This window comes from Ursus maritimus, unplaced genomic scaffold (assembly GCF_017311325.1).
Source record: "Ursus maritimus isolate PB19 unplaced genomic scaffold, ASM1731132v1 scaffold_31, whole genome shotgun sequence".
Taxonomy (NCBI): Eukaryota; Metazoa; Chordata; class Mammalia; order Carnivora; family Ursidae; genus Ursus; species Ursus maritimus.
The window spans coordinates 11,948,549-12,061,945 of NW_024425675.1; the positions used below are offsets into that span (position 1 = coordinate 11,948,549).

The 113,397-nt window shown below is 40.6% G+C and overlaps 1 pseudogene; it reads right to left on the reverse strand.

Moving 5' to 3' along the window:
• Window positions 1-42,787: 42,787 nt before the first annotated feature.
• Window positions 42,788-94,102, reverse strand: LOC103672641 (annotated as a pseudogene).
• Between the last annotated feature and the right edge of the window lie 19,295 nt (window positions 94,103-113,397).

Sequence of the window (113,397 nt, forward strand, 5' to 3'; positions counted from 1 at the left end):
AAAGGATAGAACCTCTTTCGGGAGTCCGGTTAGAGATGAGAGAGCCAGAAAGAGCTGAACGTGCCCAGAGAACGAGCGCGCAAAGCTAGGGTCTCGGGCAAGCCCGGTGGCGCCCGGCCCTTGCTGCGGCGCGGAAGAGCCCGCAGACCCGGGGGGACAGGCGGAGGCGGAGCGGGGAGCAGCCCGAGGCCCGCTGCCGCCGGTCGGCCTCTCCGAGCGCGCTCGCCCTCGGAGAAGCCGCGCAATGACGAACACTCGCCACCGAGGCTCCAGAGACGCCCAACAGCAACTGCAACGACCTGAAGCTTCACACCCGACTCCTCCCTCGACCGGGGTCTCCCCCGTCGTGGCTGGAGTGTCTCAGAGGACCCCAAACCTCGAGCTCCGAGCGCCGCGTCGGGACTCGCCGGCGTCCCCACCCTCCAGCGTCGCCGCCTCGCGCCGGCTCCTCGCTCCTCTTGCCCCCGTCGTCCAGCGTCCGGAAGCGCGGTGGCCTCACCGCAGCCCCGGGTGAGAAGCCACGCAACATCCTAGTCGCACTGTTTGCAGCCTCTGACAAGCCCCCGTCTCGCCACTCCAGGGGGGCACGCCAAGGTCACCAGAATAGGTGTGACTACCTCCACCTTCACCGCCCCCCAGATCCCTTCCTTTCTGAGGTCTCAGGGTCGGGTTCCTTTCGCGTCCCTCACCCCAGCTGGGGGTCTCCTCCTCTGGCACCCCCTCACCCCGTCGAGATCCCTCCCTGCCTTTGCCCTCCCGGGGTCTCCTCGCCCCTCTGGTAGCGCTCACTTTCTCTCCAGGGCGAGACTGCCCCGTAAGTCTGCCCTCCGTATCCTCAGAGAACAAGGGAAGAAGATGTGCCTCCCACTCGCTCAAGGGGAGCGGCGGGGAAACCGACGCAAACTTCTGCTGCACTTACTTCGGGCCGAGGCTGCCGCCCCCTCGCCTCGCCGCTCTCTCCCACAGGCAGCTGCTCGGCGGCGACCTGGAGCCACCACGCTCGCATTCCCCACACCCGCGCAGCTGCGAAATGCGCAGGACTGGGGGTCTCTCCCGGGCGAGCGCGCCCAGGACCGGAGTTCCGCGGCCGACGTTCGGCCGCTGCGCTCAGCTGCGTGCTGGGCAGCGGCCGCCTCCAGCAGCCCGGGGAGGCTGCGCACGGCGCCGCGCGCCCGCTCCTCCGCCGGGTCGTTTCTGTCCGAGTTGCAGTTTCAGGGCATGCCAGGACTGCAGCACCCTCTCCGTCCTCCCCCGGAAACGACTTTCAATTCACCTGGAGGCTCGCGACGCTCCCCCGCTGGCGGGCAGCGTGACAGCGGGTGCAGAGGAGAGGGAGGAGCGCGGGAGCGGCGCCTGCCCGAGTGCGCCTCCAGCTTCCTAGGCGAGGAGCGCGCAACCCTCTCCAGCCGCTCTCCTCGGGACTGCAGTCCTGACGTCACCCCACCCCCCCCCAACCCCGCGGAGGAGCGGCTTTGGAGGGTGGGGTGCCGGGAACGAGGACGCGGGAGTGTGAGCGGGAGTGTGAGCGCGTGTGTGTGCACGCGCGCGTGTGCCTCGCGAGGCTGGGGACTGGTCGGAACCGCAGCTGGATCTGCGACGAGCCAGAAACCGAGCTCCCGGCAAACAGGCGCCGAGGGGCTGCTGCGAACAACCGGGGGCGCTCGCTTCCAGGTTGGGGCGAGGATACTACCCGCGGCGAGTTTGAAGGCGACCAAAGGAAAGGGATTAATGCGATAGGGGCGGTGGGAGAGCGGGAGTTGGGCACTCTCTTCCCCGAAGTTGCAGGATGCTCTGGACGCCTTTAAAAATCTGCGCTGGAGGTTTAGGAGAAAGACAGGAGTAAACCGTGCGGGAGGGTTGATTTTCACCTCCTATAGGAAGGAGGCGGGGAAGTGTCCTCTCAGGGTCCTCCGCTCCCGCCCAGAGATCCTAGGAAGGAGCCCGCTTTGGTCCGCCAAGGGTGCGTGTCTCCTGCTCTGAGCAGACAGCCAGCCCGCTGCCGCTGTGTAACTGAGAAGTTGCTGCAAAGGGATCAAGGGGACGGGGCCTTAACCCACCCAATTCCCCGCCCTGCGTGAACCTGGGGGAGTTTCCGCCACCGCTGGACGAAGGCACTCGGAACCGGAGAAAGGGGTCAAGTCCCAGACTGGGCGCTAGATGCGCGATACCCTGCCCTTGGGTTCTGGGTCTGAGGCTGCGATGGTCAGAACTCTGCGCAGAGTCCCTAGAGATCATCAAGGTTAGGCCACAGTTTGAGCCTTTGCCACACCAAATCCTTAAATCTTGAAAGAGACTTAGGTAGCCACCCAACTTTCCTCATTCTCTGAAGTTCACCTGGGGACCAAACATAGAAGACAATTTCTGCGAAAGAACCAAATGAGGGATCTTCAAGAGGTTCTGGGATGGCTCAAGTTGTCCCTGGAGGAATTGTCCCTTAGCAGCGACCCAGCCATCTTTGGGGCAGATGCCTGGCTCCGTGCGCCTGCAGCGCTCTGCACCGCTCTTCACCGCGAGGTTGTGCCCCGCTGGGAGTGCCCGCCGCCCGCCGCCTCCCGGCTGGAGCAAAATGTACAATGCGCTCCCTCCGAGGCCGGATCCGCTGTCAGCAGCGAGACTTCAGGTGCGCACTGCAGTGACCGCAGGAGCAGCGAGCGATTTTACCCTAGTTGAGTGGCAGTGATTTTTAACGCCAGCGTCTTCCTTCCTGAACACTCATTTCTGAGATGCCTCGTATTCATTAAAATACTTGTTTAAAATGGAAAGGGTGAAGGGTGGGAAGCGGGAAGTAAACAGAATGGGAGAAAAAGATCCCCTGTCCACAAGCTTTTCAAGTTACTAAAAGTAGGCTCAGTCCTACTTAAAGCAGCAGAAACTTTCATTGCATTCTTGAATCTTGACAGAATAGAAGAAAGTTTGGGATCTTGGTCTACTGCCTCAGATTGAAAAGTCTCGGGAATTCCCACATTTGAAAATTAGAATTCTAGCTAATCAGACAATATATGGATAATCTTAACTATGAGTCGGATTTAACAAATAGCATCATCAAATAACTGAAGATGCGGCATGTTCCTAATTAAAAGAACAGGAAGTTTTCAGAGAAGGACGTCGAGTATCAGCTCCCAGGTCCTCTTGAAAAAATGGTCCTTTTTTTAAATATATAAGTTGGAAAACACCCTGTCATCACAAAGCAATTACATAACTAGATCCTAATTATGCATGTTTCAGAAACAGTGATTCTTCAGTAGGAATGACTGTTCCTGAAAATGTTAATTCAGATTAACCGTGGGAATAAGCAAGTCATTGAAAAAGGAATGGTTTGAAAACAAGTTTGTGAAGTGGCAGCTAAACTGGTATGTATGAACCTTCTAAATTGGGGCACAATTTTGCTTCCTAGTGGTCTATGTCAACAGCTGATTAGTAATGCTATCTTAGCAGGTAGGACAGCTGGCTGACATAGCCAAGGTAAGTAATGGCTATTTAATGTGGCAGGCCTAAGTACTCCTTCCTTGATTTCTTTCCTATTATATTCTGTTCACAGCTCCAGGATAACTTTTTTTTTTTCACATTCTAATGTGATCGGTTGTTTGCAGGTCTGTCTCCCTTCTAGATTTAAAATCTCCTTCAGAGCAGGAATTTGGTCTTTCTTTCCATAGCACCCAGCACAGTGCCTGGTAAATGATAGGCACTTAATAAATACACGTTGACCGAATTAACTGCTTTTTAAAGAGTATAAAATAACTACATGTTAAAATTTATGTGTTCCAAACTGTCTCATGCCAGGTATGCGAAACTATATATATACTTATATATGAAATGAAAAAGAGAGGAAAAACTCATTTCTCAAAAGGATAACTGTCAATGGCTGAATTGGAGTTTAAATTGTCCAGAGAAACATCCCTTGCTGATCTTACCCTATGAGAGTTCTTTCATGTTTTTCAGTTGACATTTACATGTTCTAAGTTTGGTGTCTGGAACGCAGAAGCATTGTCCAAAGTGCATTACATATATTTTCCCATTGGTCAGAAAGCAGCAAATTACTTAAGTTGGATGTATGCATTCCTGATAAGTTAAAAACTGTTAGCTCAGCTTGCCTTGAACTTTGCCCTAATCAGCGTGAGCACAGCTCACTCGGGTCCAGGCACTGCCAATATGGCCCAATAGGCTGCAGACCAATGCTTCTGTGACCATGCTCTCAAACAGAGATCACCTGTGGCCAGGCAGTTCAATTATCAGGCGCAGTCCAGGAACCAGGTGGAAAATTATCTACATGTACCCACCAATCCATAGTTACCATAGAGTCAGAATACCAGGTTTACAGAGAAGGAATAGCTCTGTTGGGAGGCAGGGTGGGGGGTTTTCAGAGGGGGCACTTTTTAAATATAACAGTAGCTTTTTATCACACACTTTGTAGCCATTAAATCCTCTAAACCAAACCTTTTAGCAAATAAATGTTAGCAAAACTATGGAGACTCATAATTCTGTTTTACTGGAAGCCATCTCCTGAGCAAAACAAGCTCTGTGATTCAACTTCTCATTTTCTGCAACAACAGAAAATTCAAAGGGATACATGTACCCCTCTGTTTATTGCAGCATTATTTACAATCCCCAAGATGATACGAAAGTAGCCCAAATGCCCACAGATTGATGAATGGGTAAAGAAGATGTGGGATGTATATGTATGTGTGTGTATGTATGTGAGTGTACATATATACATATGTATATACATATATACACACACAGTGGAATATTACTCAACCATAGAAAAGAATGGAAACTTGCCATTTGCAATGAGCTATAGAGTATAATGCTGAGCAAAATAAGTCAGAGAAAGACAAATGCCATATGATTTCACTCATATGTGGAACTTAAGAAACAAACGAGCAAAGGGGAAAAAATAAGAGAAAGAGAGAGACAAGCCAAGACACAGACTCTTCACTACAGAGAACAAACTGATAGTTACCAGAGGGGAGGTGGGCAGGGGGATGGGTGAAATAGGTGATGGGGATTAAGGAGGGTACTTGTCCTGATGAGCACAGGGTGTCCTATGGAAGTGTTGAGTCACTATACTGTATACTTGAAACGAATAGAACACTGTTTTTTTAACTAACTGGAATTGAAATAAAAACCTAAAAGAAATGAAAAATGAAAAAAAATTATTTCACATAGGGCTTACCTAAAAAAACCAGTTAATACATGTGTCTTGTGGGGTACCTGGGTGACTCAGTCGGTTAAACGTCTGCTTTCAGCTCAGGTCATGATCCCAGGGTCCTGGGATCGAGTCCCAAGTTAGGCTCTGTGCTCAGCACAGAGTCTGTTTGTCCTTTCTCCCTCAGCCCCTCCCCCCATGCACTCCCTCTCTCTCTCTCTCTCAAATAAACAAATAAAATCTTTTTAAAAAGTCTTGTATATATTTATTCTATGCATTTATAAAGAGAGATTATGGTCAAAATAATTTTAACAAATCTGTCCAATTATGTAGATACATTTTTAAAAAGACATATAAAGAGCCTAAAATAGCCCATGATAAAGAAAGCATCAAAAATTGTAAACATTTGGGGCGCCTGGGTGGCACAGCGGTTAATCATCTGCCTTCAGCTCAGGGCGTGATCCCGGCGTTACGGGATCGAGTCCCACATCAGGCTCTTCCGCTATGAGCCTGCTTCTTCCTCTCCCACTCCCCCTGCTTGTGTTCCCTCTCTCGCTGGCTGTCTCTCTCTGTCGAATAAATAAATAAAATCTTTAAAAAAAAAAAATTGTAAACATTTGTTTTTAGGACATAGTAAAACTGCTATAAAACACTGGACTTTTCCTGTAGCTTCTCTCAGGACTTGGATTTGCTGTTAATATTTTATGCCTCATGATATATTAATAGCTTTGTATTTGAACTGTCTAGTTTTGTATAGTATCTTCTAATCCTGGTAAAGACAGAATCTAAGGGGCTGATTTCTTTTAAGAAGTAAAGTCCTAAACTGATGAATTTGAGTTTCAAAAATGTCATAGCCAAAACAAGTAGTTCGCATAATATATTTATAAATAGTACTCCTGAAGTACCATTGCAGATTAACAATAATTTTGTGATAAAAATTGGATTTGGATGGTGTTACTAAATTTTAAAATATTACAACATTTAACTTACACATGTGTTCATATGTTATAATGATACTCTGCCATAGCTTTTCAGATAGGATTTAGACCATCCCTGTATCTGCTTTTTCATGAATTATGGACTACTCATCCTAAACGGACTACATTGACATCAAAGACCATTTTTGTCATGTTATAAAGCCTAAGGAGAAATAGTAAAGAGTCAGGTTGTTGTTTTCCATTCAAATTTTAGGGAGGGCTTCCTCAAAGGGTAGGTTTTAAGGGTTTTTTTAAGGGGTGCTTTTATATGCCGATTTGCTGATATGTGAACACAATGCTGCTAGCTACAGTTTTCATTTTTCCCATTACTGGTATCAAGGCAAGAAAAGTCTTGGCCAAGAGAATAGATTTAGAAGGTCAAGTACCTATCAGACTTGGTTCCTGGCCTCAAAGAGCCTACCATCTGGTAAATTTCCGCTTTCCACGTGAATGCCTGTGAGTTATGCTGGGATCTACGGATCCAAACATTTGTACGTGGGCAACTAGGGAAGGACTGAATATATAAGAGTCAATTAGGATTTCTTTTTTTTTTTTAAGATTTTATTTATTTATTTGACAGAGACAGCCAGCCAGCGAGAGAGAGAACACAAGCAGGGGGAGTGGGAGAGGAAGAAGCAGGCTCCTAGCGGAAGAGCCTGATGTGGGGTTCGATCCCACAATGCCGGGATCACGCCCTGAGCCGAAGGCAGACGCTTAACCGCTGCGCCACCCAGGCGCCCTTCTAGTAGGATTCCTTAAGTGGCATCAGGAAGTCTTTAAGCGGATGCAGTTACAGTGCTTTGATTCTCCCTGAGTTGTGTGGAGCAGCTTCAATCTAAGTCTGAAAGTACACTTGCTTTAATCCTTTAGTCCTTCTAGAGCACTTATTTCTTTAACCCCATTTCCTGCCTGGTCTCCTCCCACTTCTGCACAGAGTAGTTTTGTTTTGTTTTGTTTCATATCATGCAGATTGTCTACTGCAAGCAATTAGAACTTAGGCACCTCTGGGCGGAGCCCTTGGCTGCCTACGTGTTTATAAGGCATTATGTACACTTAGAGCACTTTATAAATAATAATAACAGTAATCACCCTCTATACAAAATTAGAATGTTAACATATTCAACCAGTCTAGTATGCTGATTTGCTTTAGTGCTTCGTAATTATCTCATGAAACCAATGGTATAATGGGCACTACATTATACAATCTTCCAAAAATATGTTCCTATATATTCTGGCAGAGAGCTGCACCTGTGGTTTTCCTCCACCCACCTCTAAGATACAGAAATGGCAGGGTGCCACTTAAGTTGTATTCATGTTGCAAACTCTTCAAAGTAATCTCCTTTTCAGCTTTTTCCTCCCCGAAAGCCAGCCAGCATTAAGTATGGCTAAGATACATGTGTCCTAAAGGAGTAACCTGAACAAGAAGATGGGAAAGTATAATTTGCGCCACACAAAGGACAGCATGAGCGTTACAGATTGCCACACTCACTTGTTGCAAGAAATCTAGGGCCTTCGGGCATTCGTGTAACCTTTAACCATTGGTAACTACCAACAGCCACAGCTGTAAGCTGCTTGAGGTTTCACTTTCAGCAACCAGAATATCAGTCTGATTTTGTTGTAAAAACAGTGAACTGCCTCATATTTTCTTTAAGATTTTATTTATTTGAGAGAGAACGCGCATGCGCATGAGCAGGGGGCGGGGCACAGAAGCAGATTCCCCGCTGAGTAGGGAGCCCTGGGACTGGATCCCAGGATCCTGGGATCAGGACCTGAGCTGAAGGCAGATGCTTGACGGACTGAGCCACCCAGGCGCCCTGCCTCACATTTTCAAACTCAGAGGAAGAGAGTAAAGAAATTGCAGAAAATACAGTTGATAAATACCTCTAGTTTTGCAATAAGTATTGCTGATCTTTTCCTGCAACAAACTTACCAGGTTGAGGTAATTAAGTTTGTTCCACAGCTTCAATCATTAGGCAGACAGGTTACCTGCCCCAAATACCCATGGCATTTGAAAATGTATAGTGTTGAAAGAGCAGGACTACATAAAATTGAAAACCTCACACCACTCTACTGCCTAAGAGGAGGGAGCTGCCTGCCTTGCTTGCTTTTTTGCCCAGGGGTTTTCTCCTAATGCAGTAATGTTATTTTAATATGCCAGAATGGGAACCCTGGCCAGAGACTTATGCCGTCAAAAATTCCAGTGTCCCAGGCTGTATTTTTAGTCTTCTGAATTAATTGGATATAGCACCCTATAGTAAAAATCCCTTTGACACTGCCGCAGAAATACCTAAGCCATAGTTCCCAGAAAGAACCACTGGCTGGCCACAGAGCTGAGAGGCTCTGTCTGGCAAAGGCCCCGAAATCTGCACTCAACAATCCTGGCTTTCCGAATTCTCTCCAGCAGAGCAAAACCCATTGATTTTTACAGTACACGGAGCTGACCTGGGAAGATGTTATCATTTGAAACATTATCCAATCCACCAAAATAATCACTAGACATGTATGTCTTCACTTGCAGCTGCTTTAAAAAAAATTTTTTTTTTAATAATAAAAATCTGTCTTGACCTAATCCTCAGACTTGTGTGTAAAAGACCATAGCAAATGAGAAATGCAAGTCAAAATGCCCTCCGGAACACTCCCATTAAAATGATTAAAGGTAGCAACAGCTTCTGAAGTTTTAAACTATATATATTCTTAGTTAAAATACCGTTGGAGGATATATGCTACTCAGTGCTGGGCAGGGAAAAACATATAACCAAGGAGAAATATTTACAGTGGCAGAGGATATAGATGGGTTTAAGATGAAACACGTTCCAGCCTGAGTTTCAACTTGCATCCCAGGGGTCGACTTACAGGAGGGGTGTAGAAACAAAAATTACTCTGGATATTTTGAGAAAGCAGTGACTCAAAGTCTGGAATGAGGGGCTCACAAAAATCATTGGAAGATCTAGAGGAAAAAGTTCTGACCTGAGATTCCAGAAATGCCATGCGAAAAGTAGAGAACCAAACTTCCAAGCCAGCCGTGACCTCTGAGGCTGCCACTGGAGTCATGAATTCAAAACTCTGTTCCTCCTCGGCCGTACCGCTGCAGGTGCTTCTGGACCTTCAGAAAGCTGGAGACGGCCGATGCAGGGAAATGGTCATTTCCAAGCCTTTCTCTGCCCACAGAAAAAACCAAAGCTGGGGGAAGGTGGCCCCTGGCTCACGGTCCACCTCTTTGGACATGTTTCAAGAAGAGTTAGTGCTTGGCTCCTGGGGCTTTTCCTTTGCCTGGTTTCTTATTGTTGTTGTTTTTAAAAGATTTCAGAAGTTCCAGAAAAAAAAAAATTCAGGCACCAGAGTCATTGTTAACATCGCTGTTATAATTTAAGGCATTACTGGCAGTCTTGGGGAACAAATAAGCAAGTAGGCTTTGAAAGAATAGTACATTTCTTTATGGGTGTCTTGGCTTTAAAAAGGCTTCTTGGCTTAAAAAAAATTTTTTTTATATAGCTTTAAGTGGATGTAGTCTAAAAATATGTAATCTGTTTGTCCAGACCACCATAAGAGTGGAGACTTAATAGGCGTACACACACACACACACAGCATTTATATAATTCCACCCCCACATTCTATTACAAGACTTTTATCCTCCACCTAAAGAACATTCCTTGCATCGTCCTGAGGAGTCCAGCTCTAGGCCAGAATCCTTGGTGGGATCGTTCAGGACCAACCGAAGGAGATTACAAGGGCTCTGCCTGGCAGGCCCCATGGAAGGGAAGCTGCACTCTCCACACCAGACTCGGTGCATGGCCCCTGCATTGCAGTTTTCCAGAAGGAGCTGCAATCGAAGACTCAGAGCCCCCAAGGCCAGCCATGCCTACCCTCAGATCTGTATTCCTAGCATAAGCACCTCCATGTAGAAGCCTCCTTATGGGGAACCTTGACTGAGGCACTTTTCTCAACTCGGAGTCAGTACTTTTCCATTCCTGGGTCGTCCTCCCCTTCCTCCTCCTTGCCCACGGGTGCATAAAAAGGCTGAAACCTTTTGTTCAGGGCTCCTCAGCAGTGAACCTAGCTTCCCCCCACCTTCAGTCAGCAGCCCCTGATCCTATAGGCTGCAATTATTTCTAAGCCTCTGGAGGGTTCCTTCATGAAAGCTACTCTCAGCTACCTTGGGGAGCATGCGGTTTCCCTCTTCTCTGGTTGCTGGGAGGTCCAGGGGGCCAGGGAAGTGCCCTCTGAACCACTGTTGATCGTGCTGGACCCACCTCCCAGTGGTGTCAGATCTGCCATGTTGCCACCATGAATATGGCTGGTGCTCTCTCTTGCCAATGGTATTCATAGTCAATCCTACTTCGGCTATATTTCTTGTGAAGGAAAGTTCCCTCCCTCATGTATATACACCTCATTACCGAGGCTCATAGCAGGGCTAGATCGTGTGCATAGGGACTTGGAGAGGGTTCCATGAAATGGCTCATTCATTTTTACTAGAATTCCCTCCAAGTCGTTGACATAAAGGGATGGGGGCGAGAAGATCATCTGAGTGATAGACATTGACAGTTCTGTAAATGACACCTTCCTTGCTACAGCCCAGCTCCTTTAGACCTCTCCTGTCTCTGTATGTATGAGTTCCTTCTTGGCCACTGGTGGTTGGTACGGTTCATGGACTTGCTCATTCGTCATCCCACCCCTCAAAGAGCTGGAGAGGCTGGAAAGCTACAAACTTCATTTCCCACAGTTCCTAAGGTTCAGGATTCAAGGTAGGGCTCACTGATAGATACGCTCCCACAAGATTTTCGTGTCTGCTAATGGGCTAACTGCTTATGGTCCCCTGTTGCCCCAGAAAGCAATGCAAACCAGGCAAAGGGAAATAGGTTGTTCTTCTTTAGATTTTTGATGAAAACCTTCCATATGCCTTAGGCTATGTTTTGTTTTTGTATGTTGTCTCTCTGACTGCCGCCTGCACACACATTTTTGGACGTGGACGCGGACATGGACATACATCCTGGATCAAAACACAGGCTTTTCTTGTCTTGAGAACTAACACAAAGATTCACATACTTCCAATGTAGGCAGTTTCTTTTAAAATACAGCTAAAGTCCAATTATTTTATGTTGATTATTTTTAGTATTTAGCCTATATATGGGACATATGTCACATTTCTGGCTTCCCAACACTTTCCAACACCTTTCTAATTTTGGGAAATGTCCCACTTTGTGAGTTTCACCTTTCCAAGATTAAACATGTGGATGTCTCACTTGCTCAACCTCCTTTGCAGCTAGAACCCAGGCAGGTACCTGGGTGCCAGTAGTATGCTACACCCCCTGGAGACCTGAGTCCGAAGTGAGCAACAGGAGAAACCACCCTGTGCAAAGGATCCACTTTACCGGAGAGAGTGATGGCAAAGCCTTTTGGCTTTTAGCAGAAGCTACGATTGCAAGGCAAAGTCTTTACAAGTGGAATCTGTGCTGGCAGGTGGAACAGTTGAGGCCAAGTTATGTCGCAGGCAGCCTTGCAAAGTCAGGTATCTAGTGCAGTGGCAACAATGGCCGTATTCCTCCTCTAGCACATTCCATGGTGTGGCTTTAAAGTGTTAGTGGAATGTTAGCCGGGACCTTCTTGTTCTACGCTGGGATTAGGTGGAATCTATAGATCAATTTGAGGAGAACGGATATCTGATCAGTTTTAAGTCTTTCAACACATGGGCACAATATATCTATCTCTCCTTTTACTTAAATCTCCCTAAAATTCTTCTTAGCATGGTTTGTAGTCTCGAACTTTGCTTGTCAGACTCATCGCAAATATTTCGTAATTTTGGTACTGCTGTAATGATATTTTTAAAATTTCGATTTCTTTTTTTTTTTTTTAAGATTTTTATTTATTTATTTGACAGAGAGAGAAGCACCAAGAGAGGGAACACAAGCAGGGGGTGGGAAAGGGAGAAGCAGGCTTCCCGCTGAGCAGAGAACCAGATGTGGGGCTCGATCCCAGATGCTGGGATCATGACCTGAGCCGAAGGCAGACGCTTAACGATTGAGCCACCCAGGCGCCCCTTAATTTCAATTTCTGATAGCTCATTGCTAATGCACAGAAACACATTGACTTTTGTATATTGGTGTTATATCCTGCAACTTTTCTAAGTTGTTAATAGTTCTAGTAAATTTTTTGTACATTTCCCTCAAATTTTCCCCATAGACAACCATGTCATGTGTTAAAAGAAAAACAAAACAGAAAACTAGTTTTACTTCTTCCTTTCTGATCTTGATGCCTTTTATTTCTTTTCCTTGCCTGGCCGCATTGGCTAGAAACTTCAGATGATGATCTGGAGAAGTGGTGAGATTGCACATTGTTGCCTTGTTTCTTATCTTAGGGGAAAAGCATTCAGTCCTTCACCATTAAGTGTGGTATCAGCCGTATATTTGTCATATATGCATTTTATCAAGTTGAGAAAAGAAAAATTTCAACCAGAAATGGAATTCTATCGAATACTTTTTCTGTGTATATTGAGATCTCTGTATAGCATTGTTTTCTCAGCTTGTTAATATGATGAATTATATTGATAGATTTTCAAATGTTAAACCAATTCCTGTGTTCCTGGGATAAGCCTCACTTGGTCGTAATATATCTTTTAAAAAATATATACATTGTTCAACTTGATTTGCTAGTTTGGTTAAGAATTTTACATCTATGGCCTCTAGGTATATTGCTTTGTTGTTGTGGTTTTTTTTTCCTTGTAATATATTTGTTTGGTTTTAATACAAGGGCATGTCATCCACATAGAATGAGATGGAAATAATGCCCTATACTTCATTTTCTGGAAGAGTTAATATAGAATTGGTATTGTTTTTTTCCCCAACTGTTTAGTAAAATTTACCAATGAAAATAGGATTTTTCTTTTGAGGGAGGATTTTAACTATACATTCAATTACCTTGATAGATATAGGGCCATTCAGGTTATCCGATTTCTTCCTGAGTGAGAGCTTTAGTGCTTTGTGTCTTCCAAAGGACTTGTTCATTTCTTCAAAGTTGTCAAGTTTATCGGCATAAAGTTCTTCATAATATTTCTTTATTACCCACTTATTATCTGTAAAATCTGTAGTTATGTCTCCTTTTTTATTCCTGATACTGGTAACTTTCGTCTTCTCTTTTTTATTTCTAATAAATAAGGTTTTCAATTTTATTTATTTTTTTTCAAAGAACCAGCTTTCAATTTCACTGATTTTTTTCTATTGTTTCTTTGTTTTCCATTCTAATGTTTAATCACGTCCTGTCTTCTGTTTACTTTCGGTTTAATTTGCTCTTTTTCTAGTTTCTTAAAGTGGAAACTGAAGTCAATGATTTGAGAAATGTGTTATCTAATAATATAGACATTTAGTGCTATAAACCACCCTCTAGTGACTGCTTAAATAGCGTCCCACATACTTTGGTATCTTCTGTTTTCACTTTCATTAGTAGAAAATACTTTATAATTTCTTTTTGATCTCTTAATTAACCCATGAGTTATTTAGAAGTATGTTATCTAGTTCCCAAATATTCAGAAATTTTTCAGAAACTTCCAGTTATTGATTTCTAACTTAATTCCACGGTGGTCTGAGAACTTGTTGAGACATTTTTTTTTAAAGATTTTTTTATTTTTATTTATTCGACAGAGATAGAGACAGCCAGCGAGAGAGGGAACACAAGCAGGGGGAGTGGGAGAGGAAAAAGCAGGCTCATAGCGGAGGAGCCTGATGTGGGGCTCAATCCCATAACGCCGGGATCACGCCCTGAGCCGAAGGCAGACGCTTAACCGCTGTGCCACCCAGGCGCCCCATTGTTGAGACATTTTTATGGTCCAAAACTCAATCTATCTTGGCAAATGTTCCATGCATTTGAAAGGAATGTGTATTCTGTTGCTGTTGATGTTTTCTATAAATATCAATTAGGTCAGGTTGATTTACAGTGTTATTCAAATGTCCTACATCCTTACTACTATTTTGGCTACTTATCCTATCAGCTAGATTTAATTCTCTGCTTACATTTGTGGATTTGGCTCTTTCTCCATGTAGTTTTTTGCTTCAAGTTTTTTGAAGCTCTTTTACTAAGTACATACAATTTTAGGATTTACGTGTCCTCTTGATGAATTGAAGTCTTTGTTCTTGTGAAATTATCACTTAGCCAACATAATTTTCTTTGTTCTGAGGTCTACTTTGTCTGTTATTAATAAATCACTCCAGCTGTCTTTCAATTAGTATTAGCATGGTATATCCTTTTCCATTCTTTTGCTCTTAACTCTAACATATTTAAAGTGGGTTTCTTGCAAGCAGCCAATAGTTAGGTCATGCTTTTGGCCAATCTGAAAGTCTCTGCCTTTTAACTGAAGTTTTTAAACACTTTAATTTTATGTGATAAATTTATGGTTAGATTTATATCTTGTTATTTTTCCCATCTGTTCCCATTTTCTTCACTTCTCATATTTTTGAATTAATAAAATATTTTTATAGTTGTTGGTTTATTGTATATTACTCTTCACTTTGTTATTTTAGCAGTTGCTTTAGGGGCTTTAGTAAACACCTTTAACTTATCTTTAACCTCAAGTGATGTTATACCACACCCCATATTGTAAAAGAGCCATAGCAATATACTTCCACTTCAGCCAACCTGTATTTTATTTAAATATTTTATTTATTTATTTGACAGAGAGAGACAGCAAGAGAAGGAACACAAGCAAGAGGAGTGGGGGAGGGAAAAGCAGGCTTCCTGCCAAGCAGGGAGCCCGATGCGGGGCTTGACCCCAGGACCCCGGGATCATGACGGAGCCGAAGGCAGACGCTTAATGGCTGAGCCACCCAGACACCCCTCAGCCAACCTGTATTTTGTGCTGTTGTAATCATACATTTTATTTCTACATGTCTTAAACTCCATAATGCCTTGTTAATTGTTTTTGTGTAAATAGTCAATTATCCTTGACAGACATTTAAGTAAAAAGTCCTTTTACATTTACACACACAGTTACTATTTCCAATATTCTTCATTCCTTTGTGTATATCTGTATTTCCATCTGGTACTTTCATTCTGTCTAAAGGACTTCTTTTAATATTTTTTTGTATAATGTATCTGTTGGTGATGAATTCTATCAACTTTTGTATATTGGAAAAAGTCTTTACTTCATGTGTGAACTTAAAAGTTATTTTTACTGAGTATAGAATTCTCAGTTGATAGTTTTTCTCCCAGTAAACTTTCCAGATGTTGCTCCACTGCCTTTTCTCTTGTATTGTTTTTGTGAGAAAAAAAAAAATCTTCTGCAATCTTCATCTTCGTTTCTCTCTACTTAATATGTCTTTATTCCCTCTGGCTCCTTTTGAGATTTTGTCCTTATCATGGTTTGAAAAATGTAATTGTATGTGCTTTGATGTAGTTTTTGTTATTTTGTTTGTATGTTTTTGTTTGTTGGGGGTTCATAGGTCATCTTGGGCATATGGGTTTTTAGTCTTCATCAAATCTGAGAAACTTTCAGTTATTATTTTTTCAAATATTTTCTGTCTCAACTTCATTGTCCTTTCTTCTGTAGACTCCAAGTTCACATATTGAAATATTGAAATAATTCCATATCTCAGTGATTCTCTTATTCTTGTTTTGTTTTTTGGGTTTCTTTTTTTTCTGTTTTTCATTTTGCCTAGTTTCTATTGCTGTGTCATCAAGTGTAGTAATTATTTCTTTTGCAATGTCTAATCTGCCAATAGTTCTATCAGTGACTTTTCCATCTCTGAGATTTTAGTTATCATCTCAAAAGTATGATTTAGGCTTTTTATTTATATCATGTCTCTACTTGTTCAATCTTTCCTCCAGCTTTTTGAACATCTGGCATACAGTTATAATAACTGTCTTAACGTCTTTGTCTGCTAATTCTAGCATCTGTTTCAGTTCTGGGTCCACTTTGATTGGTTCAGGTTTTTATCCTCATTATGAATCATATTTTCCCTTCTTTGCATGCCTGGTAATTTTTGATTTGATGCCAGGCGTTAAGAATTTTATCTTGTTGGGTACTGGATATTTTTGTATTCCTATAAATCTTCCTAAGCTTTGTTCTTGGATGCAGTTAAGTTATTGCAAAACTGTTAGATTTGTTTGGATCTGGCCTTCCTGATTTGTTAGGCGGGTTCAGAGTAGTGCCAGTCTAAGGCTAATTATTTACCCAAATTCTTAGGCAAGAGCTTTCTGAGCATTCTATCATTTCTTCCAGAATTGAGTGTTTCCATTTTGGCTGGTGGCAACAGGCACTATTTCAGGCCCCACATACGTACATTCATTTTAGTCTTTGTAAGTGGTCCTTTCCCCTACCTAGAGTAGTTTTCTCATATGCATGTGTTTATCCATACCCTAAAGAATACTGAAAAGGTAATATCTGGAGATCTCTGGGCTTCCCTCTCAATGCAGGATTCTCCTCTCTAGCCTTCTATTCTGCAAACTTTAGCAGAATTCACATCCCCAGATACTGAACTCCATCATGCATAATGCTCACCTCATTTGCTTCCCATTTCTCAGGGGAAACTGCTCTTCATTCATTGATGCACAATGTCTTAGAACCCATTGTTTAATACATTTTTCTAGTTTTGTTGTTCTTTCTACCAGGAAATAATTCCTGTTACTCCATCATGACCAGAAGCAGGAGTCCTAACTCAAAGTTTGTTGGAAATGCATGTTGATTTAGGACTCTTTCTCTCAAAATTTTCTTGACTATATCTAAGAGCCTCTGAGAAGTATCTTACACGTGTCCTCCACAAATATTTGTACTACAATCCCAATCAAAATCCCAGAGGAATTTTTGTAGATATCAAAAGGCAAGCTAAATTTTCTGTAAAAAGAGAGGAAAGAGAAGGACCACAACAATTTTGAAGATGCAGAAAAAGTTGGAGGCCACATAAAATCTGACCTTAAATTTCACTATAAACCAACAACACAGTGAGATATTGGTTCAAGGATAGATAAATGGAATAAGACATAAAGTCCAGAAATAGACTCATACAAATATGACCAATTTATATTTGACCCAGGGGCAAGGAAATCCAATCATTTTTTCAACAAATGTTGCTGGAAAAATTAGACATACATATATGAAAAAAATAAACACTGTCCTGTACTTCACATATTTACAAAAATTAATTTAAAGTGGGTTATAGATCTAAATGCATGTAAAACAATAAAACTTGTATAAGAAAACATTTATGACATTGGTTAGGCGAAGAAATCTGAGATACGACACTAAAAGAACAATTCATACAAGAAAAAATTGATAAATTGCACCTCACTAAAATTAAAAACTTATGCTCTGTGAAAGCCACTATTAAAAGAGTGAAAAGAGAAGCCACAGACTAGGAGAAAATATTTGCAAACCAGATATCTGAAAAAGCAGTGATACATCCAGAATACATAAAGAAGTCTTAAAATTCAACAATGAGGAAACAAACATCCTAGAAAACATGGACAAAATATTCAAAAGCTACTCCACCAAGTAAGATATATAGATTACAAATAAGCATGTGAAGAGGGGATCAGCACAATTAGTCATTAGGGAAATGCAAATTAAAACCACTATGTGATATCACTATTCACCTATCAGAATGACCTAAAAAACAAATAAATCTTAATACCAATTCTGGTGAGGTTGCGGAGCAACTGGAACTCATACATTGCTCATGAAAATGCAAAATAGTACAGCCACTTTGAAAAACACTTGTCAGTTTTTTCTGAAGTTAAATATTCATTTACCATATGATCTTACTTCTAGAGGGTGGGATTTAAATGAAATTTTTCATATATAGACCTGTAGGCAAATGTTTACAGAAGCTTTATTTATAATCACCAAACACTAGAACCAATCCAAATGTTCCTTCAGCAGGGGATTGGATGAACAATCAGTGATACATCCATCCATAGAATGGAATACTAATCAGTGGGGGAAAAAATGGACTGCTGATGTGTGTAATCGGATGAATGAATCGCAAATGCATTATGCCAAATGAAAAGGTAAAAAATGAATGATTCCATGTATATGATATTCTGGCAAAGCAAAACCTTCGGAATGTTGAAGAGATCAGTGGTTGCTAACGGTTAGGGCGCGGAGGAGAGATTGGCTACAAAGGGCAAGCATGAGGGTATTTTGGAGGATAATGAAACTTCTATTTCTACTGTGGTGGTTTGTGACTCTTTGCATTTGTCAAAACTCATAAAACTACACCAAAAAAAGTGAATGCTACTGTATGTAAATTTAAAAATAAAATTTAAAAATCTATATACTGAATATTGAGACACCCACCACTTTTCCATGACTCAACCCCAAGAATGCAGGCAGCTAGGCATATTCCCCAAGGCTGGAGACTAGATAATTCTCTTTTCTTGAGATATAAAAAGATTGAGTGGGGGATGAGGGACAGATTTGCATATACTGACATTTGATACTACTCACTGGAAGAGCTGGGCTTCTGCTGTGCGGCTTGCATGAAGCCCTAGTAGATATGTCCTACCAGCACATACATATATTCCAAATAGCTTCTTAATATAAAGAGAGATCCAAGAAGCCATAGGCATTCAGGGGGAATGAAACAATGCAAAGAGTTGAAAAAAAATTAAACCTGCATTTAATATCCACAAATAGTTAAGAGGAGATATTGACTTGATTAAAAAAGTAATAATAGGGGCACCTGGGTGGCTCAGTCAGTTAAGCATCCGACTCCTGGTTTTGGCTCAGGTCATGAACTCAGGGTCGTGAGATCGAGCTCCCCCCTGTTGAGCTTCAGGGCAGTCTGCTTGAGATGCTCTGCTTCTCCCTCTACCCCTCCCCCAGCTTACGCACATACACACTCTCTCTCTCTCAGATAGGTAAATCTTTAAAAAATAATAATAATAAAAGACACAATTGGAGAAAAATAAATAATTCTTGGAAATTAAAAACAGGGTCAACAAAATTAAAAATATCAGAAGAGCTAGAAGATAAATTAAGGAATACTTTCCAGAACATAGAACCTAAGAAAAAGATATGTAAAACATGAAAGGAAATTTTGGAAAATTTCATGATTAATTCAAAATTCCACATGTAAATAATAGGTAATACATAAAAGAAGAACAACCACAATCAAAACAAGGAAACAAACAACAAAAAACAGAGAGGAGATTTGGTCAATAAAAAATTCAAGACGATTTCCTAGCATTGAAATGATAAGCCCAGCAAAATGAGTAACAAAGGACCTAGCAAAGTAAAAACACCCGCGATTTTCTTAAAAATCGGAAAGCTTCCAGGAAAAAACACTAGTTACCTTCAAAGGCCAAAGAATCAGAGTGACGTTAGAGTTTCTTTCTTTCTTTCTTTCTTTCTTTCTTTCTTTCTTTCTTTCTTTCTTTCTTTCTTTCTTCCTTCCTTCCTTCCTTCCTTCCTTCCTTCCTTCCTTCCTTTCTTTCTTTCTTTCTTTTTTCTTTCTTTCTTCTTTCTTTTCTTTCTCTCTCTCTTTCTTTCTTTCTTTTTGATGTTAGACTTCTTATTAGAGACATTAGAAGCTAGAAGACAATGGAGCAATCTCCAGAATTATGAAAAAAATTAAGATCCATATCCAGCCAACCTATCAAAAGTACAGAGGTAATATAAACACATTTTTAGACATCCCTGAAGTCTCAGAAATGTTACATGGCGATTCCCATATGCACTATATCTTGGGAAGTTATGGGATGATGTTACACAGCAAAAATCAGAGTAAACAAGAAAAACAAAGAGAGCAAATCTAAGGTACAGGGTGTCTAATACAGAAGTGAAGAAAAGGGGAGTCCCGGATGCCATCTCTGCAATAAGCCAGATCATACCACCCAGATTAGAAGAGAAGAATAGAAGTATTAAAGAAATATGTCTCCAGAGGGAAGCAAACTGTAATTGATAGATTACCTGCAATGTTTTACCACGTAGGAAAGTATTTTAAATAGTAGCACCGGTTTTATAGATCTTGTGAAGAGTTTGAAAAGGATTTGTGATAGAAACATAAAAAAATAATCTAGCAAATAAAAATGAAGCATTGTCAATTTCAAGGAAAATGGAAAGTTTGATAAAAAATACAATCATAGAATGAGATTTTGTTCAGCAGTAAATAAAACTTTCATAACCATCAAAATGTAATATTGATTATTGATTGTATTAAAAAGTGTTATACAAACATATTGGGAGGATAGAGGAAGGAGGAAGTCTGGCAGAGGTGGTCTCATAAGAGTTCTAAATGCTCATCCTTCATACAAAAAAGTCAACAGACAATGTGTAAAACTGAAAACTCAAAGTGAGAGTAGTATTTAGAGTTATATAGGTAATTATCGGAAGAAAGAGCTGAAAATAATGAACAGGGTGCTTTTAAGAAACCCAACTCAGGTACTGGCGAAAAGTACTCTTTTCAATTGAGTACGTTAATTTTTAAAACTCCATGCCTGTTTTACTCAGATAAAAATAAAATTTAAACATTTTTAATAGCTATTGCCTATCATGAGAATGTCAGAGTGGAAATCTGCAGGATAATATTTTTTGGAGAAAAGGGAAGCTGTTTTCTGTTTTTCAAATCTGCCTAGGTCTAGAGCTGGCCCTGTGAGTTTCCTTCTGGGGAAGAAAGAAGCACAGCATGATTCTTAAGTTTCAGACTTGCATCTTCTTACAACATTTTTTTTTAAAGGAAGCAAAGGCATAAGAATGCCTATATTTTAAAGTTTTCTTTTTAACTCTATTTTCTTTCTTGTGGTCTTTCAAATAGAATTTTTTTTCTGCCAACATAAATAGTCACCCAGCACTTTAATGCCAGTAATATTTTGCTGCCGTAGACAGCTGACGACCAGCCTATATAATAAGATTGGTCTTGACATTATGAAATTGACATAGCGAAATGTCACTACAGACAGAAAATGTGGAATCAGATTTTAGTAAAGTCAGCCCTTAGGCTCTCCAAGAAAGAATTCAGCCCTTAGAAAAGGTCCTAGAATAACATCTTGAGGCTGAAGTCCTATGCCACGATTCATGGTGTTCTAATAGTCAAGAGCTTTGTACAAGTATTTGGTCAAGTGATCAGTTTTTTGAGATCCAAAGGGACTTCTCAAAGAACTGTGAGCTGACCTAAAATATCTCACACTCCCAAGACAGTGACAGATGAAATAAAAACATGCCTCTGAAGGTCTCCAAGAAACTTGGAGGCAAATTAATTATGACTCGTGTGACATTTGTTGGCTCAGACATCTGTGAATTTCTATTATGTTAGGCACCTGAAGTACACGGAGTAGACATAATTAGGATCGTTTCACACAGGTAAGCCAGGTGAAGAAAATTTCCATCAACCTTTATTTATAAGCAATATTTGGTGTACTTTTCGACAATTAGACTATCAGTCTATGCTTTTATTTTTTTATTTTTTTTTTTAAGATTTTATTTTATTTATTTGACAGAGAGAGAGATAGCCAGCGAGAGAGGGAACACAAGCAGGGGGAGTGGGAGAGGAAGAAGCAGGCTCATAGCGGAAGAGCCTGATGTGGGGCTCGATCCCATAACGCCGGGATCACGCCCTGAGCCAGAGGCAGACGCCCAACGACTGAGTCACCCAGGCGCCCCCAGTCTATGCTTTTAACATTCACTGTGGATCTTCATATATTTGACTTTATTTCTTCTATTTTATTTTGTCCATTTTTTCCCCCAAAGTTCACCTTTTTTCTTTCTAGCCTTTTCAGTTGACTTTTTTTCTTTTCATTTCACTTTTTCTCCCCTACGATGATCCGGAAGATATGTATTTATTTCTAGTCTTCAGGTGGTTGACCTTGAAATTTTAACATGCTTACGTTTTTTTAAAAAGATTTTATTTATTTATTTATTTATTTATTTATTTATTTATTTATTTATTTATTCAGAGAGCGAGAGCATGAGCAGATGGTGGAGCAGGGGGAGAGGGAGGAAGAATCTGAAGCAGTCTCCATACTGAGCAAGGAGCCCACTGTAGGGCTTGATCTCACGACTCATCATGACCTGAGTCAAAATCAAGCGTTGGAAGCTTAACCAACTGAGCCACCGAGGTGCCACTAACATGCTTACATTTAGAACTCTAACTGTCATCACTATCTTTACCTGCGTACTGAATAATATAAAGGCTTAGGACGCTTTAGTTGAGTAACTGATGTCAAAGCTTACATACCATTTTCATCTAGTTTTGAATTCTGTTGTGTTTTATTTTCATAAATAAAATTATTTATTGTTCATATCTGGTTTGGATACAAGGCTAAGCTGGGCTCACAGAATGCATTTGGGAGTAGTGTCCTTTCCCGTCTGATATCTGGGAGAGCTGGCAAAAGATTGGAATGGTCTGTTCCTTAAAAGTTTGGTAGAGCTCATCTAAAAACTTTCTGGTTCTGAGAGGAGTTTTAGCTATTGCTTTAATTTCTTTAATACTCACTTACACTAAGTTATATTTTTCTAGGAACTTTCCCATTTCATCTGTTTGCAAAATTTATTGGAAAAAAAATTATTGGTGATATTGTCCCATCTTCTCTATCTTTGCTGTATCTCTCCAGTCGTGTCCCTTTTTCATTCAGAATGTTATTTCTTTGTGTTTTCTCACCTTTCATTTAATAAGATTTCTCTGTTTTTATTTCCAGACAACCAGCATTTCCCTTTTTTGGTCCTTTCTACTGTAACTTTGTTTTCTTTTTCATCAATTCTTGCTCTTATCTGTACTGCTGTCATCTGCTATCGTAATTCCTAACATTTGAAATTGGAAATTGTGTTAATTTTCAACCCTCTCCTTTTCTTTCATACATTTTTTGGCTATAAATGTCCTTTGAAGCCTCTCTTTGGTTGCATTGTCCAAGTTTCAATATATGGTGTTTTCATATCATTTAGTTTCTAAGTAATTTTTAATTTCCATTTTGATCCATCTTTGATCCATGAGTTATTGAGCAATTTAAAATTCCAAATACATTGAGATTTTTTGATTCATTTTTTTGTTGTTAACTTTTTACTTATTTAAGTGTGGTCAGAGAATGTGGCCTATGTAACTGTTTATTAAAATTCATTGAGGGGCGCCTGGATGGCTCAGTCAGTTAAGCACCCAACTCTTGATCATGATCTCAGGGTCAGAGATAGAGCCTCGTGTTGGACTCCGCTCTCAGTGGGGAGCCTGCTAGAGAGTCTCTCTCTCTCCCTTTCTTTCTTTCCTTCCCCCTCCTCAAATAAATAAATCAATCTTTAAAAAGAAAGTAAAATAGGGCGCGTGGGTGGCTCAGTCGGTTGAGCGTCTACCTTTGCCCAGGTCATGATCCCAGGGTCCTGGGACTGAGTCCTGCATGGGGCTCCCTGCTCACTGGGGAACCTGCATCTCCCTCTCCCTCTGCCCCTCCCCCCCACTGGTGCTCTCTCTCACTCACTCTGCTCTCTCTCTCAAATAAATAAATTAATGAATCTTTAATAAAAATAAAAACAAAATAAAATTCACTGAGACTTGTTTTATGCCCTAGTATGTGATCAATTTGTAAATGTCCATGTTGTTAGAGATATTCATATTCTTTTTTTTTTAAAGAATTTCATGGTGTAAGCTGAAATGACTTTTTTTTTTTTTAAGATTTTATTTCTTTCTTTGACAGAGAGAGACAGCCAGTGAGAGAGGAAACACAGGCAGGGGAGTGGGAAAGGAAGAAGCAGGCTCCCCTTGGAGGAGCCCCATGCGGGGCTCGATCCCAGGCCCCTGGGATCACACCCCGAGCCGAGCCGAAGGCAGATGCTTAATGACTGAGCCACCCAGGCACTCTGAGAATATTCATATTCTTTAACTGAATTTCATATCATCCGTTGAATCAAGCTTGCTAATTGTGTTGTTCAAGTTTTTATATTTTTGCTATAATTCATGATCTATAAATAATGAGCAATATGTTAAAATTTTCCCCTGTGCAGTTGTAAATGTCAATTTATTCTTATAGTTCTGTTAATTTTTCCTTCACATATTTTTAGTCTGTTATATTAGGTGCATATATATTTAGAGCTGTTGTAGCTTTCTAGTGGATATACTTACCCGCTTTCTAAATAATACATAGAGGTTTATTTTATTTCCAACCACTGCCAACCCCCCCCCCCAGCTTACATTCAATTTTTGTCCGGTCTTTTAGCTCTATATTGTTTATTGTGAACCCCACAAATTAGGCATTCTTGTTTTACACTCTTAATACTGAGCAGGGTTAGTGATATATTTGTGACTTTGTTCGTGTGCCTTTCTTCCTATAGCTCAGATGTTCTTTTGGAGATCTCTTCCTTCTACTTGAAAAACACCCTTGGCAAATTCCATAAGTAAAAATTTGTTGATGGTAAATCCTCCCAGTTTTATTATACAGAAAATATTTCCCTCTTGTTTGTGAAAGATAATTTTTCACGGAACACAATTCTTGTCTTATAGTTGCTTTCTGTCAGTACTTTGGAGTTTTAATATTCTGCCGTCTGCAGTCCCCATCGCTGCCGTGGAGGACTCAAGACTTCTGTCTGCTTATTATTCCTTCTTGGGTAAATTGCCTTTTCTCCCCTCTGGCAGCTCTTAACTGCTTCCCTTTATTTTTTGTGTTCTGCAGTTTCACTAAGATGAGTTTAGGAATGAATTTCTATGTATCCAGGTAGAGATGTGTTGGTCTTCTGGACTGGACATGTGTTTTACAACAATCCTGGAAAATTATCCGGCATTTTGACCTCCCTTTCATATTCTCTGCTGTTTTAATAATACGCATTCCTCCTAATTCTCTCTTCAGGTACGTCTATTTGGTGTTTTAATCGTTCCATTAAATGCCTCACTTAAATATTACTTTTCTCATTTTTAGACTTGTAGTCTGGTTCTTTTCTTAATCTGACTGATGATTGCATAACCTCTCTTTCCTCACTCTTTTAAAAAAGTTACTCTTTGGGGGCAGCTGTGTGGCTCAGTCAGTTAAGCATCAACTCTTTTTTTTTTTTTTTAAGATTTTATTTATTCGACAGAGATAGAGACAGCCAGTAAGAGAGGGAACACAAGCAGAGGGAGTGGGAGAGGAAGAAGCAGGCTCATAACGGAGGAGCCTGATGCGGGGCTCGATCCCATAACGCCGGGATCACGCCCTGAGCCAAAGGCAGAAGCTTAACCGCTGTGCCACCCAGGCGCCCCAAGCATCAACTCTTGATTTCAGCTCAGGTCTTGACCTCAGGGTTGTGAGTTCAAGCACCGCGTTGGGCTCCGTGCTGGGCGTGGAGCCTACTTAAAAAAAAATAAGTTACTCTTTTATTTCTTTAGATGTGTTAAGCTTAGGGGCGCCTGGGTGGCACAGCGGTTAATCGTCTGCCTTCGGCTCAGGGCGTGATCCCGGCGTTATGGGATCGAGCCCCACATCAGGCTCCTCCGCTATAAGCCTGCTTCTTCCTCTCCCACTCCCCCTGCTTGTGTTCCCTCTCTCGCTGGCTGTCTCTCTCTGTCAAATAAATAAATAAAATCTTTTAAAAAAAAAAGAAGTATTAAGCTTAGTTGTTTTATTGCCTCTGATAATTCTTTGTGGGTGCAGTTTTGTGCGTGTTGTTTCTGCTAACTCATTCACATTGGCTTGTTTTTGTCTGCGTACGTGCATGCATGTGTCTAAGGGCTCATAGTTGTGGGAACTCCCTTTTTGAGAGGGAAAGTCCTAAGTGGAGGGTGCATTCCCACAGGAAGAATTTGACTTCACTTCTGAGGTCATCTGAGGTAATGTCTAACCAGGGCCCCGTTTACCTTGGGATTTTATACATCACACAAATAGTGCATATTCAAAACTGCAACCCCTTGTCATGGCTGGGGACCTTGAAATCTAGAGGGAGATTCTTTTCTCATCCCCACTCTGAATTGAGGCTGAGACAGTTTCCTTGCTGTCTGAGTCTTCTAGACTTATTTTCTTCTTGTTTTTCTTACGTAGTAACAGTTCCTAAAACTCCTTTCAGGAAAGTGCTAAGCACGAGGCTGTCTAGATGTTCCCGGGGATTGTAGCAGTTTCAGCAATCCCTGCTCTCCTAGGACTGGCTTTCTCCCTTTGGCTCTGACCACAATGCTTTTCTTTCTCTTTTTTTTTTTTTAAAGATTTTATTTATTTGACAGAGAAAGACAGCCAGCGAGAGAGGGAACACAAGCAGGGGAAGTGGGAGAGGAAGAAGCAGGCTTATAGCAGAGGAGCCTGATGTGGGGCTCGATCCCATAACGCCGGGACCACGCCCTCAGCCGAAGGCAGATGCTTAACCGCTGGGCCACCCAGGCGCCCCTCCTGGTATTTTTAAGTGATTGGTTGTTGCAAGATTTTGACGTATCTAGTCTACTGTATTACTGTAATAATAAAAATTTGGGGTCACTCTATGAGTTCAGAGGCTCTTACAAGGTCCTCAGGGACTACAGCTCCTAAATCCCATTCTTAATATCTGGGAACTTCAGAAAAAGCTCCCAGGTTTTCAAGAATATGTATTTTAAACATCCTTTTTCCTCAGATTCTAGAAGTTATGGAGAATTCCTTTCTGTTCTCATGGTCTTATTCTCAGAAACCCCTACTCTAGCTCTGACCTTGCCTTCTTTCACCCACTTCAACTCAAATGGGGTATCTTTCCTCTCATTCCCTTCTTACTCCTTTATTTTTCTTCTCCTCCAGTTCCCATAAACCCAACCAAAGTTCTTGTCATCAAAAAGTGGTCTCTGCAGCATGGGCAAGTCCCAGCCATAGCTCATAGGTGACTCCAGGTCTGTCACCAATAAGAAGAGCTTGGCCTTGATCCCTGGACCGAGAAGTCTTCACCTCATGAAATTTCAAATAAATATGGAGATTTTCTTGTTTGTGTTTGGTTTGTTCTGTTTTAAGATCATAGAACAAACTGGAATCTGAGACGCCTCTTATATAAGTAAACTGTCGCAGAGGGGGCAAAAGACCTGGAAAAGCCTACACGGGTCTTTAGAAAGAATGAATGAGAACGCAGCAACTTAAAATGATATTATTTCTGCTTTGAGTCAGCATATTACCTATAAGCCTTTAAAAGCATGTTTATTGCTTAGCTGGGTAATGCTCTTAAAACGTTCCAGTGTATGCCACACTACACCCAAAGGAATAGGATTAGCTGTGGCTAAACACGCTGAGAATTTTTTATCATTTGCAGAAGAAGGAATTTTCCTTGAGTTACAATGTTGCAAATAGAGCCAACTTACTCCCACTGGCTTCCACATTTTAAGTGAGATACTGTGTTTCTGAACAGTAAAATGAAACAAGGAATCTGTATAAGGCATGAATACTTGGAAAAACAGGAGAAAGATAAGACCAGAGGGCCTTAACGTAGGGAAGAAAAGTCTAAATCATTCCATTGAAGGTATACCTTTAATTTCTTGGATTTGGACCACGTCACTGGAACCTCACTGGGACATTCTGGGCCCTAGATCAGAGTTTGTTAAACTATATCCAAAAAGGTATAGTTCCTGAAATATCCGCCTGATAAATTATTCTCACTTATAAGCATAGCGGTCATATATCTTAGGCTTTTCTGGGACAATTCCAGTATAAATTTATTTGATTCTTTTCTACAAAGACAGTGCATTCAATGTTTAACCAAGTATGGTTTCATATTATTCAATTTAGAGATTAGAAAACATCTATTGCTGGACCACGTGTTCTGATTTTAAGTTTATGAAAGGTCACCATGAACCCTCAAAAAATGTTGTAGTGACATTCTGCTATGCTTACAATATTTAGAAATCTAAGCTAATTTAGCTTGGATTCACAAGATCATTGGAATGTAAAAGCACTTGTAAGGTAATGTAATTTATCCTTCTCCTTCAGGTAAGCAGTCACACCCGAATCATCCGAGACTAATGAGCATTTTTCCTGTTTCTCAAGATGGTCCGAAAAGCAGATCAACAAACCTCTTCCATTACACCCTCCCTCCCTGAATGCATAGCCTTGTGCTGGATGAGAGGAAAAGTAAAATCCTAGACCTATTCGTCCCGTTCCTGTGGTGAAGGCTGTTTGCCCCAGTATCTAACTGGTGATAGGGTGTAAATCCTGCTTTTTTTCCTAAAACATTTCCAGAGTCAGCCAAAATGACTATCTATCATACTAGCAAATTTGTCACACTATCAAAAGACTGTCCCTCTACTATCATTTCTCCTATCTGTCACTGGTCCCCTCACTGCTATATAACCCACAGGCCCTCTTGAATCTCCATATCCGGTAAATAAGCTCCCTGACATCATTAACTCCATCTCCTTCCCTAACCGAAATCGGCAGCTGCCTGAAGGGCACTGCTTCCCCACCAGCCCTAGGGCTGGAGACCGCGCATCTCCCAACAGTGCTGTTCCAGGGTCAAGAGGTAGCGTCGGCATGATTTTTCTACCTTCACGTCAAGAAGTCCTTCTTTAATGCCCCTGTCACCTTACAATGCCGCCTTCCTCTTCTCCCTCCTCTGCATGTTTATTTCTGAGGTCCTGATAACTTCTCTCATTTATTTTTTTTAACTTCTCTCACTTATCAATGACACCTGGCTCACATCCTCATTCCCTAGCCCAGGTCTTGCCATACTGTTTATTGTTAATAGAGATGTCCCTCAACACCTCAACTCCAGTGACCTTCGCTAATCCTTTGCAGCCCTGTACCAGTCACCATGGCCACGCCATGAATCTTGTGGTCATCTATAAGCGTGCCTCTGACGTCTTCAACTCCGATCTTCTACTTTTTGATCTTACATACTCTTCTAGGTCTTTCAGAACCTCAAGTTATTATCTGAAGCGCTCTCTCACCAGCTTACTGAATTTCCTTGCCCTCCAGGCCCTTCGCAGCAACTGCTTGGGGCTACAACTCTGCATTCCTACTACATACACTTTCTTCCATTTCATACCCAGATGAATAAACCCTTCTGGAACTGCAGATTGGAGCCATTTATAGCCGGTGTTCAACCTCAGCTGTGCTGTCAGTCCCGCCACCAGGAAATCCCATCACTTATCATTGGTCAGTCCCAAGTGATATTTCAGGCCATCGCTGCTCTCCTCTCCCCATCTTTCAAGCACGGTGATCATCTTCCATTCCCTCAATTTCAGTAGCCAACTGGTCTCTTGCTACTTGGGGACAAATGACTCTGACTTGCCTTAAATTTTCCTTCCCTTCCCATTGCCTTTGTAAGTTGTAGCTTCTCTCACACCCACCCTGGCCCTGTTTCCTCTCATCCCAGGCAATGAGCTGTTACAGTTCATGGCCAAGCTCTCTACCTGTGCCCTGGAGCTTGTTTTTTTCATGCCAACTTCAGGGCCCTGAGTCATTAGCCCTCTGTTCTTCTTCGTTACCTACAGGACAAAGGCCATACTTCCTATCATGGTTTATTCCATCCACCCTCATCTCACTCCATTCATTCCTTTATGCTCCAGAACTGCACTGACCAACGTGGTATCCACTAGCCACATGTGGCTATTTAAATGTGAATTAATTAAAAATAAATTAATTAATATTCAGTTACTTAGTTATACTAGCCATTTTTCAAGTACCCAGTAGCCACACAGGGCAAGTGCTTACTGTGTTGGACAGCACAGACATAAAACATTTCCATCACTGGGGCGCCTGGGTGGCACAGCGGTTAAGCATCTGCCTTCAGCTCAGGGAGTGAACCTGGAGTTATGGGATTGAGCCCCACATCAGGCTCCTCCGCTATGAGCCTGCTTCTTCCTCTCCCACTCCCCCTGCTTGTGTTCCCTCTCTCGCTGGCTGTCTCTATCTCTGTCGAATAAATAAATAAAATCTTAAAAAGAAAAAACACATTTCCATCACCGTGGAACATTCTCTTGGACAGCACTGCTCACTTTTACTGAACATTTTGCACTTTTTTGAAAGGACCGAGGTTTCTTATATCTCTGGACCTTTCTTTGCACACACACAAAATGCAACAACCATTTCTAAGTCACAGCACTCACTCTGACATCTGACCCATATTGTTCTGTGGACATTCACTTCCAGAAGCAATTTTGGTGTTGTTGCCAACAAGCGTGGAAGTTCTTAAAATCAATCTTTGTGGGGTGGTTAGTGTACCCTTAAGGCACCCATGTGTGTTTCTGTTTGGGTGCAAGGCAAAACTAGGAAGATGTACAAATGGGGAGATGGAACATTATACTGCAAGAAGGGCTTTCAGATCCCACTGTGCCAGTCTTTCCAGATCTCCACATAATCACAAATTAAACTGTCATCGTAGATAAAGCCATCATCTTACCCTCAAGCTTATTACAGCTTCTCCCTAGAAAATCTTTGTCAATGCTTTTTAAAAAGAACCTACAATAAACTCCCTAATTATCTTCGCTGAAACTTTGTTTTTAGTGCATCCAGATGATTAAATTGTCATGCAGCAGCAAGAACACTTGGACATTCAACTGCAACACTATGTCAGGAAAATGTCAAGAGTAGTTACAGTGAGAAAGAGGAAACAAGTGATTTTTTTTTCAACTTCTTTGTATCCCCCTAAGTCAGGTCTTGGCTGCATGACTTCATTCTTCATTTAAAGTGGATTCCTAAATTCACCAGTAAATAAAAACCAGGAACAGCAACATTTAAACAGAAGTGTGAAGCCAGTTCCAAAACCAAATATCAAGTTTGTGGTTAATTACTTATCACTTTGAATATGCTTCATAAATACCACACTGGAGTAAGAGGCGGGAGATTGGCTGTGCTGTTAGCTGGCACAGCTAATGTATGAAGTAAGAGAATCAGAACAGATTCTATGCTCCGTTTCCACTCTAAAAGCAATGGTATTGGGGCCCCTGGGTGGCTCAGTTGGTTAAGCGTCTGTCTTCGGCTCAGGTCATGATCTTGGGGTCCTGGGATCGAGCCCTACACATCAAGTTCCCTGATCATAGGGGATCTCCTTCTCCCTCTCCCTCTAGCTCTCCCCTCTGCTCGTGCTGTCTCTCTTTCTCTCTCTCTCGCAAATAAATAAATAAAATCTTCAAAAAATAAAATAAAAACAATGGTATTGTTGGATCGTAGGTGGGGAAAAGGCATTCTTTAACAAAATTAATAATTTCTCAAATTTTTGTAAAGAGCACTGTAAATCCAGCTTCCAGTGCTCCCTACACGATGGCCACTACTTAATTCCTTGTGCCAAAAATTCTGGAGTCTCCATCACCTAAAATTAGAGAAATAAATCTAAGTGCAGTGCATCTGTAAGAGCAGTTTATGGAAATGGGGAGAGGAGGGGGGTAGGAAGAGGAGATTGCAAGAGAAGAGAATTCCCAGGCCAGTGTGACCTCATTAATAGCAGTGGGCATCGCCCTCTGTCTCCAAACGAGATGCGTTTGCCTTTAGCCCTATGTAGTACTTCTCTCGTGCACCAGGGTTTCCTGTTTGTAGAGAGCCACGTCTCTCGCATGAAGTACTCTTTTAAAAATGTTGCAAATATACAAACATTCTTTGTAAATAGAGTTTCAAGAACACTTAGTTGACTCCATGTCTTTGCTAAGGCTCTAGGCCCCGTACACAGGAGCTTGTGGGGACTCACAGGTTTCATCTTGGATGTTTGAGGTGAGAAGGTTGGGCACGAAATGCTGCTTCGGTTTTCTATTTTTCAGCATGATGGTGATAAATGAATGGAGAAAAGGACACACACCAAGGTGGAGGAAAGAGTNATTTTTCTTCGGCAATATGAAACTTTTAATTATTTTAAATGTGTGACTTAGCTTGGAACCAGTCCACCTCAAAGTAAAATAAAAAGAAATGAAAATTGATGATAGAATGGTTCAGTGGCTGAAAAACTTAAAGTTATCACAAATAGAGTATGAAACCCTCTCTACTCCAAGCGGTTGCAACTTCTGGGGTGTATGTGTGTGGGTATGTGTCAGCGTGTGTGGGAGGGTGTGTTTAATTAAAATATCATTATGCAGATTAATTTTATTGTCTTTAAGGACAAAAATAAATGTTATTTTTAGTGTGCCTTACAGATACATAAATTCTTCAGAAAGATTTTTATGTCACACATATATTTAAGGAACAATTGTACAAAAACTACATTTATCAACACTACATGCTCCAATTCCCTCCTCTCCAAACAAAAATAGAGAAGCCTGTTTTGCTTAGGCATGATTCTGAATTAGCACTCAACAACAAGTCCAGCTTTCCAAATGCATTGGTGAATCCATAAGTTTAGATGGCCTCTATATTTTGCAAACTTTTGTAAAGAGTCCAAGATCCAAGGAGGAAAAGATGAAATTTCTACTTTTAAAACTCATCACCATAGGCACATAGATATAAAAAAGCACAACATATAAACTAAGAAATATCCACTTATACTGCATTGATTAAACAAATTATGGTGCAGCCTCGCTGTGGAATACTACACCACTCACTGTGAAAAGGAATGAGAAGAAAAAGATGATCTGTTAAGGATAAATGAATAAATCTACTATTAAATTTTTTTAAAATGCATACTAATGCTCCTTTTAGTAAAAATACGAATAAGTTATTATAGTCTAGTGTATATACGTGCATATTTGTGTGTGCATAAAATATAAATTTGATACCAATGGTTATCATTGGAAGAAGGGCGTGAGAATAGAAGAGAATCGCACTTCCCATATATTTTTGTATGATATCATTTTTAAAAGACCATGTACTATTTTTACAATCAGAATAAATATTAAAGCGTTTTTTAAAAGATTTATTTATTTATTTTAGAAAGAGAGGACACAAGCGGGAGGCACAGAGGGAGAGGGAGAGAGAATCTCAAGCAGACTCCATGTTGAGCATAGAACCCAATGTGGGACTTGATCTTACAGCCCTGAGGTCATGACCTGAGAGGAAACTAATTGTCGGCCATCCAACTGACGGAGCCACCCAGGCACCCCTAAATATTAAAGGTTTTTAAAGACACTTCATTAGAGACTTAACAAAAAAAAAATCAAAACAGCAGGCTCCACCGCAGCATAGAGCCCAACACGGGGCTTGAACTCACCACGGTGAGATCAAGACCTGAGCTGAGATCAAGAGTGGTTGTTTAACCAACTAAGCCACCCCGGTGCCCCTTCATTAGAGACTTTTTGAGGCAAACATTGCAGCCTGAGCCTATCCATCTCATTCCTTCCCTCTCCTGCTTTTCCACTGGGGTGAGGGAGCCATTTAGAAGAATAAACTGCAGGACGATGAATAAACCAGAGAACGATGTCAACCTCTGTGCAGGGACTGAGGACTTCTCGGGGACGCCGCCAGTGAAAGCAGGGAGGGACGTGGTGAGACAAAACCACGGTCAACCCACGGCTGCCTGTTGCCCTGAAGTCTATCAGGTCAGTTAAGGGGCGCTGCCCTTCCCTCTCCACAAGCTCATTAACATGAGATAGGACAAACCCAAGATGAGGCAGAGGCCAGAACTTCAGTTTCAAGTTGGAACTCACAGGGGAAAAGTTTCAAATCAAAGTTTAATTTAAGACATTTTAATTTATCGAACCAAAATAGTGAGGGCATACTCTGTATTCGCAAGATACGGATGTGGGGCAGGAAAAGCTGGTCATTACTCATTAAGGAGAAGGTTTCTATCTTAGCTGGATTTGAAATGCCAGGGATAGTGTGTGAACAAACGGGAAGGTCCTTACCTGCACTTGTTTGGTCCCTAAGACGACAATAACAAAAGCAAAAGCAGATCACTTATACTTTTCCTCATCCTACTGCCAAGATCTGAAAGGAGGAGCTGGGGCAGCCAGGGAGTTCAGAGAAGGAAGCCCTGAAAGTGGTATTTACTGACCATACAGAGGCATTTAAATATCCTGACCTCTGGGATGGCCATACCTCCGTGGGCCAGCTGACCGACTCTCTGACCTGCGAGTGGGCAGTCAGCAAGTGAAGCTCGTGAAATTTTCCTTATGACCTGCTTGGGTCTAGCCTCTTATATACAACTCAGGAAATAGTCTAATTCGGGATATGGATTTGCCTTCTCTGTCCAAGTGCTTTTGCTAGAAATCATCACCCATGATCTTACCGGATGTCATTTTTGTTGTCATAGTATTTCACATGATATTCCTCTGACCAAGGAATTCATTTTATATTTTTTAAATGAGACAATGGACTTATTTTTATGAGATTTATGGATCTTCACTGTGTATCCCAATACCTTATACAGTGGTGAGATGGTCCATTGAAAACTCACTTCTGCATCAGCTGAAAGATAACTTCCTGATATTGGGGACAATCTAATAACATGGTGCTGATTCACCTGTCAATAAGATATGAGGATCTGGGAATCAAGAGGGCAAAGTGTGAGTGGTTCCTCTAGCTATTATAAAACCCACTTGCAAAATGTTTACTTCCCTTTGCCATGAATTTGAACTCTGCTGACTTAAATTTCTTATTTCCCCCTGGATGGATACTTCCACCTATGACACAACAATGATTTCACCGAACTAAAAGATGAGTTAGCCAGCTGGCCATGTTTGCATTCTCTTGCTACTGAAGAATAAAGAACAAAGACAAAGACAAAGAAGGGATTTGCTGCTCTAGCTTGAGTGATTGACCTTGATTATAAAGCAGAAATAGAGTTACTGGTACATATCAGGGGCAGGGAGGAGTATTTATAACCCAGAGAATTCCCTGGGGTGTCTCCTAATATTTCTATATCCAATACTAAAGATTAATGGAGGACCACAGCAACACAACACAGACAAAACTCAGGCACTTATAGAAGGAAGGTTCGGGTCACCCCACTAAGATATAGAACATTGAATTGATGACTGAGGGCAAATTGACCCATAAGCTTGGTAGTGGACAAAGAAAGTATAAATACTAGTTATGTTTTTCTGACCTGTTGCAGGACTGGAGGACTATCATAGCTGTACATGTTTTTCCTGCATGCTTTATTATGCATATATTTATATATATTAATCTATTTTCTATTTTCTCTTCTTTTCACTTCTATATCTATGAGGTGACGGTTAACTGTAATTTAGTTTTGGGGCTATTGGATACCAAGATGAGTACATGACTGAACTAGAAAAGAACTGAATGTCTTCAGGGTGGATAGAGCATTTAATGGGATTTGTGCCTTTTCTTTGCGAAGTGAGTGTGTTTATTGCTATGGGGCATAGTTGCATGTCAGGTGGGAGTACGTTGTTGCTATTGTGACTATCTGGAAGGCTCCATATGCATATAAACTTGCTCATGGATATTGAGTAGGCAGAGATTTACACTGCGATCGATTGGTTTGAGTTCATCCTTTTTTCTTATTTGGAGACACTAGAAAGCTAACAACTACATTCCTCAGATTCTTTTACTGCTAGGGTTCTGGGTATAAATTCGGTTCTGCCAATTAGATGGATTTTCACAAGTTTTTTTTAAAGGCAGAAGAAGGAGTTCACCATCTTTCTGCAACAGTGGGGATAGATACGCACGTTGTCAAGGGTGAGGGAGTTACAAACTTCATCATGCATGTCTTAGTCACCGTGGCCAGAGGTGACCAGAGAGGTGACAGCAGCATCACCTAACGCTGGGATTGCATCAGCAGCAGTCAAAATGGAAGTCAAAGTTCTCATGGAATATGTTGACTTCCACACCGCCAGCACCTACAATTATTTTTTTTAAGATTTTATTTATTCATTTGGCAGAGAGAGATAGAGAGAGCACAAGCAAGGGGGGTGGCAGGCAGAGGGAGAGGGAGAAGCAGGCTCCCCACTGAGCAGGAAGCCTGACTCGGGGCTCAATCCCAGGGTCTGGGATCATGACCTGAGCCAAAGGCAGAGGCTTAATCGACTGAGCCACCCCGGCGCCCTAGCACTTACAATTATTGTATCAACAACTTATTTCTACATCAAATCCTTTTATGTTTGGAAAACCTAAAATATTTTCTATTGCCTGAATTAAAGTGCAATTGAAATTAACTCCAGAGATACACTTGCGCATGTTCAAAAAGAGGCATGTAAACTGATGATGATTTCGACATTGTTTGCCATAGCTCCGAAACAATTACCTACATGTCTAGTAATAGGGGATTGGGTGGAGAGATTATGGTGCATTTATATTATGGGATGAGGCAGTTAAAAAGAATGAAGTAAATCTATACATACTAACATGAAAAAAATCTCTAAAATATGTTGGTCAGTTTTTTTAAAAAGGAAGTTACATAATAACTTGTGCCCCATTAAACTATTTATTCTGAATATTGTACATGCAGTACATGGTTTGGGTATATATGGCATGTATCATCATATACTTGAAAGGATATAAACCAAATTCATAACAACAATGACTTCTTCGGAAGGAAGTGGCATTGCCAGTGGTAATGAAGGACGACTTTAGTTTTATGTGTAAAGATTGAATTTTTACAATTAGAATATATTCCTTTATTACTTGATGATTGAACAAAATCTTTTTAATTTTAAAGATTTTATTTATTAAGTTTTGAGAGAGAGCGAGAGAGCGAGTGAGCACAAGCAGTTGGGAGAAGCAGAGGGAGAAGCAGACTCCCCGCTGAACAGGGAACCTGACATGGGGCTGGATCCCAGGACCCCGGGATCATGACCTGAGCCAAAGGCAGATGCTTAACCAATTGAGCCACCCAGGTGCCCCAAGAAATAAAATTTTGGAAGAATAAGAATGATGATTGTGAAGGGTAAAGCAATTATTAACATTGTTCATGGAAAATATATAATATTTTAAAATAAGCTAGAGATACTTAAACAGAATCTAAGAGACGATTAAAGAAGATGCAACATAAAACATGTTAACTTATCAGCATTTTTGGGAAGAAGAGAAAGACAAGTGGCCAAAGTACATGGACATTATTTTCTTCGTGAGAATGACAGAGAAATTTAAATTCAAGTATATTTTTAACATAAAGATAACCAGTAATAGAAAAAATTAGACATGTAATCTTCAAATCACCGGAGACGAGGATACACATGATAAGAAATGACTTTATAGGAAAATGTAAAATACTGAAATTGACTCAAAAGCACAGCAAATTTGTGGAGCATAATAACTAAGAAAGAAAACTAAAAAACATTAAAGAAGAAGAAGAAGAAGAAACGACACTAGGCCTACATGCCTTATAGACAAGGTCTCTCTACTGAGGATTTGATTATGTTCTATGTTCTATATTATCTGTGCAATTACAAGAGACAGAAACACTGGAATGTTCCCCAGGTAATTTTATGAGGTTTCCATTGCTCTAAGGTTAAAGGTGTACAAGAGCATAATAGACATGAACAAATAAGCACTAACATTTTTTTAAAATATAGTTGTAAAATTTTTTTTATTTTTTTATTTTATTTATTTTTTTTGTTAACACAAAATGTATTATTTGTTTCAGGGGTACAGGTCTGTGATTCATCCATCTATAGAAAAGCCAAAAGATTCTTCAGAAAAATAATTAAATTAATAAGGGAAGCTAGCAAGGGTTAAGCAGATCTAATATCAATATAAATAAAAACAATATTGGATACACTATCAATAAATAGTTATAAAAGAAAATTTTTAAGCTACTTTATACTTGTAAAATCTTATATGGAACATTATTGTGGTAAATCCAACATTATATTAATTCCAAAGTTGAATTTTTTCTGAGAATTTATTAATCAATCAACTTTAGGAAATCTGCTCAGGCAACTCATTACTCAAATGGGTTAAGTGAGAAAAATCATATGAATATTACCACAAAAATACTTGATAAAATTCAATACCCAATACTTAGGTGGAAAAAAAATCTTCACAATTAAGGAATAAGAGGATATTCCCTTAGTGTAATAAAGAGCATCTATTAAAAACAAGTAGTAAAATCATAGTTCAGAGTAAAATATTAGCTGCATTCCCACCGAAGCCATGATTGAGACAACATTAGCTTTTAAGACTATATGTTACCTCATTCTGGAATTACTAGCAATAAGATAAGAAAATAAATAAGGTAAAAATTCATAAAATAAAGAAACAAAACCAAAATTATTTATAGATATGATTTATTACTAAGAAAATACTAAGGAAACAACTGAAAATACAATAAAAGGTCGGAAGTCAGATGAGTGCCAAAGATAAAAATAAACATAAATCTCAATAGATTTCTTGTGTGTCAGCATAAAAAAGGCAGGGATGGAAAAAAGATCTCATTCACAAATTCACAATGGCAAAAACCATTATAAAATGCCTACGAATGAAATAATCAAGGCCTATACAGAGGAAATAATAATTTCCAAAAAACAAAAAAACTTGAATCAATGAAGATACATTAGATGTTCCTAAATGGGAAGATTCAATCTTGAAAACACTAAATTCTTTTTCAATTTGGTCTATAAATTTATTGTCAGCACATAATTGTTTCCTGTTTGAAAAATTATTTTTGAGGTAATCGTGTGGATATGGAAAACCTGCTTTTTTCCGAATTGTTTGAAGTAAATTGTTTTCCCTGTTTCCCTATCATCGAAGACTCCGGTGTGTGCTTCACAGAACGTCCTACAAAGAAGGACGTTCTACAGAATGGGATACAACCATTCAAATGAGGACATTCAAATACTGATACATTACTGCCATCTAATTGCTAAACCCCATAATCATGTTTCATCAATTGTCTCAATAATCTTTTGCAGCAAAAATATCCGGTTCAGAATCACGCATGTCATTTAGCTATCTCTCTTAATCTCCTTCAGTCTTAACAGTTCCTTAGTATTCCTTTGACTTTCATGACCTTGATATTTTAGAAGACAATAGGCCAGTTATTTTGCAGAATGTACCTCAATTTGGCCTTGTCTGATGTTTCCTCATGATGGAAATCAAGCGATGCGTCCTTAGCAGGAATGCCGGAGATATGAACCATGGCCTTTTGATTCCCCTGCTAGGCTGTCCCCACCTTTGTGGTTGTCCCCCAGGCCCCACACAGGCTTTGACACCTAATACCACGAGGCGGTTCTGTGTGGTTTCCCTCTTTACCCTACTTGCACGCTGACCACCCACTCCCGACTCCCCCCCCCCCACATATACATGCTCCGTACCCAGCTCCGTCTCTGCTATACTTGGAAAGTCTCTATAAATGTAATGCAATCTCATTCGTAATTCCAAACAACATGTATTTAGAGCTTTAAAAAATGATGCTAAGATTCTACTTGAAAAGCAAGTTGAGATGAGCAAAGATATATTTGAAAAAGACTGAAAAGACTTACTTTATCATATATTATAAAACCACAGAAATTGAAACAATTAGATGCTGACTCAGGAAGAGACAAGTTCATGAAAAACAAAAAGAGATGAAAGAAGCAGATTGAAGAGTATTGTAGTATTTATAGTCAGTAAAGGTACAGTAAATGAGATGAACGACGGTGATTTGGAGAAAAGCATTAATGGGCATGCTATATTATGAAATACCCAAAAGTTTAAGTGTAAAAAAAAATAAGATCATAAAGTAATATCAATTCATAAGATTATAATTCTGTGCTGGGAAATAGCAAAGGAAATAAAGATTAAAAACTCAGCCTATTTATAAATTAAAATGTCCTATATCATAACAAAACACAGGTCGCTGCAGTCCTCTATGGCACGTCCCTTCATATGGAAAATGAGGGCTTTGGAGAGATGATTTTGGGTATCTCTTCAAGCTCTGAAATGATGATTCTCCGTATTTGATGCATATGATTGGACTTAAATTGTGCCCGTGTCTGTGTTGCATCTTTCATATAATGGAAACTCCTTGAAGGCAAGATTGCTATTGTACTTTTATGTGCCTTCTGCACAGTTACCCCAGCTGTGGTCATTGTTGCGAGTTGAATCGTGTCCCCAACAAAGGACATGGTGAAGTCCCAACCCTGGGCACCTGTGAGTGTGACCTTATTTGGAAATAAGGTCTCTGCAGATGTCATCAAGTTAAGGAGGTCATATGGAATCAGGGTGAGCCCTAAATTCAATGACTGGAGTCCCTAAAGGAGACAGATTTCAAGACACGCTCCCAGGGAACAAGTCCATGTAAAGACAAGAGACAGAAATTGGTACCAGGAGGCACCAGAAGGTAGGAAGAGGCAAGGAAGACATCTTTCCCAAAGCCTTCGGCGACAGCACAGCCCTGGTGACACTTTAGGTTCAGACTTCCAGCCTCCAGAACGGCGGGATGATAAATTCTGTTGTTTTCAGGCACACAGTCCATGGCCCTTTGTGAAGGCAGCCCTGGGAAACTAGCACAGTCACTTAAACCAGGCGATTTCATTTCTCTAAGTAATCATACAGAGCCCTGGCAGCTAGAGCCCTTACATTTACCCATTAATGTTCGAGTGTTGGAACCCAACATTTTCCCCTTCTCAAGTGTGTTCTCTCTACTGCTCAAACACAAAAAGGATCAGCTGGCTTTCTTCTAATTAGAAATAAGTTTCATCAGCCTTACAGCCTCACCACTTTTCGACAGTTTGCCTCATCTGTCAGAAAGCATCTTCCTCAGCACCTCCAAGTTTTGCTCACTCTCGAACTCAGTCCAAGTCATCCCAGCCTCATCCCAGAGGCTTCTGTTTCCCCAGACTCAAGCACTTCCCTGAAATGTGACCCTGAAGAACTTTTTTCACCCTATCAGGTGGTAAATTCCGCCTGTATGATGTATTGTAACTGCCGAGGTCTGCTGTATTTACACTCATGGAAACTACAAGCTACTTCAGAGAAAACTGCAGTGTTTGTAGATGAAATCAGTAAAAACAAGAAAGAATTAGCATTTTATTGTGTTCGGGAGATTAAATATTCATATACTTTTTACAAGTCTGCATTTTGTCATTATATCCATCTTTTCTCTAATTCTCTATGTGCTATTATTTTAGATGTATTCCTCTCTTATTATTCCTTCTTATTCCCTATTTCACTTGCCAGTAATGCTTCTAAGAATATATCATATTTTACTACAGTCTCTCACAAAAGAAAGAATATTACTTTGCTCCACAATAGATTAACTCCCAGACAAATGGATTATCTGTTAATTTTATGTCATCCTTACTGAACTAAAACTCTCACTATTGAATTTTACTAATTATATATTACTGTAAAGTAGCTACTTACAAAAGTATTTTAAATAAGTATTTAGATCCAGAAATCTATTATAATTACTTAACCCCTGGAAAAGAAGACAAGAATAGTGTCCCTCACGTGCCGCAAAATGGCTGTCCATGGATCTGAATGGAACGTGTCCAATGTGCTTTGTTAGGTATGCAGAGTGATTTTAAACACCAAATATGAAATCGTTTTAACATTTAAAAATTAGAAGAGCTCACCGAAATGAATTCTTATTTTTGCCTTTTGGGGAAAAAATCAGAAAAGAATGTCTAGCTGTTCTGGACAGTCTCTTCAATAAATGGTGTTGGGAAAACTGGACACACAAAAGAATGAAACCGGACCCCTCTCTTACCCTGTACACAGAAATCAACTCAAAATGGATCAAAGACTTGAATGTAAGACCTGAAACTATAAAATTTGTAAAAGAAAACATAAGCAGTAAGCTAGTTAACATTGGTCTTGGTAATACTTTTTTTTTGGATTTGACACCAAAAACTAAGGTAACAGAAGTAAAATACACAAGTGGGATTATATCAAACTAAAAACTTCTGCAACCTCTGGAATGAGAGAAAATATTTGCAAACCACATACCTGATAAAAGATTAATTTAAAAAACAGTTTTAAGAAAGCAAAACAAATAACCCAGTGAAGAACTGGCAACGAATAGACATTGCACGTGCACAAACAGCACGTGAACAGACATTTTTGTCAAAGACAGACAAAATGTCGACATATACAAGAGGAGCTCAACACCACGGATCAGGGAAATGCAAATCCAAACCACGGCGAGAGATCATCACGTCACACCAGTAAGAATGTCTATTAACAAAAAGACAAGGGATAGCAAATGCGGGAGAAGATGCGGAGAAAAGGGAAGGGTTGTATGTTGTTGGTGGGAATGTAGACTGGTACAGCCACTATGGTGAACGGTGTGGCTGTTCCTGCAGAAACTGAAAACAGAACTACTATCTGATCCAGCACTCCCACTCCTGGGGATAGACCCAAAGGAAACCAAATCATTACCTTAAAGAGATACCCGCACTCTCACGTTTACATAGACAAAGGAAGTATGGAAACAACCTCAGCGTCCATTGACCTATGAATGGATAAAGAAAAGTTGATGTTGGAGTATTACTCAGCTTTTAAAAAGAAAGAAATCCTGTCATTTGTGACAACCTGAAAAAAACTGGGAAATTATAGTCACTGAAATAAACCAGATATGGCATCGTTCATATGTGGAATCTAAAAAAAAAAAAAAAATGTTGAACTCATGGAAAAGAGTAGGAAAGTGGCCGAAAGGGCCTGGGGAGTGGGAAAGATAGGGGGAAGATGGTAAAAGTGTGCCCCTCCCAAAACCTACTTTAAATATTTCTGTGCATGTCTTTTTATGGAGATTTCTACTCATATCTGTTGGACATACACTTTGGAGTAGAATTACTGGGAATCTGAAAGTAGGTATCCATTTAGTTTGAGTATAGAATTCTATCTTCCAAAGTGTTAGCACCAGTTCACCTCCCACCAGCCATGTACAAGAGTTCCAGTTGGTTCATGTTGTTGCCACACTGGATGTTGTCAATCTTTTTAATTTTAGCCATTCTAGTGGGTGTGTAGTGGTGTCTTGTTGTGGTTTTAATTTTAATTTTCTCCATGACTAATGATGTTAAGCATCTTTTCATGCTTACCGTCAGTCAGATATGCTCTTTTAGAAAGTGCCTGTGAAAGTCTTTTGCCCATTTTTTAGTATCAGCTTTATTGAGATTTAATTCACATACCATAAATTCAACAAATCCATCAGGTATTAGTATATTACAGAGTTGTACAATTATCAGCATCATCTAATTTCAGAATATTTTTATCACCCCAAAAAGAAACCATATTCCCATTAGTAGTCACTCTGTGTCTGCCCCATCCCCACCCCCAGCCCCTGGCAACAAGTGATTTATTTTCAGTCTATAGCCCTATTCTAGACATTTCATATTTTTTAAAAAATTGTGCAATGTGTGACACTTTTTGACCAGTTTTTAGGGGGTTTTTTTGTTGTTTTTTTCCCCTTACTGAACATGTCTTCAAAGTTCAAGCATGTTGTACCATGTATCCATATTTTAGTCCTTTTTATTGTTGAACAATATTCGCTTTTATGGTTATGCCACACTTTTTTTCTATGAAAGGGAAACTTTATTGAAGCCTCCTTGGGCCTGGGGCCTCCTGCGGGCAAAGGCAAAGTAGGTGGAGGGGCCTTATTTGACCTTCCTGGGGCACGGGTTGCTAGTATGGCCTTACTCCTTCTCGCGACAGCACGGGGTACAGGTGAGCATTACACTTGGGGCAGATCATCTTGTTGCAGTTGTATTTCTGGGCAAACTGGTGGAGGGAGGCTGGACGATGCTACCCCCGCGGGTGAAGCGCCAAGTGCAAGGTGGACTCTTTCTGGATAATATAGTCTGAGTGCGAGGCCATCCTCCAGCGGTTGCCTGCAAAAATCAGATGCTGCTGATCAAGGGAGATGCCCTCCTTGCCTTGGATTTTGGTTTTGACATTCTCAGTGGTGTCACTGGGCTTGAACTTGAGGGTGATGGTCTTGCCCGTCAAGGTCTTCACAAAGATCTGCATCTCCGTGGCCACTCTGCCACCTGGTTGAAGAGAAAGAACATGTCACTTTTTAATTTTTATCATTTGTCCCTGAGCCAAAGACAGATGTCCAACCAGTTGAGCCACCCAGTCGTTCCTGTATACATGTTTTTAAATGAACATATGTTTTCAACTCTCTGGGATATATACTTAGGAGAAAAATTGCTGGGTCATATGGTAACTCTATGTTTACCATTTTGGGCAAATGCCAAACTTCCAAAGCAACTACACTATTTTAAAGTACCACAAGCAGGGGCACCTGGGTGGCTCAGTCAGTTATGCATCTGCCTTTGGCTCAGGTCATGATCCCAGAGTCCTGGCACCGGGGCCCCCGTAATGGGCTCTCCGCTTCGCAGGGAGCCTTCTTCTCCCTCTCCTTCGGCCCCTCCCCCTGCTCCTGCAAGTGCTCTCTCTCTCTCTCAAATAAATAAATAAAATCTTAAAAAAAAAAAAAACCCACAAGCAATTCTTCCCACATGCTCATCAGCACTTGTTATTGTCTGTCTTTTTTTAAAAAAATGTTGGCATCCTAGAGAGTTCGAACTGGTATCTCATTGTGATTTTCACTTTTCTTTCCTCAATGACTAATGATTTGAACATCTTCTCACGTTCTTAGTGACTATTTGTATACTTTCTTGACAGAAATGTCTATTCAAATTCTTTGCCCATTTTTAACTTGGGTTGTTTTTCTTTTCACTGTTGAGTTATAAAAGATATCTATCTATTCACAGATAATATATGTATAATATATGTGTGTATATCGATGTACAGATAATATATCAATATATCTATATTGACAGAGAAATAATTTGCAAATATTTTTCTCCTATTCCGTGGATTGTCTTTTCACTTACTTGATAGTGTCCTTTGACACACACAAGTTTTTCATTTTTATGTAGTCCAATTTATTTGGTCTTCCTTTTGTCGTCTGTGCCTTGGGTATTACACCTAAGAAACCATTGCATAATTCAAAATCTTAAGATTTACATCCAAGTTTTCTTGTAAGAGTTTTGAAAGGTTAATTTTAGTATATGGTATAATGGGGGTCCAAAGTCCATTATTTTGTTTATGGATATAGTTGCTACAACTCCAATTGTTGAAAAAAAAAATCTGTTCTTTCCCTCTGGAATTTTCTTAGTATCTTTATCAAAAATTGATTGACCACAAATATAAGGGTTTATTTCTGGCTCTCCATTTAGTCTATTAATCTGTATGCCTATCCTTATGCTAGTATCTCTTTTTCTTGATTATAGCAGTATTGAAGTCAGTTTTGAAATGGGAAAGTGTGAGTCCTCCAACTTTTCCAAGATTGTTTAGGTTATTCTAAATCCCTGGCATTTCCATATGAATTTTAAGATTATTTTGGTAATTCCTGGAAAAATTTAGTTGGGATTTTGACACGGATTGTGTTAAATCTGTAGATTAATTTGGGGAGTATTGCCCTCTGAATGTTAAAACTTATACCCCATACAAATAGGTTGTCTTTCTGTTTACTTAATTCTCTTTAATTTCTTTCAACAAGATTTTGAGTTTTGATTGAACAAATATTGCATTTCTTCTGTTAAATTTACTCCTAGATATTTTATTCCTTTGTAAATGGAATTGTTTTCTCAATTTCATTGTCAGATATCTTCATTGCTAATGAATAGAATTACAATTGACTTTTGCATATTGATTCTGTATCTTGTATCTTGCAACGTGCTAACCTGTGTACTGGTACGAACATTTTGTATGTGTGTAACTCCTTAGGATTTTCTCTGTGTAAGCTGGTGTTATCTATGTATAGAGATAGTTTCATTTTTTCCATTCTAATTTGGATGGCTTTTATGTCTTTTCTTACCTAAATGCAGTGGCTAGAACCTTGAATACAGTGCTAGATGGAGGGACGAAAGTGGATATTCTTGTCTTGTTCCTGATCCGAAGGAGAAATAATTCAGTTTTTCACCATTAAGTGTTAAGCTGTGGGGTTTTCATAGGTGGACTTTATCAGTTTCAGGAAGTTTCCTTCTACTCCTAGTTTGTTGAGTGTTTAAGTGTTTCTATCATGAAAAGGCATTGAATTTTGTTGAATGCTTTTTTTTTTTTTGCTTCTATTAAGAAGATCATGTGATTCTCGGTCTTTAATTGCATTAATTTGGCGTGTTACATGGGTTGGTTTTTGTCTGTTATATCAGCCTTGCATTCCTGGGATCAACCCACTTGGTCATGGTCTATAGTTCACTTTACGTGTTGCTTTCATTTTATATTTTTTATGTTTAATTTTATGTGTTTGCTTATATTTCCTTGAGGATTTTGCATCAATATTATAAGGTGTATCGATCCATAGTTTTCTCTTTTTGTGATGTCTTTGGATGATCCTTGGATCGTTGTAGGCTTTAATTACTTTCCAGATTCTGAAAAAAGTTTTATTTTGACAATTTTTATCTGCCCGCTTTTACAGAGGAATAGATATTTTGAGATCTGTAATCTATCATCCTAGATGTGCTTCTGCCATTTATTTTCATTCTTATTGATTTATAGGATTTTCCATTTAACTTTTTAATTGATTCTGGATACCAGTCCTTAGTCAAATATATGCATTGTGAATATCTTCTCCCAGTTCATGTCTCACCTTTCACTTTGCTGCTCACCTTGTACTTTGCTGATCAACTGAAAGATTTTGTCATATAGAGGAAGATGAAACACTTCCACTCTCTTGCCAGGGAGTCAGGAGTATCTATTGGCTCAAGCAGAAAAGGGTAGGAATTCCTGGTCATCATGCTATGTGGTATGATGAAAATTCTTCATATCATGTTATTTTATGTTTATATTTTTATTACTCAACATATGAATATATTCTCATTATAAAAAAACTAAAATGAAATAGAAATAAATGAAGAAAATGTAACATTGCCTCTTCTCTCTCTTCTGCTCATGACATAATATTGGTTGTCAATACTCGATAGATCCTTCTTAAACCGTGAATGTATACACAGACACCCACCCACCCAGACGTACACACACCCAGACACACACAAGCACACACACCCACACCCACACACACACACACACACACACACACACACAGATGTTTAGGTGGTGGAAGATTTATAAATGGGGTCTGCTAGCTATATATTTTGTAACTTGGTGATTTTCTAGTGTTGTTTTCAAAGGCCATATAGTATTCAATAGTAGCAGAAAAGCCATAGTTTGCTGAAGATTTAGATTATTTCCAATTCTTTATGCTAAAAAGCAATACTGGAACATCTCTGTACATATGTTTCTACGTTTAAGTGTAAATATTCCCGAAGACTTGAATCCCAGAAATAGAATGGATGGAACTTTCTATCATTTACATTAAGTGGCAAATTGCCCTCCAGAAGGCTATAGCAAGTTGTACTTTCACCTACAGTTTATAGAAATGTGTATTTTCCTGCATCCGCACCAAACAGTGGAGATAAGCATTTTCTCCAGTTCGGACAGTCGGATGGTTAAAATATATTTTAAGGTTTTATCTGTATCTCCTTGATTACCTGTGACATTAAAAATCTTTTCATTTATTCCTTTCTATTTCCACTTCCGTGAATTGTTACATCTCAACTAATTTGAGTTTTCTTTATTGGTTTATATATTCTCTTTGCATTTTCTGGATAGTAATCTTTACCTATTAAATATGGTGTAAATATTTTCTCAGTCGTATTGCTCATATTTTAATTCTGCTTATACTGTCTTTTTTATATTAATTTTTAAAGGAGAGATTTTTCTGATTTAGCTTTGTGTTTCCAAAATTTTTGTCTTGTTTAGCAAAGCCTGCCTCAACTCACTATTATGAAAACATTTTCCAGAGTGCCTGGGTGGCTCAGTGGTTTAACCATCCAACTCTTGATTTTGGGGGTCGTGGGTTCGAGCCCCACGTTGGGCTGTACTACTTAAAAAACAATGGAGCATGGAGCCTACTTAAAAAACATTTTCCAGGGGCGCCCAGTCTGTTTAGTATCCGACTCTTGGTTTCAGCTCAGGTCGTGGTCTCAGGGTCTTGAGGTCATGAGATCAATCCCCACCTCGGCTCTGTGCTCGTGTGGAGTCTGCTCGAGATTCTTTCTCTTTCTCCCTCTGCCCCTCCCCGCATGCATGTGCCCTCTCTCTCTCTGAAATGAATTAATGAAATCTTTTAAAAAACGTGTCCCTATATTTCCTCCTAATAATTTTAGAATTTTGCTTTGTAATTTTGTTTTGTCATTTTTATACAGAGTGACAAATTGTCTTCCAAGAGGGATTTTTTTTTTCCTTCTTAAACACCTGACTTGTAAATGTATGGACTTTATAGCTTTCTATTTTTTTCAAATGTGTGGGAGATTATCCAGTAGCCATTTATTAAATTGCTTACTCTTTATCTCCTATTTAAACTGCTTCCTATATCAAAACCCAATCGCCGTATTTACAGGAGGAGTCTGTTTTAGGACTCCTGTGTTTCACTGATGGCTGTGTCTATTTCTGTGCACTGCTTCCCTGTTTTATTTACGAAAGCTTTACTAGGCATGTTTTCTTGCCTGGCAGGGAAGATCTACCCTTTCCTTGTTCTTCTTTTCCATACATTTCTCTGTTACTCTTGTATATTTTTCTCTTTCATGTGATATTTAGAATAAGCTTCAGATTTCTAATAAAAATTTAGATGGTAGTTTGATCACTGTCATATTTATTAATCAATAAATTTGTGGTAGATTTGATGTCTTTATAATGTTGGCTATTCCCATCCAGGAGATAGATAGATAGATAGATAGATAGATAATAGATAGATGGATAGATAACTTGATATGCCTTGATATGACTATATAGATGCCTGCATATAACAATATATATACACCTTGACTTATGTCCTATGCACTTTTTCATTTTATTAATACAGTTCTAACGTTTCTTTTTTTTTTCTTTTAAGATTTTATTTATTTATTCGACAGAGATAGAGACAGCCAGCGAGAGAGGGAACACAAGCAGGGGGAGTGGGAGAGGAAGAAGCAGGCTCCCAGCAGAGGAGCCTGATGTGGGGCTCGATCCCATAATGCCGGGATCACGCCCTGAGCCGAAGGCAGACGCTTAACCGCTGTGCCACCCAGGCGCCCCCAGTTCTAACATTTCTTATCAGGTATTTTAAAGATGAGTTGCTAATTGTAAATGGCATTATTTTATTCATTACATGTTCTAATTGGTAATTGTAGATGCCATCAATTTTGTATGTTCTTGTTTCCATCCACATTTTTAATTCTCTTATAAGTCCTCTCTAATAGTTTTTCCAGATCATTTACTTGATTTTTTCTTGATTTATTCCAATAATTAGAATGACCAAAAAAATATTGAATAGTGACAGTGACAGTGGTTATCCTCATCTTTTTGCCAATTTGAGTAAAAATCGGTTTTAATGTTTCATCATCAGGTTTATTTGGGGATTTAAAGAAGTTCCCTCCTATTCTTTTTATCGTGTTTCAAATAATCATTAACATGATTAAGGGTCGAATTTGGTCTCTCTTTTCATTTGCTATATCATGACTTAGATTAACAGGTATTCTGATGTTGAACCACCTTTCTATTCATGAGATGAAACCTACTGGTCATCATGCATTTTTTTAAATACTACTGGATTTGATTTCTTAATACTTTGTGTATTTGCATCTATATTTTCAAACTGGATTGTAATTCCTTTTATTTGAATGCCATGCCTGTCCAATTTCAAAATCAGGTTTATGCTAGTTATACAGAGTAAATAAGGAAGCCTCTCCTTTTCTTTTTTAATACTCTTCATTAGTTTAAAATATTAATTACCTGTTACTTGACAGTTTTGCAGAATGCACCCATAAACTGAATCTATTGCCTTTTGAGACATGTTGATATTTGCCTACTTTTCATGTAATGATCTAAACAAATTTTTCTCTTTTTTGAGCCAATGTCTTTTAGGTTATCATTCATTTCAGCTGGATTTTCTAACTTTGAGTATTCTCAAGTAGAAAGGTATGCAAAAAACTAAAAAGGAAATGTTTCAAATAAATGGACCAATGAGCATTTTGGGGGGCGGGGGTTGGATTGAAGATGACATTGTTTCTTTCTTCTTTACAATGGAAAAAAAAAATCACAGTTTGGATGAATAGTTGGAGGAGCTATGATTCAAACCATATTTCTCTATGAAGCAACTTATAAAACAAAACAATCCAGTTTCAGATGCTTCTTGTTCAATACTAAATTGTGTTCAAATTGGCATAAGACAAGCCTGTATGTCCTGATCGTACAGTTTCTTAAATTTTAGGTGAAAAGTTAAGCCCTTTAATAAGGAAGAAACAATTTTTTAAAAGCACTTGAAAGTAGCTACAGACATTGGGCTGATGAACACTTTAGAGATGTGGTCATCTCGGCGGAGTCACAAGCCAAGAGCATGCGGTCAGAGGTTCTGCGGTGAATCTGGCATGCCCTACAGCTGCAGCAGGATGACCGCAGGGAACATGTGTTGACTCTGTGGCTGTTTCCGCAGTGGCCCCTGTAGTGTCCACAGTGTCCATAGTGCAGTGCCCCACCCTGCAGGGGTGACGCCCAATAAACCGATCAAGTCAGTCCCATCTGCTCTGTTGCTAAGATTGGTTCTGATAACCAGCCCAAAGCAATTCATCCCATGGCATTTTTATGTAACATAACATTTATGGGGCTGAATTTTTGCAATTCTGCTCTGGTGTTGAATGATATGTTTGTGTCTGTACCTCTAGGGTTCCGGGTGATATTTGAACAGCCTCATCAGTGAAGTTCAGCATCGTGCTTCGCTAGTGGTCACTCCTGCTTCTTTGTGAAAGGACATGACAATTTCATGGTCTCCTGGGCTCAGGTGCAGACTTCAGAGGCAACGATTCCAGTTAGATAAGAATGGGGCATCTGGTTTCAGGCACTATCTAGGTAAGATAGTTTGTAGGGATGGGGTTCTGGGTTTCTAAAACATGCTTGAATTATATCCAAGATAATGTGTATTTTCTTGGGAGAGGGTTTATTGCTTTTATCAGATTCTCCAAGGTGCCAATGAATTTAAAAGTATTACTGTATCAGTCAGGGTTCTCCAGAGATACAAGAGCAGTAGGAGATATATACAAGGAAGAATTGGCTTATGTAATTATTAAGGCTAAGAAGTTCCACAATATGGAACTTGTAAGCCAGAGACTCAGGAAAGTTGGTGGTGTAATTCAGCCCAAGTCGGAAGTCTCGAGAATCAGAAAAGCCAATGACATAAATCCTAGTTGGAAGGCAGGAGAATATGAGATGAGATGTACCAGCTCAGTTGGTGAGGCAGGAAAAACGGGAGACACATTCTTCCTTCCTCTGCCTTCTGTTCTAGTCAGTTCCTCAAAAGACTGGATAAAGCCCAACCATTTGAGGAGGGCAATCTGCTTCACTGAGTCCACTGGTTTAAACGCACCCTCACAGACACACCCAGGAACAATGTCTAATCCAGGAACACACTGCCCACTCAAATTAACACATAAAATTAACCATCACAGTGAAGAACCTTGGTAGAAGTTTTATAGGCCATTTTTCTTGAGTTCAGGCAAAACCACGGAGGCAGCCATCAGAGACTCACTGGAATCACAGGAGTAGAGGGAGATTTGTACTGCAGGTAAGAGACGGGATGTAGATCTCTGCTGTTCTGGAAGGGGTTTTCCATCTCGGCTGCTCTGTAGCCCTTCTGGGGAATGTAGGAAAATTCCTGATGCCCAGAAAAACACCCAGGCAAATCGAAAATGACCGCATTATTACCTAGGTTGGAGGTGTTTGCGTTTACAACCCTTAACAAGTCCCAACAAGAGAACCTTGAGCAGATTCACGCAGAGAGGTTGTTTCCCGCTATCCCAGGTGATAGCTCAAGATAAACATCCCCATCCCTCCCAGTAGATAGAATAAGACAATTTATACTTCTAAAGAAAATTACTTTGGGAAATAATTACTTGTTTACTCACAGACACCAAAGTCTAACCTGCTCAGGATCTAAGAGATAACATTAGACGTGTGCTTGATAATATTCTCGAATGGTATTTAGGAAGCACTGGGATATTTCCTGCCCAATAAACAGCCTCATGATCACATTGGGGCTTATTCGATATAAATACCCAGGACTTTTACCTGTTCCGCAAGAAGGTTTTCACCCAGTGTAAATGTTTAGAACCTTGTAGTTTCTTGATATTTGTCCCAAGTTTTCTGTTGTTTCATTTCATCTCATTACTGCTGCTTGTAACTCCTTCATATCATAAGTATCTCAACAAATTAGTCGTCTAAGCAACAAATTATTTCAGAGAGAATTCATTCAGAACAAAAGCATTTATTTCTAAAATTGTCATTCTCTTTGTGGCCTGTGAAAACTTATCATCATAATTAGGCCTAGTCACTATTTAATTCTGATTAGTGATCTGCAAAGTAAACTGTAGAAACATAAAATATCCTAACAGGACACAGTCTGAATGTAAGTCATGTTAGCAATATATTATGGTAAAATATTTAAAAGAGGTTTATTGCCTGGCTCTTTTTAGCATTTGTCTTAAGTATTTAAAAAACTATTTTTAAGAATTAAATAATGCTTCCTGCAAATTCCCCTTTGGTTTAGAAGGTAAGTAAGCGTTAACTCCTTTTGCAGATGACAACACAAGCTTGAAATTAATTGCCCCGTTCCACACTCTCTGCAATTTTCCCCCTGACTCCCAAATAGCTGTCTTTGAGTTCCTGATCCTTCTTGCACAATACATCAACTAGATTCTGCATTTTTAAAACAAAAAATAATAAATATCAAACAAGACAAGACTTTGGTGAAAAGTTCATCAAGCCCTTGCATTTAGTACAGTCATTTGTGTGTCTCTTAATTCCAATCAGATGAACACCAGTGTCTGATAACCAGTTTAGGATCTGAAAGATCAGGGTGGTTTAAGGACCACATCTAGGAAGACTGGGAACTCTACATCCCAGAGTGGCTCTTCACTCTCAAGTTTCTAGACATTTGAGGTACTGGACAGCAGCTCTTCCTCTGAGCTGTCCTCACTGCTGTGAAAATAGAGCAGCAAAAAGGGCACAGACTCTAGAACCATCATGGAGCCCTGGTTCAAATCCTCTTTATGCCATTTAATGCCCTGTGACCTCCATGAAGATCTCAAATTCCGGATAAACAGTTTCTCATGGACAATGTGATTACTAACAAACATCCAGCTCTGAGGATTTTATGAGGCGTGCGTAAGACACTGGCTGGGGGAAAAGATACAGACGTAGTGAAGAGAAGGACCATCTGCACCCCAATGTTCATAGCAACATTGTCCACAATAGCTAAATTGTGGAAGAAGCCAAGATGCCCTTCAACAGATGACTGGATTAAGAAGATGTGGTCCATATATACAATGGACTATTACTCAGCCATCAGAAAGAATGATTACTCAACATTTGCAGCAACATGGACGGGACTGGAGGAGATAATGCTAAGCGAAATAAGTCAAGCAGAGAAAGACAATTATCACATGGTTTCACTCATTTGTGGAACATAAGGAATAGCAGGGGGATTGGTAGGAGAAGGAAGGGAATAATGAAGGGGGGGTAAACAGAAGGAGGAATGAACCACGAGAGACTATGGACTCTGGGAAACAAGCTGAGGGCTTCAGAGGGGAGGGGGTGGGGGACTGGGCTAGGCTGGTGATGGGTAGTAAGGAGGGCACGTATTGCATGGAGCACCGGGTGTATACTCAAACAATGAATCATGGAACACTACATCAAAAACTAATGATGTACTGTATGGTGACTAACATAACATAACAACAACAACAACAACAAAACCAAAACACTGGCTAGGGGAGAAGCAGAAATGATCATTGTTGCACCTTCCTAGAGTCTGTGAACATCATCGCATTTTCTTTTAACAAATAAAAATGTACTGAAATCCCTTTAAGAATACTCACTTTTGTATAATTATATGTTCTAACGTTTTCTAAACCAATAACTAACATTTTTGGAGTGTCTACATGGCATCAGGGATGGGGCTCGGTACTGAGGACAGAGTAGTGAACGAGATAGACACAGGCTTGCTGTTCACGCATTTCGCGGGTAATGAAACCCCTCCGTCCAATTTATTCATCTTCAGTTGTTTCAGCAAGAAGTGTAATAAGCCCCACTAGTCTGAAAAATTGCAAAACGTACAGCTGACCTTTGAACAACATGGGTTTGAACTCTGTGGGTCCAATTATACATGGATTTTTTTGGATAAACATAGTACAGTCCTGTAAACATATATTCTCTCCCTTATGATTTTCTTAATAACATTTTCTCTTCTCTAGCTTATGTATTGCAAGCCTACAGCATATAATACATATAAAAAATATGTGTCAGTCCACTGTTCACGTTATCAGTAAGGCTTTCCGTCAACAGTGGGTTCTAAGTAGTTAGGTTTTGGAAAAATCAGTAGTTGTATATGGCTGTCTGACACAGAGATCTGTGTCCCTAACCCCTGCATTGTTGAAGGGCCAACTGTATATTATTCCTTTTAGATAATTAAAACCTGAATTTACTGAATGCTAACTCTAATAAGCATTTATAGACTAACTCAACTTTTCCCCACAATTATCCTATGAGGCAGGTCTATAATTATTGCATTTTATAGAGGAGGAAACCAAGGTACCAAAGAGATTAAGTGATTTGTTCACATCACAGTGTGAATATGTGGCCAACCTTGGATTACGGCCCCCGGTCGTCTGGCTGCAAAGCCCTTGCTCTTAGCCTTCATTCTAGGCTGCTTTGTGCAGGTGGAGTGAGGCCCAGAAGCAGCCTTGTCTTCTTGGCCTTCAGGGCACATAGGACAAGTAAGCATGTTGTGCCCAGTGCCATGGATACAGATTGGACAACTGTCCAGAGGCTCCAGGAAAGAAGACCCAGACAAATGATTGCTATCAGCCGGTTCTAGATTTAACCTTCTCCAACATGGTGGAAAAGATGGACCAAAAAATCACCCCTATACTTCCTGGGAAGGGTTCAGTATGCAAAGAGGACTCACCCTGAGATGTGCCACGTTGTCCTGAAAACTCATTATTGCCTTCCTCGATACAGGGACTTTTATTAACAAAGAGGGGGTTAAATGAATGTTTCTTCATGGGGACATTAGAAGACAGAAGGGCCTTCCCACTGTGGGCTTAGTACGTAAATTGTGGCTCTGAAGTTGAGGGGTTTGGGGGTGTTTGGAGAGGAAGACTGTACAAGAAAGAAAGAATTAAATCAGGATCTGTCACAGCAATCCTAGCAGCGACCCACAGAAGAAGGGGTGCCACCGCCATGTACGGAGCCGTGCACGGTCCCCATCAGCATCACACCCGTGGCCCTCATTCTAAAATGTAGTACTGTTGCCCATGGATGGCTGGACCGGGACCGAACACACAAGTCACAGAGCTTTCTAGGCTGGTCAACAGTTCTCCTGAGGCCTGGCCAGAAAACTCGGTCATGAGAGCTCCACACAGAGCAGTGATTGACAGGCCTCACCGGATCTGTTTCTTAGGAAGTTTGTGTGTGACCCAGAGGGAATCAGCACCAAAGGAGGCAAAGCAAAAGTGGAGAGACACAGAGAGCACAGTAAGGAGAAGTCATAACACAGAAGGAACTTTGCTGTTCGCTGTGGGAGCAGTGAAAGAGGTAGATGGTAGCGGAGACACCCTAACCAAGGAATTGCCCCTAACCAAGCAATGATGTCCAAGGTGAAGTTTATAAGAGGAACCACTGAGGCATTAGTAGAAAATATTAGAACACTTATTTATGTTTCTTTATCTCATTGTTTCTTCATTGTTATTATTCATGTACATTTAAAAAATACACATATTGGGCACCTGGGTAGCTCAGTCATTTGAGCATCTGGCTCTTGGTTTCGGCTCAGGTCATGATCTCTGGGTCGTGAGATCGAGCCCCACGTCAGGCTCCACGCTGAGCGCGGAGAGTCTGCTTGGGATGCTTTCCCTCTTCCTCTGCCCCTCCCCTTGCTCACTCACTCTCTCTCTAATAAATAAATTTTTAAAATCTTTGAAAAAATACATGTGTTGGGGAAAGCATGCTCAAGTGTTTTCACTGGTGAGTGATTCCAAACCCTTGCAGCCATTGCGGAAAAGTACACAAAGCGGCAGATACCCACTTCGGCAAGGATCGCCACTGCAGGGATGTTGCATCCTGAAAAATGCTTCTTTTTGCCGTGATTCCCTGAGTTCGGACTGCTGTCTGACCTTCTTCTCTCCCTGTACTTCCTCACATTAAATCCCCACCAGCGAGTCACCCTAGTGTGTCCCTGGAAAAGTGCCCGGCCACCAGACAGAAGCCAATTTTGGTCTATGCTGCCACGAGGACAAGAGCCTTATATGTCAAGAGACAGAGGAAGGGAAGATCGGAGCCACAAGCCTCAGGGAGTGACTCAGATGATCACAGAGAGAGTGCGAACCGTCCTCGGACGCTGTCAGGGAGAGGAGGGATTTGGAATGAGGCTGGCATCCCACTGACCTGCTTTAATAATTGCATCTTTTCTGTGATTCATTCTCTTTCGAAAGCGTGTCTCCAATGTGGTTAACTTGAGTATTTTAAATTGAACTTCTAGCTACCCATGCAGTGGAGTTCCCTAGGGATCATTTAACATTAAACATTTAAAAACATAAAGAAAATTCAAGGAAAGGTGTCTGAAAGTAATCAAACTTTCATAGATTTTCATCAAATTCCCAACTATTCTCTAGGTCTGGTAGCTGGACATTTTTTCCAAGACAGAAAATCATAGGGAAAAAAAGCTGTAATGAAGAAATGACAAGAAATCCACTAAGAAATAAAAAGAGAAGAAATTTCCAAACCAAAATATTGAAAGGATTTGAATACTTGGATTCAATATCATTAGGCAAAAATGAAGCACTTGTAAACATAAGGTAACATGGTATGTGCACCTTTCATCCTCTAAATTCCATAGTTGTTACTGCTGATGGCCCCAGTCATAAATATGGTGGAATAGATCAATGGGTGTCTAGCCACCCTTTCCATAGTCTACGCATGTGAAAACACAGCTATGCTTCCTCATAAATGATTTTTCTTGCCAAAGGAGAAAATACAGCAATAGCGTTCGGCTTGAGACAGCATCTCTCTTTGTTGATTTCACTCTTCCCAACTAAAAATGTCTTAATATTTAAAGTACTGTAAGTTGCTATTATTATACATTTCATGATGCCTTTGTTCCAAAAGACCCATCCAACCTCCAAAAATTTGGTCAGATTGCTTCCAAACACCTCTAAGCTCTGGTTAAGTGCCCATTCCTATTCAGCGAGGCTGTGGACAAACACAAAGCAAAATTAATCATGATCTCTGGGCTGGAAGAGCTTGCACTCTAGCAGGGGAGACAAAACAGGCTCATATATAATTCTAATACAAAATCAAATACGCTATAGCCTGCAAAAATTGCATGAATAAAATGTGGAAGGATGTCAGAAAGGAAACGCTCATTCCCTAGGAGGGGGTGGGGTATCAGGAAGCTTACAGGATCCAGACATTTACGTCTGATATAGGGAGCCAAAAGAGGGTGAGGAAGGGGGAAAGGTAGGGACGAGAGGCGGAGAGTTAGGAAGGGGGGCAGGAGGGTGGGGAGAGGGGAATCCAAAAGAATAGAACTTTCTACGACAAAGAATGGAAAAACTTGGAGTCCAGTGAAAAGACAAATGATAGGACAGAGTTTTAATTTCAAGGTAGTTAGAGGAAAGTAAAGGAGCAGGTCATACAGAAGGATAGGTTGGTTGGCTAAAAGGCTAAAGGTTGGTTAAAACAGTTTCTCTTACCTTTGCCTATTGTCCTCAACCCCATTTTAGAGCTCCCGTAAACTACTGATTTCGTTTATTTGTTTACTTCTCTGAGTCTCTTCCCAGACCAGGAGCTCCCTGAGGGTAAGACTGGTGTCCTCCTCCTCAGTGTAGCCGCAAAGCCCCACGTGGAGCTTGGCACATGGGTGCCTGTGGGACGAGAGAATGCCACGCTGTAGGGCCATCTCTGTGAAGTAGCAGTCTGGTTATGTTGGAGATTTTGCAGTGGACGACGATGTCGCAGCGTTAACAAGGGTGTAACACAGGACAGTAGCCTAGCATGCCTCCTGGGCAGGCAAACTGACGTGGGCTGGAGTCCACCTCCGCCATTTTATCAAGCTGAGTGAGACTTTCCCCCGATGCTTTCCTGATGAACATGCATGAACATGCATGACTCTTACCTGTAAGATGATTATGGAGCTCTTACCTCGCAGGGTTGCTGGGAGGCTTAAATCAGCTGATGTGTGCCGGACCCCTGAGCGCGTTGCCTGGACCATAGTAAGTTTTTTATTTATGTAAGTCATCTTATTAACATTAAATACCGCCTGCCAATGACAGTTGGAAGGCTGCTCAAGATGTCAGCGTGACATTGGCTTTATGTTTCAAAGCACAGAGGCTGAAAAATAACTGCTTTATTTTGGAGTCTAAAATAATACCAATACGATTCTCTTTCTGGGGTGAGTATATATATATATATATATATATATGTTTTTTTTATTTTGACATATGACACATATACAGAAGAATGCGAAAAAATTCACATATACAGTGTCATGTATGATTATGCAGTAAATATGCTGGCAACCAATGTCCAAGATATGAAGTGAAATACTGGTTCCTCTGAAGCCCCACTGTGTCCTTTCCCAATTGAAACCCTCTTTTTCTTTTTAGAGGTAACCAATGCCCTGATTCTTATGATGATTCCATCTTAGCTCTCATAGTTTTTCTTCATAATTTCATCCTTTTACGCAGTACGGTTTCTCCTATTTTTCAATTTTTTGTCCGTTAAGAATATACTGTAGACGTTCTTCTGTGCACTGCTTCTTTTGATCAATATTGTATTTGTAAGATACTTCCCCCAAAACAAGCTCTAATTTTTTTTACGTTGTTGTAAGAATCTCAGTGTACTAATGTACATACCACAATTTATTCGTCCACTTAATGGTTATGACCATTTTACTGTTAATGGACACTTGGTTCATTTACAGCTTAAGATTATTATCAAAATTCTGCTTAGAATATTCTTATACATGTCTTCGGATATGCAGATGCATGCATTTCTCTAGGGGTATACCCAGGAGTGGGATTGCTGTATCATGAGCTATGTGTAGCTCTGATTTAATTAGAAAATGCAAACTGTATTCCAAAGTGATTATACTAGTTTCTACTCCCACCGACAGTGCACGAGAACTCACCTTCCTCCACATCCCAGCCAACACTTGTTTTTATCAGATTTTTTATTTAGCCGCTCTTGGTGTGTGTGACATTGGCTTCCTGATCATGATTTAGCTTGTACTTCCTGACGATTAGTGGACTTAAGCGTCTTTGCTTATTCTTATCAGTTGTTTGGATTTCCTTTTGGTGAGGTGCTTATTCAAGTGCTTTTGCTCATTTTTTAATGGGCTGTCTGTCTTTTTCCAATTGACTTGTGGATACAAGTTCTCTGTGGGTTATGTGTTGCAAACATCATCTCGTTCTGTGGCTTGTATTTTCACACTTTTTAAAACAATGTCTTTTCATGACTTCGATTACTGTAATTTCTCCTATTTATCAAGTCAGTTATAATATCTTCCATTTATTGGGCCTGCTCTTTTTCAGATACCATATTAGCCACTTGAAATATACTAGGTGTTGTAATCCTCACAACAACCTTATAAAGAACTCCTATTGTTATACTCATTTCACTTAAGAACATACGGATATTCATAAATACTTCACCCAAGTTCTAACAGCTAGTAATTATCCAAGCCAGAATTTGAACCCCGGCCTATCTGATTCCCAAATCATGCTATGTTACCTCGGTGCGAAACATGCTCTCAAGGAAGTGAATGTGTGCAGATATACTTTGGTGGGGATGAGGCAGGAAAGATCAGTGATGTGGGACACTGGCCAGGAAGGGTATACAGCAGGGAGGGATCGCAAGAACTCAAGAAACTGAAATGAGATGTTGAAGTGAGCGATGATGGGAGATCACATAAAGTAGGAAGGGGCTGAAAACAAACAGCCCTCCAGTGACCATTTTTCCTAAGGTCAATTAGCCTGGGAGCTGTTAGATGTCAGGTTTGCTTTAGTGACATCACTCCTGGACACACAGAGGCCATAGTACTAGCTTATGTGATTCACTTGCTATTTCTAAACTGAGTTTTATTACCCAATTTCCCAGTCTCTTTCAACTGGTACCTTGCATTCGGATTTTAACCTCGCCATATTGCCTGTAATGCTTACAGCTGTTTGTTCAAGCCAGCGTTGAGGCTAATTTCGGGAAAACACATCTATATTGAGTACACAGGACATATGAGAACATTCCTTGCTCACATAGAAGATTTTATGAACAAAAATTATTTGACATTGTTTCTAACCATCGATCTGCATTTTTTAAATATAGTTAAGAGTGCAACTGGCCAAGAACTGTAAGAAGCAGAATAAGAGTACAGATGGTCCAAGATTCTTCATGTCTGCCACTAGAGTTCAAAATGATGCTATTTAATGGTGTTGATGAGCCTGCCTCTTGAATTCCTCAGAAAATGCATGTCGCGTTGCCGTTGATTTTGAAGAGAGATATCTGAGCTAGGTGAGCAGCCATTAAGTGCAGCTTTGGAATAATTGGCCTTCCTCCATTGTTCAGTTTATAATAGCTGCAATAACTCAGACTGCTAAAATAGATCCAATTATGTAGAAAAATATTAAAGAAACAGCAAGCATCTCCTTAGCTACCATACCTTGCCTAGAACGTAAGCAAGGATTTTTTTTTCTTATGTGACCACACATAAATTAAAGGCCCAATAAAAAATACAGAAGTCCAGAAATAAAAATACAGAAGAAAACCCCACTTAGCACGGGTTCAGACAATACTGAAAATGACAAAAGCTAGAGTACAATGAGATATTGCAAGACTATAAAAAGTAGGAGGCTTGATCTGTTTTATTACTTTAAAAAGTTGGACACAATATTTAGCACAGTATAAATTTGTTTCAGAAAAAAATTGTAGGGGCGCCTGGGTGGCGCAGTCGTTAAGCGTCTGCCTTCAGCTCAGGGTGTGATCCTGGCATTCTGGGATCAAGCCCCACATCAGGCTCCTCCGCTGGGAGCCTGCTTCTTCCTCTCCCATTCCCCTGCTGTGTTCCCTCTCTCACTGTCTGTCTCTGTCAAATAAATAAATAAAATCTTAAAAAAAAAAGAGAGAGAAGAAAAAAATTGTAGTACACATTTATATAACTGTGTCTAGTGCAAATACAGAAAATTTTAAATGAAAATAAATTAGTGGGGCGCCTGGGTGGCTCAGTCGGTTAAGCATCTGACTCTGGATTTCAGCTCAGGTCATGATCACAGGGTCATGAGACTGAGCCCTGCATCTGGCTCTGCACTGAGCTCAGAACCTCCATAATATTCTCTCTCTCCTTCTCCCTCTGCTCGTCCTCTATTCACATGTGTGCTCTCTTTCAAAAAAAAAAAAAAGAGAGAGAGAGAGAGAAAAGAAAAAAAGAAGAAAGGAAATTAGTAAAATAAATTCATATATGTGCATTATATCTCATGGTGAATGCATGTTATCTGAGATAAAGGCTGGTAAACAGTGTGGTAAATGTGAGCGTTAATATATTTTGTAAAATTACTTACTTGTTTCCAAGTAAAGCAAGATTTTTTTGCTCCATTTTGGTCAATTTTAGTATCTCCTTTCATAAGCCATTTCTAATCTCATTTGTCAATTGTTCCATTCCTATTTGAGGAAATTCTTTAGATTCTTTTGATTTTCATAGCTCTTTAAATTTAAGCTAACCCCATCTTATGGTATTTTGCTAAAACTGTTGTAAAAAAATAAATTTTTAGGAAATTGGGAATATACTTTTTTTTAGAGAAATTTTGTTGTTCATGGTTGTTAGGTCGCCAAGACAGCTCATTCAAAAACAACCAACCAACCAACCAAACAACCTATTTCTCACAAACTATTGCTGCAGTTTAGCTCCAGTAAAATTTAAGAGTCTATGTACCATTTCTTACGGTTATATCATGGGAAATAAGTTCTGTTTCAAGCTGAGGTGTCAGAAATGCATTTTATTCCCATGCTGAAGTGAAATGTGAACATCCTCTTCCTCTGTCCCCCCTCCCGTCTGAGGTCAGCCCATGTAGGGGCTCGAGCGGGCAGGACCAATGACGAGACTGGCGGGAAATGAGGCAGTGAGGCACTGCCTAGGGTAGAAGTTTGGGCGAAGAGATACAGAGTTTTAGGGTCAATTTCCTGGGTCAAGTCTTTCCCTTCACAATTATGACTTTGACCAATGTCATTTCTGATACTGTTCACAAGCAGCAGCCAACCAGAACCTCTTTTCCTTCCCACTCCCCGTTGCCTCTACCCAAGATGGCATTCCTCCCTAGCCAAACATGAGCAAGATCAATCTTCCAGATTCTCCCCTTTAGCCCTCAAGCAAGGACACAGCTCCTTGAGGAGTTCTCAGAGTTTCGAACACTGGTGGGGATTGAGAAACACATGGGTGGTAGAGTGATTTGATTCCCTTCTTTCTTTGTTCTCTGCCTTCCCCCCAAAACATGGAAAGGGAAATCTGGTCTGCACATATATGTTAACATGTATGTTAACGATGAATCTTGCACATAAAGGGCTAGAGTGAGTTCTCACATCTCATAAGGTCTGGGGAAAAGCTTTCTGGGCCTTTTTTTCACTAAAGGAGCTAATAGCTGCACCTTACAGGAATGCATGGAGGATGAATAAGGTTAATGTGGTAAGAGTACTTAGCACAGCACTTGGCACAGAGTAAGTCTTTAATAAGTGATCATTTCTTTTCCCCTTATGGGATTTTTGAAGTTTGGTCAAATGCGGAAAGCAGTTACTTTCACGAAACCAACAACCCCTTGGCAGGTTTAATTTGAAAATTAACATCCAGTATGTATGCTGCAGATCCCGTTAACAGAGGTTGTCAAATAGGGGGTCCGCTGAATTAATTACACTTGACATCTTTAACAAGTAAGCACAGATGGCAATTTGTAGTCAATGGTAATCTCAGATCAAACTATTTTAACATCAACATTTGACTTATTATGAATTAATCTTCTCAGTTTTGAGTTTGCTTCTGTGTAGAAATGTTTGCTCATGAATTCATTGAATACAAATAAACCCCAAAAACTAAAGCATAATTTTTGCAGTTAACAATAGGACAAAAGTAAGCTAATCTTTTTGCAGTAAAGGGCATTGTTTTAGGGGAAAAGCTCATAATATGGGAAAAATTATAATATAAATGATGTTGTCAAGTCATATTTTTCATGCCATTACTCTTTGTTTCATGTTGCCGCAGAAACAAACTGAAACTAAGCGTTTCAGGGGAAATTCTCATGGGAGTTAGAAGTTCTGGTTTGTATCACTTCTGAGTACCTCAATTTTTGTTCACTGCAAGATGGAGAGTCACTGGGAGGGGGGAATCATAAACACGGGGTGGAAATGGGATGGGAGGGGCCACGCAAAAATGGAACAGAGCAAGCCATTCATACCAGGTCATCTTGGGTTGGAATCCAGCTCACCACTCACCAGCTCCATGACGGTGGGCAATTTGAACTCCGCACATCACAATTTCTCCATCTGTGGAAGGGGATAATATCTGCATGACAGGACTATCACGAGGATTGGGTGGGGCAATCTGGGTGCCTTAATGGTTTCTGGCATACAGTAGGTGCTTAATAATGTTTGTTTCTTTGTTTGTTTGAAGATTTATTTATTTCAGAAAGAGAGAGAGAGTGTGTGTGCATGAGGTGGGGGGAGGAGCAGAGGCTGAGGGAGAAGCAGGCTCCCCGCCGAGCACGGAGCCCCCACGTTGGGCTTGATCCCAGGACCTGGAGATCATGACCTGAGCCAAAGCCAACAGTCGGACACTTAAGCTTAACTGACTGCACCATCCAGGCACCCCAGGTGCTCAACAATGTTAATTCCTTCCTCCCACTTCCACAACCTCACCCTTTCCAGATAAAGAAATATAGATAGTATGCCTGGAGTATTTTGATTTACTTTTTAGTAAGAACATATTTCTATAATGCTTACTACGTACCGGGTACTATCCTAAACGCCTCACGAATAACTCATTGAATTCTCATAACAACCTGTTTTGTGAAAGCCCTATTATAATTTCTGAAAAGTGCTATTGTTGTCTCTCTCTTACAGATGAAGAAATTGAGGCACAGAGAGTGAACAACTTGCCCAACTGGCACAGCAGGTGAGTGGTGGGGCCAGGTGCAAAGCCTGGCCCTCTGGTTTGCATTTAAGTCCCACACGTGCTGTTTCTCGTAATAACAAAAGAAAAAGTTCAACACATTCTACATTGTCAGAATTTCATTACCAAAGGTGAAATATAATATAAAAGATATCAAAGGAATGTGCAAAAAAAATTATTAAAAATAGTTTTAAATATGCAAAAAAATATGTGTGCCTCAAGGGGTCTGTGGGGCAAAGGGAGAAGGTGACGTAAGAGGAGAAGAGAGAGGTGGAGGTGTGGGATAGTAGGGCCGCAGAGAAAGAACGCTGAGGCCAAGGTTGGGACATCACTTACCAAACTCCTCACAACCGAAACTGTTTTCCCACCCGGCAGGTGGGCGGAAGTCGCGGTTACGGCAAGCTTGTCCCCAGCTTGTACAAAATTGTACCATTGCCCCTGGATGCCACTGCTTCTCCTGAGTCAGGAATATTTCTTTAAAATAAAACAGAGCTCTGATTCTCTAGGGTCATAACTGAGTTACCGCTGTGTTCAGAGACAACTGCAGAGTTTGTAGTGGTCGCTCCCTCCAGGGTGAAGGACTGGGCCTTCCGCTGGCAGAAACCCCTCAGCTCTCGGGCCCCTTCGGGAACTGTGGCTGCTAACAAACCGCCCGGCCCTTCAGGACAGATCGATCCGATGCTGACCAGCAGAGTGTGAGGGGGCAGGGCCCTGGCTCCAGCTGGCTCGACTCTGAAGGATCACCCCAGCATCAAAGCTTCGCAAACCAGTTGCTCCATTTGCCCAATCCTGCTGCCGTCCCTTCTCGGCCGTACAGGTTGACTCCATGCATACACGTTAGCGTCTTGTAAACCACTCTCCGTGTTAGAGTCTCTTCCCCAAGAAACGCAGCTTGCAACACGTTTCTCTTTCATGCACTTTCATGTGTATCTATGTAGCTATCTCTGTGTTTCCATATGTATGTATGTGCGTATCTATCTGCCTAGAAACGCCAAGTTCCAGTCACCGAAGCTTTAGCAGATTTCCAGTCTCTTCCTTCTGCACAAGCGGGACATCCTTGAGGGAACTGATGAATTTGGCCACGTAGAAATGACAGCAGAGGCCCCCTCAGGCTTGGGTCACACTTTGAAATCCTCACTGATAGAGGTATTCAATGGGTATTTCAGAAGACGGAGACGCTTGAAGACACAGACATGATATCATAGGCCTGACTATCTCTGTGCTGAAGATTTCCCTGAAGGCTAAAAAAATTCTTAATAGGGGCGCCTGGGTGGCACAGCGGTTAAGCGCCTGCCTTCGGCTCAGGGCGTGATCCCGGCGTTCTGGGATCAAGCCCCACATCAGGCTCCTCTGCTATGAGCCTGCTTCTTCCTCTCCCACTCCCCCTGCTTGTGTTTCCTCTCTCACTGGCTGTCTCTATCTCTGTCAAATAAATAAATAAAATCTTTAAAAAAAAAATTCTTAATAAAATATGTTCACTGGAGAGAAAGCTAGTTTTATTCCCAAATAATACTAGGAATTGTAAGGATGGGCTTAGGAAGTCATATGCTTTTTTCTAGTTAATTGGTGTGTATGTGTGTGTTTGTGCATTTGATCTGTTTTTGTTGTTGTTGTTGTTGTTCTGTTTTAGGTAGTAAAGTGCTGTACAGACTTTACAAGCACATCTTTGAAACAAGGCTGACCAAATTTCAGGCCCGCACTTTTCTGTGGGTTCAATGATCAAATGCAGTGCTGCTATTTCAAGAAGTGATTAAGAGCAGCTTTTTTTAGACCCAAAATTTAATCGACATTTTTCTTGCTTTTGTCAATTGTTCTCTGACAAGCGAATTCATTTCCAAGTACATTAGGCTGAATGAGATTCCACGAGGCCCATGAATGTCCTTCCAGATTCCGTCTCAACAAGGGGGACAGTGTAGTCATCCAGATCAGAAAGCCCTCTTCAGAAGTCACATGTCACAAACCTGCTGGGAAGACTGAAAGCTGGTTGAGGTCCTGCCAGGAAGCTGGCGAGAGGCCATGGCCCAGGAATTCAAGCATATGAAACCCTAGTCCAGTCCGCTTCCTCTAAGGACAGCCAAAAGACACAAAATCTCTTTTAAAGTTCAAGTTGTTGATCTACGGACAGTAGAGCCTTCTCATATTTCCTATACTCTGCCCTGTTACCTTTTCCATTTGGATGCTTGTTAAATAAGCAAAAGCACTAATGAAAACTGACACAGCTTCTTCTAGGGAGCAGGCTAGACCAGTGTGGAAGGGCCATGCTCTACCTGGAATAGGTCCCAAGAATAATATAACAGGGTGTGGTTTAAGCATAGGAGACATGAAGTGCAGTATTCACGTTCAAAACAAATAGGAGGTAATAGATTGTGACAGATATGAATTCCTTTCTTAGTCAATAGATCTGAAGAAATCAATGCATAGAAACTGACCTTAAGGCTGATCATAGGATACTCAAAAGTTTTACTTTCCCATTAAGAAACAAGTATATATGTGACATACATTGACAAAAAATCTAATGCACCAAATTTCTCATTAAAAATACATATGGGCATGGATTACCCATTTTTCACAGACCTCATCCCCCCCTTGCATGTGGTGGGGGGAAAGGAGTGGACACCAGATCTCCTGTTCGGTTGTAGAGAGTGTCATCAAGGGGCGGGAATAGGATGGGGTGGGGAGCTGGTCTAAGTTACACGCAGGGGTGTTGGAAGGTGGCCAAGCGCTGACCATGGGCATTTCAATACAAATTTGTCCCTGCTGAAGAACCCAAAAATGTCTTTCATAGGCTGGAACCTGCAAGAAACCTGACTTTAAGGATCGACTTTCTCAAAATCTCCCTGGTAGAAGGCTTCATATTCAAAAAGCTTAAACTTGTCTCTTTCTTTCCATTTTCATTGTCCAGCATTTCCCAAAGCATGGTCTATGGGATGTGAAAAGGTATTACCCAATAACATCTGCCATGGTCAAGTGCATTTGAGAAAAAATGGATTTGAGGAAAGCACAGATTTCCTACTGCAGAGGGCTGCAGATTTTGCAACATGCTAATGTACGTTGTAACTCTCCAAGGGAGAAATCAAGCATGCGCTGTGCCCCAGATTGATATGACCACTTAACTTCCTGTTTCCGAAGAACATTGGGGGGCTAGTGTCCTGAAGCATATATTTTGAGAAAGTTATAATCATTTTGGGAAATCTTATTTAAAAATCTTACAGTTCTTTCCCAGGAAGCTCATTTTGTGTCCATATTTAAAAATTCTTGGTTCATACATGTCATATATGTATTCTTTTATTTGACACCATGTTGGCAAACATTAAAGAAATCTAATTAATGAATATGCGTGCCTAACTAACCTAGCGTTTAGAAAAAGGACAATTTTGTATACTCAAAGGCAATACATTTTTAAGGTTTCTGGAAATTTCAGTAGAAGGTCTCAAACAGATAATAGGCAGTCTTAGCATAGTTTTAGGGCTTAGAGTCAAAGACACCCATTTATAGACAGCAAATTAGTTAATTCTTACTAACGTCTCATCACTGTGATGGAAAGGAATGCCCAAGTTGCTCGCTCTCTGAGAGCCAAAGCACTCTATTTGATGAAGCATCTTTGATCTGTAGCCTCTGATAATGCCTATCAACTGCCAGCAGCCAACTTTGATACCCTGCCGAAGGGAGAGGTAAGCCGCTTTAACTTGAAAAGGATCAGAAACAATTACAAAATCGAATGAGGTGTTACTGACATGGCAGGAAGATGTGCATGAAGAAGCGAAATATCAGGAACGTGCATTAATCAACCCCCAATGCCAGCAAGAACCCCCGCCCCCGAACTCATGCAATAAAACCAAACGAATATCATCGGAAGCAAGAAAACAGCTAGTGTGCAAAAAAATTACTTAGCTGATTTCCATGCCATAGTTCCGAAATCCTTAAAATGAGAGCAGGCTTGTTGTAAAAATCGAAGATAATATACATAAGGCAGCTAGCACAGTGATTGGCACACAGTAGACACTCAGTAAATAGCACCACTTATTATTAGAACATATAAAGGTGAATGAACGAATGCTGCCAAAATTCTAGTCATTTGCTAAAACGCCAACAATCTCAAAATGGCCTCAGCATGTTATGAAGCCATAAACACTAGAAACTAGTCAATGAACACACAGACATCACTCAAAAGAGAGGGATGGAGGAAGTCAGTTACAGATGGGATTTCCATCCAAGAATCCGTGAGATTACATTTCTCCAAGGAGGACCCGAGTTTTGCTATCGGTTGTGTTGTCCTCATCAGGGCTGACAGTTGTTACTGAAGTTTCCTGAGACTGGTTATTCATAAAGAGATATCCACCAAACAGTAGAACGAAGTAAAGTTGTGAAGATGTGTTCTTCGAATTGCAGATGGTCTTTTGCAAACGGCCTGGGAAGGAATCAGCATGAAAATGTCATCCCAGAGCGTCAGGTGAAGCATCTTGGTTTCAGATGCCCCCGGAGATGGCAAAGAAATGGATTCCGAGGAACTCCTCCTGGTTACCTCGTCTTCCGTCTTATACGCAGCCCGCCCCTAAATGACCATCATTACAAATGAGGCGTTAGACTCTGCCCCCACGTAGAGCCCAGCGAGCTATTTAAGGACAAACCCCTGCTTTAGTTCCCGCTGCCATGGAGACTCTTGTGTATTTTTCACCCTTAAGGCAGATGGGTATTGAGTTGGGGAAAAAAAAAGATTATTTGCTTCATCTAAATTCCCATTTTTATCCTCAGGGTTTTTCTTTCGATACAAAAGCATCAGGGTTTTTGCTGAGTTTCGGGTGGGGATCATTTTCCCCTAGTAGAACATTTATACTAATCCTTGGTCGCTCATGGGTCTCAACATCTACTTGTTGGACAGCACATTCCTGTAACTGTAAAATATTCTGTCCCCTTGGGACACCAGTTGTCTCCAAACCGGAAGACGTGACCTTCATTTCAGCAGGGAACTGGGAGAAATGTCATTTTCCTTTGGTCTGTTAAACAATGTAACATCTTGCTTTGTCTCGGCCTCTGGCTTCAGCCCATCCCACACCCCTCAGAATCACTCACTCTTCAAGATATTGCCTTCGACTTTTTTCTTTCCTTTCTAAAAATCGGTGGTGGTTAATGATGCTGGAATGTTGTCAAATTCTTTCTAGAAATAAAATGCTGGTTTTTGACAATCGAAGGGGCTCAGTCCTAAAATGCTGGTTTTTGACAATCGAAGGGGCTCAGTCCTAAAATGCTGGTTTTCGACGATCGGAGGGGGCTCAGTCCTAACCGGAAGATCCTATATGATGAAGAAAGCCTCTCTGCAAAGCTAGCATATCCTTGCAATACTAACATGCCGCGCTGGAAAGCAGCCACTCTGCTTTAGTCAGGAGTGAGGCTGGTAATAGAAGAATATAACTGAAGTTGACACATTCTCATTAGAGTAGCTGAAACAAAAGCACATATGGATCTTTCTGAATCATTGAACACACACTGCTTGATAAATTATATTCTCATTTTCAGAGGCTCCGTCTCAGAATGCCTTAGCAGGTAATAGCCCGTCCTTAGCTCTCGTTGCTACTTTTCACCACCCGTAAGTGGATTCAACGGGCGGGTAGGAAGAGATCAGGAAAAGGTAACTATCAGCTACTGGCAAGTTTGTCTTTGACAAGGCTTAGTTAAGTAAACCCCAACACTGAACCTCAAGACAGGGTCCCTTTTCCAGAACTATCGCTCTCCAAGAAAAAGTATGCAACCAATGTTGAAAGGGTTAGAAAGAGTGGCATTAATCTTCCTTGAAATTATGCCCCTTTGACTGAGTTCCCTGTGAGGTGTTGGTGATTACATCATTCTCCCTTGGGGTACTTAGGCAAGGAAAGTGTCCTGAGAGAAATCAGGTACAAGGAAGCAGGTCAGATGTTAGAAAGGCCGCCCTACCCCCCAAATGAATGTTTCTGTGCTTATTTTCACTTTAAGATCTTGAGGTCCAAATCTCAGAAAGAGCCTGTGTCAGTGACAATTGTTTTCTTAGCAACAGAAACCCACTCTGAATGATTGAAGCAGAAAAAGAATGTGCCAGAAGCACATGGAGTGGCTCCCAAAATTGGCAGGCAAGGCCAGGGACCCAGGACCAGAAATGCATGTGGGTACCCCTCTGCTGCTCGGCCCCTCTTCTCAGCTCTGGGCGCTGAGCATGGCCACTGGCACCACTACCCTTGGCAACCGGAGATGCCCTGCTTTTGTGCGCCATTTGCTCTTAATTCAAAGTTCCAGTGAGAGCATGTGATTGGTCAAACCGAATCATTTTCTCAAATTTTGCTGGTGGGAGTGGGGTGGGGACAAGTACCTTGCTTTTTTTAGCCTCTTTGATGCGAAGTGATCAAGTGAGTTCAGGTGTTCAACAGACTCTCTCAAAAAAAGAGAAGAAAAGAATGAAAGGAAGAGGAATCTAGAAATGTTTACTCATTTGAGAACCTCTCAACATTTCTGACAAAATGCAGCCTGAACCACTTTCTGTAGGAAAGAGGCCACTGTCCTTACATGACCACCTTCAACCCTCTCAAATTCTGTCTTGCCCTTACTCAGCAAACACAGTTTGAAAAAGACCCACTGGTAATTCAGATATAGGAGTTAATCCTAGTCCTCCAGCTCCCCAGGGAATAAGTGCCCTAAACATTTAGCCAGATTCTTCCGCCAGGCTAAAGTTTCACATTGCCTTTTTTCTAAACTGAAGGTTATTTTAAAATACAATGGTTTGAACTGCTAAAAAAAGTAGAAGAAAGAGGAAAAAAGTAAAAGCTATTTGTGATTTTTAAAGAGCAGTAATGAAAGTAACCTCAAATCCTCAATTTTTCTTCTACATGAAAAAAAAATGCCTCTAAGAATCTTAATTTCTCAGAACAGCTTTTAATTTTGTTTTTCTTCTCATTGGCATACTTTAATGGGAGCCCTTACAGGAAAAGATAACAAAAACAAAGCTAAAAATATGTTTTAGAATCATGACACAGAAAATGTTACTGTTTTTTTTTTAAGTAGTAGAATGGATACTATTCTGATTATAGAATGTGCAGAAAGAGAAATAATCTTAGAAAAACAAAACAGAAAATATCTCCAATGTCTTTTTTTAAGGGTATGCCATTGCCAAATCCCCTGAGAAATGGAATCCCTGCTGGTCTTGCTTCCAGATGGGCGATAAACTACATGACCCCCGAAATACCTTTTAGTGAGCCTCAGACATGACTTGTTAACTAATGCAACACATGGCCAGGCTCCCCACGAAAACAAACAGAAAATTGGGCAAACTCCAGAGGATTCATCCTCAACACTTCCCCTTCCATGGCTGCAAAAAGTAAGCTCATTTGAATTAATTGCTTTCTGTTACTTGTGGAGATCTACTCAGGAAGAATTACTTTATAACCCCAGGATAAATATTGGATTTTTGCTTCGCCATTAGTAGTGTTTTGGATTTTTGGAGGGAGAATATATTCATGTGTCGCAAGTGTAATTAAACACTGGTTTTTCTTTATTTTTTATCCTTTTAATTTTTTTTAACTCAAAATGGATGAAAGACCTAAATGTGAGACAGGAATCCATCAAAATCCTAGAGGAGAACACAGGCAGTAACCTCTTTGACCTCAGCCGCAGCAATTTTTTGCTAGACATTCTCCAAGGGCAAGGGGAACAAAAGTAACAATGTACTATTGGGACTTCATCAGGATAGAAAGCTTTTGCACAGCAAAGGAAACAGTCAACAAAACCAAAAGACAACCTACACAATGGGAGAAGATATTTGCAAATGTTTTATCAGACAAAGGGCTAATATCCAAGATCTATAAATAACTTCCCAAACTCAACAACACCACGCCCTCCAAAAAAAAAATCCAGTCAAGAAATGGGCAGAAGACATGAACAGACATTTCTTCAAAGAAGACATCCAAATGGCCAAGAGAGACGTGAAAAAAAAAAAAAAAACAAAAAAACGCTCAACATCACTTGTCATCAGGAAACTACAAATCAAAACCACAATGAGATAGCACCTCACACCAGTCAGAATGGCTAAAATTAACAAGTCAGGAAACAACAAATGTTGGCGAGGATGTGGAGAAAAGGGAACCCTCTTACACTGTTGGTGGGAATGCAAGATGGCGCAGCCACTCTGGAAAACAGTGTGGAGGTTCCTCAAGAAATTAAAAACAGAGCTACCCTATGACCCAGCCATTGCACTACTAAGTATTTACCCAAAGGATACAAACATTGTGACCCAAAGGGTCATGCACCCCAACGTTTATAAGCAGAAATGTCCATAATAGCCAAACTGTGGAAAGAGCCCAGATGTCCTTCAGCAGATGAATGGATAAAGAAGATGATGTGTATACACACACACACACACACACACACACACACACACACACTGGAATATTACTCAGCCATCAAAAAAGATGATATCTTACCATTTACATCGACGTGGATGGAACTGGAGTGCATTATGTTGAGTGAAATAAGTCAAGCAAAGATGAACACTGGTTTTTAAATAGTAAGAGTTACATAGTTTAGATGGTCTTTGCAGTAGTTAGTAAGGAAGATCTGTATGAAATGCCCATGTTGTGATGGTTATATTGATTATTGATGATAAAAATAAGCAATCTGATAAGTTCATGTGGGTTACTCTAATGCAGGTGTAAGTGTTGGTTCTTTCAAACATTGTCTCGATTTGGGAGCTTTTTTGGAAGTGTGACTGTCACTTAATCCACCTACTACAGCACCCAGAATTTGATTACACCTATGGGTCAAGTCCACCTGGTCCAGATACTGTCCTTAATAAAAACTGACTAGAGTCTTCAAATTTAAAAATATAGAACAGCTTAAGTTTTGGTTGAAAATAATTAAACCTAATTGTTTTGCCACAAAGATAGGCAGCAAATTACAAATAATTTAAGTAAAGTCCAGCCTGGTTGTGGGACTAGCTATGCATCTGTTTTCTCTTGGTAAAGACCTTGGCCAAGAACAATGGAGCCAGAATGATGTCCTCACTGCCCCATCTCCTTGTCTATTTCCCCTTCTCCATCTTCAACTCACATTCTTTAATCATGTGCTCCTCACTGGGGAGTGCTGGTTTGGTGGCTTTCAGGCACTGTCATTAATATGTCATTGCAAAGAGTTCTATCTCATTATTGGCAATTGCCCCAAGTTCAGCTCTTAGAGTACCATATTTTGTCTTGAGCATTCTTGGTATTACTAATGGCTGTCGCACAAATCTTTTCAATGTACCAACTGCAGAAGCTGTGGCTTTTCTTAGGACTTTCAGACAGGAGAGCAATGCAGTGTCACACTTAAAAGACTGGTCTCAAACAAATTATATAATCTCTCAGAGCCTCAGGAATGTGAAGTCTGTTCCTCTGATTGGCACCCATAGAATGAGAGCTGTTACTATTATTTCAGCAGAATGTTTGCTTATGCAGAAGTGGGAATAAGTTAATGGGAATGTAAGGGCTTAGTTGTAAAATAAATATTGCCCAGAAAAATTGCTGCCTATAGAATATTTCCTGTTACTCCAAACCCTTTTTCTTTTTTCTTTCCTTTCTTTTCTTTTTTCTCTTCTTTTTTCTTTTCTCTTTTCTTTTCTTTCCTTTTCTTTTTTTAGAGAGAGGGAGAGAGAGAGAGAAAGCGTGAGAGTGGGGATGGGGGAGAGGGGCCAAAGGAGAGGGAGAGAGAGACTCCCAAGCAGGCTCCATGCCTAGAGTGGAGCCTCACACGGAGCTCAATCCCACGACCCTGAGCTCGTGACCTGAGCCAAAATCATGAGTCAGATGCTTAACCAACTGAGCCACCCAGGCAGCCCTTTTACAATTTTTATTATGGAAAATTTCAAATAGTCAAAGATAGAGAGTAGAGTATAATAAAACTACATGTACCTAACTCCAGCCGTTGTCAACATTCTGCTGTTTATGCTTCATTCCCTCCACCCCCGTTTTTTTTTGTTTTGTTTTTTTTGCTGCAATATGTTAAAGCAAACCCCAGACATTGTGTTATTTTATATCTAACACTTCCGTACGTATTTCTAACTAACAAGGTCTCCCTTCCGTTGCTTAAAAAGAAACATACCTACCTTGCCATTATCACAGATAATAACATTAACAGTAATTTCTTCAATTGCATTTCAACCCAAACAATATTTGAATTTCTCTAATTGTCTCAAAAATGTCTTTTTACAGTTGGCTTATCTTTTTATCACGTTCCACACAAGGTCTACACACAGCATTTAATGAACATGTTGGGTGTTTCCAATCTTACCACACCCCCTCCCCCTTTATTTGTGCCATTTGCTTGTTAGAGAAGCTGAGTCATATTCCCAGAACGTCACACATTCTGAACTTGGCCAGTTGCTTCCTCATCAAGTCAACGCACTGTTTCTTCTCTCCTCCATATTTCCAGTGACAGAACTTCAGATCTAGAAAGTTGATGAGATTCCGGTTGCATTTTGTAGACAAGATTACTTCATAGGAGATGTAGAGTGGTACCACGAGGCAGTCATTTTAGTGATGCTGAAACTGGGCAGTGTGTCCACGTGGGATGAGTTTCATGTCTCCATTATGAAGTTTGCCATCAACTTTCTTCCAAATGAGCACCTTTTCATTGCATGTTTACTCTCAAGAGATTTATTGTCAATGAGTAACATACTCAAGACTTCTTGACCCGCGCTCATTTCAGATGCATCCTAAGTTCCCATGCCACTCCTATCCCTAGTTCGGACACCAATTTTATGCTCAAAAAAAAAAAAAAAAGACACTTTCTTTAACAAGCTTCTTAACTCTCCATTTCCCCTCATATGCTTACTCGACCTTTTTTTTTTAGCTGATAGATAGTTGTTTTTTGTTTTTAAGATTCCATTTATTTATTTTAGAGAGAGAGAGTAGGAGCGGGAGAAGAGAGGGAGAGGGAGAAGCAGACTCCCCGCTGAGCCGAGCGCCAGATGTGGGGCTCGATCCCAGGACCTGGGATCATGACCTGAGCCTAAGGCGGATGCATAACCAACTGAGCCAGCCAGGTGCCCCAACAGATAGTTTTCTTCACCAGCTGGCCCCCTTTCCCTACCAAATGCCTATTTGTCAGTGTTTCAGAAACAGATCTCTCGGTAAGGTCCAGGACACTCTTTACCTTGCTCTCTGCTGCAAGATTGCACAATTACACTGTGGCGTTATCCACTCGATAGGCCTGCTGGGCCTTCATCTGCAAGGTCCTATGGATTCACATGAGCTACTTGGAGGAACTGCAGTGATTTGTCAGTGATCTGGCAACATAGGAGTGCCTAGAACCTTCCAGGTGATGAATGCTATTGAATAAATTGTTTCTAATTAATTATAATGAATTTTCACATGCCCCTTGTTCACGTGGTAAATAAATAGTAAATAACATATATTCTTATATAACCCATGGAGCTTCAGTCTTGAAAGCAAATGATTTCTTTGCATGGGAAGATATTTAGGGTAAATTCAGAAAATCATTAAGAAAAAGGTTTTGGGGGGCACCTGGGTGGCTCAGTTGGTTAAGTGTCTTTTTTTTTTTATGTTCAATTAGCCATCATTAGTTTTTGATGTAGTGTTCAATGATTCATTAGCTGCATATAACACCCAGTGCTCATCACCACACGTGCCCTCCTTAATACCCATCACCCAGTTATCTCATCCCTCCACCCCCTCCCTTCTGTAACCCTCAGTTTGTTTCCCGGAGTCCACAGTCTCATGGTTTGTCTCCCTCTCTGATTTCTTCCCATCCAATTTTCTCTCCATTTCCTGTGGTCCTTCATGCTATTCCTTATGTTCCACATATGAGTGAAACAATATGATAATTGTCTTTCTCTGCTTATTTCACTCAGCATAATCTCCTCCAGTCCCATCCATGTTGATGCAAATGTTGGGTGATCATTCTTTCTGATGGCTGAGGAATATTCCATTGTATATATGGACCACATCTTCTTAATCCAGTCATCTGTTGAAGAGCATCTTGGCTCCTTCCACAGTTTGGCAGTTGTGGACAATGCTGCTATAAACATTGGGGTACATGTGCACCTTCTTTTCATTACATCTGTATCTTTGGGGTAAATACCTAGTAATGCAATTGCTGGGTCATAGGGTAGCTCTTAATTTCTTGAGGAACCTCCACACTGCTATCCAGAGTGGCTGTACTAACTTGCATTCCCACCAATGGCATAAGAGGGTTCCCCTTTCTCCACATCCTCGCCAACATTTGTTGTTTCCTGTCCTGGTAATTTTGGCCATTCTAGCTGGTGTAAGGTGCTATCTCATTGTGGTTTTGATTTGTATTTCCCTGATGGCTAGTGATGTTCAACATTTTTTCATGTGTCTGTTAGCCATTTGTATGTCTTCTTTGGAGAAGTGTTTGTTCATGTCTTCTGCCCATTTCTTGACTGGATTATTTGGTTTTAGGGTGTTGAGTTTGATAAGTTCTTTATAGATCTTGGATACCAGCCCTTTAAATGTAATGTCATTTACAAATATCTTTTCTCATTCCATGGATTGCCTCTTAGTTTTGCTGACTGTTTCCTTTGCTGTGCGAAAGCTTTTTATTTTGATGAAGTCCCAGAAGTTCATTTTTGCTTCTGTTTCCCTTGCCTTTAGAGACATGCCTTGAAAGAAGTCGCTGTGGTTGATGTCAAAGAGGTTACTGCTTATGTTCTCCTCTAGGGTTTTGATGGATTCCTGTCTCACATTTAGTTCTTTCACCCATTTTGAGTTTATCTTTGTGTATGGTGTAAGAAAATGGTCCAGTTTCATTCTTCTGCATGTGGTTGTCCAGTTTTCCCAGCACCATTTATTGAAGAGACTGTCTTTTTTCCATTGGATAGTCTTTCCTGCTTTGTCGAAGATTAGTTGACCATAGAGTTGAGGGTCCATTTCTGGGGTCTCTATTCTGTTCCACTGATCTATGAGTCTGTTTTGTGCCAGTACCCTGCTGTCTTGATGATCACAGCTTTGTAATATAGCTTGAAGTCAGACATTGTGATGACTTCGGTTTTCTTTTTCAACAATCGCCTGGCGATTCTGGATCTTTTCTGGTTCCATACAAATTTTAGGATTGTTTGGTTCAGCTTTACGAAAAATGTCCACAGTATTTTGATAGGGATGGCACTGAAAGTGTAGATTCCTCTAGGCAGCATAGACATTTTCACAATGTTTATTCTTCCAATCCATGAGCATGGAATGTTTTTCTATCTCTTTGTGTCTTCCTCCATTTCTTTCATAAGTGTTCTGTAGTTTCTAGAGTATAGACCTTTTACCTCTTTGGTTAGGTTTATTTCTAGGTATCTTACGGGTTTTGGTGCTATTATAAATGGAATCGATTCCTCAATTTCTCTTTCTTCAGTTACATTGTTAGTGTATAGGAACACAACTGATGGAGCACCTGGGTGGCTCAGTTGTTAAGCGTCTGCCTTTGGCTCAGGTCATGATCCCAGGGTCCTGGGATCTAACCCCGCATTGGGCTCCCTGCTCAGTGGGAAGCCTGCTTCTCTCTCTCCCACTCCCCCTGCTTGTGTTCCCTCTCTTGCTGTCCCTCTCTCTGTCAAATAATAAATAAAATCTTTAAAAAAAAGAAAAAGAAACACAACTGATTTCTGTGCACTGATTTTGTATCCTGTCACGTTGCTGAATTGCTGTGAGTTCTAGTAATTTGGAGTGTTTTGGGTTTTCCACATGAAGTATCATGTCATCTGAGAAGAGAGAGTTTGACTTCCTTTTTGCCAATTGGAATGCCTTTTATTTCTTTTTGTTGTCTGATCACTGATGCTAGGATTTGTAGTACTATGTTGAACAAAAGTGGTGAGAGTGGGCATCCCTGTCGTGTTCCTGACCTTAAGGGAAAAGCTCTCAGTTTTTCCCCTTTGAAAATGATATTCGCTATGGGCTTTTCATAGATGGCTTTTACGATATTGAGGTATGTTCCTCTATCCCTATATCTTGAAGGCAACACCACCCAGGCAAAGACACCCGAGAAGCCAAGCAGCAGGCCCCTCCCCCAGAAGACAGACTGGAAGAACAAGTGAATGATAAGCTTATTTCCCACAGGACTGTAAAACTCCAGCGCCAGGGGAAAATAATATAGGGAGTTCCAGGTGTTCCCTCATGACTCATTTATACTTCAGGCTAAAATTTTATATTTCTTTCTTAGTTTCTTTTCTCATTTTTTCTTTTTTCTTTTTTTTTTTACCCTGTTCCCTTTTCAAATAAATTATTTCCTAACCTATGTTTCTAAGTCGCTTCTTAACATTTTTTTCACATCTATGTTTTATAGATGTGTGCCCCATACTAGCCCGTTTTTCACTCTATTCTACTTTATCTTGATATATATATTCTGATTTCTTTGCAATTTTGGGATATAGTGTCTTCTAACAGAGACCAAAAATCAATCAGGAACAGGCAGATCACCCTGCTTTGTCCACCCTGAGAGATTACAATCTCTCTCCCACCCCACCCTCCTTTTCTTCTTTTTTCCTTTTTCTTTTTTATTGTTTTGGGTCATCTTGGTTTTGGTTGTGTATCTGTGATAGCTTTCAACCACTTCGGATTATTTCTAGGGTACATTTTGCTTGGGTCGCGGTTGATATTTTGGACTCTATTCATTCACTCAGCCATCCCTCGACAGAATGACTAGAAAGAGAAACTCCCAACAAAGAAAAGAACCAAAGATAATGTCCTCCCCTACAGAACTAGTGGATATGGATATAAGCAAGAGGTTAGAGATAGACCTCAGGATAGCAATCATGAAGTCAATAGCTAGGCTTGATAAAAGCATCTGATTCTTGATTTCCTCTCGGATCATGATCTCATGGTTGTGAGATCGTGCCTGCAGTCGGGCTCCACGCTGGCCTCGGAGTCTACTTGGGATTCTCTCCCTCCCTCTCCCCTTCCATCCTCCACTTGCATACACGCTCTCTCTAAACAAAAAAACCAAACAAACAAAAAAAACCCAAACCTATAAAAAGTGTTTATTTACCCAATTATCAGTATATTATAAATGTGCTTAAAAGCTTTTAAAATTCCATTTATTGGGGCCCCTGGGTGTCTCAGTCAGTTAAGTGTCTGCCTTCAGCTCCGGTCATGATCTCCTGCTCCATGGGGAGTCTACTTCTCCCTCTTCCTCTCCCTCTGCCCCAACCCTACTCATTTTTTCTCTCTCTCTCTCAAATAAGTAAATAAAATCTTTTTTTTTAATTCTGTTTATTTACAACATACTGGGAATCATATTTAAACATCTTAGTCAGTTTGGGTGGCTATAACAAAAACACTAGTAACTGAGTGGCTTTTAAACAACGGACATCCAGTTCTCACAGTTCTAGAAAGTAAGAAGTGCAAGATCACAGTGCTGGCTGAGTTGGTGTCTGGTCAGAGCCCACCTCCTGGTTCACAGATGCCTTTTCACTGTCGCCTCACACAGTGGAAGGGACAAGCCGTCTCTCTCTCAGGTCCCTCTAATAAGAGACCTCACGACCGAAGCACCTCCCAAAGGCCCCACTGTCCAATATCATCACCTTGGGGGTTAGGTTTCAATATACAAATGGGAGGGGAGCAAACATTCAGTTCAGAGCAAACTGAAAAGTAAAACTTTCCCCTAATTGTGGGATCCAAGAGTCTAACTTCGGAGGTAGGAAAGTCATCAAGATCTGGTAGTTCCTTGGGCATAACTGATACTCACATAGACTTTCAGCATCTCATGAAAAGAATACATATAATCAGTCTCCCTTGAAATGTCAAAGTGAACCTTTATAATCTCTTCATGATAAATGTACTCTTTGTGTCCTAGAGACTTTACTAGAAGATGGAGTGGCCCTGGCAAAAAATTGACTGGTTTTGTTACCAACGTGCTGATAAATTAGAATCACTGATTTAATCAAATACCAAATGGGGGAAAAAAAGGCATACCTTTGAAAAGGAGATATTTCCAACACTCTCTGTCCCACTATTATCCCTGTTACCAAGGAAAGATCAGGCTCGGGTGTAGCCTTCAATTTAATATGTTAAATATTTAAAAGATTAGAAAGTCTGAGGGGAAAGAGTAGTCTCTACCAGAAGACAGCAATATCTGTGTCACCCCGGCAAGGCACACAAAGAGGAAAAAGACTGGACATGTTTCTCAATGACCACTTTACAGTGAGGACAGGGAACGATCAAGTCCAGGATATTAGCGGGCATGTTTCTGACAAGGAGAATTACTTTATGAGGTCAACTGAAGTGTGTCTCCCGGCTTGACATACACAAATGGAGGCTATCTCAGACAAACACAAAATGGTGTTGACATTTCCAAATAGAGTCAATGGACAAGGAATAAGATAAAAGCATTAAGTGCCCTCGATGGCTGCTTTAAATAGGCATAGTGGTGTTGTTGTTAGGAATGACCTATGTAAATGCTCCCAAGGTCATCGTTGGTATCCTCTGGTCTCCTATTATCTAACTCAGTCCAATGGAAGAAGCCCCGCCAAGGGGCTCCACTTCAGGGACAGCATTAACGACCTCATTTCCAGATTGTGATAAGCCAATATGAAGACCTTCTGTTAACTAGATTCTCATAGGGGGCGCCTGGGTGGCTCAGCTGATTAAGCATCTGCCTTCCGCTCAGGGCATGATCTCAGGGTCCTGGGATCGAGCCCCACATGGGAAGCCTGCTTCTCCCTCTCTCTCTGTGCTTCCCCCACACACACACACTTTCTCTCTCTCCCTCAAATAAATAGATAAAAACTTTTTTTAAAACACCTGGAAGCTCATAGTTGGTAGACCTTAAATTTCAATATGAAGAAAGGAGATGCCACCATCCACAACCCAAGCCCCATCAAGAAATCCAAGTTATCACCGAGCAACTTTGTATCACTTGGAATTTCTATCCTCATAGTTTACACCTAGTAGGGACACACCGTATTTGAAAAGACAGAATGAATTTGACACTTTCAAGAAGTTTTGTTTGCTCTTGATAGCACATCCCATCCTGTGCCTACTTCTTACGGCATATGCCAATCACCCCAGTTTTGGCCTTTAGTTGCCAAACGACCCCATAAAAAGCATTTGGGCCATAGCCATCATCTCTTTCATTATCAAGCACCTCGTGCATTATCAAGCACTATCCTAAGTTTAGGGAAGTTTGGGGTCGAAAAAAGTTACAATATATGGTCTGCCACATGAGAAATTGTCCATGCCTCTTCCTGTAAATCTGTGAAACATCCTATCTTGTCAAATTGTAAGAGTACAGGTTTTGCATTTAAAGAGTTACCCTGCAATGATACATTTCAAAGCCAGTTCTGCATGAAACTGATGTGGACATTCACTGGTGACATCTGTCACTTGGAATTTTTCCCTTAATAAAATTGACTGTGAGCAAGTAACAGAGGCTTATTGCTTCAGGACATCTGGCATATGGAAATAGCTCTTTGCAAAGAACCGAATGTTAAACTGTTTTCATTACAATGGGACCCTACCTGAGCCACATACAAGTTCGGCTACAGTGAAAGACTTTTTCCTCCATCCAAACAAAGTCTGCTATCTACCGCTCATGTGGCCCAAATGTTTCATGGGAGAATGAACAAATTATGCCTCTGAAGAGTAGCTGGGTATTTATTCTGACACAGCTTCCACAGGACAACCAGCAACCTCATTTGAAGTAAATTCCTTAGTCTGTTCCAATAAGAATAATAGTGTTGGGACTCTGCTCCCTGCTCTAAAGAGGGCAAATCCATTTGCTGCTGGAGAAAAGTCTCCGGGATGGATCTAACCTATTCGCTTTGTGGGTTTTGATGCTGCTGGGTCAGCCAATGATACTTCAAGCTGGTGCTGGTTTGGACACAGTCGAGAGAGCTCCGTGGAGTGTTTTTTCTTTAACAACTCAATCATGACTGCAAAAACACGATCAGTATCAGAGATGTGGAGTAGTAACTCGTCTTGACAGCAGTGAACTAATCAACATCCATCATTAGATTGTTCCAACATCTTTCACGATGGAATATCTGACTTAAAAAGAAACTGTCGGACAGGCTTCAGCGTCTCCACAGCATTCATCTGGAGCAATCTGCAGTGTTTATCTGTAGTTTAAATGCAAAAAGAAAAGAAAAATCACTCTAATGTTTCATGCAAGGCAGCTTCTGGAGCAAAATTAATAATGGCTGCAATTTGCGGAATGGTTCTCTCATGTTGTGTAGGCTAAATCCAACTAATTTAATTCCTTTGCAGTAATGGCTTAAAATATTGCAGAAGAAACATTCAAAACACCGTGAACGTGGAACAACTCTACAGTCCTCTGTTTACCGATCTCCTTTAGAGAATGCCCACCAACATTATTCTTGGCTCAATGACTTGTTTGCTTTCCCCCATCTATCTAGCACTGTTTTTCCAGATTCATCCATTTTCATTTTTGGTGAATTCTAATTGGCTCCCACTGAGGCTTGGCAGCCACCAAACGGATCATATGCCAGTTTAATTGACTCCAGGGATATTTAACAAATTGTTCACTATTTCACTGTGCACTGAAGGCTAGCCGTCACTACTGTTTTGTTTTTTTTTTTTCCTGTCACTATAACCATTGCGGCCATTATGACAGCCCTGCACATGATTTATTTTGTGGCGTAATTTACTGCGCGGGACAAATAATAATGCTTCACCACCTCCATCTCTTCCACCACTGAAAATATGAGATTAAAGATAGACTTCTGCTTTTACATGAAAAATAATGATTGCGAGCCTGTCAATTGCTAGCCAATTCAATTCCATATAACACCGGACACCTACAAAGACGTATTGAAATGAAATCATTGTGTGATAATTCATTCCATCCTTCCAAAATGAGCATTCAATCAGCTTTAAAAAAAATGCAATAGACCTATTCATCAGATGTTTAATGAATGAGTTCTAAATAACATGGGATCATAGAAAACATCTTTGAAATATTTGAATCCAAGCTTTGTTTCTTTAAAAACAAATCTATTAGAGGGGAAAAAAATTGCACTTCATCGTATTGTTTATAGACTACAAAGATTTCACTTCCTGGTAATAATTTATAAGGCAATGAGATGAAAATATGCAAATTTCCAAGAAGCATTCAACAGAGCAGGCTTTTCTTGTTTAGCGAAGTTTAGTTTCTTTGATTCTTTCAATCCGGTGAGTTAACGCTGAGTACCGCAGACATGCCACGCTACCCTACGGAGTGAACTGTGACTTATGGCTCTGGATTTGGCCAAATGCACAAACCGGAAGGACAGATGGGGGAGCAGCATGCAAAGATCAGGAGAGGCCCCTCTTAAATGAGAATATGCTATAATCAGAGACGGGAAGAGCGTTCTTCTGCTGACCTCTGGGGACAAAGCACATCGTGACCATTACATTGTGAATGAGCCCAAAGGCCAAATGGCAGAAGGTGCAGGGAGTTGATATAAATTTTACAACCTAATCCACTTTCCTCACATGAGAATTTAAAATTATAAAGCTCCATTTTCATGCAATGAGCACAAAAGGGCACTTCCCCAAACCTCCAGTAACCATCCATTCATTTCTTCACACTTTTTTTTCTTTTTTGTCTTCTGCCAGCTCTTGTCTTTCTTCTACCTCCCAACCCCGTGCCACGATTCCCGTGTTCGCTGCTCTGTTGGAGACCTGTTAGACTGGGCATCTGATGTGTTGCTGGAGCCATCCGTTTTGGAGACAGGTGCTCTAACATTCAGTGACATTATTAGGGCCAATGGAATAGCTCCTGGGGCATCTTCAGTGGCTCTGGTTGCCAGCTGTAAAAATAATTTGCTGAGCGCCTACTCTGTGCCTCGCACTGTCTCGGGCCCCAATGCTGCCTTAGGGAACAAACAGACCAGGGTCCTGAGGAGTCCCACTCCAGGCCAAAATCCTACGTGTAATCTCTCAGGCCTGACCGTAGCTAATTATAAGGTTTGAGCCTGGCAGGCTTCCCAGGGAACCTCCTGATGGTGGGGAGGTACTGGAAGACCTCTTCCTCCACTCTGACTCATGCTCAGTACTTTTCCACTCCTTGCCCTTTTCCTGCCCCCAATTCCCCCCTTCCACAAAATGGCGGGACCCTGTGGCTCAGTGCTCCCTCAGCAGTGTACGGATCTACCTGGTCCTCGCTCAGCTCCATTTATGAGTACATGGAACAGAGGGGAAGCCAGCACCTGCCTTCCCTTTGTGGCCTTTTGCTGACACTATTGCAATAAATGAGTAAAGGCTTGAGGGTTTGGCTCATTGTCTTAATTGACCCCTTGGACACCAGGCAGCTTTCTAACTAGTCCTTGCCCTCCTGAAGCTTACATTCTAGATGACTCTGTGATTTGGGTTAAAAACTCAATGACTTTCAAAAGTAAGTGTTAGAAGAAAGTTAGCACATTCATTATCAATAACTAGCTACTTAAGTCAAGTCTTTATTTCAGGACTGGTCATTAGGGAAGGTACAAAACACAAAATGTTGTCCAAGGTCCCAGCTTTGGGTAAGCATGCCCTGGAAGGTCTTAGTATGCCTTAGTTGCCTTGGGCTGCCATAACATAATACCACAGGCGGGGTGGCTTCAACAGCAGACATTAGTTTCTCAAAGTTCTGAAGGCTGGAAGCCCAAGATCAAGGTGAAGTGCCCCCAGATTCAATTCCTGATAAAGACCTGTTTCCTGGATTGTAGACAGCCACCTTCTTCCTGTGACCTTACATGGCAGGGAGACTGAGTTCTGGTCTCTCTTTCTCTTCTTAAAAGAACATTACTCCCATGATGGGAGCCCCATCCTCATGCCCTCATCTAAACCGAATTGCCTCCCAAAAGCCAACCTCGAAATACCATTACACTGAGGTTTAGGGCTTCAACATATGGATTTGGGAGGGATACAAACATTCAGTCCATAACAGTAGCCATGGGGCATTGTGATAGGTACCATATTTTTGAGAGTGATGGAGCACATTGAGAAGGGAGTTAATTGGGCATTTGTTTTGGTTTTGTTTTATTTATTTTGTTTGGTTTCTTTTTTTGTTTACCCAGCATTTTTCCTTTCAGAAACTGCTGTTCCCCCGTGATGGGTACCAGAGGTAGACAAACTCAAGGTTAAGGGCACAGTCATCTAGACAAGTCTCCCCAAAACTTCTGACACCAACTACAAAGAGGATGCCAAACTTCAAAGCCTGAAGGAACAGTCCCCACAAGGCTACCCTCACCTCAGAAGCTCAGAGGTTCCCAGAGCCATCCTAATTTCAGACCAGCTGGCTACAAATTTGGGGGCTCCCATGAGCACCCTCAGTTTACTAGAAGTATGGTTTTATTATAGCAAAATGGTACAAATTATAGCCAGAGATGCAGAAAATAAAGTGTGAGAGGGTTCTAAATATGCATTCTCAGGGATGCATTACGCTCCCAGCATCAAAATGTTACAACAATTAAAGAATATTGCCAACCAGGGAAACTCGCCCAAGCTTTGGTCTCCAGAGTTTCAGTGGGATTTCATTACTTAGGCATGACTCATTGAATCATTGCCCACATGGTTGGATTCAATTTCTAACCACCACCCTTCTCCTGATTTTAAGCTGATATCTCATGGCTTCAAGTCACAACTTTCTCATCAAATGGCTGATCTTTCTGGCGTGGCCGGGCCCTCGCCTTGAATCACCTCGTTAGAATAAACCACCAGATGTGGTCCAAGCTGCTAACCACGGATAACAAAGACACTCCCATCACTTTGGAAATTCTAAGGGCTTAGGGATTATGTCACAAGGGCCAGGACCTAGGCCAGATCTCTCTTTGGGTAAAGTTAATTCATTACTACACAGTGGGACTGCCAGCCACCTTACTCGCCATGGTCACCAGGAACATCCCAGCCTCTGAGGCTGCTCAGTGGGGATTCGGGGTGGAGCCTACCTCGGGCTGGATTTGGTAGAAACTGCGTATGTGTGCATGAGAGGAAGAGACAGACAAAGATATCTGACAATATCACTTGAGTCTCTGAATTCGGCCACACGGGAAATCTTCTAGACTTCAGTTACAAGAGCTGATAGATTCCTCTTTTTTTTTTTTTTTTTTTTTTTTTGGCTTAAGCTATTTCAAGTCAGTTTTCTGACACAGTCTAAAGAGTCTTGTCTAATACTTGCAGAATTTTTGTGAGTGTTGAAGTGGAGACAAAGGATGGTTCCAGACCACCTTTACCTCCTTTGTGAAGCTGCCCGTGATCATTCCTACTGTCTAGTTTTCTAAAAATACAACACGGATTGTTTTCATTTGAAGTTAAACAAGAAATTCAAATTGATCTATACCCCACAAGAAAGTCGTGATAATTGATCCATTGATAATTCAGTTACTTAAAAAATAATGTAAAGCACTATTTCACAAACCCCAAAGGACCATCATGATCTAGTTTAATCCCTCCCCCTCCCCACAACCAGTCACTATAATCAACGGGAATAATCCTACCACTAAGTTTTACTGATAAAAACATTTAAGAAGCTGAATGAAAGGTTATTCTCATTCAGAACCAGCTTTTAGAATTGCAGCTCTTAATCTGAGTGAAGCACCACTCCGTGTTATAACCATAGGTAATGTATAATAGATATACATGGATATTAAAAACTTTAGCGGTAAAGTACCCAAATTTGCAAATTATTTATTACGTAAAAGGTTTTAGAGTCAATACATAAGAACTATAAGCTTCAGTTGACAGGGTTCTGAAATATTATGTTTCTTTGCCCAATAAAAATAAACTTTTCAAAGTCTTCTGACTCAGTTTTAAAACATTTTCCATTCAGGCTTAAACGTCCTATTATGTATAATTTTATTGAAATTTCCTAACAGATAGCTCTATTTTGAGGCACCTCAGATCCCCTCAGATATACTGCCTCCCAGCCCATTCTGCTACCAAGTGTTGGTTGCTATGGGCCAACCGACACTTGCTCTACACATGCCGGGCCTGAACAACAGCTGCTCAAAGTTTTTGGCTTCTCTTAGAACTTCTACACTTGGATGAAGCTCCACACCACACAGGCCAGATGGTGCTACCTAGAATTAAATTCCCACCAGGTCTTGTGCTTTCAACCACTGGCCCGTGAATGAGGTTTGGAGGAGAAGCAGGTGGCATTCTGGTCTGAAAGCCATGCCCCAAGATGGACCAACGGGGATTCTAGGGAGATTCATTAGGTGGACAAAAGGAGGACGCCATTTTGTAGCTGACATGTGGTGCTGATTGGGTGACTTACCGCATTGGCATGAAGCAGCAGCTGGGCCTGCAATTGTCTTACTTTCTCAATTCACCTTCAGTGTTCCCGAATCCTAGGCCATGGGTGTGTGTTAAGCTCGAAGACAAAGAGCGCCCTCTTCTGCCAGACCACCTTCCCCACAGAGGTCGAAGGAAGCAAGAACAGACGTAGGCTTTCCTCATGGACTTCCAGCCTGCTCATCATCGTCTCTTCCCGACCACCTGCCCTGTGCACTCCAGCTCCTGCACCAAATACGGAGACAGCTTTATGGGACTGTCAAGCAAGTCCCCACAAGGGCATAAGCCAATTCCTGTGACAAATCCATGCGTAGAGTCTCCCCTTGGTTCTGCCTCTCTGGTTAACTGGAACTGATACACCTGGGGTAACCCTTAATGATGGAAAACAGGAAATGGGAAAAAAGCAGGCAAATGAATCCCTCCACTTCCCTCCACTTTTCCTACAGACTATTGCAAGGCATAGTGCTGTGCTGTAGCTCAGCCGGAAGCCTGTGTGGACATCCTTTGTGCCCACTTCCTGGCTTTATTTCTGCCCATTATGAAACGTAGCAAGCGTGGAGAGAGTCCAGTCTTCTCAGCAAGTCTAATAAGAGCCTTCCTGATCTGGTCCCTGCTGAGCTCACCAGCCATTATCATCTCCACATTACGTTATGGCCCTAATGAAATTCTTTCCGTGCCTTGAAGGTCACTTGTACTCTCTCCCCCGTGGGCCTTCACACAGGAAGTTCCCAAGCGTACTCTTCTCATCTCTGTCCTTCCCAACCCCATCCTTCAGTTCTCAAATTTGGCATCACTTTCTCCCAGAAACCCTCTCGAGTCCCTTAGACTAGGGAGGACGTGACCCATAACTCCCTGCTCTTTTCCTTCCGTAACACCTGTCACACGGGACTATAATTGCTTGTTTAGTTATTTCCCCCACCAGACTGTGTAACTCGTCTTCACTTACCGCCACGTGCCTAATGCGAAATACAAGGCCCGGCCCACAGGAGACGCTCTATAAATATTTGATGGATGAATGACCATCATTTTAAAGAGACAGCACGGCTCCCAGGCAGGGCTAATTTCACCATGATATGATTAAATGTATTGATATGTCTAAATAAAGAATGTATAAATCATTAAAGGAGCTGGTCAGTTAGGAAACATAGAAGAAGGGGAGTCACTGAGGTAAATGGTAGAATGCCTATCCAAGCATATCCGGAGATGAAGGAGAGTTAGCTAATGGACTTCAAATATTGTGGTCCCATTAGTAAGAACATCCCTTTTATGAAATGGATACGTTCAACTCTTTTAGCCGGATGCCATTAACTCCCTAGTTTCTAATTTCATTCTCATGTAGCAGTTTTGTAGTATTATTTGACTTGCCATGTCAGTCTGTCCACGAGGAGGCCATGTAGACTCTAAGTACTCCAAATCTCTGTGACAGTGATTTCTCATTATGAATTAATGAATTATCTGCAGGTCAGAGTGTGCACCGATCATGAACGGAGGTGGACGGGGTCCCATCCACTCTTTGCTCTGTGGACATCTCAACTGCTCTTACTTCACTTCTCAGGTTCCGTGGCCAACACTTGCTGGAATAAGGAGCTAAAGGCCCACAGGGTGGAAGGAGTTAGGACCGGGGCAGGGGTCATGTGCCATAACTGTCGTTCTTTCCAGGCCTCAGTGGATTCCTGGCTAGTTCAAGATTCTTTGTCAAGGAACCACAGCAAATCAACAGGCAGTTCTTGTAACATTTTGTTCTTTGGCACATGGAGGGAGTTATCTTCAAATTTACTCACCAACCGGAGTAATTTCTTAGTCATACTGACCAAAAGAGCACAAAAATGAAAGATTGTTTAAAAGCAATTTTTTAAAGTGACCATGTGAAGGTTGCTAAAAATACAGACTCTTGGAGCATGAGAGACTATGGACTCTGAGAAGCAAACTGAGGGCTTCAGAGGGGAGGGGGTGGGGGAATGGGATATACCGGTGATGGGTAGTAAGGAGGGCACGTATTGCATGGTGCACTGGGTGTTGTATGCAACTAATGAATCATCACACTTTACATCAGAAACCAGGAATGTACTGTATGGTGACTAACATAATATAATAAAAAAACATTAAAATAAAAAAAAATACAGACTCTTGGATCAGATACTCCAGAGCAAAGTTTTAGGTTCATTTAAAATGACAGAAAATAAGAGTTCTAAACAAAATAAAATAGATGGTCTTCCCTTGTTGCTGAAACAAAAAAGCAGAAAATTCTAAGAACCCTTATTTCCATAAACACTATGTATGATAAAAGTGACAAGTGAAACTTTGACAAGTGAAATACAGTTTATTAGTCTTCTGTATACTTGAGGGAAAGACTAATGGTTTAAATTTCAATTTTTGTAACATAAATGAAATTAGCAGCATCAATTTAGTAAAGGACTAATGCAAGAAACCCGAGTAAAAATTGTACAACTGACGCGGGAACCTTGTAGAAATATATGCCTCACACCTCACGTATGCTCTGCAGCAGCAAGTAAAAATGTCAGCAATTAATGCTCTGTTTCATCCAGGAAGGTACAACTCCTCCTTTAGATCCTTGTCCTTTAAAACCAAAAAGGACATGAGATAATTGGAAACAGTCTTGGAACCGTGCTCCTTATGAATTTTTCTGTGAGTGGGTGTTGGTCTATGGCCTTCTTTCTGTTCTTACATTGGAGAAGGGGGTCCAGTTAATTTCATGCAAAATACCAGCGTATTTAGCATTAGACTATACTTTTCATTTCTCTGATGGCTTGAGCAAAGTATGAGTTTCCTTTAATTAAAATGTGCACAGGGAATGCTAATGAAAATTTTGCTAAGGTTACAACACCTTTCGAAAACAAACCTAATCGCACACTGAAGAGAACACAGAGAGAAGAATGAAGAAAAGAAGAAAAACATTTAAAACTAATCAAAAAGACAAGCTAAAATAACTTTCATCAATCCCTTGACATTTGGCACCCTGAAAACGATAGCTTAGCATTTCAAGAGGAGAAGAAAATGAGATGAAGATGTTTCACTTGCTAATAAAAACAGAGGTAAGAATGACATTGCAGGATGGGGCGCCTGGGTGGCTCAGTCGGTTAAGCATCTGCCTTCTGCTCAGGGGTCTGATCTCGGGGTCCTGGGATCAAGTCCCGCATCGAGCTCCCGGCTCAGCAGGGAGTCTGCTTCTCCCGCTTCCTCTGCCCCTTCCGCTGCTTGTGCATGCTTTCTCTCTCTCTCAAATAAATAAAAATCTTAAAAAAAAAAAAAAAAGAATGACATTGCAGGAATCTGAAAAGGCAAACAAAAAGTATCAGAGTGTAATCACTCCATGAGCTGGGAGGTAGACGCTCGCTCTTTAACGTAAGTGGAGGCAAACACAAGATTGCAAACTGTTTTATCGTTTGTTTCCCACATTTTGTAAGTTGTTTTTTGTTTGTTCGTTTGTTTGTTTTTCCTCCCAGTCCTCCGTCTTCCTTAGATGAGACATGACACCATGGCTCTTTTTGTTAGTGTGCTGGAAATCATTCATAGAATGAGTGGCACCCACAGAAGACTGGAGGGACATTAGTGTTCAAAGGGACTCGAGTATCTAACTTTTATTTTGAAGGTAAAAAAGCACCACCACCACCAACAGGAGACCAAAGAGAGCCCTCAGATAGCCCATCAGTCTGCAGCTGGGGCAGAACCTCAGGTCCACTGTTTCCACCAGCACACGTGCTCCCTCCATCCCTCGGAGTTTAGCACAGAAATGACCCCGGATCAAGATCGGGATCCCTGGTCTTGAGATCAGCCTTCGCTGCTCATCGCATGTGTGATCTGGGCAAACTTCGGTGACTTTGGCGGGCCAGTTTCCTGACCTTTAAAACAAGGGAATGGACTTGATGTCTGTAGGTTCTCGTCCACGTCTACATTAATCCGACCCTGTGGTAATCCTCCAGCTGAAAACAGCCATCTATCCCCTCTTTTAATGAAAGTAAATTTGGATTTATAGAATAAAAGAAGCTTCTGGTTTTACTGTTCTCGATCAATGACTCCTTCTCCTTGGATGGCCCTTGCCACACCCAGAAGATTTCATTTGCAGACTATGCATCTGAATTCAGTTAGACCTTGGGACACCGCCCTCAGGAAGTCCTCCCTGGGAGGCTCACATGGAATGCTTAGTTCTGGGCTGAGGTGGGGACCCTGGACTCACTAGGCGCCTCAAGTTCATACTTGAAGTTCGCTCAGACTTGAAGTGCCAGGGAAACCCTTGAATGTCGCCATGACATCATAATCCTCTACAGATGATTTAGGACTTCCCATCTAAGTCACCTTCCCCTAAACTAACATTTCCACAGCTGCCCATCTTAGGGCCAATGAACAGGCTTTCAAAGAGAGGTCCGTGCTCTTCGTCTTCCTAAAGGGGCTCGCCAAAGGGGCTCGCCAAAGGGGCTAATCGAAAGGAAAAGAAGAAGCACATGGTTTCTTTACCATATAACTCAAAAGAGTGATCGTCAGACAAGAAATATTATCAAATGGTTTCTATTATGAGCTGAACTTGTCTCCCCCCACCAAGTTCATATGCTGGAGTCCTAACCACCAGTACCTCAGAATATGACTGTATTTGGAAATAAGATCTTTAAAGAGGTCACTAAGTTAAACGAAGTCACTACAGTGGACACTAATCCAATCAGGCTGGTGTCCTTCTAAGAAGAGGAAATTTGGACACAGTTACAGAGGAAAGGCCAGGTGAAGACACAGGGAGACGACAGCCACCTGCAAGCCCAGGAAAGGGGTCTTGGAAGAAAACCAACCCTCTCGACACCCTGATCTCAGACTTCAAGCCTGCAGGACCGTGAGAAAAATAATTTGTTGTCTAAGCCACCTAACCCGTGGTACTTTGTTCTGGCAACCTAACAAACTAAGATAGTTTCCGCTTTTGTGTTACTAGTAGGCCTCTTTGTTATAAGAGGAACACATGTTCAGTGGCGACACCGGAAGCTCTGTGAGGACAGTACTCCATCTGCTGTAGTCACTACCTTATCCGTGGTGCCCACCGGGGTGCCCAATATGCAGCAGATGCCCCCAAAGTATTTGTTGACTGATCACAGACAAATTTAAAATTACGAACAAGTATTAATAAAAATCACAAATCACGGGCAATCCCACTGACCACCGAAAACCATTATTCCCACATAGTATTATTTCCTCTTAGCCATTAAATATTCCTCAAAAACATCACCGGCATCTCTTGGAAAGATACCTGACTGAAACTGGGAGGCACACACACCATCATTTTTAACTACTCCCTTACTATTAGGTATTTAAATTGTTTCCATTTCTGTCATTATAAAAAATACCATAAAAGCTATCCTTGTAAAACATATTATTGTGTCCTGTTTCCTCTGAGTAGATTTCTAGAAACGGGGTGCTTAAGTCAGATGTATACTTGTTAGTAAGGTTTTAACATATATGTCATGTTTTTATTATTTAGGGTTTTGTCAGTTCATACTCCCCCATCAGTATATTGGGTTTCTAGCTTCCAATAATAATTATTAGAATTCCAATATTAATTAAGCATTTACTCTGGGTCAGATACTAAACACTTTATAAGCATTACTTCACTGAAATTTCTCAAAACCCTTGTGAGGTGGTTACTAACATTATCTGCATCTTCCAGAACAGGAAATAGTCACAGAGAAAACACACGACATGCCTGTGTCCGCTTTGATAGTAAGAGGAAGAGCTAAGAAGCAAAACCAGTCTATCTGATTCTAGTAGCTCCCCGGTACCTTTTGCCAACACAGGGAATTACAGTTTCTTTTATCTTTGCAAACTTGATAGACAAAAACAGATTGCTTTTGTTTGAATTGTAGGCTTATTAATGCCTTGGCACCCATCTACGCTGGTTGCTTTATTGTTTTTTCAGAGTGGATTGTCTGTCTCTGTTCTTTGCTTTGTCTGCTATCAATGTGCAACACAGGCAGCAGCTGGAAGGGGAAGTTGCCCTGCACTCCCGATACTCCTGCAGACTCCCCGAACCCTAATCTCATTCAGATTTGGAACAGATAAGTTCTGATTAGTCATTGCAGTCAAATTTGCAAGGGAGTCTCATCATCTCATCAGCAATACGCATTTGGAGATAACCCACCCAGCCACTAATTTTATTTTATGCCTTTTTTTAACAATTTTATTTTATGCTTTTTTAAAACAATTTTATTTATTTGAGAGAAAGTGAGTGAGAGAGCATGGGGGGAGGGTCAGAGGGAGAAGCAGACTCCCTGCTGAGCAGGGAGCCCAATGCGGACTCGATCCCAGGGCTCTGGGATCAAGACCTGAGCCGAAGGCAGCCACTTAACCGACTGAGCCACCCAGGCGGCCCAATTTTTTGCCTTTTTCTTTTGCTAATGTTATGAGGTATTTCAATGGCATGGTTTCCTAATTTCTTCTTATTAAATCCAATTTTATGGCACTTCACAAAAACCCGACACTTTTCCCTCCAATTGTGGAAGGAAAGAAACAATGGGGGAGAAAAGGCAGAGCCAACACTTCCTCAGGCTCCCCTTTCGCGTCGTGTGATCACTGCAGGAAAAATGTGAGGGCAGCCCCGGCCTGAGCACACACCACCCAGCACGGTCTCCGCGTGTGCCTGGTGGCCCACAGGGAGCGGAGAGAGGAGGATTGTTTTATACCGGGAACCGGCGTTAGCGGAGCAGAAACATTTACCTGGGAGACGGGTTCCATGTGTGGGAGGGGTAATGACATGTTGAGGAGCTGCATTCAGGGTAAGAGAAGCCGCTAAGCCCTGGCAGTCACGCAGCGCCCCGCGAAGGCTCTGTGCCGTCGGGTCCAAGTGCTCCCGGGGGCGGGGCCGAGCCAAGGCTCAGCTCATGACGCGGAGCTCATGTCTGCAAACAGACTCCTCGATGACACAGCAGCTTGAGTCTGGAGAGCAAGAGGAGCTTCCTTATTCAAGATTTTCCGTTCCACATTTAGAATTCGAATATAGGAACGACCCCTGAGCTGCCCCCGCACCCCCGCACCTGCTGTGGGTTTGTCTTCGCTAATTTAAAGAGAAGGAGAAAACTTCTTTCCCGGAGACCCAGATCTTTGGGCCCCAGCGGATGTGTGCATTAAGACGTGCTGATCCTTTAATAATAAAGAGCAGTCTCCGGATTGTTGACCTCCAGCCCGCTTCGGCTTAGCAGTAGCCCCAGTCAGCAGCGTCTGTGGGAAAACCAAGCCGAAGGGAGTGAAAGTGTTTAGGCAGCAGCATTAGTGCGGACAGGGACGAGTCCCCGGGCCTGGGGCTCCTTCACCTGCTGCTGAGCCGCTGTTCACAACAGCCAGGTGGCCGGGAAAGCATATGCGTGGGGGTTCCTCTCTGCCAAAGCCTTCCCCGCAAGCTCCCCCCCCCCCCTGGGTTCGAGCAATTGTGTCACGCTGGGAGCTTCAGTGCAGATCATTCTGTAACCACTATCAAATCATACAAGTATCAGAGTCGACGCTGCTTTAATCAAATTCCAAAGGAAGTATTATTAATATGCAGCTGTGAGCAAAAGAATACATAGTCTCTTTGAAAGGCTGTATTACACAAAGTAGCCAATTAGGATGACCTTAAAGCAGTTCTAGAAAGCAGTTCACCTCATCATTAGTGCCTCCAAGAGCGAGCATGCAGAAGAACGTGGCTGACAGTACGCACGCTGTCCAAAGTGCAGCGGCTCCTTGTCACCCCGGCAGCCTTGCTGGAAGACCAGGGAAGGAGCCGTCACTACCACACCCCAGCAAGGTGCCCTGGCAATTCTGCTCTTCTCGGCAAGGGCCCAGGGAGCCACACAGCTGCCCACGTACTCAAAGAAGGATCAGCTAAAGCCCCGCTCAGCCCCGCTTTCTGTTGACCTGGATAAATCCAGATACCCACTTCATTTTCGCTAAGGGGATAGAAGGAGACCTGCTCAGACACCAGCTGAATGCCGTGGCCCACAAGCAGGTTTTATTGGGGTCCGTGAATATAAGTGGACAGGGACACTATGCTCTTTTTTTCCAGATGCCAGATATGGCATAATTGGGATTCTGAAAAGAGATTAATCTAATAAATGGATTCAAAAGGCCAACTCATTCAAATGCCTCTCCAAAGAAAAGGTTACTATATCCTAGACTGATACCAATTTTATCCAGTGAACAATTTGTTGGAAGCCATTATTTTTAAAACCGCATTCTGTGTTATCCGTCACCTTTCATAAGCAAAAATACTTCATATTTTAAAACAAAGCAAAACAAAGGTTTTTCCCCCCTCAGAAGATAGAAGTACTGTAGTTGGGATAAATTGTTCTACAATTGCTTGGAAATTAGAAATGCAGTTGAGTTTAACTGGGGTAATCTTTATCCAAAATTATATCAAGTATGAATACTAAGACTAAATCTTAATTACCAGGAAAAGATAATTACATGCTAAGCAAATAAAGCCAATAAAAATCATTAGTAAAACTTGCTAATCAATCACTCAAATCCTATTTGACCATCCAGAAGCCCAAGAGTGTGCAGAGCAGGGGGGATGGGACGTTAAATAAAAGGATACTTCCGAGAATCCCAGAGACTGACAAAGGGGTGACAATGTCCATGAGTAATATTTGCAAAAGTGAAATTAGAGATAGTGCTATCAGCTGCTAACATGCCAGTTTCTAAAATATCATGAACAAGGCCAGCCATTTCCTGATGGTCCTTTAAGATGCTTCTAGCAAAGTTTATCTATTTATAGCTTCTGATTGCCACTACACCATTCAAGTGGCTAAGACAGAGAAATATGACCTCAAATAGTTTTGCACTGTTTCCTTTCCTCAGAGGAAATAGGTTGTCTTCAAAATTAGCTCCTCAGCCAGTCTTTCCTATTGACCCTTCCCCAGTCAACTTGAGAGGACCCCTGCACCCAGGGGGAGATGCCTGGGTCAAGAGGCACTGACTTACACTCTCAACACTTTAACTTAACCCCCTCCTTGATTGTTGTTTATTTTAAAAGCCAAATGCTCTGAAAAGACAGACAAACATTCAAAGGCGTAAACAATGAGAAGCCAAGGAACAGAGGAGGAGCAAGAGAAGTAGAAAATACTGGAATAATGATAGGAGAAAACAGTCTCTGTGCATATGAAAATTCACCATGGGTGAAGACAGAGCGTCTGGGCAGTTGCCAGGCCCAGACAGGTGAAGAGACTTACTGTAAATAAAAGAATTCATCAGCAGGGAGATGATAGAAATGAAAACTTCAGAAGTTCATCAAGGACACTTAGACAGATCTTCTCTCTAGGGATAAGGAATAGATTTTTTTAAACATATGAGTATGCCCCACTGAGGTGGATATCAGAGGCCTAATGAAGAGTCAAAAATTTAATTCTCACCAAATAGTAAGGAGGCCAGCCTCACTGCAGTGCCCGTGCAGTCCATGTGGGAGCCAGAACTCCCATCCTGGCTCAGGTGTAACAGGGAACCTCCTTGTGCTGGTGTCAGCAGAGGCCCAACAGGGAATATTGCTACCTCCACCTAGCAATAATATGGTAGTTCTTCCCCTTTTCCTGAAAACTGTCAGAAACTGCCAATTAAAACAAAAGATTTAAGTAAGATCCAGAGACTCCTAACATTATATGAAAATGTCCACATTTCCATCAGAAATCACCCATCATGCCAAGAACCACAAAGATCGCAAACCAAATGCAAAAAGGCATTAAATGATTATCACCACCAAGTGACAGGAACGTTGGAATTATTTAACAAGTATTTTAAAGCAGCCATGATAAAAAAAAATCCTTCAAAAAGCAATTATGAACACACTGAAATGAAAAAACAGAAGGCCTTAGCAAAAAAAGTTGAAAATCTCAGAAAAGAACTAGAAGATAATAAAGAAGAGCCAAATGGAAATTTTAGAACTGAAATTGATACAATAATTAAATAATAATCCCAGTGGATGGACTCAACAACAGGATGAAGAGGACAAAGGAAAGAATTAGTGAACCGAAAGATGGAACAGTAGAAATGATCCAATTTGAACAACAGAGAAAAAAACTGAAGAGAGACTCAGACCTGTAGGACTATAAAGAAATATTCAGTATTCATGTCATTGAATCTCAGAAGGAAAAGAGAAAGAAGTTTGGGCTAAAAATTCCCTTGTAGAAATAATGGCTGAAAACTTCCCAAATCTGGCAAGAAACATAAAGCTACAAATTCAAGAAGCTGAGTCAACCCCAAAAGAGATACACTCAAAGAAATTCATGCCAAGATGTTTGATCATTAAACTTCCAAAAACTAAGACAGAGAAAAATCTCAAAAATAGCCAAAGAAAAATAGCATTATTATGGTTCGGGGAAAACTATACGAACAACAGTGAATTTCTTATCAGACACTATGGAAGTCTGAAGGAAGTGACACATTTTTCAAGTGCTGAAAGAAAAGAATTGACAACCTCAAATCCTACACCCAGCAAAGATATCCCTAAAGAATGAAGAGGAAATCACGACATTCACAGATTAAAGAAAACAAAAAGAATCTGTCACCAGCTGACCTACCCTAAAAGGATGGAGAGAAAAAAATCTCGAAGCAAAAAAGAAATAATAAAAGAAGGAAACTTGGAACATCGGCAAGGAAGACAAAACAAGTAAGCAAAAATATAAATAAATACGGTAAGCTTTTCTTATCTCCTTGAGCTTTCCAAATTGTTTTCTGATTTTAGCAAAAATCATAACACTGTCTGATGTGGTTCTAAATTTATGTAGAAAAAATATTTAAAACAATTATAGTCTATCCTCATTGTTTACAGATCCTATATTTGCAAATTCATTGGCTTATTACAATTTAATAAATTTTTACAGTATTTGCAGACAAGTGCCAACTAGCAGAAAATCTGAGTCATTGACATACATGTTCCAAACTGAGGCCAAACAAGGTGACATTCTCTCTTCTTGTTTCAACTCTCATACTGTAAACAAATGCTTTCTCCATCTACCTAGTGTGACGTTTTTCATGCTTTTTATTTATGAATAAATGCTGTTTAAAATGGCCTCCAAGTGCAATGCTGAAGTTCTGTCTTGTGTTTCAAAGTGCAAGAAGGTTGTAATGTGCTTTATGGAGAAAATATATGTGTTAAATAAGCTTCATTCAGGCATGAGTTATAGTGCCGTCAGCCATGAGTTCAATATTACTGAATCAACAATATATATTAAATAAGGTGTCTTTAAATGGAAACATACATAAAACAGTTATGTATTGATCCGTTGATGAAAATGTAACCTGAGGCTTGAAGGAATTTAACTCCGTATTTCCCCTAGGAGAAGTGATTTAGTATTTGCTAATTCGGAGTTCACAGAACCCTTATAAAACAACTACCGTGATGATGAAATCAACAGTATGTCATAGACAAGGGGAAGTGAAGGAATGTAAAGAGAGGTAAAATTTCTGTACTTCACTTGGACTGGTAAAATGATGACACCTAATTATTAAATGTAATGCCGAGAGAATAACTAAAGAAACTACACAAGAAGATATACACTCTACAGAAAAACACTCGACAGAAAAATCAAAACGAAATTTAAAATTTTTTCAAGTAACTCATATGGGGAAAAATTGAAAAATGAAAAAGAGAAAACAAACAGAAAATGAAAAATAAAATAGCAGTCTTAATCCCCAACACAGCAATTAGTTATATTCAATGTAAATGGTCTTTTAAGAGCAATTAAAAGACAGAGATTGGCAAGGTAATTAATAAACGACCCAACTATTTGCTGTCTATAAAAAACTCACTTCAAGGGGTGGCTCAGTGGCTCAGTTGGTTAAGCGTCTGCCTTTGGCTCAGGTCATGATCCCAGAGTCCTGGGATTGAGCCCCACATCAGGCTCGCTGCTCAGCGGGGAGTTTGCTTCTTCCTCTGCCTCTCCCTCCCACCCCTGGCTTGTGCTCTCTCTCTCACTCATTTTCTCTCTCTCTATAAATAAATAAAATCTTAAAAAAAAAAAAGAAACTCACTTCAAATATAAAAGTATAAGTAGGCTGAAAGTAAAAGGATGGAAAAGATATGTCACATATACATTAATATCAGACTAAGTCGACTTAACAAAGAAAATTACCAAAGACAGAGGGGGAACATTATATAATGATAAAAGGGTCACTCCACCAAAGGACACAGTAATCCTAAACATGCATGCACCAAACAACAAAACTGCAGAATGTGAAGCAAAAACTGATAAAGCTGAAAGGAGAAAGACAAATTCAATTTAGAGTCAGAAACTTCAATATCTCACTTTCAACAATTAATAGAACAACTAGACAGAAAACCAGCCAGGATATCAAAGGACTCACAACACCATCAACCAACAGGATCTAAAAGACCTTTAGAGAACACTCCATCCACAGCAGCCAAATGTACATTCTTTTCAAGTCCCCATGAAAGATACACAAAAATAGACCAAATCCAGGGCCATAAAACAAACCGCAAAAAAACTTAAAAGAATTGAACTTTTACAGTGTTTTCTGCAACCACAATGAAGTCAAACTAGAAATCAGTAGCAGAAAGATAACAAGAAAATCTCTAACACTTGGAAACTGAACAACACATTTCTTTTTTTTTTTTAAGATTTTATTTTTTATTTATTTGACAGAGAGAGAGACAGCCAGCGAGAGAGGGAACACAAGCAGGGGGAGTGGGAGAGGAAGAAGCAGGCTCCCAGTGGAGGAGCCTAATGTGGGGCTCCATCCCATAACGCCGGGATCACGCCCTGAGCCGAAGGCAGATGCTTAACGACTGAGCCACCCAGGCGCCCCATGAACAACACATTTTTAAGTAATCTATGGGTCGAAGAGAAAATTTCAAGGTGAATTAAAAAATACATTGCACTAACTAAGAATGAGAATGCAATGCATCAAAATTTATAGGACATAACTAAAGCAATGTGGAGGGGAAATTCTATAGTACTAAATACAGACATCAGAAAAAAAGAAAAGTCTCAAATTAATCATCTAAGCTTCCACCTCAAAAACATAGACAAAGAAAAGCAAAAATAAATCCAAAGCGAGCAGAAGGAAGGGAATATAAAGATAGTGGAAATCAATGAATTGAAAACAAAGAGAGAGAGAGAGAAAATAGTAAAACAAAAAGCTTACTGAAAAAAAATTGACAAACTTGTAGCAAGACTGAGAGAGAGACACACACAAAATACCAGTACATGTAGGAATGGAACATGGAATATCACTACAGACCATGCAGACAGTAAGAAAGTAATAAGGGGACACTATCAACCCTACACACAGAAATCTGACAACTTACATGACATGAATTACTTCCTTGAACAACACAAACTGTCAGAACTCACTCAATAAGATATAGATAATTTTTGAACAGCCCTCTAACAATTAAGGAAATTGAATTCACAATTTTAAGCCTCCAGGCTTACAAACTTCACATAAGATTTCTCCCAAACTTTAAAGAATTAACACCAATTGCACACAATCCTTCAGATAATAGAAAAGGTGAGAACACTTCCCAATTTATTTACAAAGCTAGTATTACCCTAATACGATAACCAAAGATAGTACAAATAAAACTACAGAATAATATACTATGTTAATATAGATGCAAAATACTAGTAAATAGTAATATATAAAAAGAATTAGCTACTATAACCAGGGGGTTTTATTCTATAAATGTAGGGCTAGTTTGATATTTTTAAATCAATCTGGATATTTCATAATATTAACAGACTACAGAAAAAAGTTACATGATTACATCAATTGATGAAGAAAAGTCATTGACAAAATTTAACACGTGTTCATGGTAAAAGCCCTCAGAATATTGGGAATAGAGGAAAACTTTCTCTACTTGATAAAGAGCATCTAAAAATAATCCAGAGCCAGCCTTACACTTAATGGTAAAAGACTGAAAGCTTTCCTAAGATTGAGAAAAAGAGGATGTTCGCTCTCACCAATCTTATTCAACATAGTGCTGAAAGTTCTAGCCAGTTCATGGGGCGCCTGGGTGGCTCAGTCGTTAAGCATCTGCCTTCAGCTCAGGGCCCGATCCCAAGGTCCTGGGATCGAGCCCCGCATTGGGCTCCCTGCTCCGCTGGGAGCCTGCTTCTTCCTCTCCCACTCCCCCTGCTTGTGTTCCCTCTCTTGCTGGCTGTCTCTACCTCTGTCAAATAAATAAATAAAATCTTTAAAAATAAAAAAAGTTCTAGCCAGTTCAGACAAGAAAAATGAAAACAATAAAAAGACATACAGACCAGAATGGAAGAAATGAAACTGTCTATATTTGCAGATGACATGATTTCTATATATAAATGTCAAAAGAATCTACAAAAAGACTCCTAGAACAACAAGTGAGTTCAGCAAGGTCACTGGATATAAGGTAAATATAGGCTGGTGATGGGTAGTAAGGAGGGCACGTATTGCATGGTGCACTGGGTGTTACACGCAAGTAATGAATCATGGAACTTTACATCAAAAACCAGGGATGTACTGTATGGTGACTAACATAATAAAATAAAAAACTATTATAAAAAATTTAAATAAACAAAAAAATAAGTCCAACTCTCCTAACAAAAATTAATTATAAAAAAACAAAAAACCTGAATTTATAGAAAAAGAGATCAGACTTGCGCTTATCAGAGGCAGAAGGTCGCAGGAGGGGAAATTGGAGGAAGGGGGTCAAAAGGAAGTACAAACTTCCAGTTCTGAGATAAATAAGCAAGAAGTAGGTAATGTGCAACGTGATGACTGTAGCTAGCACTGCTGTGTGACATACAGGAAAGTTGTTAAGAAGGTAAATCATATGAGTTCTCATCACAAGAAGAAAATCTTTTTTCTTATTTCTTTTTTTAATCGTATCTATATGAGAAGATGGATGTTAACTGAACTTATTGTGGTAGTCATTTCACAATATATGTAAATCAAGCCATCATGCTGTATGCCTTAAACTTAAACAGTGACGTATCTCAATTATTTCTCAATAAATGTGGGGAAAAATCAAGCGTATTTGTACATACAAGCAATGAACACACAAACACCTAATACAACAATGCGATATCATTTACAACCTGTCAAAAAATGAAACACTAAGTATAAATCTAACAAAACTTATCTTTGGGACTTGTACGATAACAACTACGTAACACTGATGAAAGAAATCAGAGAAGATCCGAATAAATGGAGAGATATACAATGTTCATGGATTGAAAGACTCAACAGAGTAAAGGTGTCAGTTGTCCCCAGATTGATTTAATATAAATTCTATCAAAATCTCAGCAAGATTCTTTTGCAAACACTACACAAGATTATATCAAACCTTATATATAAAGACGAAGGAACTAGAATAGCTAAAATAATTTTGAAAAAGAAGAACAAAGTAAGAGGAATCAGTCTAGCTGATCTGAGGACATACTGTACAGGTATTGTAATCAAGACTGGATAACTGGTGAAGGAACATACACATAGATCGATGTAACAGACCAGCAAACCCAGAAATATACCCAGACAAATATGCCCGACTAACTTTGCCAAAGGTGCAAAAGCAGTTCAATGGAGAAAAGACAGCCTTTTCAACAAATGGTGCTGGAGCAATTGGACACCCACAGGCAAAAACATAAACTTCATTCTGTCTCACACTTTATGGAAAAACGAACTAAAAATGTATCACAAACTTAAAATGTAAAACTAAAAATTTTTAGAAAAAAAGAGGAAAAATTCTTCAGGACTGAGGTAAAGATTTCTTAGACTTGACACCAGAAGCACAATCCAGAAGGTAAAAATTGACAAATGGGGCTTCATAAAATTTAAAAACTTTTGCTCAATAGAAGACTCTCCTAAGAGGATTAAAAGACAAGCTACAGGCTCGGGGAAAAAATATTTACAAGTGCTATATTTGACAAGGGACTAATATCTAGACTATATAAGGAACTTCCAAACTCAACAGTAAGAAAAATTAAAAATCCAGTTAGAACATGAGCAAAAGACATGAAGAAACATTTCACCGAAGAAGACATAAAAATGGCAAATAAGCATATAAAAAGATGTTCAACATCGTTAGCCATCAGAGAAATGCAAATTAAAGCCGTAATGAAATACCCCTACACACACATCAGAACGGCTAAGATAAAAAATAACACCCAATGTTGTCACAAAAGCTAAGAAATTTGATCACTCACACATTGTTAGTGGGAATGTAAAGTGGTACAGCCATTTTGGAAAATGGTTTGGTAGTTTCTTCTTTTTTTTTTTTTTTTTTTAAAGATTTTATTTATTTATTTGACAGAGAGAGCGAGAGAGCACAAGCAGGGGGAACAGCAGAGGGAGAGGGAGAAACCGGCTCCCCGCCGAGCAGGGAGCCCCACGCAGGGCTCGATCCCAGGACCCTGGGATCATGCCCTGAGCCGAAGGCAGACGCTTAACCATCTGAGCCACCCAGGCGCCCCGGTTTGGTAGTTTCGTAAAAAAAAAAAAAAAAAACAAAAACAAAAAACCCTAAACATGCAACTACCATACAAGCCAGCAATCAACATTCCTGGGTATTTATCCCAGAGAAATGAAGACTTAGGTTCCCAGCAAAACCTATACACAAATGTTTATAGTCGATTTATTTGTAATAGCCCCAAACCAGAAATGGATGGATGGCTAAACAAACTGCGGTACAAGCACACCACAGCATTAAAAAGGAGCGGACTATTGATACATACAGCAACCCGGATGAATCTCTGGAGAATTATGTTGAGTGAAAAACACCAATTCCAAACGGTTACAGACTATACGATTCCATTTATACAACCATCTTGAAATTGACAAAAGTATTGAACTGGAGAGCAGATGAGTTGTTGCCAGGGATTAAGAAAAGGGGGTGTGGGGTGGGATTTGGATGTAGCTATAAAGAGCAATAGGAAGGATCCTGGTGGTGATGGAAATGTTTCAATAAAAGAAACATTGAAATGAATTTTTTTGTAATAGAAAACTATCCCAATATTCCAGAACAAGTTTTAAATGTTGTTCAGGGTAACACAATTTTTATGCATCCAAGAGCTTTCAGAGTCCCCTGCAGTATATAATCGTGTGCAATACTCTATTTCCAGTCTTGGCATAGAGTTGGTGTGTTCAATATTTCTTTGCTTCTATTAGTGAACGAATTGATTTTTGTACTGTAATTTGAACTTAAAAATAAAGCATTTCATAAGCATGGTGATCCCTCATTGTTTCTTGCTTGTGTGATATTAGAATCAAATGGTGGATTTCTTCCTGGCCACCCTGAAGGCCATCAGAGTGGACTCCAGGATTCCCATGAGAAGAAAGAAGCACAGACAGCTATCAAGTTCACGGGCAGGATGAGCCTGCTCAGATAGATTGGAGGTGATGGGCAGGAAGACCAAAAAGAAGGGGCAGAGAGACCCAAATAGAAAAGACTTCACAAAAGAGTGTTTACCTGGAGCAACAAATGAATATAGAATTATGAAATGCAGCCCTAGGTTAGAAAAAGGAAAAAAAAAACAGATTTTCTTCAATGGCTCTTCATTTCACTTTGAATACCCCCTTTACTTCCACTGACTTACTTATTCATTCAACAAGCATTTATTGAATGCCTGCTAGACACAAAGGCGGCACTCTGAGGGCAAGTCAGAGATATGAAAGGGAAGCTCCCTTCCCTCGAAGATTTTACAGCCTAGTGGGAATGACAGAAACACGAAAGCAGTAATGTCCGAAGAAGGCATAACTGACCCAAATACCAACTGAAAGATAAACAGTGTGCTGGCAGCTTGGGGTAATAAAGAAGCCCTCACCAGCAGTTCCTCAGTCCCTGCACATTACCCACTTCTTCCCAAGGGTTCTGGGTCTCCCGCTCTGACTTGTTCTTCCCCAAAACAACTAACCCCCGGGACTGTACTTTCTGCCAGGGTTAGTCAGATAAATTAATGCCAATTAAGATGTGAATGCCTGATTCTCGCTTCATCTAGGATTCTTCCGGATGACTTAATTCGTGGAGATAGGTAGATGAAAGCTTCGATCACCTCATAGTTACATCACAGGAGGGAGGAGAAGTGAGTGGGGTGTCTGAGAATTGGAGGGTTTCTTGCCAGCCCTGAAATTGCACCCTCGAGGGGGCTGCCTCCAACACAGTCAATCAGATGATGAGAATGACCTCACCTCTGAGAGGAAAGCTCTGGGTAAAGGCCAATTCACTGGAACAGACTTTGAATTTAATGCTGTTATTGCACAAATATTATTAAATCAACTCCAGCTAAAAAACAGAACATTTTCATTTGTCATTAGCTTGAGCTGATTCTATAATGTGACTCATTAATCTTTTTCACTGAACTAATCTTTGGTTGCAAAATAATTCCATCTCCTGGATATCAGTCCAATCTTCAGGCTGTAACTCGATTTCCAAAGACTTCCTTAATTGTAATGAACTCTTTCCTTGCTGACGTCACCTGCTACATAAACAGCAGAATCGATGCAAAATAATTACTTGGACATAGGGCGTATCTGAAAATAGCATATAGGTCAAGGGCATTTGTTGAACACGTGATGCATGCCAGCTATGTTCACATCTATCATTTCATTTAATTCATTTAACTACCCGCTGGGATGGGCATTAGATCTCCACTGCAGAGCTACAAAAGGCAGGGTTGGGAGAGATTAAATGACTTGCCCAAGGTCACACAGCTAGTAAGTGGTGAACTCAGGGTTGAAACTCGGGTCTGTCTGATATCAGAGCCTCTATACTTTACATTCCACTCCACATGCCATTTGGAGCAGGGACAACTCAACGATTTGTCATTTTCACTGCAGATGGAACAGGAATAAATGACTTAGGTTTCCAAAGTCGGAAAACGCTTCCTAAATAATAACACCTGCGAGCCCCGGGGCTATGTAACCACAGGAGTCTTTGAGACAGGCGTTAAGAGTGGAATGGACAACCGACCGGAGGGCCTGTCTGAAAGCAGAGGTTGACTTAGAGCAGCACGTTTCTCAAGTTTATGTCTGATACTCACCTTTCTCTCTCTTCCTACTACCGTGCGACTCTTAAAATCAAGGCGGTACTTTCTCTAAAATTACATCTTATGTTCTCAGTGGCTCAGATAAACCCAAACCAGAGAAGTCATAATGAGTGTCGTCCACAGCAGGTCCTGCAGGCTTGGGCAGCTGAGGGCATCAAACCTCTTCATTCTTTTGAAGTAAAGAGAAAGACAAATACAAGGAATGTAGTTACCAAAAAGCTCACTACTGGGTGAGAAGAGGAATGACCACCCAGGCATCCTCTCCCACAACTTCCTGCCACTGCTAATCCAAAAAAAAAAGAAAAGAAAAGAAAAAAAAAAAAGGATGAGCCAAGAAATAACCTGGGCTTTTTGGTCTATGGCCATGATATTCTCCATTCCAACCATTCCTGTCTTCACACTTATTCCATTAGTTTGAGCATCAAGGTATCAATATAACTTATATGGTATTTTATTATACATTTAGTCACATGCTATAATAATTCCTAAGTTTTAAACAATGTGCTATGTTCGCCATTAAGAGAAGACAGTAAGGTTTAGTAGCAAAAGCCATATGCCCAAAACCATAATTTGTCTCTTTCCTTGCAAGTAGGAGCAGATGGACACAAACCCACCAGGATGATTCAAACTTAATGCATGATTCTGAATCACTGCCTTAGATGAGCAGAAGGGGTTCCAGCTTGAACCTAAATTGTAGTCATCCTAGGATTCAGACCTTCTGGTCATATCTGGAAGGCCCTGGTGGTGGGACACCAGAGGTCTTTGTATGCATGGGACCAAGACTGAAGATGCCAACGCAAGGCTTGGTTCAAAGTCAAGGCCCCACACACAGTTGAACAGGAGAGGAAGGAGATGTTGGGCACAGTGCAGTCACTTAGCAGATCCAGCTACCGAATTCCGTGCAGACAGGTGTTTGTTGAGAGCCCAAGACAGCTCTCCTCTGGCCCGGTAAGACTGTTCCATGATGTGTTAGAGAATGAGGCCAGCATCTCCCCATTTTGGTAGAGAACGCAGCAGGGCCTCGGTGCGTGTGTTACAGCATCTTTGACACGGGATGTCGAAAATCAGCAGCTCAACTGAAAGGCAGCATGACCCTGCACACAAAATGAGACGTGGCCATGAGTTACCAGTCAAGGGTCTTGGTGGACGTCAGAGAACAGTGTGTTGGGTCACCATGGCAGAGAGGGAGAGACGTCAGGCTGTGCAAAGAACCGAAGAGGACAATGCTTGGAAATCCACCAAGATGCCCCTGAGGGTTTCCTGTGACATTGGAGGACTTCACACTGGGAAATTAGGTCTCTTACAAGAGTTTGTGTGTGCAGAGAAGAGAAACTGGCCACTGTTATCTTCACCTTCATTTGAACCACATAGGTTGCCTTGGAAATTCAGGTTACCACAGGCCATGCCGAAACCTGGGGTAATGGCAGGACACAACTGCAACCGGATCTTAGAGAAGGGCAGGCTGCAAAGCACGGCCAGCCATGAGCTCAAGAATCACTTACTCCAGTAGCCTTGCAACATGAGCTAAGTCAAATTAAACAGTTAATCGTGCTTCGTTTGCCCTTTAGTAAAAGAGAAATTTGCAACTACAGAATAGAAGCTCTGCTCTTCTCAAATCTCACTGTTTCCAACATTCTTGGTCCCAACACCATATTCTCCTTCAAAAGACCTCGTGCATCATCTGGCTTCCCAGTGCCATTCTTAAAAAGTCACCAGAATAAATGGTGCAACATCTGGTGTGCCCATCTTCATTTCTCATCGACATTTTCAAACAGAATGCATCGAAGCAGATCTCGTGATCTTTTTATCAAACTCTCCTCCTCCCTCCGCAGCTCCTACCACAGGAAGTGACCTTCCTATACATCGATAACCAATTAAAAAGCTAATTCCACGTGGAATATCTACACTCCCTCTAATGAATAAAAAATATAACTATAAATTCTGTAAGAAGATAGGAAAACCTGATATTATAATGATGAAATTTCTTCAAAAATTGATCTACTGTGTCCATGACATTCCAATCATATTGAAGTAGGATTTTGATGAAATGCAACAAGCCAATTCCAAAATTCAAGGGAAGGCAAAATGTGGAAGAATAACCAAGAAAATTTTGGGAAAAGAAAAATGAGGGAAGACTTGCCCTACTATGTAGCGGAACTGGACTGTAAAGCTCCAGCTCTGGAAGCCGTGTGGTCAAGGCACAAGAATAGACAAAGAGAGTTCAGACGCAGGTCCACATGTACGGGTGGGGAGACACATCGCATTAGTGGGGAAAGGATGGTCCGAATCTTAAATAATATTGCTACAACTGGCTATGCTTTTTTAAAAGATCAATAATATATATATGATGATTTACCAAATTTATACAAATCAATAAATTCCAGATGGACTTAGGATCTAATTCTAAAAACACAGGGGTGCCTGGGTGGCGCAGTCGTTAAGCGTCTGCCTTCGGCTCAGGGAGTGATCCCGGCGTTCTGGGATCGAGCCCCACATCAGGCTCCTCCTCTGGGAGCCTGCTTCTTCCTCTCCCACTCCCCCTGCCTGTGTTCCCTCTCTCGCTGGCTGTCTCTCTCTCTGTCAAATAAATAAATAAAATCTTAAAAACACAGAACTACAACATAGATAGAACTTGGCAATGTTATGTTAAAGAAGCCAAGAGACAAAAGACCACATATAACATGACTCCATTTATACACGTCCAGAATAGGAAACACCGTAGAACCAAAAAGCAGAGTAATGGTTGTCTCAGGCGGGAGGACAAAGAAGTGTGGAGGGGGAATGGAGAGTGACTACAAATGGATATGGGTTTCTTTTTGGGCTGATGAAATGTTCTAAAACTGACTGTGGTCATGGATGCACAATTCTGTGAGTACGCTGAGAACTAGTGAATGGTATACTTTTTTTTTTTTTTTTAAGTTTTTCCTTAAGTAATCTCTACACCCAACGTGGGGCTCAAACTCATGACCCCGAGATCAAGAGTCGCACACTCTTCCAACTGAGCCAGCCAGGCACCCCTGAATGGTGTACTTTAAATGGGAGAATTTATATGTGATTTATACCTAAGCTATTAAAAATATATAAAGTTAAAAATTCAAAGAAAATGTGCTTATTATCTTGTACTAGACAATGCATTCACACACACACACAACATAAGAAAAGACAACATAAACAAAGTTAAAAATCAAACTATAGGGGCGCCTGGGTGGCGCAGCGGTTAAGCGTCTGCCTTCGGCTCAGGGCGTGATCCCGGTGTTATGGGATCGAGCCCCACATCAGGCTCCTCCGCTATGAGCCTGCTTCTTCCTCTCCCACTCCCCCTGCTTGTGTTCCCTCTCTCGCTGGCTGTCTCTATCTCTGTCGAATAAATAAATAAAATCTTTAAAAAAAAAATCAAACTATAAACTAGAAAAAATATTTGCAACTTATATAAAAGAACAGGAATTGCTATGTGGGCACACTCATCTTTACCGTATACAAAAATACATATAAAATAAGCTATGGTCAATAAGGAACCCAACAAAATTAATAATAGCTGCAGATGAAACACTGAAGTTTGAAGATCGTTTGATTTCTTAATTATGATTTAAAATGGCATTTTTTCACCCATCAAACTGGCAAAAATTATTTTAGACTGATACCATCCTACTGGCAAAGGTATGAGATGACGACTATTTTCATATATTACTGCAGGAGTAGGGATTTTGTAAAACTTATTGGAGGGTTATTCTGCAGCATATTAGTAAAGTTGTATTAGTGCGCACTATTTGGCCTTATAACTTACTCTCATCGGTTTTATAGGCACGGTCATACATGTACATAACAAGCATGTATAAAGATTTTAACTGGCATCTCACTTGCAAAAGTGAAAGTTTCGGAAATGTTTTATATGTCCCTAATCGGAAACATGGTTAAATCATGGTATGTCTACGAATAGGAGCTTCATTTACTGACGTAGAAACTAAGAGCAGTAGTTTGCTTTTGAGGGGATCGGTGTTGTGAATAGTTTTGCTGTAACTGTGTAGAGTTTTACCAAAGAATTATGTATTACTTACAGAATTAAAAATAAGTGAAAACAAGAATGTGTGATATGTTAGGAGGGAACAGTTGGAGAAAATAATCAAAACCACAATTCGTATTGGTCTCAAGTATAGATGACCAACTTTTTCAAAGTAGACCAATTTAATTAGAATAAGAGTGTTTAAGGATCCTGTTATCCCACTTTTTGGAACTTACTTTGTAGAGAAAAATGAACATGTATTAAAAAAAAAAAAAGCACCCATAAGGATTTCCATTCCAGAATCTGTAATTAAAAAATGGACACAGATGAGCCTACATGTAAGGAAATGGCTAATTAAGCTACGATAAATGAAAAAAATAAAATGCACTTTACCCATTTCAAAAGATAGAGATCTTTATTTTTGACTTGGAAAATCTTAAAGTATACAGTTAAGAGAATAAATCAGATAATGGAATAGCATGTATAGTTTGATCCCATTTATGTAAAAAAAGTGGTTTCCACGTCTTCATGAATTTACATACATAGACAGGTATCTAAATGGTTGTTTAATGAAATGTTGATATGATAATTATAATTATAAAAATCGTTTATTTGAACTTTCATTTAAAACTTTATATTGAAACTATGTTAAGTAATGTGAAATCATTATTCCATTTGATAATTCATTAGCCTGTAAATTGAAAACTATTATTTTCCTCATTTTTCAGGTTAAAAAATAAGGATAAAAAATTTTTTACAAGATCCCCCAACCAGTAAGTGATGGGAGTGAAATCTGTCCTTCTAACCCTGAGACTCTTGCTTTTTACCACTAGCCACTCTACTTCTCTGTTCCACACATTTTCTTCCTGGTATTTAACAAGCACTTTATGGATTGGTAGTTACTGTTATTTCTAAGCCTAACAGTTAACAGACATTAAGAATGTGTTTGGGGGTCCACTTAAAAATTCAAATTGCTGGGGCACCTGGGTGGCTCACTGGTTAAGCGTCTGCCTTCGGCTCAGGGCGTGATCCCAGCGTTCTGGGATCGAACCCCACATTGGGCTCCTCCGCTGGAAGCCTGCTTCTTCCTCTCCCACTTCCCCTGCTTGTGTTCCCTCTTTCACTGGATGTCTCTCTCTCTCTCTGACAAATAAATAAAATCTTTAAAAAAAAATTCAAATTGCAACTTAATCCTTATAACTATATTACTCATCCACCCTGGTCCTGTTGGATAAATGCATAGCAAGTTGGCTGGAGTTTCCACGGCTAGCACAGATCCGATGGATGTAACATAGCTGGATTTTTTTTTTTTAAAGATTTTATTTATTTATTCGACAGAGATAGAGACAGTCAGCGAGAGAGGGAACACAAGCAGGGGAAGTGGGAGAGGAAGAAGCAGGCTCATAGCGGAGGAGCCTGATGTGGGGCTCGATCCCATAACGCCGGGATCACACCCTGAGCCGAAGGCAGACGCTTAACCGCTGTGCCACCCAGGCGCCCCGACATAGCTGGATTTTAATAAAACATCTCATTTAAAAGCTCAAATAATTAAACATTTAATATAAATTTCAAAATAAATTGAAATCCTCTCCTCTACCCTCTCCCAAGAAATATGATAGTAAATATCTGAAGTTAAGAACAAATGTATGGAGAGAGAGAATAATAGGAAATACAAATACACAGAGAGATGGCATAATACAGTGAGTGCTCCCGGAAGGACTATGAGGTTCCTTTTGACTAAAGCCCTAAGTGGACAGATGTTATCTTGGAATGAGAACTTGAACTTAATATGCATGCTTTCCTAACAGAGTATAGGTATTTCTTTCCTTTGTGCCCACCTGATCCCAGGGTAGGAAAAAGCTGTTCATAGAAGAGACATCTTGTTGCTACAGGGGTGACTTTGAGGGTCAAGGAGGAATGGCAGCAGCAGACAAGGAAAGCAAAGCCAAGGGGTATCTGTCCCCGTGCAGTGCTCCCCTCGGGGTCAGCGAGCCTCTGAGTCACAGTGCTGGTTACCCAGGGAAGCCTGTAACTTGCACCCTGCTTGAAAGATGAACTCAGGCCAAGGTATAAAAATCCCACAAGGAAATACAGAATATTATGAAAAACAATTATTTGATATTATTTTGTAATAAACACCCATTTAAATGCAGCAAGTATATTTTTAAATAAATGTAAGAACACAAAAGATAGTTTAACAGAAGAAAAGGGAACTGATATTAACTGAGTACCAACCACATACCAAATACTTTATGATCATAGCTTCACTGAATATTCTCATCAACACCGTGAAGTGTCACTAACTTCATCTTGCAGACAAGGAAACTGCAGTCCAGATAAGCGACTTACACAAAGTGAAAAAGGCAAGAGACAGAACTCCAACCAAGGCCAATCTGCTCTAGAATCCAGGGTTTTTTCATGCTCTCGCGTCATCTCCCCCGATCGGGCCTGCCCTTCCCAATGAACAGACATGTTAATGTATTATCAGTGTAGCTGTGGTGGGTACTCGTGTAAAATCATTCACTGGAGTCCATCTAAGGGAACCTGCAGTTGAAAAGAAGGAAGAGAATGAACATAACACTTTGTTTCCTTCTGTCCCTTACAACAATATGAAAAATCAAACGCAATTACTTCTCATAACCTGGCTTTCTTTTCTGCAATAACATTTTTATAAGGAACAAAATCAACCTCATAAGGAAATACCCTGAAGGGAGTAATTACGGAAACAACGTATGCCCCGAAGGCTGTATACTGGCGCCCGGTGGTACCTGCAGCCTCCTGCAGAGTAAGCATGCTTTAAGGCCCTCAAAACCCTCCTTGAAAAGCCCCAGGTGTTGAGATGGTCCTAAAGCAATGACCAAAAAAAAAAAAAAAAAAAGCTTCCCACCTAATAGTTTGTTTTAACACTCATGACCACCCTGAAAATTAGTGTCATTATCCGCTTTTTAAAGATGGGGAAAGAGAGGTTAGGAAAGATAGGGCAGCCCAAGGTCTAATATCAGAATTCTTCTTACTTAATAGCTGGAGAGACAAGGCACCTATCTCAATTTGGGTACAGCCTCTGACATCTGGAGTGCTTATGCTGATGAACGTGCCACTAGTTGGGTCTGACATTGGAGGAGAATCACTGACCGGATTTGCTTTGAAGGTAGGAGCGTGTGTCTGTTGGCTTGGAGGGAAGGCAGACGGCAGGAAGAG